General features: G+C 39.9%; 3 protein-coding genes and 1 non-coding gene across 5 annotated transcripts; 2 read left to right on the forward strand and 2 right to left on the reverse strand.

Annotated features, from left to right (window-relative positions):
* Window positions 1-28,782: 28,782 nt before the first annotated feature.
* On the reverse strand, window positions 28,783-68,537 carry Hspa4 (heat shock protein family A (Hsp70) member 4). 2 transcript variants are annotated; one of them, XM_047555606.1, is made up of 19 exons: window positions 68,141-68,537; window positions 57,695-57,752; window positions 55,442-55,582; window positions 53,514-53,636; window positions 50,955-51,054; window positions 50,197-50,330; window positions 49,003-49,247; window positions 44,159-44,235; window positions 42,322-42,473; window positions 41,749-41,855; window positions 41,215-41,348; window positions 39,971-40,152; window positions 38,857-38,946; window positions 36,496-36,648; window positions 35,314-35,439; window positions 34,541-34,648; window positions 32,685-32,804; window positions 31,119-31,280; window positions 28,783-30,934 (listed from the first exon to the last, which is right to left on the reverse strand). In XM_047555606.1, exons 1-19 carry the CDS (start codon window positions 68,245-68,247, stop codon window positions 30,731-30,733), a joined length of 2,523 nt encoding a protein of 840 aa, XP_047411562.1. In that variant the 5' UTR covers window positions 68,248-68,537; the 3' UTR covers window positions 28,783-30,730. The 2 variants fall into 2 exon arrangements, with proteins under 2 accessions (XP_047411562.1, XP_047411563.1); XM_047555607.1 differs by lacking the exon at window positions 57,695-57,752 and having other exon boundaries at window positions 68,141-68,536.
* Window positions 68,538-79,903: 11,366 nt separating this feature from the next.
* Window positions 79,904-79,979, reverse strand: Trnav-cac (transfer RNA valine (anticodon CAC)). Its single transcript has one exon. It is a non-coding gene; the product is annotated as a tRNA-Val (tRNA).
* Window positions 79,980-89,165: 9,186 nt separating this feature from the next.
* On the forward strand, window positions 89,166-113,131 carry Zcchc10 (zinc finger CCHC-type containing 10). Its single transcript, XM_047555842.1, has 4 exons — window positions 89,166-89,232; window positions 108,857-109,018; window positions 110,605-110,646; window positions 111,594-113,131. The coding sequence occupies exons 1-4, from the start codon at window positions 89,192-89,194 to the stop codon at window positions 111,853-111,855; spliced, it is 507 nt and encodes a 168-aa protein (XP_047411798.1). The 5' UTR covers window positions 89,166-89,191; the 3' UTR covers window positions 111,856-113,131.
* A 9,416-nt stretch (window positions 113,132-122,547) lies between these two features.
* LOC124986543 (60S ribosomal protein L7-like 1) lies at window positions 122,548-123,303 on the forward strand. The gene has a single exon (XM_047554944.1). The coding sequence runs from the start codon at window positions 122,566-122,568 to the stop codon at window positions 123,301-123,303; it is 738 nt and encodes a 245-aa protein (XP_047410900.1). The 5' UTR covers window positions 122,548-122,565.
* The last annotated feature ends 20,876 nt before the right edge of the window (window positions 123,304-144,179 follow it).

A 144,179-nucleotide genomic window follows, 5' to 3' on the forward strand; every position in this document is an offset into this window, starting at 1 on the left:
AGTCCCTATAATAACTGCACATCATCAGTCTTCAAATTCAAGTTCAACTTCTCTTTCCATTGCTTATTCCCATCTCCCACCATAAACTGTTTACCGTTTCAATTATTTTCATTCCAACCATTGTGATCACTGTACTTAAAATTCAATCAGGCTTCTAATTTTAAGCATCTTTTTTGCGTATGGCGCCAACAATTGACAAGCGTCCTGAATTTAACATCTGTTCCCAGCAGTAAATGGTTTTAAATTTGAGAACTGAAAACACATATAAGGCAATTATGAGCAGTTCTCACACTGTGATTCATGGCTGTGCATCAGCAACTTCTTCAGTGGCAGTAGCAGTTCTGATAGATGAGACCTGCAGCAAGCAGGATTAGTACAGGAAGGCTGAACAAGCTGCTTGGACATCCCACTGCCAGAACACCTCCTGACTAGCATTTAAAAATGACCTACTATGCACCAAGCAACCTGCTAAACATTGTCAGAGGCACTCTCCCATTTCATCCTCAAGTAAGCTGGGATTCCCCAGAAATATGAATAAAAATGGAGTCTCTGACCAGGTGCCTGTAAACCTAGCAGCTTGGAAGGCCGAGGCAGGAGGATGGCCAGTTCAGCAAAGTGAGTCCCTAAGCAACTGAGTGAGACCCTGACTCTAAACAAAATACAAAAAATAGGGCTAGGGATGTGTGTTGAGCATCCTAAGTTCAATTCCTGGTACCCCACTCCAAAAAAATGGAGTCTCTGGGAAAATTTCTCATGCAAGTACCCTCTCTGGGAGTCTTGATGTCCACAGTCAAGAACCCATCAAAAGGTGAGTCCTCACTTCTACCACAGCTGCCAGCACCCTCTGCAGTGGTACTGATACCTCTGACAAGGGTCTGCTCTTCAGAAGGAGTGGGGCATGTGAAATCCAGCCAGAAACTATCTTGAATATCAGACCCCAGCAGGGCTTATGGATGTAGATATGAGCTTACAGAAAGAGGGGGTGCAATCAGAGACAAGGGTGTTTTTTACTCAGAGTTGGAAGGTGGTATCAGTAAGTGTGTAGAAGGAAAACAGCAATTTGGCCACAATCAGATGCTAATTACACACAAATTGGTACACTGGAAAGGGAAATAAATACAAAATGCTAGAAATATTATTAAGGATGTCTGAAATTTTCAATTAGAAATTTTATTATTTGTAACTCTCTAGGACAGAGCTCTCACTATCCCAGCCTTCCATGGGGCCTTCTAAAGCTACAGCTCCATAACTGAGCAGCATCTCCCCTGTCACCAGCCCCTACCCAGAAGCCTCCTGCCTTCTCCACTTGAAATGAAACGTGGCTTTCCAAGGAAGGTCCTCAGGGTGGCAAGCAGAGTCACTATCCTCTCTCTGTTCTGACGTCATTACTTCTCCAAAGCACTCCTCACTGTCACCTGAGGATTAGCGACTCAGTCATCTAAGATTTAGGCCCCTAGGACCCTTCATCCCCTCCACCCACAGTCCTTCCCTCCTCTTAGGTGACCAACATCCATATGGATGGCCCACCCTGCACCCTGACCCTTACTTCCTTCTGACCTTCACTGAATTTTAGAATCCTCTTCCACTCCATCTTGACCGCACAGAATCACACACTCTGGACCCCATCATCTTCCAATAGTTCTCCCCTATCAACATCATTAACTGGAACATCACTCTCTGCCACAACTTCTGCCTTTCCAACTTGTTAGATGACTGATTCTGAATGGTCACTGATTCATGAGGACCTCTATGCCTTTGTCTCTTCTCTTCCTTCCAAATCCATTCACACAGTGTAGCATCCATTAAACTTCTTTCTCTTTTTTCCTCATTTAATTCAACAGCTTTTGTTGGTTCATCAGTAAGTATAATGCTGGCTTTGATTTGGGAGTATGTATACATGGCTTTAAAATCATCCTAAGAAATCAAGTCAGTCAACAGAAGTGCAGTGAGGGAAAGCCTTCACTGACACGTGAGTGAGACTGAAAAAAAGGCAAGAGAGGGAGCCACAGAACTTTCTGGAAAGAACGTTCCAAGTAATATGAACAGTAAATACAAAGACCTTGAAGAAGCAGCATGCTAGGCAAGTTCAAAGAACAGCAAGGAAGCCGGCATAGCAGGAGCAGAGGAAGCAAGGGGGAGGCGAGTGAGAATGGAGCAGAATGGCAGGAGGAGGTGGATGCAGAGGGCTTGGACGCCATGTGCAGTCTGTGGCTTTTACTCTAATGGGAGGAAAGCAGTGAGAGGGTTTTGAGCAGAGAAGTAACTGACGCAGCTTGCATTATGAAAGGCCCACCACTCCTGCTGACTTCAGAATAAGTGAGAAGGCAGGGTCAAGGCAGAAGCAGGGATTCCAGGTAGGAGGCTATGACAATAACCCAAATAAGACAAGAAGAGGGCAGTAGAAGTGGAGAGAAGTGGTAAGATCCATTCTGAAGATTATATCTTGAAGACAGAACCAACTAGACAAGTTAGTAATAATAGATAAATGATACATAGCACATTAATAGATTGTAGATCAATAGAACAAGGTTAGGTGCATATGCATAACTGAAAGACAGTCATAATTTATTAAGTAAAAGACACATCATAGAGCAGTAGGTAGGATTGTACTTATACTAAAATAAATTACATCATCTATTTATGCATAGGAAGACATTTGGAATGATATGCACCCAAGTGCTAATAGTAATCTCCTCTGAGAATTAGCAGGGGCATATGGAAAATTATTGTCTTCTACTTCATAGGCATTTTTCGTTTAAACAATAGGCACATACTACTCATTGTTCTTGCTGAATATGACAGGTCACTTGGTAGCGGATGCCCATCCACAAAAGGTATTCAAGTTGCCTAGATGACTTCGTCATGGGCAAGTCACCAAAAGGACTCAAAGTCAGATGGCCCATGGGAACTAAGATGCTCTCTGGCCTTGGGCTTCCTTCTCAAACTTAAAGGAATCCCCTTGCCTCTCTGAACTTCAATTTCCTCACTGGCCAGTAAGGAACACAATGTCTGCTCCACTGGAGGGTTGTGACCATATGCATGAAGAGTCCTGCACAGTCTCTGGAATACACAGACACTCAGTAAGCTTCAGCTACCTTCTTTCTCCCCAACAAGAATTCCAAGGAAGCCCAGGAGGTAAGCCTGCTCCCAAAGACTTAAAGTGTCCTAGCACTCCAGGCTCTAGGGAAACAGGACATCACTGAGCTAAAAGGAATTTCAGCACAAGCCCCCACCAACCACAGGTCTTCCAAAGAACAGAGCTACTTCCCCAAGACCCATTCTGGGGAAAGGCAAAGAATAATGCAGAAATACCCCCCTTCAGCCAGGAAGTGTGCATATATGGGGACTTCCCAAAATTCCAAGTCAAGGTCGGAAGTTCCTGATAATTTATGATTTTCCTCTCTTGACTTGCGAGAAAGTCATGGGGGATGGGAAAGAAAAGCTGAATGCTATTTATCTAAAATCGCTAATACTTTGAGAAGCTATAAAATGTGCATGCTCTTGCCAAATGGATGTCAAAAGAGCTTTGATCTCCATTTTGGCCGGAAATGATCCGTTCCCTTACTAATGCAGATCTATGGTTTTTGTGTCTCAAATCTGCCCAGTCAGATGCATAACACATTCTTAATTATTTTGAAATCATTAAAATGGAGCCATAAATCTATGCTTTGACATGACATGGTGATTTGACCCCCAGACATATCGTAATGGGTTATTAAGAATGCTTCCCAAATCTATTGAAATTTTTTTCCAAAGCTATTCACTAATTAATAGCTGTTCACACAATGATCATTTTTGAGTAATTATGGAACTGTGCCACATTATTTTGTGATGAGAACATAATTGTGTCCATTAAAATTATTTGTATAGTTTTTAACCTTCAGTCAGAAATAAATGAGGCTAGTCTGAGGGTAACAAACTTTGTGACAATACCTAGAGGTTATCTCCTTCATGACACTTGCTTCCCAAAGCTTACTTTCTAGCCCAAAAATTTGGAGTTTATCCTTCAGCTCTTTCAGAACCCCTGGAAACAGAGGGTACTAAGGAAGTACCTAAAGGACGGTCCTCTAGGCCTTCCCTGCTTCTCCCCCTCACTCTGTGGCATTAGCCTGTCACCCTTGGCTTCTGGTCATCTTCTACATGACCTGTATCCCCCACCTAATCCCTCCCATTCATTTATTCTCCTGGTTGATCCCTTCACTCTCCTTTATCTAAGCCCATCAGCCTGCCTAAACCCTCTTTCCTGGCCCTTGACTTACTTCCTTTTTATCTGCTAGGAGTGCATATCTCACTTGTCTCTGTGTCCATAAGAGCCTGTGAAACTGTCCAGAAGGTCATTAACAAATAGAGGAAGAGGCAGAGAACTCACTTAGTTCACACTTCTATTTGAGGAGCAAGATGGGGTAAGGAGTAAGCCTCTTGTTTTTTCACATCTAATGGCTTCACTTTTGCTGATATCTCAGGGTGGATATGGAGTAAGGAAAGGTGCCTCATTACCTCCCCACTGGGAAATCCTCCCAAGTTCTAGGAGGTTCTGCCTCAGGGCTGGGTAAATCAAGAAGTCCCAAATTCACAGGACAAACTCACACCAAAAAAGATTACTCATTGTTTATCCGAAATTCTAGTTTAACTTGGCATCCTGTGTTCTATCTGGCAACTTAAGGTAAAGATGAGCTAGAGGCAAATGTCCGCCTGTAGGGCACCTCCCTGTCCAAACCAGGGTGCCTCCCTCATTCCTGAGGCATGGTCTCAGGCACAGCCCCACATTCTCAGTGCCACAAGTCAGGTGTTCCAAGCTCACAGCTCTCCAGGACCAGAAGTTCAACCTTACCTCATGGTCATTTCCATCAAAAATAAACATCTGGGGATTGAACCCATGGGCACTTAAGCACTGAGCCACACCCAGAGCTCTTTTCTATATAATTTTTTAGAGACAGGCTTTTGCTGAGTTGCTTAGGTCCTTGCTAAATTGCTGAGGCTGGCTTTGAACTGGTGATTCTCCTGCCTCAGCCTCCCAGGCAGCTGGGTTTACACGCATGCACCACCATGCCCAGCATGACCTGTTCTCTTCTCCCTGTCTCCCATGAGTTCTTCCCTGGAAAAAGAGTCTTCTGACAGCTTCTCACCTCTTTCCCAGATTCATCCTTCATTTGGTCAATTAATACAGATTGTATCCCTATTGTTTGGTCACTTTTTTTGCTGCTGTGACCAATAAGACCTGACAAGAAAAATTAAAGGAGGAAAAGTTTATCTTGGAACTTGGTTTCAGAGGTCTCAGTCCATAGATGGACGACTCCATTCCTCAGGACCTGAGATGAGGCAGAACATCATGGTGGAAGGGCAAAGGCAAAGGAAAGCAGGCCAGTTACATGGCACCAGGAAGCAGAGAGAGCTCTGCTCAACAAGGATAAAACGTAAACCCCAAAGGCACACCCTCAGGAACCCCGCTCCTCCAGGCACAACCTACCTGCTTACAGTTACCACTCAGTACGTCTCCATCAGGGGATTAATTTACTGGTTTAGTTAAGGCTTTCATAACCCAAACATCTCAAATGTCAAAAAGAGAAATAAACAAAGATCCTATCCCTTAGCATTTACTGATAGAACAATCCAGAAACACCAAAGCTCAACAGCAAAGCATCCCAGATCAAACTGGAAGCCAAACTTTTACCACCTGTCTAAAAAGTGGGATGAAAATATGAGATTATTCCAAGAAAAACAGGAGCTAAATAAATGAATTCATAAATAATAAATGAGAACCTTAATAAATACACTTAAGGTTGTTCTTCAGGGAAAATCGGATTTAAAATAGTCAAATCTTGGAAAGTATCAACAAAAAAGAAAATTTTAAATGCTTAAAAGATACTAGAAAGATTTAGATATTGTTAGATGTGTAATTGTTGTTTTTTGCCAGTGAATTTGAAGATTTCAATTACGTGGATGATTTTCTGTAGGAAAATATAAATCAACAAAATTGGTGCTATGAGGCAAAGCCAGGCACAGAAGCTCATACCTGTAATCCTAGTGACTCGGAAAACTGAGGCAGGAGGATCACAAGTTCAAGGCCGGCCTCAGCAACTTAGCAAGATCCTGTCTCAAAAAAAAAAAAAGAGAAAAGGCTGGGGTTGTAGCTTGGTGGTAGAATATCCTGGGTTCAATCCTCAGTACTGTAATAATAATAATAATAATAATAATAATAATAAATTTAATAAATAAATAAATTGACCCTATGAGAATCTTTAAGACCAATAATCAAGAAAAAAGTTGAAAAAGTTACCAAGTATTAACCACCACAAAAGTTTCCACGTCCAAAGGTTGAATCTAACTTTAAAGAAACTGCTAATTTCTGTTCTATGAATTGTTCTACCACAAGAAAAAAGATGAACAGCAGTCTAATTTTTGTGATGAAACTGTCAACTATAACACCAAAATCTGACAAGAATGGGCAAAAAATAGGTTATGAATCCCACTCATTTGTGAAAATAGGTATATTAATCCTAAATAAAATACCAGAAATACTACTCAACCAACTATTAAAAAAATAATATATAACAATACAGTAGGGCTTATTCCAGGATTGCAAAAATAGTCTAGCATTAGAAAATTATTCCTATAATCTCTCATATCAAGGCATCAATTCTTTTAATGACAACTTTATATTTAAGCACTTGTTAAATTTAATATCCATTTCTCAAAATAATTCTAAAGACTGGGAATAAAATACTGCTGAACATAATGAAGTATTGCTCTAGTTAGAATCTGAAATGTCCCAAGCTTGAGGCTATTGAGAGCACATAGAACTTTAAGAGGTGTGGCCTAGTGGGCGGTCTTGAAGTCACTGGGTTCATGCCCTTGGAGAGCACCGTGGGACCTGTCTTGTTCTCTCTCTCTCTGCTCCCTGGCAGCTTTGTTCCACCACATACTCCCAACCAGCATGTGACATCAGACCCAAAAGCAACAGATCAACTGATCATGTATTGAAACTTCCAAAAATGTAAGCTAAAATAAACTTTTTTTTTTTTTTAATTAGGGATTGAACCCAGGGATACTTTACCACTAAGCCACATCCCTAATCCTTTTTTTCCCCATTTTGAGACAGGGTCTCACTAAGTTGCTTAAAGTCTTGCTAAATTGCTGAAGCTGGCCTCCAACTTGCAATCCCCCTGCCTTCGTCTCCCAAGTGGCTGGGATCATAGTCATGTGCCATCATGCCCAGCAAAACCTTTTGTCTGGTATTTGTTATAGTAATAAAAGGGAAGGGAAGGGAAGGAATAGGGAAGGGAAAAGAAGGAAGAGGGAAGGGGGAAAGCAAGGAAGGAAGGAAGGAAGGAAGGAAGGAAGGGAGGGAGGGAGGAATGAAGGAAGGAAGGAAGGAAGGAAGAGGAAAGAAAAAGAGAGAGACGGGAAGGGAAAGGAAGGGAAGGGAATGGAGGAAGAGGGAAGGGAGGAGGGAAGAATAAAGAAAGAAAGAGTAAAGAAAGAAAAAGGAAGGAAGAAAGGCTTCTCTCCAGGTATTTGGACTCAGAATGAACCTATTCATGTCCCCATGTGACTGGAACTGTGGGCCAAGAGCTCAAGAGGCACAGGGTGGTCATCTTCCTCCTTGAGACCAGAGCAGGAGGGAAAGCTAGCATGCTAAGAAAGGTGGAGGAGGGAGGGGAGGGAGGGGAAAGAGGGGAGGAAGAGAGAGAGAGGAAACTGACAGTTAGGTTGGTCAGAATGATGGGCCAGAGGAGGAGGACAGAAATGAGCCAGGAAGCCTAAAGCCTCCATGTAAGCATGAGCTCAGCTTTAATGAAAGAAAAACAAAACTTCTGGAGCTTGGAGTTGCTTCAAAGATCTTGACTAGTGCCAGATGAGTAGTGAGGGTATAAAATCTGTCCAGAGATGAGTCTTTAGTAGAGAAAGTAGAAGATCCAGGCTTTGAGGAGATAAATGGATAAAAGAGAACATTTAGGAAGTTTGCTGAATAATTCCCATTGCAGTTTCCTTAAGGAAACCTTCAGGGAATCTATTCATTACCGTCATCAAAGCTTCTGGAACTGCTGGGCATGGCGATGCATGCCTGTAATCCCAGCAACTCTGGAGGCTGAGGTAAGAGGATCGCATGTTCAAAGCCAGCCTCAGCAACCTAGCAAGGCCCTAGGCAACTTAGTGAGACCCATCTCAAAATAAAAAATAAAAAGCTGGGGATGTGGCTCAGTGGTTGAGAACCCCAAGTTCAATCCCCAGTACCAAAGGGGGAAAAAAAAAAGGTTCTAGAACCTCATGTGATTCATTTGGATGGTTTTTTTTGTTTGTTTTTTTGTTTTGTTTTGTTTTGTTTTGCGGTACTGGGGATCGAACTCAGGGCCTTGTGCTTGTGAGGCAAGCCATTTGGATGTTTAATTGCTCTGAGATTATCTTAATAAAAGGAGACCCAGTTTTATTCCGAGTTCACGGGATGAGGGGATGGGAGAGGCACTATGAGAGAATCAAGTATGAGATCTGGGGTGGTAATCCTATGATTAAGAGGGAAGGGAGCCAGGAAAGGATTGTGCAGTTTCTGGGGAAGGCACTACTGGCGACTGCATGTTCAAACAACTCCCCAGAGAGCAGAAGGAGCTGTGGTGTGCAAAAAACCCCTGTCCTTCAGCCCCATTTGCAGTGGAACCTCTCCAGGAATCCTACTTGAAATGTAATCCAATTAATGGTGATGAGTTGACTGCTGATCACAGTGATTAAAGCCTTTGCTGATGCAGAAGAACCAGAGCCCTACAAGTAGCAGACAGCAGCCCTTCCCCACCCCAGGCAGTTATGCAGTTAAGAGTGAATGACTGTGGTCCCCTCGAAGCCCCTGAGACTAGAGAGACCAAGAACTTCCCACCCTGCCACCTCAGGAGAGATGATTTTGATCCAGAGATACTAGGCAGTCCTTGTTTCTCCCCGAGACTCATTTTCCCCAAAGGAGACTTAGGTTTTCCATGCAGCCTCGCAGAACCTCTGAGAAAAAAAGAATGAGCTATCAGACAAAGAACTTTCTGGAAGGTCATGTCTGTATGTCTTAGAGCAATTATTATACTCCCATAAGGGTCAGGAATGTCATCCTGAAAAGAAATATCTTTCTACCTGGGATGCCCTATCCCATTAACTCGGAATTCTTCAAGCGGCTTTGTACCCCTCTCTCAATCATAGTCTTGATTCCTCAATTATGTGGAGAGTCCGATGATGTTTGTATAAAAAGATGATTGACCTGTCATAAAGAATTCCCCACACACTGTCTAACAAACACATCATCTGCACTCCCTCACATATCATGTCCCAGCCTGCCAGCCTGTAGCTCCAAAATGGCAGAGGTGGCCCACCAGGGAGCTGACAGCTCTAATTAGGAAGAGAGACTTGATTAGCATAGTCACAGCAATGAGAACTCTCTGGGGAATCCAATGAAAGCCTGGAGAAGCTCCAGACATGCCTGGGCAAAACACAAAGAGAAGAGAAACGTGCGGAAATGTTAGCCAGAAAAGGTGATGTCCTCCACAGGCCTTGACCAACGCTTGTGTTGGGCTAAGCCCCCTTCATTCATCCTTTCTCCATCCTCCAACAACACCCATTCGGTTATCCATCTGCTTAACCACCCTTCTTTCTTTTATACATTCCATCTATTTAGTTGTCTATCCATCCATTCAGTTGTCCACCCATCTTCCTTTCGTATTCATCCAGATTCATTATTCCCCATCTTTATCCACCTTTTTTTTTATCCATTCATGTTCTTACCCACCCATCCATCTGTCCGCCTTTCTGAGCTCCAGCCAGCCATTTAGTCATCCAGCAGCACTGTCTTTAGTCTCGGAGTTTCATGTATGTCTTCAAAAAACCCTCCTGCCACTCTCCATCCAACCAGCTTAACTGTGTTCAGGATCTATGCCAGATTCTGTGGCTACAGGAATGAGTACCAGCTGTTCTTCATCCATAAAGACCTCACCATCTAGTGAAGTCGCGACTTTATGAATAAAGCCTATGCAGTAACCTCCTCTGTAGACCCGAATGTGTTCTCCGCCTAGATCCTCAAGCAGCACTTTTGGTTGCCCTAGCACCAGGACCATTGCTACCTGGACCAGGGACAGTTGACCAGTAGGCTCAGAAAATGGAAGAGGGGAACAGCAACCCATGTGGGGCCACCACAGCACAGGTCCTAGAGCACAGGTTCCAGAGCAGCTGCCACTCAAGTGCAGTTACTCTTTGGAAGTCTAATACTTCCTCCCTTCAGCCCCTAGACCAGCATTGTCCAAAATGAGTATAATGTGAGTCACATCGTTTTAAATTTTCTAGTAGTCATATTTAAAAAAGAAACAGGTAAAATTAAAATTTCAATATATTTTTCTTTACTTTTATCTTATTTTTCAATATTTTACTTATCTAATATATTGTCATTTCAATACGTACTCAGTACAAAAAATTAATAAGATAGTTTATATTCTTGCATAAAGTCTTCAAAATCCAGTGTATTTACAGGACTTCTCAATTCAGTCTAGGTACATTTCAAGTGCCCAGCCAAGAGCCCATTTGGTGAGTGGCTACCATGTAGGTCAGGACAATTCTAGACCCCTCACCACTATTTGAAGGCCAGGCCAGACCACGAGGCCACCCTAATCACTTGGGGCCTTTCCAAATTGATATTTGCTAAATATTTGCTTGGTCATTAGTCATAGGAATAGCTGGGCTCTGTGACAGGAAGGACATAAAGCAAAGGGCATTGAGGACAACACTCACAACCCTCCTGTGTTAGTCAGTTTTCCATTACTGTGATGAAAGACCTGAGAAAGTCAACTTAAAAGAGGAAATTTTTATTTTAGTTCATGGTTTCAAAGGTTTCATTCAGTCCATGATCACTTGTCTCTGGTGTTTCTGGGCCTATGGAACATCGTGGTGGGGAGGGCGTGGCAGAGCAAAACGCTCACCTCATAGCAGCCAGGAAGCAGGTAAGAGAGCAGGAAGAAGAGAGGGACAAAATATATCTTTCAAAGACACACCCCCAGTGACCTGCCTCTTCCAAGTAGGCTCCACCTCCAACATTTCCACTATTTCCCAATAGTGCCACCAGCTGGGGACCCAGTCTTCAACACAGGAGACCTTGGGAGATATTCCAGGTCCAAACTACAATACCTCTGCTGTCCTCAGCAATTGAGGTCCAGCCCCAAATTAAACACCCCTCTCAGCAAAACCTCATGCTCCTCAGACTGGCCTCCAAATACAGTACAGCCACCTGCTGTGCTCCTGAACTGTCCCCACTTCTTAAAAGGCCCTCCACTCCCATCCACCTACATACACAACTGTTCTGTCACCTTGGCCTGCTCCATCTTTGTGCAAGATCAGGGCTGTGGTAGCTCCTCCCCAAGGTGGGGCTCCAGGACCCTAGTCAGCCACTCCGCCTCAAAACCATCACTGTTCACATCAAATCTTGTCTCCTCATGTGATTCCTCTCTCCTGCAGGGCCAGCAGCTAAGGTTGGGAACACACAGAGCCACTGATCCATGTTCTTGGGGATCCTAGACCATTCCACACCCCCAAAGTCAAGCGGGTGAGGAGGAGCCAGACTGATTTATCATTCAAGACCTCTCACCATCAGGTTCTGCCTTCCTCCATCATCTCCCCCCAAAAAGTGCATTCCCTGAAGATCCCAGCCTTGTGCTGCCTTCAGCACATTCCAGGACTTCGTACCTCTGTGCTCTTGCCCATGCTGTTCCTTCTGCTTAGACTTTTTCCTCCCTTCCCTTCTCTGCTTAGAAGAGTCCTTACAACCATTCAGGGCTCAGCTAGCACTCAACTCACGGAAGCCTCCCCTGACAGTCCCAGACAGAAGGTAACTCACCCACATGCCTACAAACAAAACTGTCCTCCACACTCTGCATTCCCTTAAGAGCAGATATGGGATCTGTTACCTCAAGAGTGCCCAATGGGTACACAGTAGGGTCTCAGAAAATGTTTATTAAATAACCAAGTGGGAGCAGGGTACATTGGCACACACCTGTAATCCCAGTGGCTCCAGAGGCTGAGGCAGGAGGATCACAAGTTCAAAGTCAGCCTCAGCAACTTCGCAAGACCCTCAGCAACTCAGCAAGACCCTCTTTCTAAATAAAATACTGAAAAGGTCTGGGGATGTGACTCAATGGTTTTGTACCCCTGGGTTCAATACCCAGTACCAAAGAAGAAGAAAAAAACAGCCAAGTGGGAAGTTCATGGCTTACTAATAGCCCACATCACCAGTGGGCTGCCTGGGCTCCCCACTCTTAGACTCAACCTCAGTTACTTCTTGGAACCCCACCTCTCTGTGGAACCCAGACAGCTTTGGCTCACATTCTTGGGGTGACAACACCCTGAGAAAGCTCTGCAGGTGTGCCCAGATCAGACCCCTCTGGAGCAACTCTCCACAGGGACCCATGTCCATCTCCAATTCTCTGCGTCCTTTGCTACAGACTTCCATGACTCTCCAGCAGCCCCCCAATCCCCACCCACACACTCTAAAGTGCTATCCCCCTGGTTCTGCCTGGGGGATGTCAAATGTCACAGGTAATTTGGTTTACTCAAGAGTTTATTGGGAGATTATTTATCTATGTTCTCTGGAAATGAAGGCTGTACTAGATCTTACTGATTATATTACCCCACTGAGAGGCAGAAATAATCCTGAAGGTGGCAAGTTAAATCACCACTTTGTAATCTACTAAAACAAAACTAATACCCAAAGAAACGTTTTCTCTGCCGTTTTATAGCAATTTCACCATTAAGCTGTCTTTGATTGCAATTCATAACAATGAATAAAGCAAAGAGAAAAGGATATCTTCAGTCCTGCTGAAGTATTTATTCTGAATATGAATGATTTTCCCCATAGGCAAAAACACCAGGCATCACTTCCAGGGTAGCCATGGCCCACCCAAAATGACAAGTCAGAGTGACCAGGGTCACACTGCAGAAGCAAACTGCTTCATGGTCCCTCCTCCCGGGAGAAAACCACCAAGCCTCTTGGTTGTCTGTGTCCTTTCTGTCCCTCACCCACACGCCCACCCCGTGCTACTTGCTTAACTAACACAAGGTTATTCTGCAGTCTCTCCACTTAACATGGCTCCTGTGGACAGAGGTATTCCTTGTCAGTTCCCTCCACAATTTACACTTTCATAGGTGTGGCTATTAAATGTCTGTCCCCACTGGAATCTGCACCCCATCAAGGCAAGGATCAAGTGTTCTTTTGCACATCATTCACCTCAATGAAGATAAAAATACTGACTAAATACTAAGAACAAGATCAGGGTGGTTTTTGTTGTTGTTTGTTTTGGTACTGGTAGCTTTCCCAGAGCTAGAGCCACAGCCTTCTTTATTTTCTATACTGAAACCAGGGTCTTGCTAAATTTCTGAGGCTGGCCTTGAATTTGTGAGCCTCCTATCTCAGCCTCCTCAGTCTTAAGCTATGATATCCTCTCGGTTCCCCCATCCCATCCCCCAGGCTTCTGCCACCACACCCAGCACAAGATTGGGGTTTTAATGCTTATAGATCCTCAAAGGCAACACGTGCTTTCCATATGCTCAGCCAGAAGGCAGCCCCCAGTGGTCCAAGACTGACCCTGGACACCAGTTTTTCCTCCTGAGTGTGGATGGCCGTGATGGGTAATTGCAGGTGCTAACCTGATTGGATTAAGATAGCTGGTGAAGCATCATTTCTGGGTGTTTCTGGGAGGGGGTTTCCATAAAAGATGGGCATTTGAATCAATTGACTTAATAAGGAAGGTCCTCTCTCACCCACTGTGGGCAAGCACCCCCGGTCAGCCCAGATAGATCAAAAAGACAGAGGAAAGCAAAGTTCACTCATTCTCCTCCTCCTCCTCCCCCTTCCCTCTCCCTCTCCCTTCCCCTCTCCCTCTCCCTCTCCCTCCCCCCTAGAACTGGGGCACCCCTTTCCTCCTGCCCTGGGACATCAGAATTCCAGCTTGCACCTGCTGCTCCCTGGACCTCAAACCTTTGTCCTCTGAGAGTTACACCATTGGCTTCCATGCACAGTTCTGAGGTCTTTAGACTTGGACTGAGCCACGTCACCAACTTCCCTGGCTCTACAGCCTGACCTGGGACTTCCCGGCCTCCATAATCACCTGGGCCAAGTCCCCTAAAACATCCTCTGAGATGTTTCTCTATCCTATTGGTTCTGTCCCTCTGGAGAACACAGGCTAATACAATGACTCAGGGCCACTTGTCCATAGACTTGGGGACATACATCCCAGGACTGTCACAGTGTAACCTTTAGGCTACTCTGTAAACCTACAAGGGAATCACAAAATATTTAGGGAAGAGCTACAGGGATTTGGCTCCTCATGGGACTGAGAATCAGAAAAACACATGCAAATGTGTGCTAGCCAGGATACAGGCTAGATCCCTCGGTTATTCTAAAAAAATCTGTAAAACCAAAGTGGTCCCCAGAGACACAGACCTTCCAAATCTAAGTCCAAGGAGACAGGTTTATGGATCATTATTAAATTGCTGAGAAAAGGTATAAACCAGCAGAATATTAAACATAAATCAGACAAATGAGGCTGCGGCCCCATTAGTAACGAGGACACTTGGACGTTGGCCAGCAACACCTCAGCCTCGTGGACACCTGGTTCAGAGTTTGGGGGTTGGAGACAGGGAAGGGAGAAGGCCTGAGCCTCACAGCCCCAGGCTCCTAACCAGGTCCTCCCCAAGTCCCCAGCCTTTGGACCTTATGCTCAAGAATGCAGAAACAAAGTCAAGTTCATAATGGGTCCTAAGCAAGTGGGAATGGTGTATTTTGAACAGTTGCAAGCTCTAGCATTCCAGCCAGGTCAGGGGGACACAGGGAGGACAGGACAGAATTGCTATGTCCACTTAACACTCAAGACTGAGGCTCTGAGAAGTTACAGGAACCACCCAAGATGAGGAAGCCAGGGAGGACTTTGTCGCCTGTCTCACCTCCTGCCCAGGAGGCAGGTGCCAGCACCTCTAATGTTCTCCCCACATGGACCAGAGGGCACAACTGGCCAACTCCTCCCATTTGCCCCTCAGAAAAACTGGACAGGGGACCACTCCCCAAAACTCCTTTCATGCTCACCAAAGAGCCTCACCCCACTCATCCCCCAAGGTCAGAGAACCAGGCGAGGCTGGAGTGGACAGCAGGGGAAAGAAGAGGCCTTTTACCAGGCTCTCATGGAAATCTGAGCACCCAGAGGACAATAGCAAGGCAGGGCAGCCAGTGGCCCACAGTGCTCCCCACCCTGAGCATCACAGCAGGGCTCGAGTGGCAACAGGTAACCCCTGGCGCATCAAGGGAAGGTCAAGGATGACCCGCCCCGCCCCGTCTCACCTTCACTACTGATGAGCATGACACTGTCCTGCCACAGCAGAGCCCAGTGCCAAGCCTGAGTGGGCATGGAAGGACACCCTTTCGTTCAATAGATTATTTGACTGAGGAAAGGTAGTAAATGGAACCAATGATTGAGTTAAAATAACTTGAAATACTTTGGCCTAGGAGCACCAGGGTGGAATGAGCCAAGTCCGGACCCCAGGACAAGCACTTGTCAACTGAGGCCAGCCCTGCAGGGTCTCTGACAGCCCCACCCCCACCATTGGTGCATGCAGCAAGCATTTGCTAAGCATCCTTGACAACCGGGCATGTGAAAGGAACTGGAGAACAACAATGAAAAACAGGCCCCTGCCCTCCCGGAACATACAGTCTAGTAGCTAGTAAATGAGACAAGTACAGATGTGACGAGAATAATACCTCTGATTTCCCAAGTGCTGACTTTTTAACAGCACCATTCTCAGAAATTTACAGGTATTAACTTGACAAATCCTTTAAGGAAAGTTCTATTGTTTCCATTTACACATGAGGCACAGAAGGGTTAAATAACTTGCCCAATGTCACACAGCCAGTAAATACCGAACCAAGAACAACCATCCCAGATATGCCTGGTTCTAAGTCCTTTATATCTTTTTTTTTTTAAACCATAACTTAGTACCTATTGGTTCATCTTTCCCAATCCTTGCCTCCACTGTTCTCTCTAGCCCCCAGTAACCTCCACTCTACTCTCCACTTCTAGGAGAGCAACTTTTTTAGATTCTACATAAGTAAGACCATGTGGTACTTGTCTTTCTGTACAAAGACCTTTTTCTTAACCCCCTCACTCTATACCTCTTGTAATAAGACCTGTGAAACAAACAGGGTGAGAGGGAAGAGCAATTGATGGAGGCTCTTTTAACTCAGGGAAGACCTCTCTAAGGAGGAACAGAGACCTAAAGGAAGTGAGAGAGGGAGTCATAGAGACATAGGAGGATGGGGAGAAGCCTTCCAGGCAGCAGAAACTGTGACACACCCTGGCGCATAACCAAGCATGGGCGTGTTCAAGGAACAGAAGGCCACTGGGGTGGCTAGAGTCAGGGGAGAAGGAAGGTAGGCCCAGATCCCCCTGGTGAAGTGGGAGGCTTGGTTCGGCGTGCACAGGAAGCACCAGTGCTGGGAGCCAGAGCAATGACGTGTGGTGAATCACTCTGGGGGAAGCAACTGGGCCAGGACCTCAGACACTGAGTCACCTGTCCCTCATCCCCCAGGGAGGCCCCGGCCTGTCCCATGGCCTGTGAGGAGATCCCGTAAGAAAAGGCCTCAGTGTTGGAAAACACAGTCCTCCCAGTTCCCATCTCCAACAGGAAGGTGCTTGGGAGCCCCCAGGGCAGCCACTCCCAGGGTGTCAATGACCAAGGGTGGCAGTGGACCCACCTCTAGTGAGGGGTGGGACACATAGGTTGAACGAGGCCAGAGCTCCAGCAGCCTGTGAGGGCAACTCTGAATCCAGCTGGCAGATAATTTCGCCCAATTCTCTGCCAAGCTGGCCTCTCTGGCACTAATTTCCTATTTGGGGCCAAAAAAAAAAAAAAAAAAAAGTCGTTTCATTCCTGGACCTGCAAGGACCTGAAAACTAATCCCACTAGCATTTTGAGCTGTGCCATGAGATTGGAGGTTTGCATGGGCAGCGCAGAGTTGGGCCCAGAGGATGCAAAGATGGTGTGGATGTATGCCAAGCATGGTGATGTGGGGGACAGGGAGTTTTTTGGCCTCAGCTCCTCACTACATGTGCCAAGCACTGATGGGGTGTGTTCCCCTATTTGTCCCTTCTGCAAGTAGCCAAACATAAAGCCGGGGACATCTGGTGATGGAGGACTCAGAAAAACACTTATTCCCTCAAATGTGAATAATATTATTAATAATAATAAAATCTACATTGAACAAGCCCCACATGTCGTTCAATCTTCATTTAATTATGAATATGCTTCATTTAATCTCTGTAATAACCCTATGAGATAGGTAATGTTCTTAAGCCCATTTTACAGATAAGGAAAGGGAGCCTCAGGGAGGATAAGTAGTGTCCCCAAGGTCCCACAGGTGGTGGAGACAGAATTTAAATGGGCTCTGGCTGCCTTCAGAGGCTGTATTCTTTTATCTCATTAAGAGGATCCCCTTCCACAAAGGACCCAGGGTAGGTTTATCTCTCACTGAATGCCAATGCTCCATTAAACAGGTTGAGTAAGAATTTAGTCTTCACCAGGTATCAGAAACAGTGCTAAGCACTGGTCATACATCACCATTTATATTTAGTTATTACTTCCCAGTTCATGAGTCAGGAAGCAAAGGTTCAAAGTTAATTTCAGGTTCCAGGACCAAAGGTCACAGGTGAGCGGACACTTGAGCTCGGGTTGTCTAAGCTGCATGCCCAATCTGTGTGTCCACTGCTGAGGGTCCTTGGCGGCTCAGGGCGGACCAGGCTTCTTCAGCATCCTGCCCATGAGGCCAGATTGGAGCGTCCAGTCCCCATGAGGAAAGCCGAGCCTGGCTCTAGACCAGGCTGAAAGCAGCCCCTCTGGGATATGTACCCCCACAAGGAACTCCTCCTGCACCAGCTGCTCCAGACAGGCTGCGCCAAGGCCACAGAGAGACCCCAGGTCAAGTACTTCCTCCTCCCAGGTCCTGCCACTCAGGACTGCAGATCTATTGGGTTCCCCTGATCCCCACATCTTGGGGAACACCCTGCCACATGACCACAGGAAGGAAGCATGGCCAGAACCCCACCTTAAGGAGACTGAGGAGGAACACCAACTCCTGAGGGTCTCCCGTATCACCACAGCACCCCTGCCCTCCAGGCAGATAAGGGGTCTGACACAGGACAAGGGGAAACCATGGCAACATGAGGGCTAGCCTGAGGGCCTGAAGAGCTAACGGAGAACACAGAGAGAGGGGACACTGCACACTCTCCCTGCCCAGATGGCGGGGTGCAGCCAAAGACTTCCCCTCCTGACAGCCCACAGCTGCCGTGAGGAAGGAGGCCATCTGGAACTGAGGGTGAGGCAGCTCTGAGTCCTCACCAGCCCCCAGTGCTCCTGTGGACAACCATCTGCTCCCCCAGCTGCTGGGCCCAGGCTTCGCCCTACACTCCCCTCCTCTAATCTCCCACTTGGGTCTCTCCGGGGGCCCACACAGTGCGGAGACCTCACACGTGTTCTCTTTAATCTTCAAGTCACCCCAAGAGATAGGACAGTTATCAGCTCCATTTTACAGATGAGGAAAATGAGGCACAGAAAACTGCCTTGCTCCATAGTCAGCCACCCATGTGTGGTGAAGCCACATGGGATGCAGGCCCGTCCCATCCAATTCCAAAGCCTTCCACATAGCATCAGCCTCTGGCCCCAGCAGACATTTCTGCACCCCAACTCTCCAAAGGACCAACCTTGGGAATCCCCTGTGGGACTGGAACTGACTTCCTTCCCTTGCCTCCTGCCCCAGGGGCGTCTTGCAAAATCCTCACTTCCTGCTATTTACTCTCTGGTTGCCCAAGGAAGCACTGATAGACAGGCTCGAACCCAGCACTTCCTGTTGCCTGGCTGCAGAGCGGCAGCATCAGGTCCCCAAATGTTGTTTACTAATAAATCCCTGAGAATTTATAATAAAGTTGATGGGGCCTAACTGATGGGCCCAGGACAAAAGGGAGCCAATTACCCAGCACTCTCTGCTGTGATCTTAAAACAGATGTTTGAGTGTGTAAAATTATGGCTTGTACTTGGGAACTGCAGATACAATTCCAACCTTCCCTTTTATTGCCACTCATAAATGTTAAATGCAGCGAGATCTACATCAGAAATTCAGTTGTTGCCATTTTGTCCTGCGTTCCTGAAGCTGAGGCTACATTTCAGAGTTGGTGTCCTGGTAATTACTCCACAATTCCAGTGAGCGTCAGGTAGGCATTCTTGATCTCCACACAATGTGCAGCAGAGGACAGGCCACCCCTGCTTAACCCTGTCCTGGGAGTAGGGGTCAAGGGGTCACCAGCTCCTGTCCTTAGAGTTTATACTTCAGTGATGCAAATTAGCAAATTGAGCCCCTCCCAGTCTTCCAGAACTCAAATCAGCCTAAGTCTGAGCACATTTACAAGGTCAACTGGGAAGGTAAGATGGGTTCATGCACATTTGGATGTGATTTGCATACGGGGTTATACTTGGTTCTCTGGAACTTCCCAGGCCCCCCACAAGGAGACCTCCAGGGCTGGGCAACAGCCCTCTCCCTACAACCACCCACAGAGGAAGTGAGGGGTGCAGAGGGAAACACAGAAGGGAGCCTGGCAATGTGGAGCCTCCCCCCAGAATTCTCAACAGCAGTGCTTTGGCTTCTGTCCTCAGGACCAGAAGACTTTACTGTGTATGTCCTGAAAGTCCCTGAGAAACCAACACACCAAAGGGCCTGTAAGAGTTTGTGTCCCTCAAAAACAATTTTTAAAAACCGTGTCAAAGTCCTTTCCCCAGTACCTCAGAATGGGACCTTATTTGGAAATAGGGTCTTTAGAGTTAATCAAATTAAAATAGGTCATTAGGGCAGGCCCTAATCCACATGACTGGTGTTCCTGTAATAAAGGGGAAATACGGACACAGGACATGCACAGAGAAAAGAGCATGTGGAGACACAGGGAGATGGCCTTCTATAAGACAAGAAATGCCCGAGGCCTCCCAAAGCCAGGAGAGGGGCCTGGAGCTGGCTCTCCCTCACAGCCCTCGGAGGAGACAACCCTGCCGACAACTTGCAGGCTTCTGGCTTCCAGGTCCATGAGAGAATGAATCTCTGTTGCTTAAGCTGCACAGTTTGTCAGACTTTGTCACAGCAGACTTAGGAAAGGAGCACACTTGCCATTGCTGGAACACTGTGTTTGACAATCAATCAGACAAAGCCGGGGCACAACTTTGCCACCCTTGGTCCATGGAAGGTCTAAGGTGGCATCTCATGTTAGGGGAGACCTGCCTCTGCTCATGTGAGCTCAGGAAAGTCCCCAGCAAGCAGTTCACATGATTCCGGGTATGGGACACTGGGCCAATGTAACATGACAGGGCTGAAGAGAAAAGGAAGTTTAATCACCTCCATGTCTGCCAATGAAGTAAGAAGAAAAAGGCAAAAGAATGTGGCAGGAAAGAGACATCACCAGAGCCGCCACAAAAGTTCCTTAAAGCGAGGCCCGACCTGTTCCCAAGAGCCCAGCTTGAAAAAAAGGTGAGGATGTCAATTCACATTTTCATTCACCAGGAGGAGAAAATCACCATGGCTAGCAAATGTAGGTCCTCAAGGAACAAAAAGAGAGAGGACTCAGCAGAAGACACACAGGTGACTGGCAAGAAAGAAGACTGTGTGTCCCCTTACCCAGAACAACAGCCTATGGATCAGGGCCCTGACCCCCCCACCTAGACTGCCTTCTCAACCATCCAGGATGTCACATTTAGAGAAAAGGTGACAGACCAGCTTTGTCAGGGAGCCTGTGAGGGACCCTAATCTCTGCTACTGAGTAAGCATCATCACTTCAGAGAAATCTTAACCCCAGTCCTATTTTGTAGCAGGAAGTTAGAAATTAAGGAGACTAAGTCAGGTGTGGTAGTGCACACTTGTAATCCCAGTAACTCAGGAGGCTGAGGCAGGAGGATCACCGATTCAAGGCTAGACTGGGCAAATAATGAGATCCTGTCTCAAAATAAAAATTAAAAAGGGCTGGGAATTTAGCTCAGTGGTAGAACACCCCTCGGTTAAATCTTCAGTACCACAAAAATAAATAGATGAATAGATAGATAAATAGATGACAGATATAGATAATAGACTTGTTGAACAAGTGTAGTCTCAGACACCACAGAGCTCTGAGCCCATATGGCCCTGCCACCCCACATGAAATGTTATAGATCCTAAAAAGCAGACCCCTCTAATTCTACCCATTGTACATGGGAGCCCCCATTTATTTAGCCACTGAAACCTGACCATAAGCCCTGGCTACTCTCCTTGCCCCTTCTATTCTGTAGTGAGTCCCATGGTCCAGGATCACTCTATCCCAAAGATAAGGCCCTGGGCTCTGGTCCCACAGCCAACTACCCACTGGACCCTAGTTCTTCCCCAGCCTCCAGCTGCCAGCCTGGCTCCGCTTATCCCTTCCCACAAAGCCAGGTTCCACTGCAATGCAAACCAGACCACACTTACCATGTCCTAGCTTGAAAATCCATTATGGCTTACCAAAGCCCTCAGGAAAATATCAAGGCCCTTGTTTCAGATACAAATGTGAGCCCTGTGTCTCAGTGTTAAAGACACAAGCATTCTGAGCTCCAGGAATTCCTTCCCCAAGTATTCCAGGCCTCCCCTGGGATGTGGCTTACATGGATGACTTACCTACTCTGCCGTGCAAAGGGCACCAGGAATCCACACAGGCCTGAAGCCAGGCCCTCCAGCCACAGACAGCCCACAGGCTGTGCTACACCTACTGAATTACCTGGCCCTGGATTCTGTCTAGTCAAGGATGCCACACTCAGATAGCAGTGCCCACCAGCATTGGTGCCTGGGGACAAGGCATTGCAACTTGGAGGTCGACTCCATAGTCTTTGAGCTGCAGGGACCAGAGCGAGAAGGGAAGCTTCCTCTTCCCTCCTGTATTACAAGGTCAGATTCCTCCTTGCTTTATAGACCCTCTTCAGGATCCTGCGGCCCTTCCTGTGACCTAACCTTGCTTAACACCACTCCTACCTCTGATCAGCTTCATCATCTTGATTTCAGAGGCCCCTTTCCCAAGAGCAACCCTTCCTACCCCCTCTGTAAAGAAATGGCAAGGGGAAGTGCTTTCTGTGGCTCCGCCCACTGACAGCCTCCAAGCTGTGGACCCTAGCCAGCATTTGTCAGCTTCATCTCCAGCCATTCTTTGCCCTGAACTTTCCTCCCCAAGCTACTTGGCCTCCGTGTATGCCTGGTTGAGCTGTCCCCAGTTCCTCACCAAACCCTCTCTTACTCTCTCAGGCTTCCTTTACTTCTCATCTCCTGGCTCCCCATCCCAGGCCTCTCCACAGCTCCCTCTATGATGATGTTAATTATCTACTTATTGGTAGGACCTACTAGAGGAGAGTTGCAGGATGATAGCTGTAAGTCCTGTTGACACCTGACTCACCAGGTCAAGGCAGAGACCCCCATGGCTGTTGAGAGAATGTTTATGGAAGGGTCAAACCAACAAGTGACTCAGACGCTCCATCTGTCGTAACCACCAGATCCCTTCTGATGGTTGCACTTGGGCCAGAAAGTCCTCAGCTCTTTGGTGAAATCCTGCACCAGTCACCCGTTGTGGGGCAAGGGGTACCATCACAGGCATGCCAGATTGTCAGGAGTTGCTTATTTCAAAAACTCAAAAGAACAGGAAGCAATTTCATTAACAGAAAGTACTGTTTGTGAGTCACCTCCAATTTAGGGCTTCTTTTTAAAATGTCCTTAAAAGCTCTATGGAGCATATTCAGCTATATGCTGAATCTGGTTAAATGGAAATTGCTCAATATGGATGTCTTACCCGGGAACATGGAAGACTGGGAGGACTCCTGCATGCCAGAGAGCTGCCCTCCAGTTTGAAAAATAGAGCCCAGGAGCTGAGCATAGGGAGATCCCTCCCATCCCTTTTGCCCCTGCCACTCGGGTTTTGTCTCTTCTGCCCATTCTCCTGATTTGGCATTACAGGGACCTGGAAAACAGTCTTGACCACAAGACACAACTTTCAGAGAGTGATCCAGAAGGCAGTCCTCTTTAAGTGGATGGGGAAGGGTTGTGGAGAAAGCCTGCAAACCCCCATATACCAGGAAATCTTATCTCTTTCCTGTCACTCAGACCTGGGCTCTCTACCATGAGGCCAGGAAAGGAAACCAAACTGGGCATCTGGAGGCTCCCATCTAACCTGGGAGTCCTAAAGCTGCTCCTCTTCCTCTGCAGCAGCTGCCTTCTGGGAATCTCCATGTACCTCTAGAGACCCCTATCCTGTACAGATCTTGTCACTGGCCCCCACTGGCACTAACAGAATCACACCTGACTCACAAGGAACAGTGGAACCTCCAGCACCAGATGGGACAAATTCATGTGTTAGTCCAGAGGCAAGCAGCACACCCCCTCGTGATCCAGGGGCTCGTGACCATGCACAAGGGAGAAGGTGGTGCATCCCTGCTCCTTCAACACTGTTCCTCCAGAGCCCAGGCTCCTGGCCTGGTAAGGACAAGAAAGAAGTTTCCTCGGAAGCCCTGGAAGTTGTGATAAGTCAGTTCCTTCCACCTTAGTCAGCCACTCCCACATCCATCATCTTGTGCTGTCCCAATTCTGTACATGGAGAAACTGGGGATTATAGAGGTTGTCTTTTCACATCAAAATGCAGTCCATCGGGCTGGGGAGATAGCTCAGTCGGTAGAGTGCTTGCCTTGCAAGCCCAAAGCCCTGGGTTCGACCCCCAGCACCACAAAAAAAAAAAAAATGCAGTCCATCATCATCAATCCCCAGGCATTTGTGAACACTGTATAGTCCCAGGTCCCACTTGGACCTCCTGGATCCGATCTGCATTTTAACAAGATCGCTGGTGAGTTTCAGAAGCACTGGGCTGGGGATCTATCCATCATCTGAAGGCAGTCCTTTTATAACCAGTGATGCCACACTTTGGGTGGTAAGGGCCTAAGGGGCTAGAAGCAAACGCACACACTTTCCTAGCTCAAGGTCTGATAAGCCCCGTCTATTTTGCTTTTAGCCACCCTGAAGGACATAAAGTGGTTGTCTCTGTTCTCCAAACTTCTGGGGTTCCTCATGAAGTCTAAACTACTCCCTGGTTCTCACCTGCCGGCCAGCCGCCATGGCAAAGGAAGAGTCATGGCGCCCCCACGTGGCAGCATCAATACTGCAGCTCACCAAAGACCAAATCACAACTGGTTGGAAAGGGGACATCAGATTCTTAGGGAACAAGTACAGTAGACCTCCTTACCTCACTGTTTCACCTTCCATGGCTTCAGTTACCCACAGTAAAGCATGGCCTCAAAATATTAAGTGCAAAACTCCAGAAATAAGTTTTAAATTGCACACCATTCTAAGTAGTGTGGTGAAACCTCACACTGTCGTATTCAATCCTACCTGGAATGTGACTCATCCCTTTGCCCAGTTTATGTATGCTGTAAACACTACCTGCCCATCTGGTTGTAAGATCAAATCAACTATCTGGGTATCGTTGTTAATTTCTTCCTGTCTCTGAAGATTTTATCACAGGTACATATGTACAGGAAAACAGTACATATAGGGTTTAGTACTACCCATGATTTCATGCAACCACTGGGTCTTGGAACATATCCTAACCCCCACCCCCAAATAAGTGAGGACTACTGTAATGCTATATTCAGCACACATTTTTGGAAAGCAAAAGTCCCATATTCTAGTCACACAAACTTCCAGAAGGGTAACACTCAGAAACCTGCTGACATGAAGATTCCTGGCTCTGCCATCTACCAGCTTTGTGATGTTCACCAGCATCCAGAAGGTAGAGAGTTGGACAAGATGATTTCAAGAATTCTAATGCTCTGGTTTTTCCTCACTGAAAATACTGCCTTCTCCTTTCCATGTTTCATGTGAGCTGCAGGAAGGCAGCTGGAAACAAGGAGGAGTCCACCTTGCAGTTATGGGATGTAGAGACTCAGGACCAGTCACAGAAGGACTTTCACCCAGCTAGAGACTCCCCTGACCACTGCCTGGGCCCTCTCCATTTTTCAAGACCTATCCCATGCAGTTCACTTGCTCCTCATGGCAACCTCACTCCGGTCCTAGAAACCTCCACACTGGCATGGATACCCTATCACTGGGACCACTGTTTTCTGGCGTCTATTCATCCAGCTCATCCTCAGGATACTATACTGGGATTTACATCTTGGAAGCTGAGCTACTGGGAGGGTCTTCCCAATGTTTCCAGCTTTTCTTCCCCAAGCATTAGCTAAGTCTAATCTAAATAATAGACCTGGATATTTCAAAGTTTCAAAGTGCATGTAGAAAAAAGCAATTAGTGTGAGACCTTCAGCATGTGGTGGATAAAGGCCTGCTATCTTGTGATAAGAAAAGCAGTTTAAGTGTTCTCTCTCCCTCCATTGATCCAGGACTCCAAATCTAACGGTCCATCTGGCCCTCAAAGGATGTAAGCCTGGACACAACTAGTGGAAAAGGTCCAAGACAAACACAGTTTCCTATATTCTCTTATTTACTCTGTGTTTTAGGCTTGAACCTTGCAAATTCCACTGAAGGGTTAGAAGTAAACATCCTCTATTTGCCCTGTCCTGCCAGGATGTACCAAAACTGAACTAAGGATCAGGATTAGCCTGGAACTTGCCCACAGATATTGGGCAAGTCAGTAAAGCATTATATATTTAATACTATTGGAGACTTTTCCTTCCCTGGTCTCCCTAAAACATACACCTTCCTTTATTCTCCTGAATATGTTGCTCCTAATTGAACATCTTGTTCATTTTCCCTCTTGAACTTATGCTTAAGAAGTCACTTACTAGCTGGGTGTGGTGGTGCACGCCTCTAATCCAGAACTCAGGAGACTGAGGCAAGAGGATCAAAAGTTTGAGGCCAGCCTCAGCAACTTAGGTAGACTCTGTCTCAAAGTAAAAAAAAATAAAATAAAAAGGACTGGGGATATAGCTCAGCAGCACCTCTAGGTTCAATTACCATTACCCATCCCCCCAAAATCATTTACTAGCCAGGTACAGTGGCACACATCTGTAGCCCCAGCAACTAAAGAGGCAGGCTGATCCCAAATTCAAGACCAGCCTAGGCAACTTAGCAAGAACCTGTCTCAACAATATGAACAATAGAAAGGGCTGGGAGTGTATCTTAGTGGTGGAGCAGACTTAATCCCCAGAGCCACGGGGGGGGGGGGGGAGGGGGTAGGAGTCACCCCATTTCTACACTTCTTGAGCTCCCCATAATAGCATTCAATTCTTAAAGACGGGCTCATTCCAGGTTTGAAGGTAATATCCCAGGAATGCCCCAGGCAAGAGCCATTCAGAGATGGCACTCCAAGACTGATTTGAATGGTCTTGAGATAACTAGTGGTAAGAATCTCTATGTTCACATTACTGTGAGCACAGGATACTGCCCAACCTCCTTCCCCCAAACTGGCTCCCCATTTCCACAAGGTCAAACTTCTTGTACAGTTCCAGTAGCTTTGGGCTCACCTCAAGCCTTTTTTTTTTTTTTTTTTTTTTTTTTTGCGGTGCCAGGGATTGAACCCAAGGCCTTGTGCTTGCAAGGCAAGCACTCTACTGACTGAGCGAGCTATCTCCCCGGCCTTTTAAGTCCACCAAACTCCAACCCTTCTGAAACCACTTCCTCGGCACCTAACCATACTGGCCACTGCCACTTTGCTGCCTCAACCTCCCATCCTCCAATGTCTCCGCAGCTCCTTCTCCCGCAAAGCTACGACTTCCTCTTCCTGACACATCCAAACACCATCCAGTCCCTAAACCAGGATAGCTCCAGCCCTGAGGCTACCTTCCACGCCCACATGGAGCTTCATTATCTCTCATCTCCATCCTGTACAACTTCTCACTCTCATCCAAACTACCACCAGTGTCTCCCACAGTCCCTACAGACTTAAAGCTCCACATCACATCTTTTATTCCAGGTTTGAAACCTTGGAGTTATTCTTGGTAAACTAATTTTATTTTTTCATAGTGATAGGGACTGGACCCAGGGTCTAATGAATGCTAAGCAAGCACTCTACTACTGAGCTATATCCCCAGTCCCTACACTAATTTTTCAAAATTATAAAATTCCTAAATGCTTGTTAATCTTAGAAAACATACAGCAGCAAGAATATACAATCAGAAACCACACACAATCCAACCCTGAAGAGGACATCACTTCATTTGGAAGCATCCTTCCGGCTTTCTGTGAAAAATGTATTTCATGTTCTTTCCAAACATGGGAGGCTGTGCACTTTATATCTACATTCCTTGTGTAAAAACTGAATGAACACCTATTAAAATCACTTAAAATTATTAAGGTACAGCAAATGTACTGTCTACCAAGGTCAAGAAAAAAAATTTAAAAACATGCAGAGAGTATAGCTCAGTGGTAATGTTTGTCTGGCATGCATGAGACCCTGGGTTCAATCCCCAGTACCACCTTAAAAAAAAAAAACAAGGGCCATCATCAGTTCCCTGAAGCCAGCTTCATGTTGCCTCTCCACTACCCCCAGGTAACTACTATTCATCTTCTATCACCTGAGTGGGAGATGGGCTTACATATTCTCTCTTCCAAATACACCACCTTTTTCCCCATTTGCTTGGCTTGTCTCCTCAAATGTGTACTATTGTAAAAGCCCACACCACCAAATTCCCTGAGCCTATCTCCTTCTACACACATTCCAGGAGCTTCCTGAAACATCCTGCCACTCCTGTTTAAAAATGTGAACAGCCTCACTGACCTACAGAACTCAAATCTGTCCTTCCCACCAACTCCCCCAAAGCCAACTGTCGTATTTGAAAAGTCCTCCACATGCAACCAGTCCAGTGCCTCTGCATGGATACTCACCAAGCCCTCTCAGTCATTCACAGTGAGCTTAAGTGACCCTACTGTGTAACTTCATGCCAGGCCTGGCTTTGCCCCCCAACACCGTCTTCCACAGCACCATGCAGACACTGGTGTCCCTCCTCCTGTAAGACAGCTTTGCTCTGCTCACCACTTGCTGGCTTGACCCAGGTTTCCCACTCACTCTACCAAGGGCTTATCTTTTCACAAGGACATTTTCAGAAGGAAACCATACCTGCCAGACAGGTTTAAGGCACGTGACTGGAACAGGCCTGGATGGGTCAGTTGCTCCTAGCACAACCGTAGAACCAGGAGTTTAAAGGGCCTGATTCAACGAAACATGGCACCTGACCCCTTCCCATCTATGGCTCATGACTTATATAGTTAGGTTCTCTTCTGATGGCTACATCCCCTTTCCACACAAACCACCACCCCACAAACATACACCAACACAGCTCACACGCACACCCAACCAGTGACACACAACAGTCACCCGGACTCTGGGCTAGCACTTTTCTTTGGACAGGTTCTCTATCAGTCCTAGCACTTACCTTAATGCACCATCATCTACCTTCTGCTATTGTCAAAATCCTCAAACAAGGCCCACTTGCAGGGGCAAGATATACATCATAGGAACTAGGAGAACTAGGATGGAGATGAGAGATACTGAACTGGGAGAACTGAGAACTGAAAAGAAGCAACTTCCCATCCATTTGACTGTTAAGTCTTCAGGGCAGAGATCTCCAAGAGAAGTTAACTGGAATTTGGCCAAGAGACCTCTGCTCAAGAGAAGTTTGTTTTTTAAACTCAGATACACACAGGAGCACGTGCACACACACACAGAGCAACCTGCATTATGAAATTAAGAAAACCATTCCTTTGAGTGTAAGACAGGTTTCTTTTATTAGTTTTTTTTTTTTTTCTTTTTTTTTCCTAAACTTGTCTCATGTTTACTGAATGTTTTTCTCAGTGTAAGAATGTGACTTGGAGTTTAACAAATTTGGATAACGCAACCTGGAAAATGCTTGTCTGCACACAAGTTATCAATTACCACTCTCTGGCCTGCCTCCATGTAAATCGAATTGGTCTTAAAGCCTATCTAAACAGAGAGCAAGCAGACCATACCATCCTATTCCTAGTTTTAAACCTCAAATCCATCCCCATCCCAACACCCAAACCCTTCCCACACACACACACAATGTTTAGAAGAAATGGCCATTAAGGACTGAGTTACATCAGAGTTGACTTAATCCTGCACCAGCATTTCAAACAGCTACTGGCCTTTCAGCAGGTCAGCTGGAACTCTTGCAGCAGGACAGGGAGAAAGCATAGTTTAGGAATAGGGCTCCAGTGCCCTTAGGAACAGAGTCCTGGTGCTGTGAGGGACGCTTACACACCAACATAAGCGAACTTCCCCTTCCTCTCCAATCGTCTGTCTCTATAGCACTTTAGAGCTCTAACACTTAAAAACCTTTCTGCACAGAGACCGACAGAAATTTATTCCTACTATGCAAGGTATAGTCTTGGTTCTAACAACATAAGCCAAAACTAACAGAGAGGCACTCTGTTACACAGAATATCAGTTATTACAAAGATACAAAACATAACCAACAAAGCTTGTAACAGTTTATAGGCAGGAGGAACCAGCTCTGGCCTCTAATACAGGCTCCCCTTGAAGTTTCCAAACGCCTCACTCCTATCCACACCACCCCCAAAGAACAGTCAGAGGAATGCTTTGGTGCTCCTGACATTGGTTGAAGGAGGTGTTGCTCTAACATTGGGCACATTGTTTAACACTCATTTGTTTCAGACTCATCCAGTACAATCCAGTGTATCTTCGTTTTTTTTAATGATCTGTCATCTGTTTAACACGTACAAATTGGCAGATTCATGACAGATATTAACACTTAACACACAAGTGATTGTGTATGAGTCAAAAATAACTTTTAACTTTGTCCTAGGAGTTCAAACTATACCTCAAATTTACACAGAACATCTCTCACCAACAAACAGGCCAGGATACAAATCTTTAAATGCCATAATGAGCAAGATCAATTCCTCAGTGTAATTTACCATGCCTATGTCTAACAGTACATCTTCTGAAGAGAAAATTATTTAGACTTTGATGCTCAGGGTGTTAGTGAACTTTAAAGGAAGCATCTCCAAGTCTAAAATTCTGTTTACAACTTGCTCCCAGTGAGGGGCTCTCTATTCCCAAAAGCAGCACATGCCATTTGTAAAGGGAGTTCTTTCCTTAGAAGGAGGGAAGAGGGCAGGGCTGAGGGTAGAGGGGAAGGGTGAAGATTGGTGTGCCTTTGTTGCTCTCCTACATTAATTCACACCAGGCCATGCTCTGGTCTGCTCAGGAACAGAGGGAGCCCCCACCCTAAACCCCACACCAGGCAGAAAGTCTTTGTGGCAATGTCCACAACCAATTTTTGAAGCATAGTTAGAGGTCCTACCATAAATGTCATAGTGAAAAGCCAGCTTGATAGCTAGTTTTAGCTTTTGCTGTAGCTCAACTTTCCAAAACAAACTTATTTTGAAGAAGCATGATTAAACATAAATGGAGTGAAGCATAAGCTCAGTAAGACTAACTGGGCTTCTAAATAGTACCATTATGAAAAAAGATACAATGCACTTAATTTCTGTATCTAACTATTTAGAAGTCAAAATGCTCCATACATTACCTATATCCCCCACCCCCCCCCAAAATTCCCTAAAAACTGACTAAGAAATCTCCAGTATTCACTTGCTCTAGTTGATATTTAGAACAAAGTTGACAACTTAAAGCTTTATAATAGTCTGTTTTAATATAAACAAGTGTTGGTATCAATCAATGTCCATTTCAGGAAGCTTCTTGTCTGAATCCGAAGGCACAGCTGTGTCTGCACCCTGCTCAGCAGCCTGAGGGCCTGGGCTATCTCCTTGTCCGTCCACTGGTCCATTCTGCTCTGCATTTTTTTGCTCCTCTTTTGGAGGTTCCACTTTGGGTTTGGGCTTTGAAATTATAGGGTTACACATACTTGTCAACTCCTAGAATGGAAGAGAGAAAATTGGTTTCTTACCAAATTTTACATGACACGCTAAACCCACATTCACCCTTTCTCACTCAATCCCCAAACCAAAAGCTAAAATGTGATGACAAATGTCACTTCAGGACTATTAATACTAACAAAGTTGACAAGGAAAGACTTAAATATTTGAAGTCACGAATTACCTTAATTTTAGCTTCAATCTCTTTTGTCTTGACGACAGGATCCATGGTCAGACTCTGTTTGTTCTGTAGATTCAGCTTGTTATTCATCCACTCCATTGCCTCATTTGTGCTCTTTTCTACCTTTGCCACATCAGCAGCATCCAAATGGTCATACTGGTCCTCCTACAACCAGCAGGTAAGTCAGACAAGTATCAAGGTATAACACCCACCTACCAAACACTGCCTAGTCTTTCACCATCTTTCAAAAAGTTACCATCTTTTGAAAAATGAAGCACATTTAGCCCTAGTAGATGACAAATATTCAAGGAAAAAAAAAATCTGAATTGTTTAAACCTTCAGGAAAAGGATTTGAAGGCAGTTAAAAGGCTTCATTAATATAAACAGGTGCATGTTTTATGCAAAACCTTCTGAAAATAATTTTACAGTGTAAACTTACACTAGAAATGGAAGCTGAGGTTTAGACATGCTACTCTGGAACAAAAATAACAATGAAATATCAACTTTTAAAGGAAATCTTTCAAAGCAAACAAATTTTTTTTTTTTTAAAAAACAGCTCAAGGGCTGGGATTGTAGCTCAAAGGTAGAGGGCTTGCCTAGCATGTGTGAGGCCCTGGGGATCCTCCGCACCACATAAAGATAAATAAACAAAATAAAGGTACTGTGTCCATCTACAACTAAAAACTAATTTAAAAAAAAAAAAAAAAAGGCAGCCCAATATACCACTTTTAAGTTTATTACACTGAGAAAACATCAAAAACCTGGAGTAGGGCTAAGGATATAACTCAGTGGTAAACGGTTTGCCTGGCACACATGAAGCATTGGATTTGATTCCCTACTACCACCAAAAATAAGTAAGTGTAAGTAAGTAAATAATTAAATAAATGGAAGAATCTGGAATACAGTAAGGTTAGAATGCAAATTTGGAGTCAGATTGTGGTTTGAATCTCAGCTGTCCCAAATTAACCTGGAGTCCTGCTTAAGGAAGTGAGGCTTACAGAAGCTGGAAGTTACTTATAAATGTTGATACAACCACTTATATGGACTCAATGGGCTATTTATTAGTGTGTATCATATAGTACTCCAAAACTCTTTTAAGAAGTTTACTGTTGAGGTAGTACATCTGCCCAATACAATCACAATCCAGATGTCTTCTCAGACCAGGACAGAGCATCTTTTTTTTCTAATACCTTTTATTTTATTTATTTATTTTTATGTGGTGATGAGAATCGATCCCAGTGCTGCACACATGCTAGTCAAGTGCTCTACCACTAAGTTACACAACCCCAGTCCCAGGACAGAGCAACTTAAGTCTAATGCAGAAGATGCATTTCACAGTAAGAAAAGGAAATTAAACAATACTTCTTGAGTCCAGATTCTACCTACTAAAGAGAAGCAGCAAACCCTACGGTTCTTAATAAGATTCTATGAAACATTACATAATAACATCTAAAATGAAAGAAAACATCATTAAATCAGAGTTCAGAACAAGAGAAAAGCTCACATGTAAAATGCCTTAAACTGTGACTCTACCAAGGTAAGTAAGATTAAAGAAAGGGGGGAAAATACCTTGTTTTTGAACGAGCTGATTACTTTCATATACTGCTGAATCTGTTTCCCTAGTTCTTCAAATAATTTTGGTCTTTCTTCAGATTCCTGAAACCGTGTCTTAATAGGCTGACCTAAATTCTTAAAAAAGAATAAACAAATTCTTCATAGGGAAGCTTAAATTATCAGAGTTGTATTGTTTCTACTATGACTAACATTGATTATGAGTTAAAGTACATTTATGTGTATAAATGTATATAAATACAGAAGTTACATAAGTTTCTCCACACCATTGGAAATATTAGGCTGCCTCAGACTGGATAGGAGAATATTCTTCAACACTGTCCCATGTAGAGTCAACATAAATTTGTCACCAGAGCCCTAATCATCAAAACACAGTTGAACAACAACCAAAAATTACTTGCCTCCTAATAGACATGCACACTAAATAGGAAGTTTACTTGCCAAAAATAATGTTGTTGTTGTTGTTGCTTTAATGAAAAATAAGCAAAACCTGAATTTGATGAAGCCTCTAGATCCCACCATCACTTTACCAGATAATGAAAATACCACTGTAGAGATAGATGAAAATTGGTGAAATTCAGAAGGGGACTGGTTTGGCGGGGGGGGGGCAGGGTTTGCCCTCTATAGGACAAATGATCCAGTTCTACATCAAGTAAATAAGGGAAAAAAGAATAGTGGAAGGAGAACTATAGAATCAGATTTATGAGACATACCAGCGAAACGTATCAACCAATTTAGATCCTGATTCTAACAAACATGATCATGTATGAAACAATGGAACTTAGAAATGGAATACTGTGGTAATCTTAAGAAATTTTTTTAGGTGGGATAATGATACAGAATGAGATTCTATTTTCTTTTAAATACACACTGAAATGTTACTGAATCAAACAATCCAAACCATGAGTATGAGTACTTGCTTCAAAATAAGTGGGAGTGGAAGAAACAGAGATGAAAAGAACTAGCCCCAAGAGCTAAAGCTATTAGTTTCTACTTTCATGTGTTCGACATCTCTCCCAGAAGACAAAGAAAATGAACAAAAAACACAATGGGCAAGACCTCATGTGCACTCTGACTATGCTTGCCACGGTGATATAAAACTACCAACACTGCCCTTGAGCAATTTCACTAAAAAGACTGATTGTAATGGCCCAGTTCCACAAGAAACCAAGTAATCTGGAGCTAAAGCCAAAGGGATATGTACAAAGTTCATTCTTGTGCATTTGTATCCTTTTCTAAACAAAAGGTCTCCAACTTTGGATAGTTCTTTATATTTCAAACCTAAGGTTTAACAATTAGTTTCTTTAAATACAAAAACAGACATTTTGCTTTTATCAGAATCAAAAGAACACCAAGCACACTGTGGCACACAGTAGTCCGAGCTACTGCAGGTTGAGGCAGGAGGATCACAAGTTCGAGGCCAGCCCCAGAAACTTAAGTGAGATGCTGTCTCAAAATAAAAAAACATAAAAAGGATTGGGAATGCAGGTCAGTTGTAAAGTTCAATTCCTGGTATCAAAAATAAATAAATAAAAGAATCAAAATTATATGTGAAATGGCATAGTAGATGCCTTTGGGATAGGGACTTTATCTTACTTGTCTTTGTATCTCTTGACACCAAAGAATACACTAAATATCTAACTTCAAAAAACACTGAAAGTCAAAACTCAATTTTCAGAAAAATTATTCTGTTACTATAAGGCTCTAAAAGTAAAGATTATAATGAACCTAAGTCACAAGGATATACAATTCTTCAAAATGTGTTTTTTAGCCTGTGCTCTCTTCCCCATTTTGAACTATCCTCCTTAAACACTCCAAATGCTCAGGGATCCTCTGCTCTCAGAATCACTTACTTTTAATTCAGTCAATTTATCTACATAAACTTGCTTTGGCTGGTCTTCTCCATCTTCATACAACCAATTTTCAGTATCTTCTAGTTTCAAGGTAAAACTGTTACGATCCTACAGATAAAAAATAATTGTAGTTAGATCAATCAAAGACCAGTTGGAACACCAGTGGCATAAACTGCATTGATATATCTGGCAGTTGCTTTAAAAAGTTTTAAAAAAGGAGGGAGATGGGGTACATAGAAAATAAGAATGGCAGATGCTTTTTGCTTCACAGGTACAGGGGTTACACAGCCAAGCACAGTGGTGGACACCTATAATACCAGCAATTCAGAAGGAAGATTTCGAGTTTGGGTCCAGTCACAGGAACTTAAGAACGTGCCTCAAAATAAAAAATTGTAAGCCAGGGGTGGGGGGAGCCCCTGAGTGTACAGTGCACCTGGGTTCAATCTCTAGTGCCATAGGGGGGCACATGCTTGTAAGTCTGAGAACCTATCTCAAATTATAAAAAGCTCAGAAGTATTAACATTTCTGAGTTCAATTTCCCCCAGTACTGGGCAGGAAGAGTGGAGTGGTATGAAAGAACCTACGAAGTGATGCACAAAGGCTCATCTTTGGGAAATAATGTAATAATAAAGAAATACAAAATTTAACTACGTACCCTTGGGGGAAAAATATTTTTAATAATTTTGTTGCACACACAGAGATACAGAATTCCCTTCTAATACATTTAAAGATGTTCCTAGAAGACAGAGTAACACACTGAAGCAGACACTTACATCTTCACTCACAAACTTCTCATATTCACCACTAAGCTTGTCTCTCATTTCATATACATATTCTTCTACTGCATTCTTGGCATCATTCCGCTCCTTCTCCAGTTTATCCTGCATGATCATCTTACCCTGAGAACAATACAAATTAGATACTAAGACAACTAAGGCAATTTCCTCTTTCATACCAATAAAATTTAAGAACAGAGATCCCTTCTTCTCAAAATCCTTTTAATTCTGTGAATCACCCCAATCAAAGGAAGCTGGAAGACTAGTCCTTGACAAATTTTGAAGATCATTAAGACAGAGTTTTGTGGGTGACTTTAGAAAAAGAGAACAACAGAAATATTAAGATATAGATACTCCACAAAAATAAGGAAAACCATTCAGGACAAGAAAACTTTAAGAAACAACTAGTTCTGTCAGGCACAGTACAAATGCCTATAATCCCAGGGTCTGAAGCAAGCGGATGGAAAGTTTGAAGTCAGCCACAGTAACTTACGTGAGGCCCTGTCTCCAAATAAAAAGGGCTAGGGATGTAGTTCAATGGTAATCTTCAGTTCAATCCCCACTTAGCCCACTTGGGTTAGATAACCTATTCTGATATTTTGTTATGGAATATCAATAAAATCAAATTTAATCATGTTATATAAACGCTAAATATTTCATAAAACTAAACTCTTCTGAGATCCAGGGGATACATAATAAGAAACCCCAATGAATTCAGTAAATGTGCTCCAGGATCTAATATCACATATCACTCATCTTAACAAGAACTGCCATGTTTTCACACTAACTCACAACAGAAGAAATAAGCAAATAGTGCTACTATTAATGCCATGTGATTTCTCCTATTAACCGAATTCTATGGCTCGCCACCTCAAACATCCCAATCTCCAGTGAACAAATGTACATATACCCCAATTTGAACAATACATCCCTAAACCAAAGACATTATCAAGCATCTCACAACAGTTTTTAGCAAAAAAGACATGTTAATATCACCATAAAAGAAGTTTGGTATATCATAGGATGTATTACTTAAACTTGTTCTTACACCAAAAAAATCCAAAATTATTTTGTCAAAATTCAAACTACCAAAAATGCATAGTCACTAGACATAGTATCTGAACACCATGGTTACATTAATTCATTAGCTCATTTTTTGTAGAAACTATAAATAACCACCTCATTTTCAATGTACAAGTTGAGCATCTCTCGGTCTATCTGCCACAACAGCTGATTCTCAATTGGCAGGTCCACAGTACTGGTCTTCACTTTTGCCTTCTTGGCTTGAGGTGGTTGGTCCATCTTTTTGTCTTTCAATCCAGCTTGAGAGGTCTGAAATAACAGAAATTATTAAGAACAAAACATATACAAACTAACTTAAATTTCAAAAGTTAGTTTTGCTTTTGCAGTGGGTACTGGGGATTTAACCCAGGAGCACTCTACCACCAAAGCTACATCTCCAGACCTCTAAATTTTTTATTTTGAGGCAGGGTCTTGCTAGTTGCTGAGACTGACCTTGAACTTATAATCCTCCTGCTTCAGCCTGCCAAGTAATAGGGATTACACGTGTGAGTCACCTCTCCTGACTAGTTTCGACTTGCAAGATAAAAAGTTTCAAAGATCAGTGGCACTGCAATGCATACTTAATTAAGGCTACCGTGCTATACATAAAATGTTAATGATAGTAAGCTTTGTTTTATGTATTTATCAATTAAACATATACATTAAAATACATTTTTACAAAATACGAACATATACACAACTAATTTTTCTTCAATCCCACTATCAACACATGATCACTATTTAAATTTTTAGGGCTAGGGATGTAGCTCAGTGGTAGAGCACTTCCTAACAACATGTCAATGTCTAGGGTTCAATTCCCAACACTGCAAAAAAAAGGAGGGGGAAAAAAAAGAAAAATTTTCTTCCATTCTTATATAAACACAGAGACAAGGATTAAAGATTAAAATAGTAGGAGAAGATATGAAATTTTTATGGATCAGCACCATAATGCCAATGTGATTTAGAAAATGTCTATAAGCTATTTACATTTTCAGAAGGACTGACAGGATCCATTCCAATGCACCCTGCCTACAAATGGGAATCCATTTAACTCATCTCACTGTGACTTCGAGTTTCTGAGTCAATAATCTTTTCTCATGCTTATAAACCATATTTTTTCAAATTGCCTACTCACATTTTATCCATTGTTTTCTTAAGGTTTTAGTGAATTTTTCTCCACAAATGACTAAGTCTTTTAGCTTCTTCTATTTTTCTATACGTTTTTATTACCAAAAGTATCCAACATTTCCTATGATTACTTTTTTACTTTTATGCTTTGAAATGAAAGCCTTTTTCCATCCACAGATTAGGAAAATATTCAAACTTGTTTTAAATTTTGAATTCATCAGGAACTCAACTGTAGTCTAAGATGTGAAGCAAGACTTCAGTGTCATTTTCCCACCTCCTATCTGAACAGCAGCTAAAAGTTATGTGTAATCTTTATGTCCTTTCCTTTAGAAATAATATTTTTAAGAAAGGCCCTTCAGTTCCTGAGTCACCCCACGGAAACCTAAGTAACAATCCCTTGGACACTTCCTGGAGCAACACCACGTTGGGAAGGCAGATGCACACCAGGTCTGACACTTTTCCTTTCTCCTCACCTGCCTTCTACATACATACACACACATACACACATGCACGCGCGTGCGCGCGCAAGAACAGACACTTCTCTCCCATTGTCCCCACTGCTGCACCACCCCACCTACCCAACAAAATAAAGGGGTTTCCCATCTTGGCAAAGGTATAAGGAAACAAGAGAACAGAATCTGTGAACATGATCTCCCTCATCATCTATATTTTTTAAACTATTATTTGCACAACTAAAGGAAAGCAAGTAAAATTTGTTCAGACATGAAAATGGGCAACAGACTTAAGCCACATTAAGGTTTAAAATTAAGGTGTCAAATTTAAAATACCACAATGAGAAATTCCTAAGAAGTTGAGATTATGTATTGCCATGTCAAAAGTAATTTGAAAGAAAGGGTTTTTAATGCCACAAAACAAATTCAAACATGGAAATTCGAAATTAAGAAATCAAAGGATAAAAGGAAAAAAGGATAAAAATTCAAAAATGTTAAATATTCACTGTAGGATAATATATTATTTACATTATTTACAAAATGTATATAAACATATTATTTACAGTATTTTTCAATAAAAAGACAAGGAGTAAGGCAGTTGACAAAATCTGAAAACAATCTTAGGTCCCATCATTGTTTACAGGTAACCAATTATGGGTCATAGAACTTAGGAACAGTCATTCAGAGAACAAACATTCAATCGGTAGCCTAGCAAAACTAAGTCTTTGAGTGCTCTTTCCATTTAACAATTAGAAAGCCATCTTGCAAAAAAAGCACTTTCTAATAGCAAAAAACACTACAAAATGTTTTTGTTCAAGTAAACAATATAGTATAAACTACTTTCCAAGAAACAGCCCCTAAGCCAAAACCATGTACATTACGAGACTGCAATGCATACCTCCATTTCTTCAGATTCTGACTTATTTTCTGCTGGCGTCTGCTGCTGTTGCTCTTCAACATGTTGTTCCTCCTGGTCTACCTGCATCTTCTAAAAAATAGGTCAAATTAAATCCAGAAAGCAAGAAATACCAATGAAAAACTATGCAACCTTCATGACACACTGACAAAAGACATGTGCATGGTACAGGAATCTCTGCTCAGTTGCCAGCAACCAGAAGATCTAGGTTCAAATTCCAGCTCATGCCACACAAGTTACCTAAAACAAAATTCTTCCCTCTGGAGCTCAGCTAACATATCTGTATAATGGGGCAACACTTCCCCTGCCCTATCCTTGTGTAATCAAGAGTGATTATAGAATGGCTTCATAAACCATGATGTATTCTTAGTATACAATGTGGCATCATTTAGCAGTCTCCAAAATACAATCTACAGTTGAGTTTCTATAAATTTCCTCACAAGTAGACTTCACTCAAAAGTGTGCACTTTTTCAAGCAGTTCCTACACCAGCCTTCCCATACTCAAAAAGACAACCACTGCATGTGCTAGGGGAGATGAACTTATGAAGAAAACCCTTAATACCAATAATTAAAGAACAAATTTGTAGAGAACTGAACCAGTGGTCCTCAATGCCTGCAATATATCAGAAGGACCCAGGACACTTTAAAAACCGCTCATACCTGGGTCCCAGCCTAGACCAACTCCAACAAAATCTCTGAGAATGAGACTCAAGCATTTGTGGTTATATAAAGCTTTGAATCTGATGCACAAAGAAAATAAGACCCAATGCATAAATTCAGTAAATTAGTGTGCAACCTATTTTATTTGTGAAAATAATCAATTGAGACTCTAGATAATTCTTCTATAAACCAGAAAGAATAAAAAATGCCCAAGATGAGAAATGCATTGTCTGGGAAGAGGTAATTTATGTTTCATTTCCATACAGATTATACATATAAAGATCCTCTACTGGTTAACCCATGCTAGGGAAAGACAGATGCAAACCTACTCTCAGCAACTCTCACAAATTTGCTCTACTGATCCAGTCCACTTGCTACAATTTCTAGACAAGTTACCTCTGGGCAATTATAAATGACATAAAATGTCCAGGTTACCTCTTCTTCCTTTGCATTTTGATCAGTTTCCATTGGTTCCTCATTTTCTTCAGACTTGTGCACCTCCACTAAGGATGCACTGGACACACTGAAAATGCCATGGACATTTACTCGAACTTTGACTTTCACTTTTGAACTGGAGCCATCAGACTGGGGAGTGACTTTCTGAACTGAAAACTGAGCTGAGGACATGAGAGACAAAAGAGAACACATAAAAGAATGTATGTATTCATACATACATTCCCATACTGCCAGGTCATTTTCATTTCTCAATGAAGGTCAGTAACTAACATGACACTTGAAATAAGTACAGTCAATTCTCTAGGTCTTACTAAATCTATCAGATTTTTCATTCTTTTGCATATGGCCAACTTTTGTACTTCTGTCCCAAATAGGGGCTCGAATGCCTCTTAATTTTTTTTCTATTCCTCTAGTCCCTTATTTCAGCTTTATACACAACAGCACATAAATTCCTGAGGTACACACTTGTCACATTCTCGTTCTACCAAAAAACAGCTGTTTTACGAAACTGCCATTTCTAGGTCCAGTTATTATACACCAGGGTCTGACTTACTTTTTATTCCCTCAACAATGCAAAATATGAATTCTTAGCATCCTTATTCGTATTTCACAAATGAGGAAAGCAGAAGTTAACTTTCTAGATTCTAAGTGCCACTAAGGATGTTCTTAACTGTATAACTCTAGCTTCTTTCTCTTCTCAACTAGCATTATTTTCAAATTATAAGAGCTCCCAGAGTTTATACATGTAAAGACTCTAGTCAGCAAGGTTTCTTAGGATGCGCTGCTACTGTAGAACAATCTCCCAGTGATTTTCCAAGTACATTGTTCACTTGTGTATTAGGGACAGAACTAAAACATATTTGACTCTTTTAAGTCTTTATCCAGCACTATATAAGGTATAACCACAGTGCATATTAACTAAAAAAATAATGTCCACACAATGGGAGATCCAATTAAGTAATAGCCAGCTGGGCTGGAGCTATAGCTCAGTTGGTAGAGTGCTCGCCTCACAAGCACAAGGCCCTGGGTTCAATCCCCAGCACCGCAAAAAAATAAATAAATAAATAAATAATAATAGCCCGTTGGTTAGTTCTGAACCTGGTAATAAAGACTTTTGTCATGTGAAGTACCTAAATTTCAGAATACTGCACTTATTTCTTCTGCCATTCCACTTCTCCAAGTAGATACGAGTTCTTATTACTTCAATTCCCAACACTACTTACCTATAGCAGGATCTGGGTAGGGCAAATCCTGAGGAGAGCTATAATAAGCCTCAAGAGTGAAAGGTTCTTTTCTATAAAATGTGAGGACTTTAGAGAAAGGAGCAGCATGATTTTTTGAAAAGACTTCACAGTCACTGAATAGAGGAAAAAGACAAAAACATAAATTCAGGATATTTCTTAACACTTTGACCCATATATTCCAGATTTATGATTATTATTCAGTCCTAGTTTCTCTCTTCTCAACTGGCATTATTTTCAGATTATAATAAAAGTTTCCAAGAAACTATGTTCACAAAGTTACTTTAAAAAAAAAAAAAGAATATATACAATCAGCAAATAAAAGACATCTGATTTCAGCAGGATCAAATACAGGAAACTAAGAAAGAACACAAATTTATTCCTTGTACAATAAGTGATCACTTGGCATATTATGGCAAAATATTATATATTTGTGCAAGTTGAAATGAAAAGCAATGTATTACTCAAACTTAACAAATTAACTATAGGTATAAATATGATTAATAAGTATATTACCTTGACCCTTCTTCAGCTGGAGAATTCCATCTCAGAGATATTGGATATGCTACCACATCAGTAATAGAAAATTCTCTGACTTTGAAAGCAGGTGATAAGATTGCACACTAGAACGATAATTTTTTAAAATTCCATTTGACAAGTATGGACCATATGAAATGACATCATTAGACCTGTAAATAATGATCTCTAGAGACCATCATCAGATGGTCATCATTATTTACATTAAAAACAATATCTGCAAACAAGCACAAACTTCTACCATTGTCAAATTAACCTACATAATCTAGTTATTCCTTATTTTTCCATTAATCCCCAACTCTTAATTGACTAATCACTACCTCAAATATAGACAAAGATAACATACCAAATCCTAGTTATCATTTGAAGCTTACAAGTATCTGTTTATCAATTAATGCATCTTACTACACGATGCAGACTACATTCCTTTTATGAACATTACCTCCACTATCCATTTTTAAAGAAGGGTTTCAGATTCTTACACCCAAGCTAATGCCAGGTTATTAGATACTGTCATCTTGTTACAATGACTTAAATAAAAAGAAAACTCACCTGCAGTGCACATCCTCTAGTGACAGCTTCATCGGCATTTAATGTTGTACTAAGTTCCTTGCCAAAAAATTTGCTGATCTTCTCTTTTACTGCAGGGATTCGTGTGGCACCACCCACTATCTCCACTGCATAAATATCCTCTTTCTTCAACTCTATGTTAAAATAATTAGGCATTTAGATCAAAAGAATCTTTAAATTAGCATTTAAAATAAAAATATTTTATCATGGTAAAACAACTCATAGATGTATAACAAAATTCCTACACACACACATATATACTTATATACACATTCACACAGGTCTGCAGCATCTGGAAACAAAGATGTTTTGAGTCTCAAAATAACGCAGAAAGGGTGGCACAATAATAGTAGGATTTAGGGAAGTATGGGTCAGGAATATTCGGGATCTTGAAGTGTACAGATCCTGCAATCTCTGGCATAATCAGAGATTCCTTAACACGAAGAACTGTTAAAACATCAACAGACCAAACATTCGAGATTGCTAGCCATTAAAAGGGCTTAAAAATACTGGGTCAGCCCTGAGCTGGCATAAAGGAACAAGAGGTATACAGAATCACATCTAGTCATTTTGGTGCTCTACCCAGAGCATAACTACAGTCCGATTACAACACAGATACAGCCGGGTGCAATGATGCACACCTGTAGTCCCAGAAGCTTGGGAGGCTGATGCAGGATTACAAATTCAAATCCAGCCTCAGCAACTAAATGAGGCCCTAAGCAACAAAGTGATACCCTGTTTCAAAATAAAAGGAGCTGGGGATGTGGTTCAGTAAATAAGCACCCCTGGGTTCAATCCCCATTACCAACACACAGACACACAGAATCTCCTCTTATCAGAAGGTAAGAAGGTATATATCAATGCTTTGCTACTGTTCATGAAATACATGTTAATACTATCTAATATCCTAACTATCTAAAAACTAACAATAATTTTTTTGTGAAGGGCCTGAAAAGAGCTGAGATCGGATACATTGGTTTGTGCCTCTTGTCCCAGGTACTGGGGAGACTGACAGGATTATCACTTGAGCCCAGGGATTCTGAACCAGCCTAGACTCCTCATAGGATAAAAAGGGAAGGGGGACTGTCCCAGTGTGGAAGCAACATGCTCATCTGCCATGATCAAGTTAATTTATAACCTACACCTAATACTGATTTGAAATAGTTAGCCAAACTGTGAAACAGCAACCAACACAACAGTACAGTTTAAACATTTTGTTCAAAAAGGTTTTAGGAAAATGAATATAACACATTCTTAAATTAAACCACCACCTATTTTTAGCCTGAGACAAAGTTAAAAGCATCCTGTTAAATAAGTATGTGGTTATTAAAGTATACTCCTTTACCCTATCTTTCAGCTAACAAAGAAGCTTCTCTGATAGCAAAATTTACAAAACCACCAAGTCAGTATTACAAAAGATAACTTTTAACAAATAACTGAGATACTTATAACTTCCTTTGGGTCTAAATTAGGTTACTTTTTAAAAAACATTTTATAGTTGTAGACGGACACAATATCTTTATTTTATTTACTTATTTTTATGTGATGCCGAGGATTAAACCCAGTGCCTCACACATGCCAGGCAAGCACTCTACCACTGAGCTGCAACTCCAGCCCCGAAATTAGGTTTCTTAAAGCAACTTTTATTACTTTCCCTTCATACTCACTGAAAACTACTTTGGGGAGGGGGAACACTCCAGGATAAGGTAAAGCAGCTTAATATGGAAGTGAAGGGATACATACGACAACTATTTGGACAACTGCAACATTTTCCAAAGAGTGTGAGATGCATAAACAATTCAATCACAAAAATACTTACTGGCTTGTTCCAAAACACTACGAAGTGGTGGCTCCACTCTAGCTAAGAGATCATCACACATCTCCAGAAATTTGCCTCTATTAAAAAAAAAAAAAAAAAAAAAAAGTTAAATTGCATTCCACTTTTATGTGGAATGTCTGGGCTTTAATCAAAGAGAGAAAATAATAAGGATTGGCAAGGATGTGGGAAAACTGGAGTTGTCATACATTCCTGGGTAATGTAAAATGGAAATGGTGCAGCCACTCTGGAAAGAAGTTTTGGCAGTTCTTCAAAATGTTAAATATACAAGTTACAATATGACTCAGAAATTCCACTCTACATATATATCCAATACACTGAAAATAAAAGTTCATGCAGAAATATATACATGAATGTTCACAAAAACAGCATTTATTCATAATAGCCAAGAAATGGAAACAACTCAAATGCCTATCAACTGTATTCAGAAATAAAAATAAACCAATACAATAAAAGGAACATGTTACAACATGGATGAACCCTAAAAACATTAAGCTAGGTAGAGGAACCCAGACAAAAAAGAATACCTATTACTCCGTTTACATGAAATGTTCAGAACGGATAAATCCAGAGACAGAAAATAAGAGCAAGACAGAGATAACAGCTATTAAGCATAAGATTTCTTCTTTTCTTAGTTCAGTTTTAGGATTTTAGAGAAAGGGAATTCCCATGTACTCACTCCTTACTCCCAGCCCAGTTCCTCTACTAACACCTAAATTAATGTGGTACATGTTACAATTAATGAGCCAATATTGATACTTAGCATAGTTTCTATTAGGGTTTTGACAAATAGTTAAGTATTCACCTATTCTGACATCATACAGAACAGTTTCACTGCCATAAAAGTCCCCTGTGCTTCACCAATAAACATCCCTCCCCCTCCTTCCAAATCCTTGGCAACCACTGATCCTTTCACTGACTCCATAGTTTTGACATTACCCAATGTTATATAGTTGAAATTACAGAAATATTCCAGGTTGTCTTCTTTCATTTAGCATTATGCACTTAAGGTTCTAAAATAGAGTTGTGGTAATGGTTGCAAAATCCCGTAAATATATTAAAAATCACTAGATTATATAGTTTAAAATGGTGCAGGGCCTTTAATTGCAGTGACTTGAGAGGTTAAGGCAGGAGGATTGGAAGTTCACGGCCAGCCTCAGCAACTTAGACCCAGTTTCAAAATAAAATATAAAAGGTCTAGAGATGTAGCTCAGCAGTATAGTGCCCCTGGGTTCAATCTTCAGTACCAAATTGATTAGTTAAAATAATATGGTTGATTTATGAATTACATCTTCCAAAAACAGGAAGATAGTGAAAGTGTAAAATATAACCACCAGAATAACAAAAGGACAGTTAAGAGCAATATTGGTGAGAATGTGCAGCAACCAGAACTTACATGTTAGTAAAAATTTTAAATGACACTTTTACTCCTAATAGCAAAAAACTAGAAAGAACCAGTGAACACTAATGGCTAACTCTAGTCAGCAATACAAGTAAGGAACAAATGATATAGACAACTGAATGAATCTCAAAAATGTTATGCTAAGTTTAAAAAAAAAAACCTTAACAAGAGACTACATTCTATAGAATTCCATTTATAGCAAGTTTGAGAATAAATCAATTTAACCTATAGTCAAAAAATATTCAAATATCACAAGTGATTATGCCTGGGGATGGAAGTATAAGGGAACTAAGATTCTAGTCTAATTCATGGAAAAATTATTAGCCATAAAGGATGTGTTTGTTATTAACAGTCTATTAAACTCAGCAGATGAACACTTAAAACTGGAATGCATTACCATGTAAGAATCCCCCCTCACACACACAAAATTATAGAATTCTTCTTAATATGAAAACTTTGATATTTTGAGAACATTACATCCTATGTATTCTTACATATTGTCTGCCATTTACTTTGAGATATGTCAAAAAGTAAACTGATGGAGAAGTAAAGAACTGTTTAGATAGGTATGTGATAAAAGCAGTACAATAAATGTTATCTGTTGAACCTAAGTAGTGAGATAAAGATGCTCATTATAAAATGTTTTAATTTTGCTGCATGTTTGAAAAGGTTCCCAGATAATTTGAAACCATGAAAAGCAAAGGAGTAAAGAAGATTCCAGGAAGATGGCAGTAGCCCTGGAAGTTTTGAGTTTCTTTTCTCTAAAGTTTTATTGAAATACAATGCACATGCCATAGAATTCACTCAGTTAAAAAATATAATTCAATGTCTTTCTTTATATTTAGAATTGTGCAACCATGGGCTGAGGTTGTAGCTCAGTGGTAGAGTGTTTGCCTAGCACATGTGAGGCACTGGGTTCTAACCTCAGCACCACATAAAAATAAACAGATCAAATAAAGGTATTGCGTCCATCTACAATTAAAAAAATGTATTTAAAAAAAGTAGATGATCACACTTTGACAGCAATGCTAATTACAAAAGAAAATAATTATTACTCCATTTACAATAAACAAGGAAAGAAAATATGAGCTAAAGATGTTCCAGCCAGCTAAAGTGACTGTGAAATATAATAAATGTAGGAGACAAACTGTAATCAACAAGCAAGAAGTTAAGGAACACTATTCACATGGGCGGGCTATTCATTAGGAATTTACAAGTGTGGCCTTCCAAAAACCAAATGGATAAAAAGACAGTGAAATACAACTAGCGGTAACCCACTAGGATGACAATAACAACAAAATCCTGAGAATCAAAGGTTGGCAAAGATTTGGTAAAATTGGAACCCTCATACATTGCTATAGGAATTAAAAAGGTGCAATTGCTTAGGTAAATAGTTTGGCAATTCCTCAAATAGTTACACACAGAATTGCCATGTGATCCCAGTTACTCAGGAGGGTCTCAGCAAGAGGATCACCAAGTTGGAAGCCAGCTTAGGCAACTCTGTGACCCTGCCTATCTAATGATCAATAAATCAATCATTAAAGGACTGGGGGTATAGCTCAGTGATGGAGTTCAATCCCCAGTACCACAAAAACAAAAGAATTGCCATATAAAGCCTGGTGTGCCGCACACCTGTAATCCCAGTGTCTAGGGAGGCTGAAGCAGGAGGATCAATGAGTTCAAAGACATCCTCAAAAACTCAGTGAGACCCTGTCTCAAAATAAAAAATAAAAAGGGGCTAGGGATGTGGCTCAGTGGTTAAGTGCCCGTGGGTTCAATCCCTGGTCCCCCACCCCCAATCAAAAAAAAAGCATATAAACTAGAAATTCCAGTCACAGGTATATGCCCCAAAGCACTGAAAACAGATATTCAAATATTTGTTCACAAATGCTCACAGTAGTTACTTATCACTACATCTAAAATGTGCAAACAACTTAAATACCCATCGACTGATAAAGGAAAATAAAAAATGTGGCTCATGTATACAATAGAACATTATTTGCCAAAAAGTAAGCAATGAAGTACTGATACATGTACAGCTACAATGTAGATCAACCTCAAAAACATTATGCAAAGTTAAAGAAGTCAGTACATTATATGATCCCACTTACATAAAATATCCAGAAAAAGTAGATCCAAAGAGAAAGCAGAGTGGTTGTCATCAGGGTCCAGTGGTAAAAGAAGTACAGGGTTTTATATTGGGATGAAAAATTTTTTTTCACTCCATATACGTGACTATACATTGTGAACATGTTAAATACCACTGAAATATTTACTTTAAATTAATTAATCACTTCAAAATTTTATGATGTGCAGGACACTGTGGCTCAGGAAGCTGAGGCAGGAGGATCACAAATTCAAAGCCAGCCTCCGTAACTTGGTGAGGACCTAAGCAATTAAGCGAGACCCTGTCCCTAAATAAAATATAAAAAAGGCTGGGGATGTGGCTCAGTGGATAAGTATCACTGAGTTCAATTCCCAATATAAAAAATAAATAATTTTATGGTATGACTTTACCTCTGTATTTTTTAAATGAAGAAAATGTTAATTAGAAGACACAATATAAGAAATAATCTGGTTTTATTAATTTCAAAAATAAAGACAGTAGTAAACATTTAAGACTTAAATGAAGGCTTAAAAAAGAGCACATAAAAGCTCTGTGGTCAAACAATGCACAGTACAGCCTGCTTTTCAAAAGTCAGCACACACTACCCTACCTCAAGCCCCCATGCATATGAACACACACAAAAGAAAAAGGAAAAGAAGGGAAAAACCCTACTGCTCAATCACTTTCAAGTAGGAAAAAAAGGTGAGTGCAAATCTGGATGCTGCTCAACAATAAATGCCATCTTAATATTTTAAGGATTGCTCAAATACATTTCCCCAAACAAGCCATCAGTCTTGCCTGAATTCTACTGCTAGAGTTGACAGTCAAAAGAACATCTCACTCCCATCATTCAAGCAACACAACCAGGCAACAATAACACTGAGTGTTTCTGACAATAGCCCTAAATGTCAATTACCCAAAATTCTTGCAGGGCTTAACAAAAAAGGCTATTGCCCTCAAGTGATCCTAAACTACTCAAAAACATCAATTACTTAATCAATGGCTAAACCAAATTTAATTGTGCATTAAAGAACTTTGCCCTAGTTTTATGAAAACCAATAATTCATGTACAATGCACATATATGTAAAGAATTAACTTCCCAGAATATTTAATCAATCAGAACAAAACCACTAGTCTCTTATTAGAAAAATCAAACGCAACTTTTACATAAAAGAGTTTCAAATGGCCTAAAATTTTAACCCACAGAACTAAGTTTGTCATATTAACAACCACTATTTTCAACAACTAGCTAAATTAATATAAGTGAGGGGAGAATATCACAATTCAGTTTAATATCAAAATATTAATATGGTTACCTATTCATAGTTCCAGATACATCAACATCATTCATAAAACATTCAATGCTCAAAGGGAGGTCTGAAGCATTTGCACTCATCAATTTCTTCAGTTTCTCACACTCTTGAGACAGTCGTAATAATGCGCGAATTTTAGACTTTATGTCTAGCTTGTATTTCTTCCCAAATTCTTCACAGAAGTGATTTACTAAAACCTCATCAAATTTTCTGCCTCCCAGTGTTGTGTCAAATGCTGTGGCCAAAACCTTAGGAGAAAAAGAGAATTAATCCAACACTTTACCAATCAATTTTAAATTTTATCATGATATATATTTAAGCTTTTTTTTTAAGCACAGAGGAATGTACATAATGATTTAAACAAGGTAATACACATTTCACTTAATCCTTATTGAAACTACACTGTGAAAAATAGAAATTATAATTACAGATTATGCTTCAGAGATCTAGATGGGTGAGATAATCTGCAGGTTACAAAACTACCAGAGTGGTAGAAGTAGAATTCAAAATCTTCATCTTGATTTCAAAATCCATGACCTCCATGTCCATCTGACTTCCAATATGAATTATAAGCCCAACACCAAATACACTAATATACACATACTTCTATACATTTTATACTTTATTGTGGAACTACCATAAAGGAGCAAAATCAAATGTATGATTACTCACATTAGTCACAGTGGGGACTGCCTATAACACTAATTCTACTATGTGCACAAAAGTGCTTTTTCCAGAGCTTTAAGCTTTCCAGAAATGTATCAGTCCTAGTTTAGCTTCTTTTGGCATCAAAGTTCTAGTTCCTCAACCCTTCTTCCAGAACACCCAAAGCCTCAAGAACAAGAAGAGTACACCTTTACCATTCCCTTAATCCCCAGTGCAAAAAACAAGGGAATGCATGTTAAAAGAATTCTAACAAGCCTGCACTGTTTTGTTTTAAAAGATAAGAAAAATAAGACTCAGTGCTCTTAGGAGCTTTTTCCTCAAGGTCTGTGTACTTTACTTCACACCATGTCGACTGATGATAAATTTTGTTGGGTATAATACAACGGATACCTTGAGTTTCCAGTTCATATGGCGCACTGAAGGTTTCCATTAGTGAAACAAAAATTCTTCACCCACTTATTTCAGTTGGTCTCTCAAAAATGTATTATTAACCATATTTGTAATATAGTCTTCTGGAAAAAATATACTTACTTTCAGTTTTCCTCTATTAAATGCACATACAGAAACTTGATAAGCAGAATGCCCCATGTCTACAAAAACTACATTTCTTGGTTTCTCTTCTAAGGCAGGAAGATCTTGCTTATAAATTCCATATGCAAGAGCAACTACACAGAAAAAAATAAATAAATTCAACATAATGGTATTGTCTAAACAATAAAATTCATTTAAATATAAACAAGGTTTGTATATCATGAATAGGACTTCATTTGATGTTTTAGATAGAATCCAATTCTTTATATAAATTTCATAAAGTTTTCATGAGAAATAATAACTTCAAAGAGTTAAATGCTGACAATCAGTTAGGCTTCCTTTGACTTTGGCAATTTCCCCAAACCAACTTCCCTACTCTCCAAACATACTTTCCTCAACCTCTTCTACTCTTATGCCAGGTTAACATTCCCATGTGTCCAGTCCCTGAGATGCTGATTTATGCCCTTCTTCTCTGACCACCAGTCCACAACCTTGAAAGAAAACCTTGAAACCAAAAGCACACAATAAGTGTGTTCCTTTCCAAACAACTATATGATTAAACATCACAGTGTATATTTTATCGGTATAGAAAAGGTACTGGTCAGATGAATTCTTCACAGCTGACATGGTATCCAAAAACACACAGGTGATAAATGGGGTTGATAGCACTCCAAGCAAACAGAGCAAGAAACTCTAGGATTTTAAGATTTCACAACTTTTAAGATTAAACTATCAAAAAAGTAATAGTCCCTTCTTACCTGCAGTAGTTTCATTCATTAATCTCAGGCAATTAAGACCAGCAATCTGTGTTGCATCCATCACTGATCGTCTTTCCGCATCAGTATAGAAACAAGGAACCTACAACAAAATTTGGAAGCTTGCTATATGATAAGCTTAATTTTAGCTGGTAATATCAAAGAACACCTCATACACTTACAGGAATTCATTCTGTATATGATTAAAAAAGTATTTCAAACCAGTGGGAAAAAGTTAGAACATTTGTTTAAGTAGTATTGGGACAAACTTATTGCCATAATCCCAGTGGCTAAGGAGGCTGAGGCAGGAGGATCCCAATTTCAAAGCCAGCCTCCTCAATTTAGAGATTCCCTAAGCAAGTCCTGTCTCAAAATAAAAATAAAAAGAGCTGAGGGTGTGGTTCAGTGGTTAAGTAACTAAATTCAATCCCCAGACCAAAAAATAAAAATGTATTACCACAACCTGCATTACCTAACAGACCACAATAACAAGAGCACAGGTTTTTATTGTTTGTACTCTGGTTTTGGCAATACTGAGAAAAGAACCCAGAGGCGCTCTACCCCTGAGCTATACCCCCAGCCCCCAAAACGTTTTATACTGAGACATGTTCTCACAAACTTGCAACCTTCCTGACTCAGCCTTGCAAATGGGATTACCGCCATGCACCACCACACCCAACTAGAACAGAAGTTACTTTAATATAAAGATCTGAGACTGCTATCTTTACAAATTGGCCCTTGCCTGGAAAATAAGAACTCAATTGGCAGCTAAGAACTTGATTAATAAATGGTTCCCTAAATTGATAGAAAAATTTCCCTAACTGATTAAGTGTGTCTCACTATGCCTGAATTATTTAAACAAAGTCCTTTATACTGACTGACTACCTTCTGTCCTTCAGGAAATCTAGAATTTTGGTGATATACTGACTATAGGGAAACTGTGTGACTGACCACTATCCTCCCCACACCACCCACCCCCCCAAAAAATACCTGGACTTATAGACTCAGGCAAAATTTTCCAGGTAAAGGACACTTCATACATGTTGTTAAACACTGTTGGTAGAGTAAATGAGTGCATTCTGATTCCTTAAATCTTGTGCCTAGTTTTCTTCAGATGTTACCTCATGTGCCTTTTCCTTTATTGACTTTTTATCTTGTATCATTTCACTGTAATAAAGCTTAAAGTGAGTACAACTATATGCTGAATTCTATGAATACACCTTGAAAATCACCAAAACTCAGTGCAGTCTTAAATCTCTCTAAACAGGACTTAACATACCATCTTTTAGGTTTTCGTTTGTTTGTTTTGGTACTGGGGATTGAACTCAGGGGCACTTAACCACTGAGCCACATCCCCAGCCCTTTTTTGTATTTTAGATACAGGATCTCACCAAGTTGCATAGGGCCTCACTAAATTGCTGACACTGACTCTGAACTTGCAATCCTCCTGTCTCAGCCTCCCAAAATCACTGGGATTACAGGATTGGGCACAGCACCCAGTTAATATACCACCTTTTAAACTGGTCCCCAATACTGGAAAGAACCACTCAGGCACTCCAGTATTTTATATAAACATTACTTCAGCATAATTCAGGATCTGAGTTAAGGGTACTACATAAAGAAATGCAGATAAAACAGAGAACAATGGAGAGCTGTGGAAAGGTGGGAAGTATATAAGAAATACAATGTCTACTATCAGCTGCTGGGGACTCAAGGTCATTGTATCTGAGCTCTTATAGCATGTTTAGTCTTCTTTGCATCCCCAGAATTGTGGTACAAAGCTACAATCCAACTACTGCTGACAAATGTCCAACCTACTTTACTAGATAACCAAGGACCAAGGAATTTACCAGACAACAAACCTACCCTTCCTTGTTTTGCCAATCCATGTACCAACATTAAGACAGAAGAAGCCACAGAGTTAAAGTATCAAATAACAATGGCAAAATGAGTAGACTCAGTGACAAAACGAATATAGCCACTCATATTTCAATAGCCTCTAAGATTCCACCATACTGCAAGCACAAAGCTGCAAGTATCCAGGATTACATCTAAATAGGGATATGGGAAAGACAAGATGAAGTTTACTGCTGACTTCTCTTTAGTGCTAGATACAGAAGCAAATAAAAAGAGAAAAAGTCACTTATATTTGAAGGCATTCAATTAATTCCAATAATCAGCTACTCTGTGCTAGACACTATAATAGGTGCTGAAAAAAATCAAAGTGAGATTTGAGATAAACCCTGAAGAACAGAAAAGAAAGAACAATGGAGAAGAAATGAGCAAGAGCTAGAAGGCAGAAAAGAATACTTAAGAAAATGAATACTGGGCTGGGGAGATAACTCAGTGTAGAGTGCTTGCCTTGCAAGCACAAGACCCTAGGTTCGAGATCCCCAGCACCGCAAAAAAAAAAAAAGAAAAAAGAAAATGAATACTAGTTTGGGAAGTTTTTTAAATTATCATTACAACATGAGACAAAAACAATTTTACTTGCAAATTAACAGCTTTCTTCTCTTAGCTTCTTGGTTCAAGTTCCTAAAACTGTATAGGGTTCAAACTTACCGAAACAACACAGTCAACAACAGGCTTCTTAAGAACACTTTCTGCTGTCTCCTTCAACTTGGACAAAAGCATGGCAGTCACCTGCTCAGTGGTAAAATTCCGCTCTTCTTCCATATACGTCACCTGAAAGAAAACAACAAAAGGATCTAGATCTGCCGTATTCCTTCATGTCCTAATTCTAACAACCTAAAACAAACAATGCCTCCCATTATCCATGGAACATAATCTCAAAAGGGAATTGAAGGAAGCTAATTTTGCAAGCAATATTAACCTGAAGACCAACTTTTAGCTTTTTAACATGCTTTCTAAACATGATACTTGGAAATGGAAAACCCCAATGGAAAAAAACAAAAACTAAGACAATAACCCATGCAGAAGCAAAGTGCAGAAGCAAAGCTAACCATGACCCACATGGCCCTTCCATGAGAAGGAACTACTCTGCCATCTGGCATACTATGTGTGTTTTACTTTGTTTACTGCATTTATTATTCATCTCCCCAGTTAGCATCCAATCTAATCTGAGGACATGGTTTTTGTCTGATTTGCGCAAACAGCAGGACAATCATAATAAATACTGTCTGAATTAAAGAATAAACTATCAGAGATTTTTGTTTTAAGTTTCAAGATATATTAAAGTTTGGAATCTTGATAAAAATGGCCAAACTTTCAATGTTGAAAGACTGCCCAGAATAACACATCCCACATGCCCATACTTCCCAATTATAATTCCAACAGAAAAGGTTGCTGTCTTCTTTTAGCTGTACTCCAACTCAGCTTGAGTGATACTTTCTCTTTATTTCCCAGCTGGATCAAAACTGATCATGGTTTGAATCTAACAATTACTCACCTCACTCACTGTATGATAAAGATGGGGAAAATGTCCTTTCACTGAGCCCTTTCTAAAGTGCCCCCTTTCTATCCTATTTGCTTAATTCTTAGTTAACTCTTCCTCTTATACTCAGACAAGTTACTCCAAGTTTTCTTAGTCTCTTTCTGTCTTTGGCTTCTTACAATGCTTATAACTCAAGCTACCAATACCCAACCTATTTCTTGAAGGCAAGTAGTTCTCATTTCCTCATCTCCCTTTTGTCCCTTTTTCCCTCTTTTGCTCTGCAGTTTCATTCCTTGCTATGCCATTCAAGTTGTCCTGAGACTGTTGCCACAGACATCCTAAGTAAATCCAATGAACGTTCTTTAGACACAATTTTTCACTTCTAAACTTGACTAAATTCTCAGCTACAATGGCATAATTACCTTGGTTTCACGTTTCTCACCATCTCGTGGCTTTTAAGCCTCTTCTCATAATTCTTATTTCTTCAACTGAGGTGTCTCAAATACCAAGTACATCTCTAAACTCATCTGGCTGAAAAGTTCAATCACCCTTGTACCTCTGAATGCAAGAGAGGCAGCTGTGTCTACCCATCCCATCTCCCAGACTCTCCTGTTTTGTGTTCAATACTGTTCCACAAAGAGACTTCTCTACGTGTCCCAGAAATAAAGGCAAAAACAAGACCAAAAGCACTCCCTACTCCCACCCCCAAAAAAACTCTATCAAACCTAAGTTCCAATATCAAGATTCTGACCACCTACCTGGTTAATGACTTAAAAGTGTTGATTCTATTGCTCCATCTTCCACAAGTCATTCCCTAAAATAACACTAGAAAGTCCACTGCCTCAGTGAGCAGGACAAACAGCAACAGCTATGTTAACTTCAAACCATTATTCCCCAGGTCTGCAATGCACATTAACAGCATAACCAATGACTCCCAACCCAAGTCCATATCATTCAAAAAATATCAAATGGTCTTTTATCAGCAAAAGATTTTCCTAAGCATTTTTAATACAATTTATATTAGAAAGGTATTGATAAATACTGAGCTGATAAAATACTGATTTTTAATCATAAGGTATTATTTTGAGAACCTTACCTTTATACCCGTTAATCCAGAGGATAATTGTACAATATCATATGCAAGGTTAGATTTTTCTGCCTCCACAAATGGATCAGAGAATGCACGGCCATGAAATCTTTTAAATCCTTGGACTGTGTTCTTTGCATTGGAAATTACCTAAGAGAATAGAGAAGACTACTATTTTTTTTTTTTTCTTAATTTTCAACAATCATTTCAACTTCACAAAGATTTTCCTTCCTGGTTTCAGTTTTCTTCAAGACACTCAACCTTTCTGAGCACAGCCCACTAGCATGTGATGTGAAGGACAAGGGATGCACATGGGTCTCTTAGTGGAAGGGTTGAAACCAGCATCCAGCTTTTCCTGCTCCTCCTCCATGAAGTCAGGTCACTATACTTATAGACATATTTTCTGTTCTTAAACTTCTAATAAACATTTCCATAAAATAAATATTAGTTTCTCAAAATGGTCCAGTTATGGTTCAAACTTTCTAGGTACAAATTCAGCAATATATATTAATTCAGAAATTCTAGTTTAAAAATATATATTAATTCAGAAATTCTAATTTCAAAGTACAGAAAAATGAATGGAAAAGGATACTGGACTACTGAGAAAATATTATTTATAACTGTCAAAAAAACTGAAAGTATTGGCCTTTTTGTGGGGCCAGCGTTTTAAAATTTTAAAAAACTAAGTATTTTTACGTCTGTCAAAAATAAATAAACAACAGGCAAAAGACTGGTAAACAGCCTGTATGCTCCTTTAATAGCAGGAAAATGGCCACACAAATTAAGGCACAACCACACAATGAGTTTCACCATACAAGAGGTAAAGACTTTTTATGTGAGAAGACAATTACCTACACAGTACAATTTCACTTTCTTACTAGGAAAACATTTATATGATTAGAAAGTAAACACATTAAAATATTAACCATGAGGTTGGGGATGTAGTTCAGTAATAAGGTACACAACAACTTAGTGTATACCTACATTTCCTAATTCCTCTAGAATAAACTATAACTTACAGAGGAAAAGCGCTGGCAAAGGTATTTTTAAAATACCAGAATGAGCCATGCATGGTGGTGCACACCTGTAATCCCAGAGGCTCGGGAGGCTGAGAAAGGAGGATCAAGAGTTCAAAACCAGCCTCAGCAATTTAGTGAGCCCTAAACAATTCAATGACATCCTGTCTCTAAACAATTAAATACAAAAAAGGGCTGGGGATGTGGCTTAGTGTTTGACTGCCTCTGTGTTCAATACACAGTACCCCCGCCCACCAAAAAAAAAAAAAAAAAGAATAAACCTGCGCTTGATATTTACAAGCTCCTCCTCCCAACATGGATGTAAGAAGTCCTTCAAAGGAAATACTACAGAACTCTTCTGCATCAGTTATGTCAAAAGGCACAAATAGAACTTCTTTTGTAAAACAAGTAAGGCCTCCAAAATTAGGTTCTGTTTAAGCAAGCTGCCAAAAAGAAACTACATCACAGTAAGTGTGTTAACCTAGAATTGGACAGTCAGTTTAGTACAATAACTATTCTCAATAATGAAAACAGGAAACCATCACTGGAATTTTAGAAAGAAAAACATTCGAAAATAGCCCTAAATTTGCTATCTACTGCAACCTAAAATATCTTAAACACTCTATAAATAAGAATATAAAACACCCAATTTAATTAAAAAGTAATTTATCAAGCATTATTTTCTTAGGATCATAGATTTTAGGTCCTGTCTGGTCCAAAAGGGGAATTAGTCACTTTACATGTTGCTCCAGACTGAATTATAACAAGGTCAAATATGCAACTCCTTCATTTTACAGATACCTCAGACATTTCATATGAATATGAAATTCTTGGGGTTTTGATGCTCTAAAGGACTAATACTCCAAGGACTAAAAGCAAGTCCTTTAATATGCTTCTACAGATGTATTTTTCTTTCTTTAGAAAACTTGATTACAAGAGCAATGATGACCTTAAATATAAGTAGAAAGGCCCAACAAAGACAAACTTCAAGGAGCACTTAAAATATCACAGATCAAACGAGCCTTGCTTGAAACAAAATCTGAGCAAAAATACATCTAAGCAGTTTACACTGACCGTATTATGCTGCTATCGCTATTTTAAAGTTATGTGCCTCCCACTCAAGTACACGGGAACAGAAAGCAGGTCTGTCTGTCAGCTATATACCTAGGGTCTAGAGTCTAGCCGCTGAACAAATGGATAGACAAACCAGAGAAGTAAGTCTTTTTAGGAATAAAAAGAACTCTACCTGGCTTTTAGCTGCTGCTCCAATTGAACGATTCTTAGGACCAAAGGATATACAAGCCCTAAAAGATAAAACAAACATTTAAGAATCAAACTTTATTGCACTATGACATCCAAAACCACGGCAGGCAAGATATCCGAATCTCACCTAAAATGTCATGTATCTTAATAAACAGTACACATTGTGTCTATGATTTCTGACCTTTCTATTGAGGATTACTGTCCATGGAACAGGCTGCCTCTTAGAATAAGACCTGTCATTTTAAAAATTGGAGCGTAAGTCCAATGTGATAACCACCAGTCTAGACTACTACAGAGAGACAAGGCAGTCTCCATCACCCTAATTCTTCAAGTCTTGTGTTCAAAATCCTAATGTAAAATAATGTACTCTCACATCAATGTATCAAGTAAACATTTTGGTTTTCAGAACAGCTTGTATCTTCACCAAGAATATATTTATTGTCTACAAAACCTTTGAAACAACTCCTGCCCTACTGCATGTAAGTAAAAAGTTATTTTTCTAGAACTAGCTTCCAAAGACTCAGAATTATTGGCAAGAAACTTCATCCCCACTTCTCAACGTTCTTCCAAATCACCAGTTCATACACTGATTTGATGTATGCTACTTCTTTTAGAAAGCAAAAAAACTGAAACTCGTTTGAAGGTAAAAATGGGTTTAAAATTAAAAAGGCAGTTGTATTAGAGTTGATAACTCACGCCATCATGGCTTCCATGTTTTTCTTTCTAACCCCTGTAGAACTATGCCCTGGGCTCTTTAGTGTCATCTCCCTTTCCAGTAGTTGCCTTCTCTCAAACTAAGATATGATAAAGTTCACCCATTTCACCCCAAAAAGTCCTAAGACAAAACTCTTTCCAACAATTTCCCCCTCAAGCTAGGTAAGCTTTCTCCTATTTATCAGCTGCTTCTATAAACTGCCCCATCTAATCCTCAGATGTGCCCTATCTTAACCCCATTTTTGCAGGAGAGGAAACTGAGTTCAAAAAGTTATTAACATGTAAACTTACCTAGGTTCAAGCAATGGAGTCAGGGCTCTAAATCATGTCCCTATACTTTACACTCCAGCACTGACCCTCCTTCTCCCAATCCAGCAAACTGAATAAGAATAAGTGCTCTGGAGCCACACTACCTTGGTCCAAATCTGACTACATTAAATTACCTTTTTGTTAATTCAGAATTGTTGACTTAAAACTCACAAGCCCTGTGCAAACTGGCACAATCCTGGGCCTCTCTGGACCTCAGAGGCCCTTTCCAACCAATGGATTAAGAACCCCTATAAGTAAGACTCCTAAAATGGCAGGCACATGCTAACTGGATTAACTGGGGAGAAGACTATGGTGTAGCCTGAGAGCTCAAGAGAGTGAGTGCTAAACTCTTTGACAAAAATGTGCAGGAGGTAGTCCCTCAAAAACAGAGGTGTCAAGCTCAGTTATTCTGCAAATATGCCACCAAATTACACAAATAAAATCTCCTGAACACTACTTACAGGGCTCTCCTATCACAATCCACACTGCCCTTCAGAAAATGGCCTAAGGACCAGGCACAGTGGCACAAGCCTGTAATCCCAGCAGCTCAGGAGGTTGAGGCAGGAGGACTGCAAGTTCAAAGCCAGCCTCAGCAACTTGGTGAGACCCTGTCTCTAAATAAAAATAAAGGACTAGGAATGTGCTCGGTGGTTAAGTGCCCCTGGGTTCAATCCCTGGTATACATGCCCCCGCAAAACGGAAAGAAAATGGCTCAAGGTAATCTTACCCATGCCACTCCTTTCACTCCAAAAAGAATGTCCAGCTTTAGTCCAATATTTGGCAAACCTACATCTTTCTAAAAACCATCAGATCTCATCTCTAAGGCGTACACCACCCAAGACCTCAACCCCAACATAACTATAAGTCAATGTTATTATCTTCAATGATTTCCTGCAATCCTTTTTTTCAACTTTCATCCCCTCCAATTAGTAGTTCTAAGAATAAGATTAATATTCCCAACTTTCCTGTAAATCCTGAAGGACTAATCCCCTTTCTACCTCAATAACTCTGAAGTTACTTTGCTTCTAATTATCTTCCAAACAAAACTAACTACCAACAAAAACAGCCCAAATCCCTTAATATGGAACCTAAGGTCTCTCCTAAACCAACCCAATGCCATTTTCCAGCTGTATGTCACCCAGTTACCCAACATGAGTTGAATAAGATCTCCCAATCTTTCTGCTTTGCTAAAACCACTGACAATTGAACTGCTCCAGTTCTTCAACTATTCTGTAAAGCCTTCCCTACCCAAATAAAAATTAACCATTTCTAGCTCTTCAAACTTACTGACTTGGCTTCGCTTCTACTTAGCACTAACCACAAATTGAATCATGATTGTTAATATATTTGCTTCCTCTTCTGAAACAGTTTTATAAACCACAGTTCCAAATTTATGTATGAATCTAAAATTAATTGGGGAGTTAGAGGAGATGTCATTAACAGCACTTTAAACATCAGCATGTACTGCCATGTAAAAGTATGTATTGTTTAATGACACTTTTTAGTTGTGACATGCATTTCAGGTCTTGATGCCAAATATGCAAATTAATAAAATAAGGTATTAGGTCATGGACATGTGCTGTCCAAAAGTGGTCACTAGCCAGATATGGCTATTTAAATTTAACTTACTTAAATTTAAATAATTTAGTTCCACTGACCACAATTCAAATATTCAATATGTAAGAGTGGTTTGTGGCTACCATTTTGGACAATGCGAATACAGAACATTTCCTTCACCACAGAATATTCTATTGGAACACACTGCCTAACAGTATTACCCTAGACAATATTCTCTTTGAAGTCAGTTAATACTTTTACTCGCTTTTAAAATCTACATATATCTCTGTTCTTAACAGTAAGAAGTGTTCCACATGTCTCAAAGAGCCAAATAAACATCTGTCTCATATCAAATTGATTCAACATCCTTTTTTAGGTCTATGTATACACATGTTGCAAACAGTTCCCAAAGTCTTACAAAGCAATCAAATCTCACTCCTGGAAGTCAATCTCTACTACTAAATACAGCAATTAAACTTCAAAACAAGTACTAACTTGCACTGTGGGAAAATTCACTTTCCTTACCATCTTACAAAATCATCAACATAATCAGTACATTAATTCTTACAGTCTAAAAAAAGTTCCATAACAATAATCCAACTACTGCACTAGAGAGAGAAATGCACAGTTTTTCCATTTTGCCATTCATTTGGTTGACCTAAACATACGTACAGCAGATTTCAAGCTCTAGACTCAGTGTACACTGCTTTTCCAGCTGTGTGATCCTGTTGTTTTTATGAGATTTGATCAGATCATCCAAGAACAAGGAAAATTACAGCAACTATCTGACAGGAATGCTACAGATTAACTGTGATGATCCACTTTTAAAGGGCTTCTGTCAGAGACTGGCATATCATAAGTAATAAAATATTACCTGTTATAGTTACAATGAATCCATGAACTGGGTTTCAAACAAAAATATATCAACTAGTTTGCTCTGATAGTTGTTTGATCTCAAGCTGTCCATAAAAATCTAGTCAGTCATCTTTAAAATTATTGATAGGGGGCTTTTAAAAATCTTACTTCCAGGGCTAGGGCTGAGCGATGAAGCACTTGACTCCATGCCTGAGGCACTGGGTTCGATTCTCAGCACCGCATATAAATTTAAAAAATAAAGGTCCACTGACAATTAGAAAAATGTATTTTTTTTTTAAAAAGTCAGTGCTGGGCTGGGGATATAGCTCAGTTGGTAGAGTGCTTGCCTTACAAGCAGAAGGTTCTGGGTTCAATCTTCAGCACTGCCCCCCAAAAAAAAAAGTCAACGCTGCACAAACCATGAGGAATATTCACATAGTTTTTAGGGCTAACAGTATAGAAGTTAATTCAACATTTGCATTTGAGACCCCTATGTTTTAAACTTTAAGTCCTAGAAACAGCATCTTTTTTCAACCAGAAGAGTACTGTTCTCCCTTCCCTGAGTTAAAGATGCTATTGACCAAATATTTATGCACATTCTGATGAGTTATTATGAATAGGTGCAAACAGATCCTTAAAAGGTAGTTTCACGTATAAGCTTATATAAAACTATTCCTAGGATATCAGGGCAGTTGTTGCTCTAATTTGCCTTCTTTAACAGTGGAAGAAAATGAGTCTTTCAGAGAACCTGTAATAAGCAGTTATAAGCAAAACTGGCATGGAATTGAATACTACCTTAATCAAAGTACTCTCTGGTTACTTACCCCTGAACTAAAAAGTATCAAAAAGTTAATACCAAACACACCAAGCAAATCATAGTTTTGAGGTCTTCAGTTCCTAAAATACAGCAAATTCTTACTTAATAAACTGAGAACATTAAAAGGAATATAGTTTTAAGACTTGAAACATCCAGCTTTCATTTTAGTGTCCTAACACCAGTAATAAACAGCATTCATAAAAATGCAAGAAGTAAGAGCAACATTAGCAAATACTTTGGCAGTATGTACTATGTATCAGGCATTACTCTAAGCACTAAGAAAAAGGCATGAGTTACACACTTATCTCATAATCCTCTCAATCTCCAATGAAGCAGAGAAATCATTTCGGTTCCTAATAAAAATCTCATATTTTTGTAAAGTATTCTGGCAATACTTTCTGAAACTTTAAGCATATCCTTTGCCCTAGCAATTTCACTTCTGGCAATCTATCCAAGAAAATTGAAAGCATACCCATATAAATAGTTGAAGAACTATTTGTAATGGCTTTAAAAAATTAAGAAATTACCTGTCTGAAGAAAATATAGCCATAATATTTGAAACATTACATATGTAACAAGGCAAACATTTATTGACTTTGAAAAACATCTAAATTCTAAGTGAAAGAATACAATTACAAAATATACTATAGTCCCTTTTTAAAATATTTATACATATACACACACAAACACATACACGGTATAATCCTATGCATTTAAACACACACCCTAAGTGTATATTTGTAGAAGTCAATGAAAGGTATGGAAGGATCACAGCGATTGGCAAGTAATCTGGAAAATAAAATGAATTTTACTGCAGTACTCGAGGGTTTTTACAGTTACAGCAAGTTAAGTATTTTGTTAAGTCAGAAAAAAAAAAAAAAATGTAATTTAGGAAAACCCAAGCTGGAATCTAATGACAAAGTTCCTGCAGTTTTACTTCCACTGATTTTGTACAGTAGGCATTTTAGTTGTTAAATGATTCTAAGAAACTACTTTCATAACCCCTACAATTAGACAAATGTGGAGTGGTAAAAGCAGTCTGAAGTTTTAGTTAAATCAATTTTTCATTTCTCTAGATAAAAGGACACAAGTCATCCTGCTGCTTTACACAATAAAGAAATTTATTTCAAAGAATACTTTTCTTGCACAAATAAGGCACCAGTTGTTAATCTACCAGTTAACTAGAAACTAAACATACTTTTCAGTTTTAGTTCTCAAAAGCAGATGTCAACAGACCATCTAACCTCTTCAAATTTCTAATATATCATTTTGCTGTTATGTTAAAATGATAATGTATACACAACTAATTCACTGAATTATTTTCATAAGTAACTCATTTCTAACCAGGCATGGCACACACCTATAATCCCAGCAGGTCAGGAGGCTGAGACAGGAGGATCACAAGTTCAAAGCAATTTAGAGAGTCCCTAAGCTACATAATGAGACCGTACCTAAAATAAACAAAAAGGGCTGGGGATATGGCTCAGTGTTTAGGTACCCCTGAGTTCAATCCCTAGTACAAAAAAAGTAACTTGTTTCTAGCCTATTAAATTTTGCAAAGTATGGGCCAATTAGCTTCTATAATGTTTGGCAATCCAAACACTCTAAATTCTAAAGCTTTTAAAGTTGTACACTTTCTACTATATAATCCAACTAAACACAGAAATAGGTTTCTCATCTCATTTCCAAAGCCTATGGTCAAAAAAATCTCAACCTGCTGGGCATGTGTAGTGCACACCTGTAATCCCAGCAGTTTGGGAGGCTGAGGTAAGGAGGATTCTAAGTTCAAAGCCATCCTCAGCAATTTAGTGAGGTCCCAAGCAACTCAGGGAGACCCTGCCTCAAAATAAAAATTCGTTTTCAAAGGGCAGGGGGCTGGGGAATGTGACTCGGTGTTTAAGCACCCCTGGATTCAATCCCCAGTGGGGGGGGGGGGAGACACTCAACCTAAACACTAAACTAAAAACCCCAAAATGATCACAAAGTCCCACAGTTCTCTTCTGTGAATCACACTAGTGGGAACTAATCATCACATAAAATATTACAATCAACCTACTTCTCTTGCCCTTCTCGAATCCATTCTCCTCACAAAATCCACATTTTTAAAATATAAAATTAAATCATTTCCCAGTGAACCTATTATAAAAATGTTTTACATGTTTTACAAGGCCCTGCCATAATCTCCTGTGCCCTACCTAACTCCTCATTTCATCTCATAACATTTTCTCAAGTGGCTCAATGGCAGCCATGTTCCTCTCAATCTATGTGCTAAACTTTTTTTGCTTCTGGTCTTAATACTTGCTATTCCTCCTGCCTCAAACAGCTCTTGCTCAAAACCACCATAACTTCCACGGTCAACTCCAACTCCTACTCCTACTAATACTTATTCTGCAGGTCTCAAATGGCACTTCTTTCAAAAAAAAGTACCTTCCAACTCCACCCCACATCCAACTTAAATTAGGTCTCCTTCTTAAACTATCATATACTGTACTTTTCCACCTTGTTCTTTACCACTTAGAAATTATACTTTTGTTTAGTATCTGGATTTTTCCACTGGCCTCATCCCTGATGGAAGGAATTATTTATCAATTCGCTCCTTAGGCACAGTGGTTGCCACTGGTGGCACTCAACATCTAGAAAAATGAAGGAAGCCAGAATTTGGTTGAAAGGCAAAGACCACTTCTGCATAAGGCTCTACTGGCTCTTCAAAAGCTGAATCCAGATTGTTATATCCACAGTTTGAAACAAGGACATCCATCATAGTCAACCCTCTAGGACCTGCATTTTATTTCCACTCTCACGTTAAAAAATCTGTATCATGCAGTTTCTGCACCCCTACATTCTTTTTCTAGTTAGCCCAAGATTCCAACACAGAAATACGACTTAATCAAAAATCATAGTTCAACAGTCACTTGAATATATGATTCCTACATATCCAGTGTCTGAAGGAAGATATATAGAAAACAAGGAAAAAAGTATTCATGTCATGTTCCTGGAAACCTACTACTTTGTCTTTAATGCAGTTTTTTTTTTTTGGAGGGGGGCAGGTATTGGGGATTTAATTCAGGGCCTTCCACATACTGGACAAGTGCTCTATCACTGAGGTACATTCTCAAGCCTCGTTAAGGCAAATCTAAACTGCCATCAGGGATACTAATTTCTTTTGCAACTGAAAACACTCCCTCAGACTCAAATAATAGAACTCATGATAAACTACTGCAGCATCTGCTGTTTGTCTAAACTTTGAAAAAAAAAATTAGAAAGATAAGACATTCTAAAAAGAAAAGACAGAAACACTGTTCTTCCCAATACCTGAGATTCTCTTTATGTGTTCCTTTTGGAGCTAAATTATCTCACTCTAAGCAGATAAGGGACAAGAAGTTACATGCATAACGCAGTACTCTTAGCCTTTCGATCTCTTCAGAAGACTATCTTTAAAGAAAACTCAAGGGGCTGGGGAGATAGCTCAGTTGGTAGAGTGCTTGCCTTGTAAGCACAAGGCCCTGGGTTCGATCCCCAGCACCCAAAAAAAAAAAAAAAAAAAAAAACTCAAGGGTTGGGTTGTGTGGCTCAGTGGTGGCGTGCTCCCCTAGCACACATGAGTCCCTGGGTTCAATCCTCATCATCACAGAAAAATTAAAAAGGTATTGTGTCAACCTATAACTAAAGTATATATTAAAAGAAAAGAAAACCCAAGGACTGGGGATGTAGTTAAACAGTATATCACTTGCCCCTCATGCCTGAAGCCCTGAGTTCAATCCCCAACCCCAAAAAAAGAAAAACTCCAAGATGTTCATGTCTGTAATCCCAGGGACTCTGGAGGCTGAGGCAGGAGGATAACAAGTCCAAAGCCAGCCTCAGCAACTTAGTGAGGCACTAAGAAACTTAGGAAGTCCCTGTTTCAGAAATGAAAAAGGTAGGCTATGGTTGTAGCTCAGTGGTAGAAAGTTTGCTTAGCATGTGTGAGGCACTGGGTTTGAGCCTCAACACTACATAAATATAAATAAATAAAATAAAGGTACTGTATCCATCTAGAAATTTTTTTAAAATTAAAAAGGGTTGGGGATATGGCTCAGTGGTTAAGTATCCCTGGGTTAAACTCCCAGTACCAAAAAAAAAAAAAGAGAGAGAGAAAAAATGTCAAATAGAAAATTAATGATAAAATGCTTATAAACAAACTTTAGTAAAAATTTTTAAAAGCAATACAAAATATACTTCCCTGAAAATGCAAATTAAAATATCCATTGTTGTGGTGTGCCTATAGTCCAGCTACTCCAGACACTGAGGCAGGCAACTCACTGTGTAGGAGTTCAAGGGCAGCCTGAGCACCACAGCAAGACCCCATCTCAAAAAAATAAAATTGCCAGGCATGGTAGCACACCCCTCTAATTCTAGCAGCTCAAGAGGCTGAGGAATGTAGATTTCAAGTACCACCACAGTCTCAGCAACTTAACAAGCCCTGTATCAAAATAAAATAGACAAGGAATGTAACTCATTGCTAAAGCATCCCTGGGTTCATTCCTAAGCACCAAAAAAAAAAAAGAAAGAAAGAAAATTTTTAATTTAAAATAAACTGCCCATTGTTAAAAACTAAACAATAAAGCAGGAAAGGGTTTCACTGCTACTGAGGTGTTTTTTTTTTGGTATGCAAAGGGAAGCAATGAAAATGTTCTAAAATTGGTTGTGGTGACCTTGCACTGTTTTGCTTTGACTACACTAATAAAAAACTTCATACAGTACCCTTTAAATGGGCAAACTGTAATTTTTTTTTAACTGCTGAGAATTGAACACAGGGTCTTATGCATGCTAGGTAAGCACTCCACCACTGAGCCACACCACCAACTCTTACAGTGTATCTCAATAAAGCTATTAAAATAACCATTTAAAAAATATAGGACAAGAGGTATCAAAACTACCATTTGGGGACTGGGGTTGTGGCTCAGTGGTAGAGTGCCTGTCTAGCATGTGTGAGGCCCTAGGTTTGATTCTCAGCACCACATAAAAATAAAATAAAGGTATTGTGTCCACCTACCCACCTACAACTAAAACAAAATATTAAAATAAAAAAAATTAAAAAAAAAAACTACCATTTGGGGGACTGGGATGGGTTTTCCTGCACAACACCTGGGGGAGCAGAAATTCAGCAAGTCTTAGTGGTAAAAATGAGCTATACAGAATCCAGTTTGGTTAGAAACCTGCTTAAGTGTGATAAAAATTAAGGTCGAAAATGACGTCCCTCAAAACATAGGTAGAGAGCCTTCTACCGCCACATGGAGACTTGGAAATAATTTGGTGTTTCTTACAAACTTTGCCTAAATAAGAAGGCAACGGACTAAAAGTTATCTACATGTATTCAAGAAGATTCCTTTACTCCTACCAAGAAAAGACCTGGCTGAGTCACCTTCTTGGAGTTTTGTCTGTACTGGTCCCATAACTTAGTATAGGTTGTAGAAATCACAACGAGCCCTTGAGTCATTGAATAACAATTGTAGCCGACACCCGGTTGGAATGTGCTATCGTGTAGTGCAACGTTTTGAAGGAGTAGATATGCACAGATTGAGCTAAGAATGACCCAACATAACTCGATGTCATGAAACGATGTGAAAAACTAAAATGAATACAACGGTATCAATAGAGCATCGATTTTCATTAAATCACAATCTCAAGATGCAGGGTCCATCCGGAGCCTGAGCCTACCGGGCTCCTATCCCTCTCTTCCGGGCACCGCCCCGCCCCCACTCACGTGGGACTCCGACCGCTCCAGGGTCTCTAGGTCGACAATCCCAAGAACCCGTTCAAGTCGATTAACTTTTATTAACTGCCTACTATGTGCATGCTCTGGACCTGATCTCCGCCCTCCACAAAAAGGATCTTGGCCCGTCCTACGTCCCGGGCCTGCCTTCCCTCTAGTTCATACCCGCGCCCTGCGCTAGTAAGAGAACCGGCTCAGAGGCCTCATTTAGCCCGCGGAAAAAGCCTCGTGCCTGCCGCAGATCGACAGCAAAGCGGGTCGCAGCCACGAGTGACCAGGCACCCAATGAAGGTTCCCTACTTGGACCACCGGCCGGGAACGGAGGCGACCCCGAGGCCCGCATTCCCCAAACCGAACGGGTAGGAAACTGGAGCAAGTGCTACCTCCCTACCGCGGTGCATGCGGTTGGCCAGTCCCACACTTACGGCGTGCACCGGTCACTGTACTCGTTGGCGATCGTCTCGATGCCGCCGGCACGAGCCACAGCGACGTAGCAGCTCTGGAAGCCCAGGTCTATGCCCACCACCGACATGGCGCCGGCTACTGCTCGGGCTCGGCCCGGGTCCGGCCGCCGAGACAGGACACGGACCCCGGCGGGGCTGGCGCGCGGAAGGAGTGGGTCGCGTGGGCTGGGGTTCCGAGGTTACTGGGGAATGGGCAGGTGTCCACGAGAGCGTCTACGTCCCTGGAAGGAGGACCGCAGCGGAGGGCGCTACTCCAGCCGGCTCCGGCTTAGCGGCAGCAGAGGGGGCGCCGGTAGCGGGGGCGGAGAAGATCTCGAAAGATCTCGTTGCGACGGGAGCAGAGCTGCAGCGCGAGAACTGCGCAAGAACGGAATATTCTCGCGATATCCTGACTCAGGCGCTTTTTCCTCCTGAGGCCCCTCCCCACCTACGTAGACGTGTACGTCACATCCTGGCAAGAAAAACTCGGAAGGGACTGGTAGACTGAAAAACACCTGGGAGCAAAACTGGCCCGTTGAGCCTTCGCGCAGAATCCGCCACACCGCAGACACAACCGCAGTGAGCTGTAGAGTACCTCCCCTTCCAGAAGAAAGTCCGCGAGCCGGCTAGAGTCCACGTCCTGAAGAGGCGCCCTTGGCCTACTTCCGCCGTTTTTCTTTATCTTGAAGAAATTTCCGGTGGTGACATCTCCGGCACGCCGCCTAATGTTGGTCCCCCCAAAATGAGAAAGCTTTTTAAATTCCCCAGGGCCTCTGCTCCCATGGGGGTAGGATGGCCAGTGGGAGAAAAGACCGCGACTGGCAGTTGCGTTAGGTCCTGAGCAGGGCGTTACGTCCAGCCCTGTAAAAGTCAAAGCGACCTCACCAGCAGAAGGGAGGAATCCACCTCTACTTAAACCGCCATTTCTCTCTTTCAACCTTGTTGCACCATTCTGTAAATCACTCATGTCTTTAGGTCAGATGAAGGGCCACCAGGACTTGAAGCCCTTCGATCCAGAACACATTACAAGCATTTACCCGGTGCTAGGCCCTGAGCTGAATGAAGGGGATACAGCTAGATGACACAATACCTACCATGGACGGTCTACTCAGACCACACAGTGACAGGTTTACGATAATCTAATGAATCTTAAGTTTCAGGGTCCCTGACTTTTACCAGCTCTTGGGAGAGCAGGGAATTGCTGAGACTTGTGGAGTATTACAGGGGAAGAGGGGAAGCCATCTTGAGATAAGGAAACAATTCTGTATGAGCTTTCTGATAAATTGCCTAAAAGGGTCTCCGAAGGGGAAATTGAATCTCCAAGTCTCCAGTGTTTTGATTTCTTGTTATAAATATTTATTTAGTGGCTTTTCAAGGGTTCTCAACAGTTTCAACTACAAACCTGAATCATTCCCATCAGCAGGGTAACTAATCAAGGGGATCCTACTACAACTTAGCAAATGCTATATGCACAGAATGGTGGAGAATTAGACTTCCCAAAGAGAGAAAGGTTGTGTTCAAATTAGAAAAACCAGCGATAGAGAGCTAGTGTAGTTTAAAGATAATGTTTGTATTGCTGGAAGATAAACTGAGTTGAATTTCAGGGAAAAAATAACTGCCTTTGGACTGTTCAAAAAAATAAATGAAGCTGGGGTTGTAGCTAGGTGGTAGAGTGCTTGCCGAGCACATGTGAGGCACTGGTTCAATCCTCAGCACCACATAAAAATAAATAAAAGTATTGTGTCCATCTACAACCAAAAATATTTTTAAATACTTTTTTTTGTTGTTGATGGACCTTCATTTTATTTATTTATATGCAGTGCTGACAATAGAACCCAGTGCCTAACACATGCTAGGCACGTGCTATACCACTAAGCCACAATCTCATCCCTAAAAATATTTTTTAAAAAAATAAATGAGAAAAGAAGGAAGCACATGACCTTGGGGCACCCCCTCCCCATTTTAAAGAGGGTAAATCTCTTGATTTCTTGCTGCCTCAGAAAGCTCTTCACTCTCTAGGACTAATGCCAAAACCCAGATTGTTTGCCTAAAAACTTGCAAATTACCACAGAGTTCTCACATTTTGACTAATACAAACCTGTTTTCAAAGACAAGAATCAGATGCTACCTGTAAAAGGATTAATCATGGCTAAAGGAGTGGAAGCAGCAAGAAAAAGACTTTGGGAAAAAGAACAAGGTCTGGGGCTGGAGTTATGTCTCAGTCATAGAGTACTTGCCTGGTATGTGCGTGTGTATAGGCCCTGGGTTCAATAGATACTCAGCAGCACATGTAAATAAATAAAAGATCCTTTGACAACTAAAAGAAAAATATTAAAAAAAAAAACCAGGGTCAAATAAATATTTGAACACCCATGATCATAGCAGTTTGTTTACAATAGCCAAAAGATGGAAACAACTCTATTGATGGGTGAATGGAATTTACTTAATGTAAACCATCATTGCTTGTAATCCCAGCAATTCAGAGGCTGAGACAAGAAGATCTCAAGTTCAAGGCCAGCTTCAGTAATTTAGCAAGAGCCTCAGCAACTTTAGACTCTGTCTAAATAAAAAAGGACAGGAATATATGTATATGGGTTCAATCTCCAATACAAAAAAAAAAAATAAATTTTATGTTACACACATTTACCATAATGACACTGTATTTCCAGCTACTTGAGTGACTGAAGCAAGAGAATCCTTGAGTCCAAGAGTTCAAGGCCAGACTGGTCAACATAGCAAGACCCCATGTCAAGAAGTAAAGAAGTTACCCTTTTTTAAGGTTGACCTTAATGTTCCTTCCTGTACCTCCCTTTTTTTCCTAACTAGGGAAGACAGAGTGACACCAAGGACAGTATTAACCATAATTTAAGAATTCTGTCTCCATCTGTTTGTCTGTGTTATTAAGCACTGAGCAAATGGACCCTAGTGCCTAACCCAAAGTGTCCAGCCTACCTTAAAAGATCATTATGGCAGGGCTGCTGACTTGTCTGTGCCTTCCTTCTCTTAGAAGGCCTCCCCAACCTTAGATAAACTAGCAGAAAATACTTCCACATCCATTTATGTTCCAGCTTCATACCCTACCTACCCTGTTTAACCTTGGTGCTGCTTTCAATATTTAAAATACCACCAGTCCCATCTTAATGATTTGTCCTTCTCAGAATAAAAAGTAAGTAACATCAGTCACAGAGAGTACTTATCCTGCTATAAATAGTTTTCTGGATCATCAAACTTATAGCTCAAGAGGCTATTCTGGGATATTTAAATAAATGAAGTCAGAAAAAAAAAATGTGAGAATTCTGAAGAATTTAAAGTAGCAAGTTTCCAAGAATCACAATTGTGAAGTAATAAGAGTTCCCAGAATATTTAATGTTGGAGGCATCAAGATTGGAATACAAGTTCTTTTCACTCAACAGAGTGTATTGAGTATTTTAGAAGGGAGAAAGTTGGTAGGTGCTTTTCTCCAATATAATGATTAAATTCTATGCACTGAAGATTTTGGGTTTTTTTTTGTTTTTGTTTTTGGTACCTAGGGTTGAACCCAGAGGTGAACCACTGAAGCACATCCCCAGCCCTTTCTATGTTTTATTTTGAGATAGGGTTTTGCTAAGTTGCTTAGGGCCTCTCTAAGTTGCTGAGACTGGCTTTGAACTTGTGATCCTCCTGTCTCAGCCACCTGAGCTGCTGGGATTACAAGTATGTGCCACTGTGCCCAGCTAAGGTGTTCATTTTATATATATATATATATATATATATATATATATATATATTTTTTTTTTTTAAGTTGTTGATGGACCTTTATTTATTTACATAGGATGCTGAGAATTGAACCCAGTGCCTCACACATACTAGGCACGTGCTCTACCACTGAACCACAACGCCAGCCAAAGATGTTCATTTTTATGTTAATTCTTTTTTTTTTTTGTGGTACTGAGGATCAAACTCAGGGCCTTATGCTTATGAGGCAAGCACTCTACCAGCTGAGCTATCTCCTCAGCCCAAGATGTTCATTTTTAAACAGAGTTCATATACTGCACACCAAAAGACAAACGGTTCTCAATCAGTTGAGAACTTAGAATCCTCCCTGCCAAGTGTCCATCTGAATTTTATCCTACACGCCCAAGGAGCTTCTATAATTGTTTGCTTCTCAGAGAAGCTACCTACCCACATAAGGCTGCCTTTCTGGATTCTGATCACTCAGTGAGTACCCTGGTGCCCATTAACAAAGCAACACTCCTTTCTTAAACGCTAAAACTCCAATAACACAATAATATAGTTACCATGTCTCTAGTTCCTACCATATATGCCAGATATGTGCTTGGTAATTTTGTTTGGTTGTGGTTTTGGGGTTTTTGTGTTGTTTTGTGGGTATTTTTGTTGTTCATTTGTTTGTTGAACCTAGGGACACTCTAACACTGAGCTACCACCCCCAGCTATTTTTTTTTTTTTTCATTGTAGAAGGACACAATACCTTTATTTTATTTATTTATTTTGATGTGCTGCTCAAGATTGAGCCTAATGCCTCACAAATGCAAGGCAAGTACAATACCACTGAGGTACCCAGCTCCCTTTTTTTTTAGAAAGGTTTTTTTAATATAGTTTTTTGGTTGTCAATGGATCTTTTATTTTATTTTTTTATATATGGTGCTGAGTATCGAACCCAGGGCCTCACACATGCCAGGCAAACGCTCTACCACTGAGCCACAACTTCAGCCCCTCTTTTTTATCTTATTTTGAGACAGGGTCTCAAGAAGTTGCCAAGGTAGCCTTAAACTTTGCAATCCTCCTGCCTCACCCTGCTAAGTCACTAGGATTACAGGCATGCCCCACCATTCCTGGCTCTGTGGTCACTGATTTTGATACTATAATATATTTCATCTTTATAGCAAACCCATCATATGATGTTATTTTCCCATGTGATATTTGGGAAAATCAAAACCTGATAAGATTAACTTGTTCCAGGTCACACAGCTTTTTCAATTCCAACTTTTTTTTGGGGGGAGGGGGTATTGGGGATTGAATCCTGAGTTGCTTAATGACTGAACCACATCCCCAGCCCTTTCTGTTTTTTGTTTTTAAACAGGGTATCACTAAGTTACTTAGGGCCTCACTAAATTGCTAAGACTGGTTTCGAACTTGTGATCCTCCTGCCTCAGTTTCCTGAGTCACTGGGAGTATGGGTGTGCGCCACCACACCAGCCTCTCTTCTTTTATAAAGACTACTATAGCAGTTGGCTTCTAATTCCAAATTGGCTGATCTCTTAAGGTCTTTACCCCACTTTATCAAACTGTCTGCTTCCATAACAGCACTATGATCTCACCCAAGGTTCTTCCCCAAAGCTCCATTCTTTTGCCCTTATTCAGGCTGACTCACTTAGGCATATGGTATGCAGTATCAGTAGCAGCGCCAGCCCTTTCCCTCATCATCCTTAAAATGCTAGGTGAACTTTGCACAGTTTTCTCTAGGACACACAATCGGATAAAATCAAACTGAACTTCTTCATCTAGGCCCCTTGATCACCAATAATTTTCGTGGCATGATTCACTGTCTTCACATCCACTGGGCTCCACCCTCTCAACCAGCCCCAGACTGGGCCTTCTTCCACCTCCAGCAGCTGACATTCCAGCTCCTCCCCCAAGTTCAGCCTGTTGGTCTGGTCAGCTGATGGCAGAAAAGTGACTCCCTGCTCAACCCAACTCTGCTCTGGTCTGTCCTGTTTCTGAGTGTGGAGGCCCCCAGGGAGGCCTTCTGCCAAAGCAGCAGCTGCCATTTCATTCCTGCAACTTACAAAACTTTCCAAACCATTTTTCATTTTAACTGTCAGATTCATCAGAACTCTGTATATCCTATGCTGGTTTCCCTTCATCTGGAATATAGTTCATTTATTCTGGACAGAATACTTGTTGCTTCTTCCTCTTAAGACTCAAAGACAGTGATTTTAAGGTCCTGTCACCCCCGGTAATTGATTTTTTAGGTTTTCTTATAAAAGAGCAATCCAGAGAGTAATATTTGTGATTTGATTAAGGATTAGTGTTACAATGAATAGCTGAAGTTCAAATGGCACTCTGTCCCTACATTACTTCACAACCAAAGGATCATTTCTTTTCTTGTTGACATGTAGTTAATGTTCAAGTGTAATATGAGTTCAAAATCTAAATATATCACAGATGATTACTGTTTGTCACTTGAACACCAGCAGTGCAAACCCTAACTCAGAAGAGGGTGACTTACAACATTTTCTCTGGGGAATAGCACAGGAACCCAATACTTGTGACTAAAGACAGTAGCAGTGACAGCAATTAAGGAGATGACTTGAGCTCACTGGAGGCCTGCGGAGTCTCTTCTGCACAATACAAAGGCCAAGCCTAGGAAAGGTGATATGGCATCATCCAGAAAAAGCTTCCAGTGCAGAAATATTGTCAAACAAAAAAACATAATGGGGCTGGGGTTGTGGCCCAGTGGTAGAGTGCTTGCCTAGCACATGTGAGGCACTGGTTCAATCCTCAGTACCACATAAAAATAAATAAAAGTATTGTGTTCATCTACAACTAAAAATTTACAAATAATAAAATTTCATGGTTTTGTTTTTGTTTTTGTTTTCATTTTTTGTACCAGAGATTGAACCCAGGGGAACTTACTGCAGAGCCAAGTCCCCGGTACTCTCTTGTATTTTATTTAGAGACAGGATCTTGCTTCGTTGCTTAGGGCCTCTCTAAATTGCTGAGACTGGCTTTGAACTCATGATTCTCCTACCTCAGGCTCCCTAACCGGTGGGATTACAGGTGAGCACCACCGCAACTGGTGAATTTCACATTCTTGAGCCAGCTCAGTGGCACATGCCAGTAATCCCAATGACTCTAGAGGGCAAAGCAGGAGGATCACAAGTTCGAGGGCAGCCTCAGCAATTTAGGGAGGCACTAAGCCACTTAGAACTTGTCTCAAAATCTAAAATGGGAAGGACTAGGGAAATATTTGAGTGATAAATCAAGCCCCTGGTTCAATCCCTAGTACCATTTTTTTTTTTTTTTTTGGAGATACAACTCAGTGGTAAAGCTAGCCCCTGGATTCAATCCCCAGTACCACAAAAACAAACAAACAAACAAAACCCCAGAACTTTGTATTCTTGAAATGTTTTGGGGAAAAAATGAGCTACTCATCAGAGTAGAGAATGTGATTAAGTATTTTTCTTTAAAACTGGATCACTGCTCCTTTAGGAATAGTCTGTTAAATATGGATCTATTTTTATGCCTTTTCACCAAAGGCAAAAGTTTATTTTTTTAAAAAGAGCAGTGACCCTGAAAATTCTGACAAATTACCCTCACTGGGTTCAGCAACTTAAATCAGTAAGCATAACTTGGAATATCAGAATATTGTTTCTTATTCCAATAGCATTTAGCATACATTATAAATAGCCCAGAAGGAGTTATGCATTGATCTTTGGCATATTTATATATATATATATGTGTGTGTGTGTGTGTGTGTGTTTGTGTGCGTGTATTTTTTTGTTGTTGTTGTTGTTGTTTTGGTACTGGGGATTGAACCCAGAGATGCTTTACCACTGAGTTACATCCCCAACCCTTTTCATCTTTTATTTTGAGGCATAGTCTTATTTAAGTTGCTGAGGCTGGCTTCAAACATGCGATCCTGCCTCAGCCTCCTGAGTGGCTGGATTGACAGCTGTGCAACACTGCTCCCAGTGTGGCATATCTAAGTTATCCCGAAATGGGATGAGGTCCAGAGGCCAAAGAGGTCCCACCTGCACTAAAAGATCTCTTCCAGTGGTTTAGAATGGTACCTGAAATGTTTCTATTGGAGCTTCTCTCTACAGGTATTAATTAGGGCTTCAACTCTCAAAGTAAAATACCTTCCAAAGTTGGGGGACATGGTGACAATCTGACATCTCCAAGGAAATGAAGATAAAGTATATTTACATAATTTAGAGGCAGTTCATGAATGAAATTGAGATAAAATCACAAGCACAAGAAGGAGGGCTCTAGTGGAAAGGGGAGAGAGGATGTAAATCAACCTTAACCACTGGACGCAAAGGTGGGATCACACATGTAATCCCAGGATCACAATAGATCACTATTTCAAGCCCAACCACAACAATTTAGTAAGACCCTGTCTCAAAATAAAAAGTAGAAAAGACTGAGGATGTAGCTCAGTGGTGAAGCACACCTAAATTCAATCCCCAGTACAAAAAAAAACCCAATTTTACCATTTGCTGAAGGGGCTGATTGTGCTATCTTCAATACAGTTAGTTGAGGCTTGTTTTGGGGAATGAGCATTGGAAACCATTTAATATCAATAACAGAACAAAGAATTGAAAAATTTCGTGGCAGCATACTAAATTATTCTGGTAATCCTACAATCGAATAAATCAGAATTTTCTATTTTAATTCAAAACCACCAGGAAAAGATAAGATGTAACCAAAAACTGGATAAAACTCTCAGTATCATTGCCTGATTTCAAAAGAAAAAAAGATACCTGACCCAACCATCCTTTCCTCCAGATGCATCATTACTCTTCATTTGTTTGGGTTTGGTTTGGTCAGGTCTTAGCTCAGTGTTCATGCAGTAGCTGTAAAGGAACTTTGAATAGGAAGTTACAAAAAAATTGCAAAGAAACTATGAATTTAAAGTTGCAAGTCCAGTTGTGGATGTGTGACATGCAGGCACATGTAATAAAGGAAGAGACAATGCCTGTGAGCCTGACCTGGATGGAGTAAGGAAAAAATTAACAGGATTGGAAAAAGGGGGAAAGATTAGGAAAAGAAAGAAGGAGAAGGAGAAGAAAAGAAGAACAGGAGGAGGAAAAAGAGGAGGGGGAAAGGGAGGGGAGGGGAGGAAGGGGAGGGAAGGGGAGGGAGAGGTCTAGCCAGTCCTGAATGGTAGCTCCCTGTAATCTCAGTGGGAAGATCGTGAATTCAAACGCAGCCTCAGCAATTTAAGGAGGTCCTAAGCAACTTAGTGAGCCTGTCCCTAAATAAAATACAAAAAAGGTCTGGGGATGTGGCTCAGTTGTTAAGCGCCTCTGTGTTCAATCCTCAGTGCAAAAAAAAAAAAAAAAAAAGACGACCTGACTGGTTTCAAAAAGTTGCTCTTTGTGCTTCTACTGGCAATTAGAATTCTAAAACCTCAAGTCTTGAACTTCTGGGATGTTATTCCCTGAAACAGGCCACTCTTGTCCTTGTACAGGTGGGCACCTTAGCAGCATGCCTATTCCTGGGATCATACTGCAAAAGTAGAAGGAAATGGAGGTGCAGCCTCAGCTCAAGGGGACTCAAGGGGAATGGTCTAAGAGGGGAAAGAGTGAAAAACATCACGTTGAAAGGGAAAATACAGGGGAAAGGCAGGGGTCCTCTCTTTTTGTGGACTTTATTTTATTTGCTGATATTCTCTCTCTCTCTCTCTCTCTCTCTCTCTCTCTCTCTCTCACACACACACACACACACACACACACACACACACACACATCACTAAGCATTTGCTTTCAGGTTCCTTGGATTTGTGTCTTTCTCTAGGATTTTCAGTGGAAGTTTTTAAAGCATGTAACACGTTTTCACTATATTTGAGAGTTGCTGGTACTTGTGAAGCAAGACTGGCCTCCCCACCCACTCCATGAGGATTACTTCTCTTGCCTAAAGGTGTGGTTGCTGGCAGCAGAGACATCCTGTCAGAACCACAAGAGAAAACACAGTGTAATGAAGCAACGATCATTAGAACTATGATCCAAGTCAAGAAACAAACCAGTGTATGAGAATATAATATGTGATACATGTCATTTCAAATTAGTACAAGAGAGAGGTGATGTTGAAACATTACCACTGGGAAAAAGTGTTTAGATCCCCACCTCAAGCAAGAATATATTTCTGATAAATCAAATATTTAATGACTTACAAATTATATTTCAAAAATATAGCCATGGGTTGGGGATATGGTTCAGTGGTAGAGTACTTGCCTAATAGGTGTGAGACTCAGGTTCTGGGTTTTATAAAAAAAAAAAAAAAAAATTACCAGAAAGTAAAAGTGTGTGTGTTTGTGTACATATATATGTGCTTATGTGAAATATACACATTTTGGTTGTAAGCTCAATCACACATGTGAACTTTTTAAATCATAACACCAATAGACAAAAATAGTGAAAGAGGTGAGCATGCTAATGCATGCTCATAATCCCAGTAGCTCAGGAGCCTGAGGCAGAAGCATCACAAGTTCAAAGTTAATCTCAGCAATTTAGTGAGGTTGTAAGCAATCTAGTGAGACCCTGTCTCAAAATAAAAAATAAAAAAGGGCTGGGGCTGTGGCTTAGTGGTTAAGTACCCCTCGTTGAATTAAGGTTGAATCCTGGTACAAAAAAAAAAAAAAAAAAAAAAGGAAAAGAGAAAAATGAATATAAAAAGATGATAAATATAATGAAGTGCAATAAAAAACACTTAGGAAAAACTATTCAAAATTTGGAGTTGGACTAAAAATTACTGCTTACCTTTCAATATCATACTAAAACATTGCCTAACAACCCAACCTAATGATCATAAGATTCTCTAGGAAAATAAAAGCTTTTTGACTTGTCATTTTCTATCAATTAGGACATAGCAATCTAATTTCAGCATTTTTTTTTTTTTTTTTTTTTTTTTTTTTTTTGCATCAGTCTCTTGAATTGTCCTTTGGATCAGCTTTATTATCCTGCTGGTTCCCTTTTGAATGAGTTAAATAAATTATGGACATATCCTCCCTATATGTTTGTATGTTTTTAACTTTTTAAAAATTATGTTTTATTTTCAAAAAGTTAAGCATAGATTTACCATATGAGCTAGCAATTCTACTCCTAGGTATATGCTCAAAGGAATTGAAAGCAAAGACTATGGATATTTGTATATTATTGTTAATAGCAGCATCATTTACAATAACCAAATGATAAAAAAAAAAGTGTCCATTAACAGATGCATAGATTTTAAAAAATAGTATGCATGTATGATAGACTATTATTCAGCCATGAAAAGAAATGAAATTCTGATAAATAATACAAGATGAATAAACCTTGAAAAACATTCTGAGTAAAACAAGACACAAAACACCAATATTGGGCTGGGGAGATAGCTCAGTTGGTAGAGTGCTTGCCTTGTAAGCACTAAGACCCTGGGTTCGATCCCCAGCACCAAAAAAAAAAAAAAAAAAAAAAAACACCAATATTACATGATTCTTTGTTTGAATGATTCTGCTTTTATGAAGTACATAGAATAAGCAAATTTACAGAGACAGAATGTAGAATAGAAGTTACCAGGGTCTGGGGAAAAGTGTACACTTAAAGGATTGTTTTGTTTTTCAATACTGGGATTGAATCGGTGCGTTAACACTGAGTTACATTCCGAGATCTTTTTTATTTTTTGTTTTGAAACAGGATCTCACTAACTTGCCCAGGCTGGCCTCAAACTTGCAATGCTTTTGCCTTCACCTTCTAAATCTCTGGGATTGTAGATGAGTGCCACTGCACCCTCCCGAAGTTATTTTTATTTATTTATTTAGGCACCAGGAATTGAACTCAGGAGCACTTAACCCCCGTATCCCCAGCCCGTTTTTTATATTTTATTTAGAGATAAGATCTCAATGAGTTACTTAGGGCCTTGATAAATTGCTGAGGCTGACTTTGAACTCCCAATCTTCCTGCCTCAGCCTCCTGAGTAGCTGGGATTACAGGCTTGCACCACTGCATCTGTTTTTTGTTTTTTTTGTTTTTTTTTGTTTTCCCCTGGTACTGGGGATTGAACCCAGGGCCTTGTGCTTGTGAGGCAAACACTCTACCAACTGAGCTATATCCCCAGCCCTGCACCTGGTTTTGAAGTGTTTTTGTTGTTGTTGTTGTTGTTGCTGTTTGTTTTTTTTTCTTAATTTTTCGTTATACAAGGATATAATACCTTTATATATATTTACATATTTCTTTTTAGTTGTCCATGGACCTTTTTATTTTATTTACTTATTTATATGAGAATCGAACTCAGTGCCTCACACATGCTAGGCAAACGTAGCCCTGAAGTTATTTTCAATGAAGACAGAGTATCTGTGTAGAATGATGAAAAGTTCCTTGAAATGGGTAATGGTTATGGTTATACAACATAGTTAATTGTTAATTTAATGAGATTAAATGGTATACTTTTAAATGGTTGAAATTATATGTACATTTTATCCCAATAAAGAAATTTATACTTGGGGCTGGGGTTGTGGCTCAGTGGTAGAGCGCTTGCCTGGCATACATAGATTTGATTCTTAGCATCACACATAAATAACTAAATTAAATAAAGATCCATTGACAAATAAAATAAATATTTTTTTTTTAAAAAAGAGAATGTCTTTTAAAAACAAGAAATTTATTCTTAGACCACTAGGGAAGAAATAATTTTAATGTACATGACATAAAAAAGGCAATATTCTTAATATTTACACAGTTGTTACAAATCAATTTCTAAAAATGAACCAAAGATGAGAAGACAAAGTTCAGTAAAGAATAAATACCAATGGCAAATAAATATGAAATGTTCAACTTCACTAGGAATTTTTTAAAATGCTAACAAAAGCAAAGATATTCAGTTTTACCACACTACATTGGATAAGATTAAAACAAAGTTTTAAACAAATTGTATCTACCACTGGCAAAGGTGGAAGGAGCATTATGATCTGGTTGAGTATTTGTAGAGAGCATTCTGGGGAAAATGCACACTCTGACAATTAGGAAAAAAAAAGAGGAACCAGCCCTGTTGAGGTGGCACCACATTATAATCCCAGCACCTCAGGAGGCTAAGGCTGATGAATGGCAAGGCAAGCCCGGGTAACTTAGTGAGAGGCTGTCTCAAAATGAAAAGGGATGGGGATGCACCTGAGTGGTAGAGGACCCCTGGGTTCCATCCTCAGTAACACACACACATCTACAACCTGCAACCTGGCTCCACCACATATTGCCTGAGTGACTTTAGGCAAATGGTTTACTAGTATATAACACTGAATTTTGTCACCTGAAAAATTAGGCAAATTGTTTAATTGCCTATGAGCCTCGGTTTCCTCACCTGAAAAATAGGGTGATAATTAAATAAAATAGTTCATATAAAATGCTCAGTACAGTGTCTGACAAATATTTGTCAAGTGGTAGTGGTTTTTCTAATAGGCTATTTGCATGAGAATTGGTGATTAGAGTTCACAGGTGGAACAAACAAACAAAACAACTAACTAAGCTACACCTTTAAGAAAATTGTCAGTAATTACAATCATCTAACTTTCCCAAGAAAGTAGACAGAACCATCCTAGATATTTCCAGCCTTCTTCCCACTGTACCACCCCAACCCTCCTTCAGTCTCTGTAGGTGAGCTAAGGAGGGATCAGAGGGAGATGATGACTTGCCTTGTGGGGAATGCAGAATTAAACATGGTGAGAGTTCCTCTCATCTCAAATAAGAGAGAGGTAGAAAGTGCTGTCCCTCCAGGGAAAACAAATAAGAAGGCAGGCTTTTGTGAAAAACTGGAGACCAGTGCATACAAACAGAGAAGACCTGTATCCTATGCCTAGGCTGGCCATTTGCTAAGGCAATGTACTTGCCAATTTCCCCCTTTTGAACAAAGGTGGGACCCATATGAATGAAGGAGAAGAGAATTGAAGAGTGTGAACTATAAGAAGGAACCAGCAGAGGAAAGCAGTCTGGTGTGATGAGGAAATGTTTCCTCTGGATCCACGGCACATTGGGGTAGGTGCCTGAACTTGGATTGTCTCAACAGGTTCCACCAAGGTAGCTGTTGGCAGGGAGAGGGGACCCCCTGCACAGCAAGAGGCCAATGTTGGGAATGAGTGGCCATACTGAAGTTGGCATCTCTCTCATCAAGGAACAATGGAGTGGGAAGCCCAGAAGAGCCCTCTGAAAACGCACACTGGACACTTACCACATGGGGTATTAACACAGAGGCCCACCAACACTGACTTGAGAAACAAGGACAACAAAGTGCATTATGGATACATTCAGGCAAGTAGAAGACCATTCATGATTTGAGGTTTCTATTACTTGCAGTCACAATATCTTCACATACTTCTTTCTCTATAAACCAGATTTCTCTCTCTCCATGCACTGACTGCTCCTTAGCTCCAAATGTACATGTTTCAGGTCCAGCCTTCTGCAGAGATGAAAACCGATAGTCCATTTTTTATATAAAATTCCCAGCTGGATGCAGTGGTGGACCTCTGTAATCCCAGTAACTCCAGAGTTTGAGGCAGGAAGACTGAAAGTTCGAGACCAACCTTAGCAACTTAGTAAGGCCCTAAGCAACTTAACAAGATCCTGTCTCAAAACAAAACACACGGCCTGGGGAGATAGCTCAGTCGGTAGAGTGCTTGCCTTGCATGCACAAGGCCCTGGGTTTGATCCCCAGCACCGCAAAAAAATAAAACAAAACACACAAAAGTCTGGGGATGTGGCTCAGTGGTTAAGTGACACTGGGTTCAATCCCCATACAAAAAAAAAAAGAAAATTAAATTCCCAGATAACAGACTGATTGGTCCAGCTTGGATCAGTCAAGCTGGTTCAAGTAAGTACAATTACTGAAGACTAACTTACTGCAGGAGGGTGAATAGAGAAATGTCAGATTTAGAAAGACACCCCAGAGAATCTCTCAGAGTGTTGATGTAATGAGAGAAAAGGTTGTGCACCAGAATAGCAGAGTGTTAAGGCATCCAGACAGGCCTTGGTGGAGTTTAAACTAAACATGAGATGGGTTGAGGACTCTTATTTTACTTAACTGGAGAGTTTCACAAGCTGAGGAGACTATGGGATTTGGGAAGGAGCAGAGGGGTCTTGATGGAAGAAGTGAGGAAGGTCATTGAGACATTCCAAGAGGAAAGGGGGGAAGCGTAGTGGTCATGTTATTTCCCATGTGACAACCCTTCACTGAAGTCCACAAGTCTTCCATAAAATCATGCAGTGCTTGGTGTGGTGGGATTTCTGGTGGGTACCCAAAAGGTAGATATGGCTTCATACCCAGAAGGTACATAGACAGGAAGCCTAAGACAGACAACTAAAAATGCAATGCAGAGGCTAAGAGTGAGGCTCTGGGTTTCATCCCCAGCACTGTCAGGTGTGTGTGGGGTGGGGGGAGTCAACTGTCCTAGGCCCTGGATATTGGAGCCAAGATTACAATTCTCCAAACCCCTTAATAATATCTGGGTTTCAGTTTTAATGGAAAAAAAAAAAAAAAGAAAACACTTAGATTTTACTGTGAGAGGCCGGATTAAATAATTTGTGACCAAATTAAGACTGATTGGATAAGTTGGAATCTTGATTTTCTTTACAGGATTCTATACTGTGCTTTTATCCCTGTCTGCATCTGGGCTGTTTGGAATGAAAAGGTGAGGAACTCAAAATTCTTCTGTGTCTTGGACCTTAAAACTTCCAGTTTATATTTACCCTTTTGGGCATAGCTGACCCAAGGAGTCAATTTCCCTGGAACATTATTGCAATGGGCTGTTTTCTTGCTCTACTAATTCAGACATTGTGAGGTCTTAAAGTTCTTACATGGTGGGAGCAAGAACTGTAGTCCACATTTAGCCAAATTGAGTCTTGAGGTATGATAGGAAAGTGGGAATCACTTCCCCCAAATCGTCAAAAAACGGTAACTTGAACTATTTCTGAAGCTTTTTTTTTTTTTTTTTTTTTTTTTTTTTTTTTTTTTTTTTTGGTACAGAGGATTGAACCCAGGGGCACTTAACCACTGAGCCACATCCCCAACCCTTTTTATATATTTTATTGAAAGACATGGTCTCACTGAGTTGCTAAGTGCCTAGCTAATCTGCTGAGGCTGACTTTGAACTTGGAATCCTCCTGTCTCAGCCTCTCTAACCGCTGGGATTGCAGGTGTGTGCCACCAAACTGGCTTTCTGAAGCTTCTTTAACCTTTGCCATTTCATTTTTAAGCATGAAGATAGGAAAAAGGGAGGGGGCATTTTTCTGAGGAACAGGATGTCATGTGAGATTTCCTGGACTGTTTAAAAGTCTAAGAAAAGAATTCATGGTAATTTACCAATATCTTTATTACAGTGCCACTATCTCACTTGGAATAAGATTTGTAGCTTTTCCTGCTCTAAGGAAAAGTTATCAGATCTAGTCTCCTTAGAGTGAAATAGTGATAGTTTGCGCACGGTGATGGTTAGACACAAACTCTTCAAACTCCCATTCTTTGATGCCACATGTGATGGTGTTTGCCCATAATCTCAGCAACTAGACAGAATGAGGCAAGTTCAAGGTCAGTTTTGGCACTTTAGCAAGATCCTATTGCAAATAAAAAAATACCCCCCCAGCCCTGATCAATATTTTGTTTGGGGTGGTGGATGCACATATTGGTGTAGACATTACTCAAAATTTATCAGACTCCTGGGCATGATGGTGCATGCCTGTAATCTCAGAGACTTAGGAGACTGAGATAGGAAGATCACAAGTTTGAGGCCAGCTGGGGAACTTGGTGAGACCTGGTCTCAATATAAATAATGAAAATGTCTGGGGATGTAGCTCAGTGGTAGAGTGCTTGCCTCCCACTCAGTAAGGCCCTCCATTCAGTACTGCCAAAAGATAAAAGAGGGGTGGTTTTCATTTCAATGCCTTTCCTTTGTGTTTGCAGTGAATATTTTTATTTATTTACTTATTTTTTTATTTTGATACTGGGGATAGAACTCAGGGGCATTCAACCACTGAGCTATATTCCCAGGCCCTCCCCAACTCCAATTTTTAAAATTTTTGAGATAGGATCTGTTTAAATTGTTGAGGCTGGCCTGGAACTTGTGATCTTCATGGGATTACAGGTGTGTACCACAGCGCCCACCTCTGCTAAGTAACATTTTTAAAGGTTTGACCACTTGGAGACCTTTGCAGTGCATTATGTTAACTCTCCTACTGTATCTGGATGTTAACATTCTATATGCAAAGATCTTGTAGAAAGGTCAGAATATAGTCTTTTGTTTTTCCTGCTCAACATTGATTTCCTTGATATAATCTTCCATTTTTCCTTGTTTTGTTGAGCCTTTTGGGGGGTTGGTACCAAGGATTGAACTCAGGGGCACTTCCCCAATCCTATTTTGTATTTTCTTTAGAGACAGGGTCTCACTGAGTTGCTTAGCACCTCGCTGTTGCTGAGGCTGGGTTTGAACTGGTGATCCTCCTGCCTCAGTCTCCAGAGCTACTGGGATTACAGGTGTGTGCTACCATGCCTGGCCCCAGCCCTTTTTATTTTGAGACACAGTCTGACTAACTTGCTTAGGACCTCACTAAGGGTGAGGTTGGCCTGGAACTTGGTATCCTCTTGCCTCAGCTTCTGGAGTTGCTGGATTTATAGGACTTGTACCACCACATCAAGCCTTCAAAATAAAAAAAATTTTTAAAGGGCTGGAGATGTAAGTAGCTCAGTTTTAGAGGACTTCCTAACATGCATAAGGCCCTGAATTCAATCCCCAAAATAAATAAGGAGGTGTGTAATAAAGGAAGCTCAGGGGTTGTTGGAAAAATCACTTTATGAGTCTCCGTCCCTTCATTTATAAATGAACATAACCCTACTTCTAGTGAGGGAGTCAAGGATCCTCTGGGAATAAGAAATAAAACCACACCTCAAAGAAACTATCTTAATCATAAAAGGAATTTACTGAAAGGGAACTGTGGTAACCCAAAGAATCAGAGGACAAGAAAATCAAATCTAGGTAGGTCTTTTTCTGTTTCTCTCAGCCTATCAACTTCCTTTTCTCCTAATGCAGACCTTCTCTGCTGATGCAGACAAGGTTCAATCACCAGGGAAGGAAACAAAATTCACTACTCTTAATGAAGAGTACTTAATGAAGAAACTATCTCACAGCAGCGGGTTGCATGAAAGATAAGAAGTCTGAGAACCACAGCAGCTATGTCAGAGGTAGATGGAAGAACATTCTTTTTTCATTTGGGAAAACTTTAGCCTCATATCCAGATGTCCAGGATATCTACCCTCAAGTTCCTTTGCATGGCTTCTCTTCTTACAAATGGTCACCCTGCTCTGAATCTCTCCCTTATTTAGTTAAGTTAGTCAAGTTTGCTTATACTAGTAAAAGAAGAGCTTTTGTTGTTTGATGCCAAGACATATGAAGGGAGAACTTACTTTTTTTTTTTTGTGATGCTGGGTTTTGAACCCAGGGTCCTGTGCTTGTAAGACAAGTAAGAGCTATATCCCCAGACCTTACATTTAATTTTGTATCAGGGTCCAATTTTACCAGTTACAAACCTGAGGTTTTCTAAATAGTTAAAATAACTAGTTATAAAATATAGTGAATGGGTAAAAATACATTTTTTTTAATGATAGCCATCAATCTTAAGGAAAAAGACTGCTCCTGAATTCCAGAAAAAGTAGGAAGAATAACCCTCTCTCAAACTTTGATCTGGTTAAACTGGTTTACATTGTGTTCAGAATCTCATGTCTTGTGGAAACACTTTGATCAACTTCTGGTGCAGGACAGGCTACATAATTTGTAGGACCCAGTGCAAAATTAAAATGTGAGACTCCATTCTCAAAAGCTAAGAATGTCAAGAGGGTTGAAGTAGAGCATGAAACCAACTGGGCTTTTCTTAGCATGGGGCTTAATGTGACTGTATCATTTACCTCCCAAGAATCAGGTCTTGTACTGCTTAGCCTTCTGTTATACACAACAGGCCAGGAAACAACCATCAAGCTCTCCTGACCTTAAGTAACCCAGTCCAGAGAAATGCAGCTCCCTCCACTACAAGCCTTCCCATTTTCCCTCAGTTCTTTGAGACATCTAATATAACTAGTAGACACTTTAGTAGCCTATCCTAGAATAAAGGAATAGTATGCCTTAAGACTACTAGAGTGGGGGCTGGGGAGATAGCTCAGCTGGTAGAGTGCTTGCCTCGTAAGCACAAGGCCCTGAGTTCGATCCCCAGTACCAAAAACAAAAAAAAGACTACTAGAGTGTTCACTCTTGCCAAATAGAAATTGCTTGCCGCTATTACATGAACTTTAAATCTTCAGCTCCTACTCACTGAGGTTTACAAAATAGTGTCTTACGATCCCTGAAATTCATGGACCTCAGTGGGAAAGAGCTACATTGGCTTAGTCCTATCACTGAGAAAAAAGTAATTATCATATTTGTTTGTGTGTCTCTGGTCCCTATGCTGAACTTTCTAGGAATTTTTGGTTAATTCTCTCAGGCTTTCCAGGTACGCAACTCAATCAGTATTACTAATGTCATTTGCTTCTTCCTTTCTTTTATACCTCATTCTGACTCTTGCCTTTTCACACTTACTATATAATGCAATTCCTTTTAAAATTGACTTAAATAAATTTTAACATTGTTTTGCAAGAAAATTGAAACTTTGATAAAGCTCACCTAAGAAAACAAATGCCTAAGAGCAATTAACCAAATTAGAAAAAAGAGGATTAGATATTATTAGATATAAAAATGTTCTATAAGACTATGACAAAACAATGAGACAAACACTGGTATGAATTGGTCTCTGGAAGAAAACAATATACATGCAGATGAAATTTGTACATTTTAGTAACAGTGTCATTTCAAACAACAGAGAGGTGGTAGATTATTTAATAAGTGTACTTCAATAAAATAAAATTAAGGAGTGTAACCATAGAAACAAAATTATTACAACTGTGACTAAAAATTACAAGAAAGTTATTTTAATAACTTTGGAACTTAAAGACCCCTTTCAGTATGAGCCAAACATAGGAACCTACAAAGAAAAAGATTGTTAAAAATAATAATATAGCTGGGGACGGTGGCACACGCCTGTAATTCCAGCAGCTGGGGAGGCTGAGACAGGAGGATTGAAAGTTCAAAAGCCAACCTCAGCAATTTAGCCAGGCCCTAAGCAACTCAGAAAGATCGTGTCTCTAAATAAAATATTTTTTAAAGAACTGGGAATGTGGTTCAGTGGTTAAGTCCCCCTGGGTTCAACCTCTGGTACCCCAGCCCCCCCAAAAATAATCACAGCCTCTGGGACAGGAGTCCCCTGTGCTTCTCCTTTGTCAGCAAAGCAGTAACCCTTCTTTTTCCTTTTTCTCAAAAATGGAATCTCGCTGGAACAGTGGCGCAGGCCTGTAATCCTAGTGGGTCCGGAGGCTGAGGCAGGAGGACGGTGAGTTCAGAGGCAGTCTCAGCAACTCAGAGAGACTGCCTCTAATAAAATATAAAAAAAGGGTTGGGGTTTTGTGGCTCTGTGGCAGAGCGCTAGCCTAGCATGTGTGAGGCACTGGGTTCGATCCTTAGCACCTCAGAACATAGCATAACAAATGTCCATCTACAACTACAAAACAAAAGGGGGGTGGGGTGCACCACATAACAAATGTTCATCTACAACTACAAAAAAAGGGGGTGGTGGTGCTGGGGATGTGGCTCAGGGGTTAAGCACCCCTGGGTTCAATCCCTAGTACCAAACAAAAACAAAAACGTATTTTCATTATTGTTTTGGCATGGGGACAAGGACCAAGATTTCAGTAACTTAGGTAAAAGTAAAATAGCCCAATATATTTGTATAGCCCTTTTCCTGTTGACAAAGCAGATGTATCTATCCAGTCATATTTGATCGTTAAAAAAAAAATCCCTGAAACAGGTAAAAAATAGAAATAATTAACATATGCTTGTACTTTATGGTTTGCTAAAGCCATTCTTTCAGTTGATGGTCTAAATCCTGTTCATCATTCTTATTTTGTTCTCCAGACTACTTCTGGTGTTCCCAGCACTGAACAGTTCAGCTTCATTCTTATTTCCCTCATTCGAGCATATTCTTCCCATTCTCTACCGAGCACGTTCTTCCTTGGAGTCATCCTCTTGGTTTGAGACAGAAGGGATCACGCTGCACGCACAGCTCGCGGGCCCTTTCCCCACACTACCTCGGACAGGATGCCACTCCAGGCGCTCCAGGCCCGTCTGGCCCCGCCCACGCCCACGGCTGCCGGGACTCGAAGTCCCCGCCCCCTCCGAGGAGTTTCCCAAAACCCTGCGCGGCAGGCGGCCGCCCTAAGATGGCGACTCCCATGCACCGGCTTATAGCGCGGAGACAAGCGTAAGTGAGCAGCCGATTCGGGACTCCAGGGGGGCTGGGGGCGGGGAAGCGAGCGTCGCCTGGCCAGTGTGAGAGGGCGCCGGGATGTAGGTCTGGTATTGGGTCTCCTATAGGGACCCGCGGAGGATGGCGGTTTCTCAAACACGTCGCTTGCCCCTGAGGGACCCGGCCCGGGCCATAAGTTTGGTGACTGCTGGCTAGTGATTTCGCAGAAGACAGTCGCGTAAGGCCCGCGGGACGCGACAAAGCTGCAGTAAGCTAGCGCCTTTGGTTTCCCTTTAGAGAATGCCCAAGAGTTAATCACTTGGTGGTTTATGCCCCTCTACCTATTCCACGCGTGTCCAGGAGAAGCCTGAATCCCTGGTCCAGCACCTTCGCTCCGGCCGGCATAACTTCAGCTCCTTATGCAACCGCCAGCCCAGCTGGCTTTTCCTGCCTCTTTCCAGTTGCCTTACCTAGAAACAGCCATCCTACTACGCCAACTCAAGCTATCTTCCCGCTTTCAGTCATTCATTTTCTCCTTCAATAAATTTATTTAGTATCTACCACCGTATGCCAGAGTTTGAGTATAAAGATTCTGTTCAAGACCGAATCCGAGCCTTCTGGGAGCTTACACTGTAGTGGTGGAATCGGTTGATAAACAAATACAATATAAATTTATACAGCTGGTGGTAAGAGCCTTGTAGGTAATAAGATGTGATGGAAGAAGGGAAAGGCCCACCGTAGGCTGGTTGAATGGAAAAAGCATCTTGGAAGAGGTAGCATTTGAGAGGAGATATTGAAAGGGTGAGAAAGGAACCAAGTAAGGAGGGGATTTGAATAAAGAGGAGCCAGAGAGTGAAATAATTGCTTTGAGGCCTGAAAGAAGGTCTTAAGAACTGAAAGATGGCCGTTGTGCCTAGCAAGCTAGAGAGTGGCACAAAAGGTTTGCAAAGGACAGATAATGTGGGGGTCAGTTCGATTCCTCTTTTACTACCACTCTGCACACTTAAACATCGACCTCATTTTTGTTCTGGCAATATTTTATACCATCACTGTTTCCATGTTTATAATATAGACATCTGCTAGCATGTGTTTGTGTGCGTATGTATGTAATTATGTTTATGTTTCTTTTTTGTATTCAAAGAACCTCTTTTCTTCTCTGTAAACACTATCTTGGGCTGGGTGAGATTTCCTTGGGACCTAGGATAAAGACATAGGGAAACAAGAATAGTAAACTTGGAGAAAGAAGTCTTTATTTTTTTGTGTTTTGAGGGAATATCTCTTTATGTTGCCCAGGCAGGTCTCAAACTCTTGGGTTCAAGGGATCACTGCAGCTCAGCATACTGAACTGTAGGTGCTCATGCATGGTTTGGAAGAAGGCTTTGAATTCAGACAGTTCTTTGGGGTTTTGTTTATTTGGGTGGTAATGGGGATTGAACCCAGGACTTGGCACATGCTAGTACTATGCCACTGAGCTACATCCCCAGTCCTGAAGTCAAAACAGTTCTGAGATCAAGAATAAAATAAGATGTAATACTTTAATGTAAGTAAGTAAGATGTAAGAAGTAAGATGAAATACTTTAATAGGAGTGCTAAATTATAGTATTAGGATCCCATCCCCTTCCCCCTCAGACTTGCTCTTTTTTAAAAATATTTGTTCTTTTTAGATATACATGACAGTAGAATGTATTTTGATATATTATGCATACATGGACTGTAACTTATTCTTGTGGTTGAACATGATGTGGAGTTTCACTGGTTGTATATTCATATATGAACATACGAAAGTTATATCTGTTTCATTCTACTGTCTTATTCCCAGCTCTTGTCTAATCCAATAGGCGTCTATTCTTCTCTCCCTTCCCTTACTGTGTGTTAGCATCCACATATCAGAGAGAATATTTGGCCTTTGTCTTTCAGGGATTGGCTTATTTCACTTTGTATAATAGTATCCAGTTTCATCCATTTACCGGCAAATGTCATAATTTCATTCTTCTTATCCATTGTGTATATATACCACATTTTCTTTATCCATTCATCTGTTGAGGGGTGCCTGAGTTGGTTCCATAGCTTAGCTATTGTGAATTGAGCTGCTATGTACATTGATAATGGCTGCATCACTATAGTATGCTGATTTTAAGTCCTTTGGGTATAACTGGATCAAATGGTGGTTCCATTCCAGGTTTTCTTAGGAATCTCCATACTGCTTTCCAAAATGGTTGTACCAGTGCAGGCCATATAGCGCATCTCGTAGAGTGCCTGCCTCTCATGCTGGAGGCCCGGGTTCGAGTCCCCAGCACTCTGGGATTGTGGAAATAACAAACAAATTGGTTGTACTGCATTCCCACAGCAATGTGTGAGTGCACTTTATTTCCCACATCCTCGCCAATATTTTTTCTTATTTGTATTCTTGATAATTGCCATTCTGACTAAAGTGAGTTGGAATGTCAGTTTTAATTTGCATTTCTTTTATTTTTCATTTTTATTTTTATTTATTTATTTTTAATTAAAATATTTTTTATTTTTACAGACACATTTTGATTCATTGTACACAAATGGGGTATGACTTTTCATATCTATGGTTGTATACAATGTAGAGTCACACCATTCAGGTAATCATACATATATATAGGGTAATACTGTCTGTTTCATTCTACTGTTTTTCCATCTCCATCCCCTCCCACCCCTTTTTCCTCTACACCATCCAAAAGTTCCTTCATTCTTCTCTTCCCCCCATCACCCCCCCTCATTATATATTGTCATGCACTTATCAGAGAAAACATTCAGACTTTGGTTTTTTGGGCTTGGCCTATTTCACTTAGCATGATATTTTCCAACTTCATCCATTTACCAGCAAATGCCATAATTTTATTCTTCTTTATGGCTGAGTAATATTCCATTGTGTATATATACCACAGTTTCTTTATCCATTTATCTGTTGAAGGGCATCTCAGTTGGTTCTACAATCTAGCTATTATGAATTGAGCTGCTGTGAACATTGATGTGTTCACATCACTGTAGTATGCTGACTTTAAGCCCTTTGGGTATAAACCAAGAAGTGGGATAGCTGGGTCAAATGGTGGGTCCATTCCAAGTTTTCTGAGGAATCTTCACACTGCTTTCCAGAGTGGCTGCACCAATTTGCAACTCCACCAGCAATGTATAGTGTGCCTTTTCCCCTACATCCACGCCAACACTTATTATTACTTGTGTTCTTGATAATAGCCATTCTAATTGGAGTTAGATGAAATCTTAGGGTGGTTTTAATTTGCATTTCTCTAATTACTAGGGATGATGAGCACTTTTTCATATATCTGTTGATCACCTGTGTATCTTCTTCTGTGAAGTGTCTGCCCATTTCCCTAGCCCATTTATTGCTTGGGTTCTTTGTATTTTTGTTGTAAAGTTTTTTTAAGTTCTTTATAAACTTTGGAGATGAGTACTCTGTCTGAAGTGTGTGTGGAAAAGATTTTCTCCCACTCTGTAGGTTCTCTTTCACATTATTAATTGTTTCCTGTGCTGAGAAAAACTTTTTAGTTTGAATCCATCCCATTTATTGATTCTTGCTTTAATTTCTTGTGCTATGGGGGTCTTGTTAAGGAAGTCTGGTCCTAAGCCAAAGTGATGGAGATTCGGGCCTACTTTTTCTTCAGTTTGGTGAAGGGTCTCAGGTCTAATTCCTAGAGCCTTGATCCATTTCGAGTTGAGTTTTGTACAGGGTGAGAGATAGGGGTTTAATTTCATTTTACTGCAGAGGATTTCCAGTTTTCCCAGCAACATTTGTTGAACAGACTGTCTTTTCTCCATTATAAGTTTTTGGCACCTTTGTCTAGTATGAGGTAACTGTACTTATGTCTCTGTGTCTTCTATCCTGTACCATTGATCTACCTGTCTATTTTGGTGCTAGTACCATGCCGTTTTTGTTACTATTGCTCTATAGTAGAGTTTAAGGTCTGTTATAGTGATACCTCCTGCATCACTCTTCCTGCCAGGATTGCTTTGGCTATTCTGGGTCTTTTGTACTTCCAGATGAATTTCATGATGGCTTTTCTGTTTCTATGAGAAATGTCATAGGGATTTTAATTGGAATTGCGTTAAATCTGTATAGTGCCTTTGGAAGTATGGCCATTTTGATAATATTAATTCTGCCTATCCAAGAACATGGGAGAGCTTTCCATCTGCTAAGGTCTTCCTCAATTTCTTTCTTCAGTGTTTTGTAGTTTTCATTGTAGAAATCTTTCCACCTCTTTTGTTAGATTGATCCCTAAGTATTTTATTTTTTTGAGGCTATTGCGAATGGAGTTGTTTTCCTTATTTCCCGTTCAAATGTTTCATCATTTATGTATAAAAATGCTTTAGATTTTTGTGTGTTGATTTTATATCCTATAATTTGCATTTCTGTAATTGTTAAAGATGTTGGACATTTTTTAGTATTATTTGTTGACCTTTTTTTTTTTTTCTGTGAAGTGTCTGTTCAGTTATTTGTCCATTTATTGATTGGATTATTTTACTGGTATTAAGTTTTCTGAGTTCTTTATGTATTCTGGAGATTTATACTCTGTCTGAGGTGCAGGTTGTAAAGATTTTCTCTCATTCTGTAGGCTTGCTCTTCCTGTTCCTCTTCCTGTTGTTGTTTCCTTTGCTGTGAAGAAGATTTTTAGTTTGATACCATCCCATGTATTGATTCTTTTTTTTTTTTTTTTTTTTTTTGTGGTACTGGGGATCGAACTCAGGGCCTGGTGCTTGCCGAGGCAAGCACTCTACCAGCTGAGCTATCTCCCCAGCCCTGTATTGATTCTTGATTTTACTTATTGTGCTTTAGGAGTCTTGTTGAGGAAGTCAGTTCCTAAGCCGACATGCTGGAGAGTTAGGCCTATATTTTCTTCTAGAAGGCGCAGTGTCTCTAGTTTAATGTCTGACTTGCTCTTTTGGGTGTTGGCTCCCAGCTTGAGTAAGCTTTCTATTTTTGTTTCAGGTTGCCTGCAGGCTCTAGGGTCCTTTACATTCACTTCAAGTCAGTTGCACTTCCTTGGTCTAAATTGGATTATATGTCCAGCCCTGAACCATGACTCAGGTCTATGAAACTATGATTGTCTTAGAGATTGTATTCTCCTCCCAACACAAATGAATGGATGACCATAACCAGTGATGAGCTGGGTGGATAGATAATAGCTCAATGAATGCTGGAATGGCAAAACCAATCAAAGTTCCCTATAAATATGAAGTGGAAATAAGACTTTTAGCATCTAAGTGATATTTCTTGTTTCAGAAGTATCAGAAAGTTAAAACAAATGTGCTGTTTCTAGTGTGCCTATTTTTCATAGATGAGCTACATAGAAGTAAGAAATAAATCTCAATATTGTTGGGAAGAAAACATACAATATATAATAAACAGTATAATGGTTGAGCTGTATTCAGGGATTCAGACAAGGAGGTCTTTGAAGACTGGAGGAGTGCAGAGAGTTTTAAGGACATGTTTAGGGGAAAGCCTTTACTTGTTTTTGTTTTTGGTACCAGGTATTAAACCCAGGGGACCTTTACCCCTGAGCCACATTCCCAGTCCTTTTTAAAATATTTTATTTAGAGAACAGGGTCTTATTGAGTTGCTTAGGGCCTTGCTAAATTATTGAGGCTGACTTCGAATTTGTGATCTTCCTGCCTCAGCCTCCTGAACTTGTAGAATTAGAGGTGTGTGCCATGTCGCCCAAATTTGTTTTGTTGTTGGGGTTTTTTTTTTTTTTTTTTTTTTTTTCTAGTACCAGGGATTGTATCCTGGATCACTTAACCACTGAATCACATACCCAGCCCTTTTTTAATGTTTTATTTTGCCACAGGGTATCGCTAAGTTTCTTAGGGCCTTGCTAATTTGGTGATACTGGCTTTGAACTTGTGATCCTCCTGCCTCAGCCTCCCAGGTGCTGGAATGACAAGCATGTGTCACCATGCCTGAAAAACCTTTACTTTTCATTTTATATTTATCAAGAAGAATTTTTCTGGGCTTTGTGGTGCATACCTATAATCCCAGCAATTTGGGAGGTTGAAACAGGAGAATCACAAGTACAAGGCCATCCTCAGCAATTAAGTGAGACCTTAGGCACCCTGCCTGAAAATTCAAATAAAATAAAAAGGTCTGAGTCTGTAGCTCAGTAATAAAGCACCCATGGGTTCAATCCCCAATCAAAAAAAAAAAATTATAAATAAGAAATATCTATCGCTTTCATGATGAAAAGTTCAAAACTTTTAAAGTTAGAAGTTAGTTATGATAGTTTCCTTTGCTGAGAATCTTTGCCAATCATACTTCAGATAGAGCACTAATCTCCAGAATCTATAAAGAACTCAAAAAACTCTACACCAAGAATACAAATAATCCAATCGACAAATGGGCTAAGGAAATGAATAGACACTTCACAGAAGAAGATGTACAAGCAATCAACAAACATATGGAAAAATGTTCAACATCTCTAGTAATAAGAGAAATGCAAATCAAAACCACCCTAAGATTCCATCTCACCCCAATTAGAATGGCGATTATCAAGAATACAAGCAACAATAGGTGTTGGAGAGGATGTGGGGAAAAAGGTACACTCATACATTGCTGGTGGGGCTGCAAATTAGTGCAGCCACTCTGGAAAGCAGTGTGGAGACTCCTTAGAAAACTTGGAATGGAACCACCATTTGACCCAGCTATCCCACTCCTTGGCCTATACCCAAAGGACTTAAAATCAGCTTACTACAGAGATACAGCCACATCAATGTTCATAGCTGCTCAATTCACAATAGCCAGATTGTGGAACCAACCTAGATGTCCTTCAATTGATGAATGGATAAAGAAACTGTGGTATATATATACAATGGAATATTACTCAGCCATAAAGAATGATAAAATTATGGCATTTGCAGGCAAATGGATGAAATTGGAGAATATCATGCTAAGTGAGATAAGCCAATCTCAAAAAAACAAAGGACGAATGATATCGCTAATAAGTGGATGATGACACATAATGGGGTTGGGAGGGGTTAGTGTTAGGCTTAGAGTTAGGGTTAGGGAGGGGGGCAAGAATGGAGGAAGGAAGGACTGTATAGAGGGAAAAGAGGGGTGGGAGGAAAAAAAAAAAAAGAAGTTAGTTATGAGAGTGAGAAAGGACTATTGCCTATTGCTTTTTTTGTTTTTTTGTTTTGTTTTGTTTTGCAGTACTAGGCATCCAACCCAGGGGCTTACACATGCTAGGTAAGCACAGTACCACTGAGCTACACCCCAGCCATTTTTAAATTTTTGAGACAGGATCTTTCTAAGTTGCCCAGGCTGGCCTCAAATTTATGATCCTCCTGCCTCAGTTGCAGGTATTGCAGGTTGCACCCCTTCCCCTGATTGTTGTTATTTTTTAAAAATCATTGGATTAAAAGAGGAAAGAGGAAAAATGAAAAAGAAGAGCCTTTTTTGGTCTTGGATCCAGGGACACTTTATCTCTGAACTACATCCTCAGCCCTTTATATATTTTATTTTGATACAGGGTCTTGCTAAGTTACTTAGAGCCTAAAATTGTTAAGGTTGGCCTTGAATTTGTGATACTTCTGCCTCAGCCTTCTGAGTCCCTGGGATTAATGGTGTGGGCTACTGTGCCTGACATAGGAACCTGGTTATGAACTTTGAGTAGATCTTTCCATGACTTTATTAGCATGCTCAAAATCAATTGCAGTGAAATTATTTTTACCATTTAATTAATTAAATTTTTGTTTGTGATACTGGGAATTGAACCCAGGAGCACGCAACTACTGAGCCACATACCTAGCCCCTTTTTATTTTTTATTTTAAGACAGGGCCTAGGGCTCAGGTTGTGGCTCAGTAGTAGAGTACTTGCCTAGCATGTGTGAGGCACTGGGTTCGATTCTCAGCACCGCATAAAAATAAATAAAAAATAAAGGTCTTATTGAAAAATTAAAAAAAAAAAAAAAAAAAAAGACAGGGTCTAAGTTGCTTGGGGCTTCCCTAAATTACTGAAGTTGGCCTCGAACTTGAAATCCTCCTGCCTCAACCTCCTAAGTCACTGAGATTACAAGTGTGCACCACCATGCATGGCTACTTTTACCATTTAAATTGCAATTACACCTACCATATGTAAGTGGATTGTGGAATCCTGGCACTGTTTGGCATCATTTCTTTTACTAAACTCTGTTCTGGATTTCACTGCTCTCTCCAAAGAATTCAAACTATTTATCTAACTTGGCTTAAAAACCCCCAGTAACATCTGGGAGTATTGGTATGCACCTATATATAGTCCCTGTGCTTAGTGACTGAAGCAGAGGATTGCTTAAGTTCAAGAGTTGACCAGCCTGGACAACAGTGAGACTATACCTCCCCCCCAAACAAAAAAAAAAAAGAAAGAAAGAAAGAAGAAATACTCACCTCCTAGAGTGTCCACAAATGTTTTTCAAACATATCAAAAAGTTTATGTTGAACTGGGTATGGTGGCACACAGCAGTCCCAGCAATTGGGAAGTCGAAGCAGGAGGATTGCAAGTTTAAGCCTAGCCTGAGCAATTTAGCATGATCCTATCTCAAAATAAAAAGGGGGGCTGGGGAGATAGCTCAGTCGGTAGAGTGCTTGCCTTGCAAGCACGAGGCCCTGGGTTCGATCCCCAGCACCGCAAAAAAAAAAAAAAGGGGGGGGGGTTGGGGATGTAATTCAGTGGTAGAAAGCCCCTGGGATCAATCCCCAGTACCATTTTAAAAAAACAGGTTTATGTTGAGCTAATCACTGCCTTCTAACTTCCTTGCTTTTGACCCAAGTTGTGATTTGTCTCTTAAAATTTGAGTGTTTTCCACTTGAATTGCTGTATGTCAAGCCTTCCCTATCTTGTATTGATTTATTAGTCTTAAGTGTCAGACTTTATCCTTGTTAAATTTCATTGTTAGATTCAGCACAGAATTCCGACCTGTAAAGACCTTTTGGATCCTGTTTTGTTCATCTATCATGTTAACTATTCCTATCAGCTTTGGGTCAACTGCAGGTTTGATAAATATGCACATTCGTATCCTCATCCAAATCACTTACCAAAATATTTGAACAAGTCTAAACTGAGGACCAAACCATGCAGGATCATCACTGGATCTGTGTATTAACTTCAACCCATAAATAGCTTTGTTTGTGATGTTCACCTGGTTTACCTAATTGTTATGTGATGTTTGTGAGGACACTGTGAGAGACTTCCTAAGATGTCTTACTGAAATACAAAAGGGTATTAGATTGGATACCTCATGATTATGACTTATCTTTCTGAATAGATTTAATAAATCCAGCCAGAATTTTGCCTGAAAGGGGTATCAGTCAAGTTCATTGATCTAGTTTGTGGAATCCACCTCTTGCCCCTGTTTTGAAAATGAAAACAGCATTTGCATACCTTTTTCAGCCCCTATCTGACAGAGTTCTTCCAGTGTACCTATGGACAGTACAGCATTCTTACCTGGAAAATCTTTTGGTGTGTCAGGAAACAGTCATCCGAGCCGTGTGACTCACATAGTTTCTGAACAAATAAAGGCTTTAATTATATACCTTTCTCTCAAATATCTTGAGTTTGGATTCTATTCTTTTCATTCTGCACATGTTAAGTTTGAGAGTTGAAACAGAAGATTACTAGGTGTCCTTTCTAGTTCACCCTTCCTGACTATGTGACTCTATGAGGGCCTGTTCCTTTTATTGTACAAATGTATAAGTTGTAGGAAGCTATAGTACAAGTTGAATATCCTTTATCTGAAATGTTTGGGAAGAGGAGTGTTTCGGATTTGTGGTTTTTCTTTTTTACTTTGTAATGTTTGTGTATTTATAATGAAATATCTCAGGGATGGGACTGAAGTCTAAATTCAGAATTCATTTATGTTTCATATACAGCTTATACACTTACTCTGAAGGTAATTTTAATGAACTTTTGTTTTATTGTAGCCTGTTACATGAAGTCACATATGGATTTTTCTATTTACGGCTTCCCATCAATGTTCAAAATGTTCCAGATTTCAGAATGTTTCAGATTTCAGAGTATCATCAGGATTCCTTGGAAAAATGACTGATTTCAGGCTGGGCAAGAAAAATGCAAGATGGGCCTGGAATTTTTGGTTCTGCCAGAAAGCAATGAACTGCTGAAAGAATGAAGGAGCCATATCAGGACACAGAATCTAGGGATTATTTGCCGTTTATCCTAATAAATAATGATGGGCTGGGGATGTAGCTCAGTGGTAGCACACTTGCCTACCAAGGCTCTGGGTTCAATCCCCAGTACCATAAATAATAAATAACTAATAAATAAGATGGATTATAATCTACTGAATGAATTAGAAAAGAATTAATCCATACTGATAAATTATCTTTTAATGAGAAACAGGATATTTATGTACATTATTTATAAAATAAGTACTATATTATCAACTGCTATAACAAATTATTATAGAATTTAGTGACTTTTAACAATAAACATTAACTTACAGTTTCTCTGGTCAGTGTTTCAAAGTGTCTTAGCTGAGTAGTTCTGACTCGGGCTCTATCACGTGATTGTGGTCAAGATGTTGGCAGAACTTGCAGGCATTGGAAGACTTGATCAGAACTGGAGATCGGCTTCTAAGAAGGTTCTGGATGCCTCAGTTCCTTGCCACATGGACCTTTCTGGAGGTTGCTTGAGTGTCTTCATGACATGGCAACTACTTGACCTCCTCTTCAAAGTCACTCTCCATCACTGCTTTATTTCTTTTTTAATTTTTTTTTTGAGGTATGTATTTTATTTTTAGATTCAAGATATTTTATTAACAGCTACTACAAACAGTAAGATGGCTCAGTTAGATTACCAAATACAAAATCAACTTGCAAAATTCAGAAGTTTACATATATTTAAACAATCTTTTGGAAGATTTAATGGAAGAAGATTTCATATATAACAGTAACAAAAATATATTAATATGTTTGTCAATAAAAATGTGAGACCTGTTAAAAATAAAAATTAAAATTCCACTGAAGCCCCCCAAAAATAGCCTTTCTACAAATAGAAGGACCATATTATTGTGTAAATTACTTTGTAAATTTAACAAAATCTCAATGAAAACTAAACAGTTTTAAGTTATATCACCTGTTGCTAAATTTAGTGAAAAAAATAAACATAGAAGTGGGACCAGCACTAAAACACATTAAGGCATTTTTAAAAGCCTAAATAATTTAAGAGTTTCATACTGGTCTATTAGCAAAACAGAGTGCCCAGATGTAAGTACACTCAGATACATAAAGAAATTGAATGTATAAAAGAGGACATCATCTTAAGTCACTGGGAAAAAGTAGTAGCCCATAAATGTTATAGGGATAAGTAAAGTAATATCCCTGCCTTACCTCATATACCATGATAAATTCCATATGTGCCAAAGATAGTTTTTAAATAACACAACCATTAAATAAGAACATGAAACCTTGAAAATTTTTCTTTATAAATCTGGAGTTAACAAGAAATATCTAACCTTTAATGACTCAAAATCCCGAAGTCATAAATTATTTCACTGGTACTTTTTGTTACATAAAATTCAAATTTTATGGAAAGAAGCATCATAAACAATGTTTTAAAAAAGACGACTAAAGGAGATATTTACAGCTCATATCATAAAGAGCTATTCTTCTTAACATGTAAATTGACAAAATCATAACCCTTTTGAAACAGAAAAAGGAAATAAAATTTGCTATTAATAAACATAAGATAGTTAACTTCACTCATTAAAAAAGAGAAATGTAAATTAAAACTGCAGATGAAAGACTTATTTTCTCTCTCTCCATTGGCAAAAATCCAGTTTGCTGACATACTGTATTGATAGGACTCTGGAAGGGAAAGCATTTTCTCATTCTGACAGTGGTGTGTTAAAGTCATCCTGAATTATTGTTTTGTGGTCTGATTCCTGGAATTGAGAATTTGTTTGATGTACATGGATATGCCATTGTTTGGGACATAAATATTTACGATTGTTATGTCTTCCTGATTTATGGTTCCCTTAAGCAGTATAAAATGTCCTTCTTTATCCCTTCTAACTTTGGCTTGAAGTCCACTTTATCAGATAAAAGGATGGAAACTGCTGCTTTTTTACCGTATGCTAACATGGTACCACAGTACCATGGTGCATGGTATTTTTTTTCTCATCCTTTCACCTTTAGTCTGTGGGTACCTTTTTCTATGAGATGAATCTCTTGAAGGCAGCATGTTGTTGGGTCTTGCTTTTTAATCCAATCTGCCAGTCTGTGTCTTTTCATTGATGAGTTTAGGCCATTAACATTCAGGATTATTATTGAGATAGGATTTGTATTCCCAGTCATTTTGGGAATTTTTGGTTTTTTGGTTTTTTTTCCCTTTTTTTGCAGTGCTGGGGATTGAACCCAGGGCCTTGTGCTTGCAAGGCAAGCACTCTACCAACTGAGCTATATGCCCAGCCCAGGAATTTTTGGTTTTTAACTTGACTTGGTTTCTCCTTTGATTGGCTTTACCTTTAGGGTAGTTCCTTCCTTTGCTGACTTACATTTTTTTTTTTCATTTTGTCCTTGTGGAATATTTTGCTGAGAATATTCTGTAGTGCAGGCCTTCTATTTGTAAATTCTTTTATCTGTTTGTCATGGAAGGATTTTATTTTGTCTTCAATCTAAAGGTTAGTTTTGCTGGGTTTAAGATTCTTGGTTGACAACCATGTTCTTTCAGAGCTTGAAATATGATGTTCCAGGCCCTTCTAGCTTTTAGGGTCTGGCCTGAGAAATCTGCTGATATACATATTGGTTTTCCCCTATATGTAATCTGATGCTTTTCTCTCACAGTCTTTAAAAGTTTAAATTTTATTTTAAAATCTTTATTTTGGATGTTAGGCATTTTCATTATAATGTGCCTTGGGGTGGATCTATTGTAATTTTGTGCATTTGGTGTTCTGTAAGCCTCTTGTAGTTGTTTTCCATTCCATTCTTCAGGTTTGGGAAATTGTCTGATATTATTTCATTGAATAGATTGTTCATTCCTTTGTTTTGTATCTCTGTCCTCAATCCTGACAAGTCTTAAATTTGGTCTTTTCATGATATCCCATAGTTCTTGGAGGTCCCATTCATAATTTCTTACCATCTTCTCTATTTGGTAAACTTTATTTTCAAGATTAAATATTTTGTCTCCACTGTCTGATGTTCTATCTTCCAAGTGATCTAGTCTGTTGGTTTCCATTGATCTAGTCTGATGTTTTCCATTGAGTTTTTAATTTAGTTTATTGTTTTTTTCATTTCAAGGCTTTCTGTTTGTTTGTTTTTTCCAGAATCTCTCTTTGTTGAAATGATATTTTACTTCCTGCAGTTGCTCTTTTAACTCTTTATTGGAGTGATCATTCATTGCCTGCATTTACTCTCTTATCTCATCTTTTGCTTTGTGAATTATTTTAATTATGTTCTGAACTCCTTTTCTGACATTTCTTCTACCATGCTATCATTGGATTCTACTAATATAGAATCTTGGTTTGTTTGGAATACTTTCTTCCCTTGTTTTTTCATGTTGTTCATGTACAGTACAGACAATATGTAGCCCTAAATCAAATACCCCTATGAAGATGTTAATAATATTGTCATAATAAACAGAGAGGATGAGTTCAATTATTATTTACAGTATAACAAATAGATTTGCAATAAGTTCTACAGTTTCTACAGTGGGCAAAGAGGATGGGGAGGGGTGCAGAATGTGACTGTTAATGTGATAAGAAAAGAGTATGTAAGGCCCTGGATTCCATCCCCAGCACCACAAAAAAAGAAAAAAGAATGAAAAGAGTATACAGATATACTAGATTGTGGGAAGAGCGAAAGTGGAATCAAAAGATGTTGGTTGTTAGAATGAGAAAGGTGAGAAAGAGACTCTGAGGAAACAAATAAAGGAAACTAGAGAACAAGAAAAATAAAAACTTTAAAATTTTCAAAAAGGAGGGGAAAAAATCTACACTATAACAGTCATATACTATTTAAACCTCCCAGTCTTCAGTAGCCTGATGCATGAGAGGTACCTCACAATGAGCTTCCAGTCTCCAACAGGCATCTTAGTATGGAATTGACCCCACATAAAGATGGCTGCTTCTGCTTCCAGGATAATCCAAGATGGTTGCACTGGTTTCCAAATGTGTTGGCAAATGGGGAGCTGCAGTGTGGGCACGGGCACCAAGTCCATGTGAAGTGCGGTCAGTCGGGCTGGGGGTCCTGCAGGTTCTAGCTGTTGTCCTAAAATGGCGGCTGCCACATGGAACCAAACCTGCAGGTACTGTGACACTGGACCTCCAGGCATCAGCAAGCAGCTGGCAATCTGCTGGTGGTCTATAGGCTACCAGAGGACAATCAGCAGGTGGACCTCAGGCGGTGGGTGATGGGTAGGTGAAAGACAGGTGATGGGCAGGCAGGAGGCAGACAAATGGGCAAATGGCAAATGATAAGTGGCGGTTAGTGTGCAGTCTGCACTCAAAAGGTAGTGGATATGCTGGCCTACTATGGGTGATCTAGGTAGACTAATGGGATAAACAGTAGGGGGTCTGTGAGCAGCAAAGACCACCTCACAGAGAAATAGATTTTTCTTGAAACCCGAGTTACAGAGTGACAAGCAATGCAGCCTCCCTCTAGTCTGCCACCTTGGATCTGCACTCTGCTTTATTTCTTTAGTTAGAAGCAAATGACAACGTCTCAGTCATACTCTAGGAGAAGGGAATTAGGTTCCACTTCTTGAAATGAATAGTATGAAAAAAATTTATGGACATATTTTAAACTACCACAATTATATAAGGACAGAAAATAACTTTACAGCAATAAAGTCTGGTAAGATCTTCCTTAATCAAGGAATCAAACGAACATCATTAGTAATATGACAAAACCCAATGAGAAGTACACAGCATCACTTTTATTATATTCCTGCCGCAGATTATTGGCATGAATCTCACTGTATAAGGATATCAGATGTAGTAGTCAGCCTCCAGACAACCCTCAGTGGTCTCTGCCTTCTGGTACATTTTTATGTAATCCTCACCCATTGTGCTAGGGTTGGTCTGTGTGACCAATAGAATACAAAAGTGATGCTGGGTGTGGTGGCACATACCTGTAATCCCAGCAGTTTGGGAGGCTGAGGCAGGAGGATCGAGAGTTCTTTGAACTCAGTAACAGTGAGGCATTAAGGAATTCAGTGAGACCCTGTCTCTAAATAAAATACTATTTTGACTGGGGATGTGGCTCAGTGGTTGAATGTCCCTGAGTTCAATCCCTGGTACAAAAAATTTTTTTAAAAAATAATACACACACACTTAAAAAAGTGATGATCACAGATGAAGTTATAAAAAAGACTTTTTTTTTTCTTTTGGTACTAAGGATTGAACCTGAGGTACTTTACCACTGAGCTACATACCCAGCCTTTTTTTTTTTTTTTTTTTTAATAAATTTTGAGACAGGGTCTCGATAAATTTTCCAGGCTGGCCTTACACTTGCTTCCTACCTGTAGGAGCTGGGATTACAGGCGTATGCCACCACACCTGCCTAGGACTGACTTCTTGGGTTGTCTTGGTTACTCTGGGGAAGGCTATGTTGTGAATTGTCCTGTGGAGTGGCAGTATGGCAAGAAACTGAAGCCTCCTGCTAACTGCTACGTGAGTGAGCTTGCAAGTAAATCTTCCAACTCAAATTGAAACATGTTCTGCAAAATAACTGGCCTGTAATCTAAAGTGACAAGATCACAAAGAGCAAGACATGAATGAGATACTAAAGTGATATAACAAGTGCAAGACTGGTACTGAACTGAGTTTTTCTATAAAGGAAATTTTTAGGACATTCGATGAAACTTAAATGAGGTCTAAAGATTAAATAGTAGAAATGTATCAACATTAATTTGATTTTAATCATTATATTGTTATGTAGAATGCCCTAATTACAGAAAATGTGTTGTAACTTTGGGTTGATGAGGCATTGGGTTGGCTACTCACAAATAGTACAGGAAGAATAGTTATTTAAACTTTTTTACAGTTTGCTTCTGAGGTTGTGATTGTTTCACAATTTAAAAAACTATATAAAGGAGAGCATTATTCTTTTTATTTGTAGTTTTGTTTTTTTGTGGTGCTGGGGATCAAACCACAGCCTTTTGCATGCTAAACAGGTGTTCTTCCACTGAGCTCCCAGCCAGGAAATGCAATATTTTTTTAAAATATTTTTTTCAGTTGTAGATGGACACAGTACCTTTATTTTATTTATTTATTTTTATGTGATGCTGAGGATCAAACCCAGTGCCTCACACTTGCTAGGCAAGCACTCTACCACTGAGCTACATACAACCCCAGCCCAGGAAATGCAGTATTCTTACAAATATTTTCTGGTATAGTTGTGTGTGGATCTCTATTGAGTAAATACCTGTGAGAGGAATTACTGAGCCATAGAATATGCATCTTTTCAGCAGAAGTAAAAGTGTTTTTTGTGAAATGGTTGTACCAGTTTGTATTTTTCATCAATAATGGATGAATGTTCCTCTTCCTACATATCCTTGCTAATATTTGCTATTGCCAATTTTTAATTTTAGTCTTCCCAGTGGTATTTTATTAGAGCTTTCATATGCTTTTTGATCATGAATGAGCACTTTTTCATGATTATTATTCATTTGTGCTTTCCAGTCCCTTTTTTGTACTGTCTTTCCATTTTCTACTTATTTTTGTTATGCATCATTTTCTTATTAATTCATGAGAGTTCTTGGTATAATCTGGAAGTGAGGGCATTGTTTATATATGTTGCAATAATCTCCTTTTTTAGCCTCCATTTTTATTCTTTTCATAATATATTTTAATTAATAGAAATTCTATATTATTTATATATTCACTTATTTGTGGTACTAGGGATTGAACCCAGGGACACTCTACCATTGAGCTACATCCCCAGCATTTTTTTTTTTTTCTTTTTAATTTTGGGTCTTGCTAAGTTGCTTAGAACCATGCTAAATGTCTGCAGTTGGCCTAGAACTTGGAATTCTCCTGCCTCAGCTTCCTGAGTTGCTTGGAATACAGGCATCCAGCTCAGAAATTCTTTCTTTCTTTTTTTTTTTTAGTTATAAATGGACACAATACCCTTATTTTATTTATTCATTATGATGTGGTGCTGAGAATCAAACACAGTGCTTCACACATGCTAGGCAAATGCTCTACCACTGAGCCACAACCCCAGTCCCTCTCTCTTTTTTTTTAAGTCTAGTTTATCAATCTTTTTCATCATGATTAGTACTCTTTATGCTTTTTAAAAGAATTCCTTATTCACGTTAGTCATTTTTCTTATACTCTTTTCTTATGCTTATATTTTCTTCAAAAACCTTTATTGTTTGACCATTTCGTGGAGAATAAAGTTTTGTTTTTTCCATATGTATAACCAGTTGTCTCTCACCACTTGTAATTTGCCCATTCTCCACTGCTCTGTAGGTAGGGCTATGTTTGTCATAAATTGTGTGTGTATTATATATGTACATATATTTATATGTAAATCAACATGTATATGTCTGTGCATATGTGTGTGTGTGTGTGTGTGTGCGCACACGCATGTGTGTATTTCTAGACTTTCTGTTTCATTTTATTGGCTTATTTCTGTTCCCTTGCTCTCATATTCTTTTTTTTTTTTTTAGTTTCTTTTTTTTAATATTTTTATTAGTTGTTGATGAACCTTTATTTATTTATTTATATGTGGTGCCTTGGATCGAATCCAGTGCCTCACACATACTAGGCAAGTGCTCTACCACTGAGCCATGATCCCAGCCCCTCATATTCTTATTATAGGTTTGTAATAAAGCAAAAAACACTTTCCTACTTGTTCTTTCACAAGGGCATTTTAGCTGTTCTTGTCATTTTGAATTATTATGCACATTTTAGAATAAACTTGATCCACATTCTTAGAAAAACCTGTTGGGATTTTGACTGGGATTACTTTGAATCCGTAAATCAATTTTGGAAGATTTGACATTTTTTACAATCTTCCAGTCTGTGAACATGGTATATCCATCCACTTAACTGCTTATTTAAATGCTGAATTTCTCACAGAAATGTTTGTTTCATGTATATGCCCATCTCTTCTTTCATTGGTAAGGTTTTATTGTTTTTGTTTGTTTGTTTGTTTGTAGTAGTGGGGATTGAACCCAGGGGCACTTCATCACTGAACTACATCCCGTTTTTTATTATCTTTTTTGAGGCAGGGTCTTGCTAAATTGCTGAGGCTAGCCTTGAATTTGAAATCCTCTTGCCTTAGCCTCCCAAATCGCCAGGTTTACAGGCATGTGCCACCACACCTAACTAATATTTGGAATTTTTAAGGACATTATAAATGCCACCTTCAAAATTTTTATTTTTAACTGTATTTGTTAAATTTTTACTCAATAGATTTTTGTAAATTGACCTTTTATCTAATATAGTGTTCCACACACCATCGTGGTCCATTGAATCCTGACTTCAACCTGTTTGTGTAGGCTTATAAGCTGAGAATATTACTTACTGTATGTATTCATATGATCCGTTTCTTGATGGGGAACACTAACTTTGAACCCCAGTTGAGTGGAATGTTATCCCCTAAAGCAGAGTTCCATTCTTTTCATAGTGGGCCTCTATTACATAAAGTTGTACTCAAGTATCATATTTTAGTGTTCATCAATAAAATATTTATGAAAATTTGCCTTTTTTCATTATACAAGTACTTATATAAATCCACGATTTTGCCTTTTGTTCTGCAAAGCTTAAAATATTTACCATCTGACTCTTTTTTAAAACTATTTTTAGTTGTAGATGGACACAATACCTTTATTGTGCTTATTTAGTTTTACATGGTGCTAGGGATCAAACTCAGTGCCTCACACATGCTAGGCAAGTACTCAACACTGAGCCACAACCCCAGCCCACCATCTGACTTATAATAGCAAGAGTTTGCTGACCCTGATCTAAAGACTTGCTAAATTTGCTTATTTATTCTAAGTATTTCAGAATATTTTGTCAGATTTTTTTTTGGATTTACCATGTACCTAATAATACATCATCAGTAATGACAGTTTCATTTCTTCCTTTCCATTTCTTTCACCTGTTTTTTTTCTCCTTGCTATATCTCAGTCTGATTTTATAGATTCAGATTTTTTTCTCAGTTTTTTAGATGACTGAAAGCTGGGCTGCACTCCATATAAGGTTTGGTTTATTCTTAGGACCTAGTGCTTCAGAGTCAACTCTGTACCCAAGTTTATCTCCCTAGCCAGTGATAAGTGATGTTTGCCCTCTTGAGCTTGGCAAACATCTCCAACACAAAAGTTCACTTTGGATTTCAATCTTCCATATCTTGACTTGGTTATTCTTTATCCCCTTGTTAAATTATCTGATTCCTCAGACCATTTCTAGGTCTGAGCTAGAGAGTTTGTCAAAATTATCTAGTCTGTCTTTACTGGAATAAAACTGAAGAACCAAGATTTGAACTCAATTCCATTTAATTCCAAGGTCTGTACTTTGAACCACATACTGTATTGCCTTATATGCCCTTTGTTGTAAAAATAAATATCATTTTACACTTTTTATTGTTTATGCTTTTCAAGGAAGAAAGTGATCACAAGGAAAAAACTTAAGACTTATTTTTGTTGTTTTTTCTTCTCTTTAGTGAAGCAAATAAGCAACATGTAAGATGTCAGAAATGCTTGGAATTTGGACATTGGACTTATGAATGCACAGGAAAAAGAAAATACCTCCATAGGCCTTCAAGAACAGCAGAACTAAAGAAAGCTTTAAAAGAAAAAGAAAACAGATTATTATTACAACAAAGGTAGGTTTACATGTGGTATCCAAAGGAATATTTTATATGTACTTTTAGACTTTATTAAGGGACTAAATGTTTCATGGCATTTTCCAGATTTTAATTATAATAATAGCTAAAGTTTAGTGAGTGTTTACTATGTGCTGGGTACTATACTAAGCTCTTTACAAGTATTAACTTATTTAAGTCTCAATTATATAATGTTAAGGTAGGTACTATTATAATCCTCACTTTATATATGAAGAAAGTGAGGCACAGAGAGGACAGTAACTTGTTTAGTGTTACACAACTAGAGGAAAAGTTCATTGTTAAAACCAGCTGCCTGTCCCTAGAGTCCATGCTCTTAGTCATTGCTTTATTGCCTCAACTATCAATGAAATGACAACAGAATATTATAAAGTACAAGATCTGAGCAAATATGGTAAGCTATTCAATATACAATAAGTATATCAATAAGATACAGAATGGTATATATAATATACTATAATTTATGTTAAAGAATAATAGAATTATTTTTGGAAATATTAATGATTGAGAGTAGTGGTTACTTGCTAGGAGAACCTTACAGCAGGGGATCTGGAAAATTATTTAGTCTTTTATGTCCTTTGACATAAGACATTTCAAAATTCCTATGAAATGAGTGTCTGTGTTTTAGATAAGCTGAAATAGGAAAATACTGGGTTTAATTAGTATTACAGATTAGAAGCAGCATCTTCATAAGGACTGTTGGCTACATAATAGTGTTGTAAACATCTGGACTTATAAGGCAGCAGTCTTCCACTCTGCACAGGTGAAATTTCTTCCAGGGCCATGCAGGAATAGATAAACAACTAACTTCTTTTTTTTTTTTTTTTTGGCGGTGCTGGGGATTGAACCCAGGCCTTGTACTTGCAAGGCAAGCACTCTACCAACTGAGCTATCTCCCCAACCCCCAACTTCTTTTTCTAAAATATTTTTTTAGTTGTAGATGGACACAATACCTTTATTTTATTTATTTATTTTTCTGTGGTGCTGAGGATTGAACCCAGTGCCTCACATGTGCTAGGCAGTCACTCTACCACTGAGCTACAACTCTAGCCCCTAAATAACCAACTTCTGTATTATCAACATTCTCATGTACCTTTTCAGAAACAAATCTGTGTAAGATCATGCTTGTTAGCCAGGCATGGTGGTAAACACCTGTAATCCCAGACTGAAGCAAGAGGATCTAAAGTTCAAGGCCACCCTCAGCAACTTAGTGAGACCTTAAGCAATTTAGTGAGACTCTATCGCAAAATAAAAAATGAAAAGGGCTGGGGATGTAGCTCAGTGACACAGTGCCCTGGTTCAATTCCTGGTAAAAATAGCAACAAAAAAATTGTGCCTATTGGTTCTCCTGTTCCACTTTTCTTTTTGATTAAATTGACTGTATATCATATTTAGCCTAAAATAGGAAACTTTTCACTTGGTTATAACAAGGAATACTGTACTCTGAGTATATGTTATACAGCAAAGTGTTTCTCCAATATAAAACAGCTTTGGGGAATGGCAAAAGGGTTTGTCTGCACTGTGTATAATCTGTTAACAGGAGCTTTTTTCCCTCTTGTGTCTATCAGCATTGGAGAGACTAATGTCGAAAAAAAGACCAAGAAAAAAAGGTATGTGTATCTTTAGACGTATTTGATAGAAAATATGTCATGCTAGGTGGTGGAATAAGAATGGTGATTTTGAAATAGTAGGTATAAGATTTGAGTCTGAGGTCTATTGTTTGCAATTCAGTAATTAAGCATCATCTTACTTTCCTCTACTTACCTATTTGGAATTTATTGCCTCCATTTTTCCTTTTTTTGTGTATTTCTAGAGTCCTTCTGCTTGGAAGTAGAAAATGTCTTCTTTTGACTTAGAATAGAAAGTTCTAGATTAGTAGAAGTTGTTGGCCACCACATCTGATCCGAAGTAGTTAAAATGAAGAATATGAGTCTGGGGATGTAACTCAGTGGTAGAGCACTTACCTAGTATGTGCAAGACCCTGAGTTTCCTCCCCAGCACCACCAAAAAACAAAGAATATTACTCTTGTGGGGCATAGTGGTGCACACCTGTGGTCCCAGCAGCTCAGGAGGCTAAGGCAGGAGGATTGAGAGTTCAAAGCCAGCCTCAGCAACTTAGCGAGGTACTTAGCAACTCATCGAGACCCTTTCTTTAAATAAGATACAAAAAGTGGACTGGGGATTGGCGCAGTCATTTAGCACCCCTGGGTTCAATTCTCAGTACCAAAAAATAAATTTAAAAAATTATTACTCTGCATGAGATTTAAATAGACCCAGTTGTTACACTGCAGCTTTATTCAAGTAATATTCACTCTGAAGCATAATAGGGTAGATAAGCCAGTAGTGCACTCCATCCAAGAGTTTAAACTGCTGAAGTAAAAAAGACCTTGTAAAGGGGCGGGGGTGTGGCTTACAACAGTTAGGCAATCCCCAAATCATCAAACCTAGAGATAGCATGCTAGCAAAGCATCAGGATATGCATTCATCATGTCATGAAATTGCTTCCAGTCATTCTATTACACGTCAACTTCCCATGTATATACTATTCGTCTAATAGGTCAAAGAGTGTAACTAGTTCCAGTAGCAGTGACAGTTCAGCCAGTGATTCATCATCAGAGAGTGAAGAAACATCTACCTCATCTTCTTCAGAGGACAGTGACACTGACGAGAGCTCCTCTAGTTCTTCATCTTCAGCCTCCTCCACAACCTCTTCCTCCTCCACTGATTCAGACTCAGATTCCAGCTCTTCCAGTAGCAGCAGCACCAGCACAGATAGCAGCTCTGAAGATGAGCCACCCAAGAAGAAGAAAAAAAAATAGAATGGCTCTATCCATGTTGGACTGATGGACTGAAAACATCATTGTGATTCTCAGAAAAGAACATAGACAATGTTAAAGCCAAATAGATTAAGTGGTCAAAATTTCTAGAGTTCAAAAGTTTCTGCCGGGTGCAGTGGCATACGCCTGGAATCCCAGTGGCTCCAGAGGCTGAGGCAGGAGGATTGCGGGTTCAAAGTCAGCCTCAGCAACCTAAGGAGGCCCTCAACAATCTAGGGAGCTCCTGTCTCAAAATAAAAAATAAACAGAGATGGGGATGTGACTCAGTGGTTAAACACTCCTGAGTTAAATCCCTGGTACCAAAAAAAAAAAAATTTCTAAGTGTTTTACATTCTAAGAGCATAAAGATTATTAACATATATACATATGACTTTTATTTTAGAGATGAATCTTGTTTTTCTTTTTTAATCTTTAAAATATATCTGTAGAACTTAATCAAAGCTGCAATCTAGTAAATATGTTTTTGTGATGAAACTTATTTTTTCTTCCTGTAAAATAAATGCCATACTTTGTTATATGTTAATGGTATATGTCAGACAAGTTTTCAGGATAAGGCTTGGAATATCTGGCAATGAATTTCTAATGCTTTTGACTGTGTTACTATGTAAAATTTAATACATTGATATTATAACCTTAGGAGTTTTCCTACTGTTAATAAATGTGCTCTATTTTTATGTTTATGTTCAGAAAGTTATTTTGACTTTTTGTCCTGATAAGTCGAAGGGACCTATAAATATATTTATACCTTTTAAATGCTGCAAGTGTCAAGTTGTTGTGTTTTTTCATTCATTTCCTTCTGCTTCCTTAAGTTCTTAGAGTTATCCTTTTCTGAGGAAAATCATTCTAGAAGAACCTAAAAAGTGACAAAAAAACTGAAACTAAGGAGTCTAATTTTCGTGCCTTTTAAAAAAATTCAGAGTATAGAAAAGAAAGCAACCAGCTAAAAGGCTGGCTTAAGTAAAAGTGCTATAAATATCTTTGTGTAGTAAAACTGCTATAAAAGGTACAGTTCACAATGGGGGAAAGTAAGAGGAAGAGTGGTAATTTTTCCAAAAATCAGGACAGCATTGGTTGCCTTTTATTAAAAAGATTTTCTTAAGCTTTCATATTTCATAAAGATTGCCTTTTGTGGGCTGCGGTTGTAGCTCAGTGGTAGCACGTGTAAAGCACTGGGTTCGATCCTCAATACCACATAAAAATAAATAAAATAAAGATACTGTGTCCATCTACAACTAAAAAAAAAAAAAAAATTGCCTTTTGCAAGCTGGGGTTGTGATTCAGTGACTTGCCTAACATATGGGACACTGGGTTTGATTCTCAGCACCACATAATAAATAAATAAAAAATATCCATTGGCAACCTAAAATATATTTAAACAAAAAGATTGCCTTTTGCCATTTTTGAATTTATAGTATGACAGTTTATATGGTATCTGGTTTATGTGACATTTGACTGCATAACTGAATGATGAGGATTAGTGGTGTGTTTACATATGCACAGTTAACATGAAAGGTTAAAAAGGAAATACTGTACAATGTTCCTCAAAAGTAAAATACTCATTGTGGTGAGATTGGTTTAACATCACATTCTGTGATGACTTTTATACTTTTTGGAAAGAGGTATCATTTATAGAAAAATCTTGATTTGGGTTAAATATAGGTTTTCAAAACTGTTGTTTTTTTAAAAATATTTTTATGAGAAAGTGGTAGGTAGAAAGCTGCTTTTGAAGAAAATGGGCTTCTCTTTACATGTTGAAATATATGTATGTTTTGAGTTTAGAAAGTTTGTAATTACCTGTAAATTTTACAGAACCATCTGCTTTCAATTGTAAATAAACTTTTAAAAATATTTCAGAAGACTTCCTAGAGAATGTATCACTTCACAGGTAGATTTAATAAATCATTCTTCCAACACCTTAACAATGTTTGTTGTCTCTGCAAGGGCAATGTTAGCAACTAAAGAACTTGGAAGAGAAAGAAATGTATACCTGGGATGCATTCCTTGCCATTAAATAAAACTCAGAACTTGTGCTCAAAAGCTTAAACTCTTTGCAATTTTATTTAATGCCAATTTTTTCTCCTTTTGAAGGTAAGGACATTTAAACAAATTCTAATTTCGATATTTTACTACTACAACTGTTAAATGTATGCTTGGAGAAGTACAGAGGGCAGGAACTTGATTCTTTTCTAACCATATGTATTCCTCAAAAATACAGAATCAGTAGCAAAGTAGAGACTTAACTTGGAAAGAATTTCTGTCCATCCTGCCCAGGAGCAGGACTCTGGGAGTTGAGTCCCGGTGAATATAGGAAGTGTATTATTCCTCAACCACAATCATGTCAAAAAAATGTTTCATTCCACAAACATTTTGTTAGTGTGGTTGTACAAAATAATAATTTCAGCCTAGAATCAAAACACCGTGTTAGCCATAAGTTAACACTGGAAGTGAAAATAATGCAGGAGGGTGTGTTTCAAACAACATTTTAGTTATTCTTTTAACTTTTTATTTTGAACTAATTGTATATTTATAAAAATTTTGCAAAAATAGTGCAGTTTCCTTATATTCTCCACCTAGCTTCCCCTAAGGTTAACATCTTACATAACCACACTACTATGATGAGAGCCAAGAAATTAACACTTGGCAAAATAAGTCAAGAACCTTACTCCTATTTTACCAGTTTTCCAACTGATATCCATTTTCTCTTCCAGAATACTACCCAGAAACTGCATTTAGTTACTTCTACTTCTCCTTTAATCTCAAAGTTCCTCATTCTTGTCTTTCATACCCTTGTTCAATTATGAAGAGTTTTTATTGGTTATTTTGTCTAATGGCCCTCCATTTGGGTCTATCTTATATATTTTTATGACTGAACTGAGGTTATGCTTTTTGGAAGAGGATCATGGAAATAAAGTGTCCTCAAGTCCTTCATATCACAGGATTCATGTTGATGTCTTATTTATTACTTGATGGCACCAGCCTTGATCACTTGCTTAAGGTGGTTTCTATTAGATTTTTCCATGCTTATTATAGTTTTCCTTTTTTAGTTAATAGATATCTTGGAGATACTTTGAGCATAAGCAAATTGTTTATCCTCAAACTCACCTACTGTTTTTAAAAAATATTTTTTTTGTAGATGGACACAATATTTTGTTTGTTTGTATGTAGTGCTAAGGATCGGACCCAGTGTCTCACACATGCTAGGCAAGCGCTCCACCACTGAGCCACAACCCCAGTCCTTTTTTTTTTTTTTTTTAATAAATGACATAATGCCTTTATTTTTATGTGGTGCTGAGGATTGAACCCAATGCCTCATACGTGTGAGGCAAACATTGCACCGCTGAGCCACTACCCCAGCCCTCACCTGCTAGTTTTAGTGGCTCTTCTCCACAACAGCTGTTATTCTGATGCTTTTGAGTGATGACTTTTCTATTTCCTTTTTTTTCTACATTTATTATTGGAACTCTTTTGGGAATGCCTGCCTCCTCTCCCCCATTCATTTAATTGATTACTTATAGTTTAGACTCATGGATGTTTATTTCTCCTCTCTCTTTCTCTGTCCCTCTGCCTTACCCCACCCCACCGCAGATTTTCTTACTTTTGGGGACTGACCAGAAGATGTTCCCAGCTCTTTTTTTTTTTTTTTTTTTTTTTTATGGTACTGGAGATTGAACCCAGGGACACTTCACCACCGAGCTACATCCTAAACCCTTTTTGGTTTTTGTTTTGAGGCAGGGTCCCACTACTGAGTTGCTTAGGGCCTTGCTAAATTGCCGAGGCTGGTCTTGAACTTGCAATCTCCTACCTAACCTACCAAGTCACTGGGATTGCAGGCGTGCATCACCCACCAGCTCAACTCATTTATGATCTCCCTCTCTCAGCTTTGGAACCAATCACTTCTCCAAGGGGCCCTCACTGGAAATTAGTTCTTGAAATTCAAGATCTGGGTGCTATCTTTTTTATCTTTTTACACATTTCAAATAGTAGTGTTGTGAGGTAGCTAGCTAAGGTGTGAAGACTTGCTGTATTAGTCCGTTTTGTGCTGTCATAATAGAATACCTGAGCCTGGGTAATTTATTTTTTTAATATTTTTTGGTTGTTGATGGACCTTTATTTATCTTTATGCAGTGCTGAGGATCGAACCCAGTGCCTCACACATGCCAGGCAAGCTCTCTTCCACTGAGCCACAACCCCAGCCCAGACTGGGTAATTTATAATGAATAATAATTTTCTGGGCATGGTGGCACATGGCTGTAATCCCACTGACTCTGGAGGATTGCAAATTCAAGGCCAGCCTCAGCAACTTTGCAAGGCCCTTTCTCAAAATGAAAAACAAAAAGAACAAAAAGAACTGGGGATGTAGCTCAGTGGTAAAGCACCCCTTACGTTCAATTCTCAGTATCACCCCCCCCCCAAAAAAAAAAGTATTGACTCACACTTCTGGAGTCTAAGTTCAAGATCAAGGTGATTGCAAGGGCCTTCATGCTGCATCATTATTTAACTAAGGCAGAAGGGCAAAGAGACAAAAGGGAACCAAACTCACCCTTTTATGATGGCATTAGTCCCACCCATAAGGACAGAGTCCTCAAGGCCTAATCACCTCTCAGAGGTCCCATTTCATAATAATGTTATAAAAGCAATTAAATTGCAACATGTTTAAAGAGTTAGAGAGTCAAACCTTAGCACTTGGCATCGACTGGAAGAATTAACATGATTACCTTCAACATATATCTCACCTTAGCTTTTTTTTTTTTTTTCCAACCATAGATTGAACCCAAGGGTGCTTTATCACTGAGCTACATCCACAGACCAGTCCTTGTTATTTTTTGAGACAGGGGCTCACTGAGTTTCTGAGAATATTGCTAAATTTCTAAGGCTGGCCTTGAACTTGGGGTTCTCCTATGTCAACCTCTAGAGTTGCTGGGATTATAGGCCTATACCACTATAACCTGCTTCCCACCTTAGCCTTCCTTGCTTTACTTTTATAGGACTCTTCCTTAGGACCAATGTTTTCCCTCCCTCCTTTCCTTCATACCCTCCTTAATTCCTTCCTCCCTTCTTTACCCAGAAGTTGGTGCTTGCAAAGCACAGGCTCTACCACTGAGCTACACCCGCAGCCCGCAATAATGCTTTCTTTAAGAACAGGTGGAAGAGGCGGCTTCAATTACAAATTTTCATTACTGTCTCTTTTCCCCAACTCTGCAATAAATCTGCATGCAGTTGGATAGGATATAGCTCAGTGGGAGAGTGCTTGCCCTAACATACACAAGAACCTGGGGTCAATCCCCAGAACTGGAAAAATTTTTTTTCATTAAACACAAGCTAAATAACCACTTCTCACTTCTTAATTGCAAGAATTTATAATGGCAATTAAATTTCACCGTTATGAATTGGTGACTTATTTGAAAGAAATTGACCCAAAGCACCGTTTCCAATTTTGTTTTTTTTTTTAATTTTACTTTTTGCAGTGTTGGACATTGGACCCAGAGTTTTGTGCATGTTATGCAAGCACTTCTATCACTGAGCTACGCCCCATCCCTCCCTTTGTGTTTCTTTCTATAAGGTTTTTACACCCAGGAAAATTGTGCCATAAAAAGATTTAGAGTGTGTGTGTACTAGAGAGAGAGAGAGGGAGAGATGATGGAAAGGGAAAAGAGAAAAGAAAATCAGTATATCTGGACTACAGATTCATTCTCAGTTCAAGTTTAGAAGTGGGGAGAGTTGGAGATTGAAAACTTGGAAATTGCCGATGTTTTTGAAAAGTCTTGTGTACCCCCTAAAAGTATTTGTGTTTGTTATTCCAGGTAATCAGTAATGTAAGCCACAAATACTAATAGAGCTGTTATTTAGAAGGTTCTAAACAAAGACATAAAAATTCAACAATACTTCCTTTGGAGTTCACTATCTAATTGGAGAAACTAGATAAACAAAGAATCATGAAAAGAGAACTTTCAGTGAAACATGTAAAATGAACCCAATGTTCATTACCATCTCTTCCTGAAATAATCTAGCTAAAATGGCAGAAAAGAAGAAAACAAAACAGAAAAAAAAAATTAAGGCACTACTCAGCATTCTCATATATAAAAATATAAGGATTTAGATATGTATGAGATTTATTATAAGAATTGGCTCATGTGATTACAGAGGTTAAGAATTCCCACAATCTGCCAGGCACAGTGGCGCACACCTGTAATCCCAGCAGCTCAGGAGGCTGAGGCAGGAGGATCGCCAGTTCAAAGCCAGCCTCAGCAAAAGTGAGGCACTAAGCAACTCAGTGAGACCCTGTCTCTAAATAAAATACAAAATAGAGCTGGGGATGTGGCTCAGCACATCATGATGGGAGTGTATGGTAGAACAAAACTTCTCGTTTTGTACCTAGGAAGTAAAAGAGAGAGAGAACGAGACTGAGGTCTTAAAATCCACTTGAAGGGAATACACCAATTAACCCAAAGATCTTGTTCTAAGGCCCCATTCTTACTTTCTAACACTTCTTACTGGGCGCAGTGGCACGCACCTATAATCCCAGTGACTGAAGGCTCAAGCAGGAGCTGCTGAAGCCAGCCTCAGCAATTTAGCAAAGACCTAAACAACTTAGTGAGGCCCTGTCACAAAATAAAAAATAAAAAGGACTGGGGATGTGACTCGGTGGTTAAGTGCCCCTCGGTTCAGTCCCAAGTACCAAAAAAAAAAAAAAAAAAAAGTTTCCACTATCTTTTCAAGACTGCCAAGCAGGTGACCTTTTAACACATTGACCTTTGGGGGATATTCCAGATCCAAACTATAGCAGCATCCCTCATCCCTTAGCCCAATCATGTTGAAATTAATATAAAATCAACCATTATAGGAAATAAAGGAGTTGAGAGATGATAATTATTATAGAAGCTGAAAAGTGGATGCTAACTTAAATGATCAAAGAAGGCCAAAGCCTATGCTTTGCAGTGAGGAAAAATCAACAGGAAACAAATAGATTTAGGTCACAAAAATCTGAAAAGCCTCCAAACTTGAGGGCACCATGCACTTCAGTCAGCCCAGGTACAGAAAGGGCCTTGAAAACAGAAAGACTAGAAGAAAATTTATATAAAAATCATTGGGAAAAAGGAAATATCATGACAGACACCACTGAGATACATAACATAATGAGAAGCTACTTCGAAAATCTGTATTCCAACAAAATAGAAACTACCGAAGACATTGACAAATTTCTAGAGACATATGCTCCTCCCAAACTGAACCAGGAGGACATACACAATTTAAACAGATCAATATCAAGCAATGAAATAGAAGAAGTCATTAAAAACCTACCTTCCAAGAAAAGCCCAGGACCAGACGGATTCTCAGCTGAGTTCTACAAGAACTTCAAAGAAGAACTCATTCCAATACTTCTCAAAGTATTCCAGCAAATAGAAAAGGAGGGTACCCTACCAAACTCATTCCATGAAGCTAATATCACCCTCATACCCAAACCAGGAAAAGACACATCAAGGAAAGAAAATTTTAGACCAATATCCTTGATGAACATAGATGCAAAGATCCTTAACAAAATATTAGCAAACCGTAACCAAAAACACATTAAGAAAATCGTGCACCACGATTAAGTGGGGTTCATCCCTGGAATGCAAGGATGGTTTAACATCTGTAAATCAATAAACGTAATCCATCATGTCAATAGACTTAAAGATAAGAATCATATGGTTATTTCAATTGATGCAGAAAAAGCATTCAACAAAATACAACACCCCTTCATGCTCAAAACACTAGAAAAAATAGGGATAGTAGGAACATACCTGAACATTGTAAAGGCTATTTATGCTAAGCCCATGGCCAACATCATTCTTAATGGAGAAAAACTGAAACCATTCCCTTTAAAAATGGGAACAAGACAGGGATGTCCTCTCTCACCACTTCTATTTAACATTGTCCTCGAAACTCTAACCAGAGCAATTAGACAGACTAAAGAAATTAAAGGGGTACAGATAGGAAAAGAGGAACTTAAGCTGTCACTATTTGCTGATGACATGATTCTATATTTAGAGGATCCAAAAAACTCCTCCAGAAAACTTCTAGACATCATCAATGAATTCAGCAAAATAGCAGGGTATAAAATCAACATGCATAAATCTAAAGCATTTTTATATGCAAGTGATGAAACATCTGAAAGGGAAATGAGGAAAACAACTTCATTTGCAATAGCCTCAAAAAAAAAAAAAAATACTTGGGAATCAATCTAACCAAAGAGGTAAAAGATCTCTACAGTGAAAACTACAAAACATTGAAGAAAGAAATTGAGGAAGACCTCAGAAGATGGAAAGATTTCCCATGTTCTTGGATAGGCAGAATTAATATTGTCAAAATGGCCATACTACCAAAAGTGCTGTACAGATTCAATGCAATTCCAATTAAAATCCCAATGAGGTACCTTACAGAAATAGAGCAAGCAATCATGAAATTCATCTGGAAGAATAAGAAACCCAGAATAGCTAAAGCAATCCTTAGCAGGAAGAATGAAACAGGGGGTATTGCAATACCAGAACTTCAACTATACTACAAAGCAATAGTAACAAAAACGGCATGGTATTGGCACCCAAATAGACAGGTAGATCAATGGTACAAAATAGAGGACCTGGACACAAACCCAAATAAATACATACTAGACAAAGGTGCCAAAAATATGCAATGGAGAAAAGATAGCCTCTTCAACAAATGGTGCTGGGAAAACTGGAAATCCATATGCAACAGAATGAAACTAAACCCCTATCTCTCACCCTGCACAAAAATCAACTCACAATGGATCAAGAACCTTGAAATCAGACCAGAGACCCTGCATCTTATAGAAGAAAAAGTAGGTCCAAATCTTCAACTTGTTGGCTTAGGATCAGACTTCCTTAACAGACTCCCATAGCACAAGAAATAAAAGCAAGAATCAACAACTGGGATAAATTCAAACTAAAAAGCTTTCTCTCAGCAAAGGAAACTATCAACAATGCAAAGAGAGAGCCTACAGAGTGGGAGAAAATCTTTGCCACTCATACTTCAGATAGAGCACTAATTTCCAGAATATATAAAGAACTCAAAAAACTCTACATGAAGAATACAAATAACCCAATCAACAAATGGGCTAAGGATATGAACAGACACTTCACAGAAGATCTACAAGCAATCAGCAAACATATGAAAAAATGTTAAACATCTTTAGTAGTAAGAGAAATGCAAATCAAAACTACACTAAGATTCCATCTCACCCTAATTAGAATGGCGATTATCAAGAATACAAGCAACAATAGGTGTTGGAGAGGATGTGGGGAAAAAGGTACACTCATAAATTGCTGGTGGGGCTGCAAATTAGTGCAGCCACTCTGGAAAGCAGTGTGGAGACTCCTTAGAAAACTTGGAATGGAACCACCATTTGACCCAGCTATCCCACTCCTTGGCCTATACCCAAAGGACTTAAAATCAGCTTACTACAGAGATACAGCCACATCAATGTTCATAGCTGCTCAATTCACAATAGCCAGATTGTGGAACCAACCTAGATGTCCTTCAATTGATGAATGGATAAAGAAACTGTGGTATATATATATACAATGGAATATTACTCAGCCATAAAGAATAATAAAATTATGGCATTTACAGGCAAATGGATGAAATTGGAGAATATCATGCTAAGTGAGATAAGCCAATCTCGAAAAACCAAAGGATGAATGATCTCACTGATAAGCGGATGATGACACATAATGGGGGGTGGGAGGGGGCAAGAATGGAGGAAGGAAGGACTGTATAGAGGGAAAAGAGGGGTGGAAGTGGTGGTGGGGGGAAATAACAGAATGAATCAAACATCATTACCCTATGTAAATATATCATTACACAAATGGTATGCTGTTACTCCATGTACAAACATAAACAACATGTATCCCATTTGTTTACAATAAAAATAAACTTTAAAAAAATCATTGGGTATATCTCAGTGGTAGAGTGCATGCTCTCAAAGCCCTGGGTTCCATTCCTAGGACTACACACACACACAGGCTCACACAATCTATGTAGTAAACTACACCCTTATGCATTCCTCTCTTGTTCACATTATCCTATTGGGTTTACTTGCAAGTAAGAAGCAGTGGACACCAATGATCAGCTTGATGTGATTCATGAAGACTCCATGAATTTAAAACTAAGCAAGAAGTGGGAGTGCACACCCGTAATCCCAGTGATTTGGGAGACTGAGTGAGGAGGATCACAAGCTCACAGCCAGCCTCAGCAATTTAGTGAGACCCTGTCTCAGAATAAAAATCAGTTAAGTCATAAAAAGGACTAAGGGTATAGCCAGGTGAGGTGGCACCTGCCTGTAATCCCAGTGGCTCAGGAGGATGAAACAGGAGGATCCTGAGGTCAAAAGCCAGCCTCAGCAATTTAGCAAGGCCCTAAGCAACTCAGTAAGACCCTGTCTCTAAAAACAAAAAAATTTAAAAAGGGTTGTGGATGTGGCTCAGTGGTAAGTGGGTTCAATTCCTGGGACAAAAGAAAAAGAAGCAAGAGACAATACAATTTTCCATGAGCTAAGAGCCACTTGATAAACAGATAATAAAACAGATTTCAGTTATGAAATCTCCAACACCAGATATTATCCTCCCAAAATTTTGGACAAAATCAGGAATGAAAAACCATAGAACAGACACAAACAGTAATCGCAGCTCTGGGAAGATGGTGGAGGAAGAGCAAAGAGAAAAGATCCCTCTGGTTCCAGAAAATCTCCTGAAACAGAGGAAGACTTCTCAGACCCTCAAAGCTACCCAGGCAAAGCAAGAACTTTTGGCAAAGGAGAGAAAAGGAAAACAGTTCAGATTTAAGCAACTGAAATCATTCCTACATGATTCCTGGCGGAAGAAACGTGACCAAGTATGCGTCAGACAACTAGAAGTGAAACCTCATGCTTTGGAAATGCCTGATAAACATTCCTTAGCCTTCGTTGCATGCATCCAAAGGGTTAGTGGGGTGAGTTTGCTGGTGCAGAGGACCATTGCAAGACTTCATCTGAAGAAAATATTTAGTGGTGTCTTTGTTAAAGACACCCCAAAAAGCCTAAAATTGCTACAGATAGTAGAACCTTCCTTGACTTGGGGATTTCCAAATCTGAAGTCTGTCTGGGAACTCATCTTGAAGTGTGAACAAGCAAAGGTCAATAACAAGACCATCCACCTGACAGTCCACACAGTGATTGAGGAGCACCTGGGGAGGTTTGATGTCATTTGTCTGGAAGATCTCATTCATGAAATTGTCTTCCCTGGGAAGTATTTCTGGGAGATCTCTAGGTTCTTGTGCCCTTTCCACCTCTCTGTGGCCCATCATGCTACCAAAAATAGAGTGGGCTTCCTCAAGGAGATGGGCCTTCCTGGCTATCAGGGTGAACGCATCAATCAGCTCATCCGCCATCTGAACTAAACCCAGAATATCTGAAAGCAGTTCGTTTGAAGTATGTGTTTTTGTTTGATGGAATTGTTACCAAGTTTCTTCAGAGAAGAGACTTTTCTGCTTTAAGAAACTGGAAAGAAGGGGTTGGGGAAGAGACAGTAGTTACGATCATGGCAGGCACCTGTCATCACAGACGCGTTCCAAGGAAAATTCCATTGTTTCCTATATTGGCCACATCTGCCTCTGAAATCAACACATGCCATGGAGAACCATGGCACGTCAGGGGTTTAATGTTGGTGAATGAATACCCCAAGCACGTATACAAGGCTCACTAAGATTTGTGGCAGTTGACCAAGTTCAGGAGCATTCTTGAATCTAGAGATCCCAAGAGCCTTGTTTTGAAAATACTTGAAATACTTAGGAAGAAAACACACAACTGTGCTCATTTGTCTCGGTTGAGTCCATGTTCCACCTTTTGAACAACACCTTTGTGAACTCTGAAAAAAAAAAAAAGGAAAAGAAAAATCATAGAACAGTTAGGTAACTTTTTCATTGTTATTTATACAGAGTAACTTTTTTTATATTTTGCAACAGGGTCTCACTAAGTTTCTTAGGACCTGGATAAGTTGCTAAGGCTGGCCTCAAATTTACAATCCTCCTGCCTCAGCATCCCAAATCCCTGGGATTATATATAGGCATGTGCCACTACACCCGACAATGCTGAGTAAATTTTTATTGAATGGACCCTATGCTACATACTTAATAAGTTGATTCCCTCCCTTAAGAAGTCGGGAGGGGGGTCTGAAAAGATGATTTTTGCTTTAAGAAAATCCATATAAAGTCTAGGATCACAAAACATGTGAGCCAAGGGCTGGGGACAATAGCTCCCTCTCTGAAATAGTAAGATGGTAGAAATGACAGATTCAGTGATCAGTTGATTATGGTGGTAAGAGAGGTATACCTAGGAAGTGTCAAGGTGTGTTGACTTAAGTGAATATTGAAATAAAAATATTAAAATTTCAGTACAATTACAACAATAACAACAACTACGACTATGACAAATAACTGACCCTAGCAAAGAAAGAAATACAACAATTTTTTAAAAACTTGAGATTCCACTTGGGTATCTGAAAATGTGTCTCTAGAGCTTGATAGGGACCAATTTGCTAACAATTCTCAAGTTTAAGTGGTAAGATTATAAATCATATTTTATCTTTCTTTATTTTCCAATTTTCTTTCGATGGCTTTATTGCAGTACAGTTGATTTACAACAATCTGCACATTTTAAAACTGTACAATTTGAGAGGTTTTTGACATACTTTTCATAAAACCATAACAAGCAAAATAATTAGATATAGCCATTGTCTCCCAAAACTTCCTTGTACTCCTTTGTAGTTCTTTCCACCCATCACCCATTCCTGCCTACTTATTTCTCCCCACCACAGAAAACTAAAAATATGGTTTCTTTATAGAATAGTTGCATTTTAAAATATTCGATAAATATAATCATGTAGAGTGTGCTTTTGTTTCAATCTAGGTTTTTTTCCCTTGGTATCTTTATTTGGAGAGTCACTCTTATTCTTATGTGTATCAACAATTATTCCTTTTTAGTAATGGGTAGTGTAAGGAAAAATGCAGTTCAGCTCAGGACCCGCAGTAGCTCCAGCCCCTCCAACGGAACTGGCAATCCATACGCCCGGTCTCAGTTGCGGCTCAACAATAACTCCCAGAAATCCAACAGGAAATCACATAAGGGAATTTATTAAACAGAGTGTCTCCCTGCAGGGTAAGAGAGAAAATGAGAGGAAAAGAGAAAGGAAAGAGAAAGGGCCCGCGCTAGAGAGAATGGAAGGCAAGGAGGAGGGAAAGCAAGTGTGTAGGGGAGAGAAGCAAGAAGGGAAAGATGGCGGTTGAATTCCGCAGGCTAACAGGGGACCAATAACGGAGAAGGATACTTGCAAGCTGACTGATGAACCAATAGCTAACTAGGATGTCCACAGATTGACAAGTGGTTGGGAGGCGGGGAAAATGACTGCAACAGAATGGGCAGGGGAGCAGCTTTATACATTACAGGTAGTATTTCATTGTATGGTCTATCCAAGTATTGATGGACATTTAGATTGTTTCCAGTGTTTTTACTATTACAAGTAAAGCTGCTATGAACATTCATGTATGAGTCTTTTTAAGGACACAGATCTTCATTTTTTTCTTCATGGGAGGATGATTAAATATACCATGAAACATAAAGCAACCAATAAAATAACAAAGAGTTATAGCAAGTACACAACAAAGGAGATAATGGGATCATTAAAAGGCACTGAATCCAAAAGAAAGAAGAAAAGAAGAAGAAAGACAACAAAAGTTGTCAAATAGGACAAACAAATATTGATGATAGGTTTTAGCCAGGTGGAGTGGTGCACGACTGTAATCTCAGCAGCTGGAGAGACTGAGGCAGGAGGATCTTGAATTCAAAGCCAACCTCAGCAACTTAGTGAGGCACTAAGCAACTCAGTGAGACCCTGACTCTAAAATATGAAAAGGACTGGGAATGTGGCTCAGTGGTTAAGTGTCCCTGAGTTCTGTCTCCAGTACCAAAAAAAAAAAAAAAAAAAAGATAGATTCAAACATAATGTCGAGACTTACAATAAATGTAATATAATTGTCAGGTCAAAAATTACAGTAAGGACTGGGGATGTAGCTCAGTGGTGGAGCACTTGCCTAGCATATGTGAGGCTGTGGGTTCTATCCTCAGCACCCCATAAAAATGAATACATAAAAGTATTTTTAAAATTACAAGGTAGATATACAAGGTTAAAGGGATTGAACCCCCTACCCAATCCTGGGTAAGGCACTCGGTGTCCATATTCATGCAGCCTTCAGTATAATCTAAATATGGGTCAGGCATTTTTCTTTATTTGGAGAGGCATGGACTCCTGTCAGGAAGTTCCTGATTTAAAAACTGCCTTTTTGTAAGTTTCTCCACAAATATCTGCAGCTGCTGTTTGTGCAGTACTGCCCAGGAAGTTACCCAGGGGCTCATTTCCCTATCTGCCCAGCCTTATCTCTTTCTCTTGACTTCATTAGAGTCTGACTAAATTTCCCAGGCTGGCTTTAAACTTGTGATCCTCCTGCCTGAGTCTCTTCAGTTGCTAGGATTACAGGCATGCTCTACCACACCCTTCTTGGACAAATATGAAAGACAATCTATGAAGGCTCACTCATGAATAACTTGATGACTGCTGGGCATGGCGACTCACACCTGTAATTCTAGCAACTCAGGAGGTTGAGGCAGGAGGATCATAAATTGGAGGCCAGCCTGGGTAAATTAAGGAGAACCTGTCTCAAAATAAAAAATAAAAAGGATTGGAGATGTAGTCCAGTGATAAAGCATCCCTGGGTCGTGGGTTCAATCTCCAGCACCAATAGTAATAATAAGAAGAAATTGATTTACCCCCATATCGGGAAAATTGAATTTGTAGTTTAAAACCTTCCCCCTGCTGAATATTGTGTCACATGCCTGTAATCCTATTGAGTTGGCAGGCTCAGGCAGGAGGATTGAAAGTTTGAGGGCAGTCTCAGCAGTTTAGCGAGACTCTGTTACCAAAAACAAGGTTCTTATCCCTGATACCAGTTCAATGATAAGGATATGGTTTTGAGAAAAAGGAAAAAGAGTTTTTTGTTTGTTTGTTTGTTTTTTTACTATTTTAGTTGTAGATGGACATGACATCTCTATCTCACCTATTCATTTTTATGTGGTGCTGAGGATCAAACCCAGGGCCTCATGCATGTGAGGCAAGAGCTCCACTACTGAGCTCCAGCCCCAGTCCAAAAAAGAGGTTTTGTTGCTTTGCTAGCAGAGGAGAAACACAAAGACTCCTGTCCCAGAAGCTATGATTCTGCCCATCAGGGGAAACAGGAGTCTTTTAAAGTGTTGATTTAAATGCTACATTTCACATATTCTTGGTTGGAGTTGTAATTCACTTGCTAATTTTGGAGACAGTCATTTCTGACATCTTCTGGTGCCATCCCCAAAGCCTGAATTAGTTCCTTGGGGTGAGGGGATATACTCAAGGACAGATAACTCTGACTAAGATGGGGAAGAAAGGTAGTCCTGTTTCCCCTGAAATTAGGGATGGGGAGAGATTAGGGAAGAACAGGGAGAGAAGAAGAGAAGGAAACATTTAAAAAATAAGTTCTAGTGGCAAAGCAACAAGGGCTATATTCAAAACCTAAAAGTAGACCTGTTACAATCACAGTAATCAAAAATTTGACTAAAAAAAGAAATTGGTTCTGAGAAGTGGGGTCATTGCTATGACTAACCTGTGTGATTCAGAAGCCTTTGGAGGGGCTGGGGAGATAGCTCAGTTGGTAGAGTGCTTGCCTTGCAAGCACAAGGCCCTAGGTTCGATCCCCAGTACCCCCCCCCCAAAAAAAAAGAAGACTTTGGAGATTTTTTAATTTGGGGGAGGAATTTTGAAAAGTTTAGAGATGCAAGATGGAGAAGCTTTAGAGTGTTTTAAGTGGAGCTTACTGGTTAATTCTGGTGGGAGCTCAAAAAAATCAGAATATTGACAGGACTGTGGACAGTAAAGACTGGGCTTATGCCGGGCATGGTGGTGCACACCTATAATTCCAGTAGAAAGCACCCAGATGTGGGAAATCGCACAAGAGATTTTATTTTAAGCAGATCAGCAGAGTGTCTGCTCTGAAGGGAGAGAGAGAGAGAGAGAGAAAGGGAATGGTGGGTGAGCTATTCTTAAGTAGTAGAAGTTCACAGGCTAACAGTATGGATCAAAGACTAAAGAGGAAGTTGGTGGGTTAACAATCTAGATTGTAAAATGGTGTGTGGGGGGGCGCAGAATAATGGTGGCAGCAAAATGGTAGGGGAGAAATGGCTGCAGCCTTGTTAACACATTGTCCCCTCATTCCCCCATTTTTGTTTTTGTAAGAAGATCCCTTTTGAGTGTATGGGCAAAGATCCATCTTCAATAACTGCTTCCTGTAAGGCATGGGCTTCCTGCTTCCTGATTCAGGCGAGGGAGATGTCCTTGTAGTAGGTGGGGTTTGGAGACTGAATAGTTCCCCTGGGGGTGCGCACTTGTAACCAGGCTCCGATTCTTCCTTTATGAGGTCCTGATAGTCCTGTAATACAAGCTGATTAACAATCTGATTAGACTTTTTCTTTTAATCTGATTTTGTGCAAATTTCAATGTGCAGGGGGCAAAGGCCAATAGGATGGCAATTATAAGGAGTGGGGAACATAAATGTGAGAATAAGTTGCCATAATTGGCCCAAAATGGGCCACAAGGATCCTCAGATAAGTTTGTTCTTCCTCTTCTCCAAGTCCTCCTGCAGCTGTTTGATCTCATCCTTAGCAACACTTGATTGGTTGACATAGAAGCAGCACTCTTCCTGCGAGCACTTCCCTTTTTCTAGTGAACCACAGGGTGGCTTCCATTGGAAGATATGCACCTGGAAGCAAATTGGAAGAGAGGCACTCCTGATAATTTTGGTGTGATATCCACCTGCTCTGAGGAAGTGCTGTTGAAAGTCAAAGAGCTGTTAAAGTCTAGGGCGCTGGCCAGGAGATGAAAGAACCCTGCTTTCATGCACACTCGACATCCCTGGGTCATAAGAGGGTTAGTTAAGTTGAGTATGTGGTGTGTGGTGGTGACTGTGTTAAAAGTGAATCCTCTGAGCATCAGCTGTGAACATATGTAAAATGGGTAAAACATCCCTGGGGACAGTAGGAGTTAGTCTTCTAGCAGTCCCACAGGCAATCCGAGAGGGAGGAAATGACGGGCACCTAGACAGATCTACTGGGGAAAAATTTGATAGGAAAATGGCAGACAGGGTGAATGGCAGGGGAGGCAAGAATGTAGCTGGCAGTCCAGTCCTCATGGCTGGGTGTGGTTGTCTGTTGCCTCAGTGTTCTGTCCTTGGCCTCTGAAACAGGAAGAAGGGTGGAGGACTTGATGGCCTTCAGCTTGAGGCAGAGAGGTCCCATGGGGGCGGGGGAGGAGGGGAGGATGGTGGCTGAGTATTGGTTGGAAGACACCTGAGGGTTACAAGCTGGAGAGGAGTTTGTGGATTGAGAGTAGAGCTTAACCCAAGAAATGTGTAGTCATCTCAGTAAACCTCTCACCTTGACAGTTAGTTGTTGGCATAGCCAGGATCACCATATGGGATCCCTGCCATTTGGAGGATAGAGGGGTTATAGCCTATAGCCTCCTGAGGATGGGAGATAAGAATTTGGTCTCCTATTTGAAGAGACTGAGCCAGGGGGTCAGACAAGGGTATAGGCAGGGAAGAGTCATTGGAACCCCATAGGAATGCCCAAATGTTTATGAGAAGGAAGAGGGGAAAGAAGGGGCATTATTCCAGGGGGAAGGATGGAACAACTGTATATCAGCTCAAAAGGGGTGACATTCTCTCACCCTGTACAAAACTCAACTCAAAATGGATCAAGGATCTAGGAATTAGACCTGAGATCGTTCACCAAATTGAAGAAATAGTAGGCCCGAATCTCCATCATGTTGGCTTAGGACCAGACTTCCTTAACAAGACCCCCATAGCACAAGAAATTAAAGCAAGAATCAATAAATGGGATGGATTCAAACTAAAAAGATTTTTCTCAGCAAAGGAAGCAATCAATAATGTGAAAAGAGATCCTACAGAGTGAGAGAAAAATCTTTTTCACTCACACTTCAGACAGAGCACTCATCTCCAAAGTTTATAAAGAATTTTAAAAACTTTACACCCAAAATACAAAGAATCCAATCAATAAATGGGCTAAGGAACTGGGCAGACACTTCACAGAAGAAGATACACAGGTGATCAACAAATATATGAAAAAGTGCTCATCATCCCTAGTAATTAGAGAAATGCAAATTAAAACCACCCTAAGGTTTTATCTAATTCCAATTAGAATGGCTATTATCAAGAACACAAGTAATAATAAGTGTTGGCGTGGGTGGGGGGGGAAGGCACACTCATACATTGCTGGTGGACTTGCAAATTGGTGCAGCTACTCTGGAAAGCAGTGTGAAGATTCTTCAGAAAACTTGGAATGGACCCACCATTTGACCCAGCTATCCGAATCCTCAGTTTATACTCAAAGGGCTTAAAATCAGCATACTACAGTGATGCAACCACATCAATGTTCACAGCAGCTCAATTCATAATAGCTAGATTGTGGAATCAACTGGGATGCCCTTCAACAGATGAATGGATAAATAAACTGTAGTATATATACACAATTGAATATTACTTAGCCATAAAGAATAAAATTATGGTATTTGCTGGTAAATGGATAAAGTTGGAAAATATCATTCTAAGTGAAATAGGTCAAGCCCCAAAAACCAAAGTCTGAATATTTTCTCTGATGAGTTAATGAGGATACATAATGAGGTGGGGAGTAGTGGGGGCAGAGAGAAGAATGAAGGAACTTTGGATGATGTAGAGAAAAACAGGGTGGGAGGGGGTGGGGGAAGGAAAGATAGTAGAATGAAATGGTATTACCCTATGTATATGTGAAGCCGGAATTGGGGACAGGCAGTTAGTGTAGAAATAGGGAATCGGGTCAAATCAAGGAAGTGGAGGCCATGAAAGCCATCTGCCTCTGGAAGTTGGGGACTGCCCCAGGGAGAATGGAATGTCAAGAATCTCCGGAGCCCATTGATTACCAAATTCACCTGCCCTTGTCAGGGACTACAGACAAGGAGATGCTAATTAATGCCCCCTGGGCCCTTGCCTGGCTAAATCACTTTGGCCATCCCACTGCCCCATCAGCTTCTCACTTTTTACATCTCACCTACAAAACCAGGCCTAGTCATATAGGCAGGAAGGAGAGATAAGGAGAGAGAGAACTGGAGAACAAAAGAGACCTTAACCTATAAAAGATGTAGGGTGCGCTCACTTCTTGGGACTTTAGAATATCAGCCATGCCACTCTTCCTCCCGGGAGAAGTCTGTATTATTACCTTTAAATAAAACCTGCTTAATATGCTTGCCTTGGCATGCTTCTCTAGTGTTCAATCTTCAATATTAGAGAGAACAGAATTCGTCACCAGTAAACGGCAGTATCATGTATGATTACATGAATAATGTGAATCTACATTGTGTACAACCATAGAAATGAAAAGTTGTACCCCATTTGTGTACAATGAATCAAAATGCAGTCTGTTAAAATAAAAAAAATTAAAACAAAACAAAACAAAACGGGAAATTTCGCAGAAGTTTAACCTAATCGAGGCAAAGTTCTAAAGAAAGTTTGGTTAAAACGTTTTTAAGAGTTTGGTTTGTTCATTCTACTTTACCCAATGACTTTGGGTGAAATGGGATGTGGAAATGCTAAGGAACTCCAAGAAACTTGGCAAGTTGTTGGGAAACTTGGGAGATGAATTCAGGCCCATTATCTGACTGAAATGAGGTAGGTATTCCAAAGACAGGAATGATTTCATGAAGGTAGAGACAGTTAGTGCCCTTTTGTTGGAGGTGGGGATGGCTTCAACCATCCTGAGAAGGTGTCTACCATGACCAAAAGGTATTTAGATTCTCTTACTGTGCGCATTGAGTGAAGTCAAGTTGCCAGTCTACCCCTGGAATGGTGCCATGGGCCTGGTGAGTCAGAAAATTTGGGGGTCTGACGGCTGTTAGGATTGGTTCGTAAGCAAACTTCACATGTGGAGGAGAGTTCTTTCAGAAATAAGATGTCAGAGAATAGTTGTGAATGAGTCTTAGTGAATTGTGAGAGTGAAGAAAGGTTGGTGTGGAATAGACGGTGGAGGTAGGAAATTATCTCCCTGTTGGCGGGTGGTAGAGGTAAGGGGTCATGGAGAGTCATGATGGGGGCTGGTGTGGATGATAGGGCTGCTCTTCTAGCCTCCTCTTCTGCCTTGTTTCCTGAAGAGATGAATGATTGGTCTGCTTGATGGGCTCGGCAATGTACAAGACCTATGGTTGCTAGGGGGCGAAGAGCTTCAAGGAGGTATAGGATGTAGCTAGAGTTGGTAATGGATTCCCTTTTGTGGTAAAAAGGCCCCTTTCTTTCCAAATAGTGGCATGGGAAAGGATAATGTGGAAAACATATTTGGAGTCAGTGCAGATTGTGAGTTATTCTCCCTTTGTGAGGGTGAATGTGCTAGTGGATGGTGGTGTTGTTAGTGGTACTGACTCGACAACGTTTTCAAGGGAGGCAATGGCATGTCCAGCCCATCAGATCCCTTCATAGAGAAAAGAGCTCCCATCAGTGGACCATACAAAAGTAAGGTTGTGTAAGGCCCCCTCCTGAACATTGGAGGGGCAGGGGAGTAACTCTTCCAGAATCTCAAGGCAGCTATGGATTGCTGAAGCATGTATGTTGGAAGATGCGGGTAAGAGGGTGGCTGGATTTAAAGGAGTGCATGTCTTAAAGAAAATGGAACAGTCCTCAATAAGAACGTTTTCAAAGCTAACATCCAAAAGAGCGGTAGGGTTTACAGACCCTTATAAATAAGAAGCTTGGACAGATGATGAGGTGAGAGCACTTCAGTGGGAGCCCCAAAGGACAGTATTTTTGATTCCTGGGTTAAGACAAATGCTGCGGTCATTACCCTAAGACATAGTGCCCAGCCTCTTACAGTGGGGTCTAGACTTTTTGATAGGTATGCCACTGGGCCAAGGGTAGAACTGAACATGTGTTCTAAGACCCTCAGAGCAAACCCGTTTTTCTCAGAGACAAAGAGGTAGAATGGTCTGTTGATGTCATGGAGGTATAGGACTGGGGCTTGAAGAAGGGCTTTCCTTAGGGTTTGGAAAGGGGCTTCCACTGGGTTGAGGAGAAGTTCAGTGGGAGTGCCCTTTGAAGCCTCATACAAGGTGGCCGACGGGATGGAAAAATTTGGGATCCATGATTGCAAATATCCTGCTAGCCCTAGAAAGGAAAGGATTTCTTCCTTGGTAGATGGAGTGGGCTTGTCTTGCAAAAATACTTTTCTCTCTACAGTGATGACCTTAAATCCAGGTGAGAGGGTGACTGACTCCTAAGTAAATAACCCGAGGTTGGGAAAGCTGACCTTTGCTGGAGAGACCCTATACCCTCTGTCAACCAGAAAATTCAGAAGCTTAATAGTGTCTCTTTGGGAGTCCTCGAGAGAGGGACTACATAGAAGAAGATCATCAACATACTGTAAGAGAGAGGAGGAAATGAAAGTAAGAGAGGCAAGATCATGAGACAGTGTTTGGCCAAAGAGGTGAGGGCTGTCCCGAAATCCCTGTGGGAGAATTGTCCAGGTCAGCTGAGAAGAAACTTGAGTGAGAGGGTCAGTCCAGGTGAAAGCAAAGAGATCCTGTGTATCAGGATGAAGAGGGACAGTGAAGAAGGCATCCTTCAAATCCATCACAGAGAAGTATGTGGTGGTGGAGGGGATAGAGGAAAGCAAAGTGTAGCGATCGGGCACAATGGGGAAGATGAGGACAATTGTGGAGTTGATGATGCGGAGATCTTGCACCAAATGGTAAGATCCATTAGGCTTCCTAACAGCCAGGATGGGAGTGTTCTAAGGTGAGTTGGTCAGGCACAGGAAGCCTTTCTGCCTTAAATCTTAGATGACTGATTGAAGCCCTAAGAGGCTCCTTTGGGAAAGGGGATTTGGGGCCTGGGCTGGGTAGGATGTTGGGTCCTTCAGGTGAATGAGTACAGGTGAGCATGTGGCTACAGAGGGTGTGTGGGTGTCCCAGACCTTCGGGTCAACAAGGGAGGAAGGAAGGGGATATGAAGACTCAAGGTGGGTTGTATGTTCCTGCAAGGTCATGAGGAGAGGAATAGCAGAGGCGTCTTGGCTGAGGCGCATGGTGGGTGAGAAGGAAATAGAGGCACCCAATTTGGTTATGATAGCCCTTTCCAGGAGGTAAATGGGACACATAGGAATTATCAAAAAGGAAGAGTGAAGTAGATTTGGCAACTTATTGGAGGGGTTTGTAGTGGGTGGTATGGTTTTCCCTCTACCCTGACAGTAGAGGATTTGACAGGGGAAGTGGGTCCCCGAAACTCCCGCAGCACTGAAAAGGTGGCTCCAGTATCTATGAGGAAAGGGAGCTGCCAGCCTGCCACCATAAGTGTTACCGGGGCTCTTGAGCATTGATGGTCGTTGGGTGTAGAAAGAGAATGAATGGTCAGGGAGCTATCCTTAAGTAGTGGAAGTTCATGGGCTAACAATCTAAACCAATGACTGATGAGGAAGTTCACATGTAACAATCTAGGTTGTAAAATGGTGTGGGGGAAGCAGAATAATGGCAGAAACAAAATGATAGGGGAGAAATGACTGCAGCCCTTGTTAACCCATTGTCCCTTCACCAGTGACTTGGGAGGCTGAGGCAGGAGGATTGCAAGTTCCAGGCCAACCTCAGCAAATTAGCGAGGTCCTAAGCAACTTAGGGAAGGCCTATTTCAAAATCTCAAAATAAAAACCAAAATGTGACTCAGTGGTTAAATGCCTCTAGGTTCTATCCCCACCCCATCCCCCAAAAAAGACTGGACCCATGAGGTTTCAGATAAGGAAGATTCTATTGGAAGTTGGACTAGAGGACATTCTTGTTATATTGTTGCAAAGAAGTTGTCTACATTTTGCCCTTGTCCTGAGACTTTTTTATTTTTAGTTGTAGATGAACATAATGCCTTTATTTTTTTATTTTAGTTTTAAGGGGTGCTGAGAATGAAATCCAGTGCCTCACACATGCTAGGCAAGCACTCTACCACTGAGCCCCAGCCCCTGTCCTGAGACTTTCTATGAGGCTAAAATAAAAGGTGATAGACTAATAAAGTAAGCAGAAGAAATTTCTATTCAGCACAACATTCGGGCAGTGGCATGGATATTGCTGGTGACTTTTAGACAAGTTTACTGTGATAATCAGGAGCGGAAAGCTGAGCAGAAAAATTTGAAAAATTTGCAGTTTGGCTAGAAAAGTGTGAGTAAAACTGGAGTTAAAGAAACTACTACTAAAGATAATACAGACACTAAAGAAAAGCTAAAAACTTTAACCAGAGACAATAAGAAAGGTGACTTGAGGGCATCATAGGAATTGACAAAACCACACCCTCTCAGGCTCAAGGGAGAAAAAGTAAAACTTCCTTTGAGATGAAACCCTGGGATCACCTGACTTGCCCAGGGACACCTTAGAAATTGTTTCACCTTGCTCAGCTGCCCAGGCACTCAGAGGCTGCTGAAGCCATAGTTCCAGGAAACTTGGCTACTGCTCCAGATGGAGGCAGACCTTGGGTGTCAACCTTATGGTGCTGGTTCTGCAGGAATGCATAATGTTGGAATTAGGGGGTTATCGGGGCTTCCACCAAGATATCAAAGGAAGGCCTGAGAGGTCACAGTGTAACAGAGTCAGAGTCACTGTGGGTTGCCCCTGAGAGGGTGATGCACGAAGATGTGAAAAGAAAGCCCAAACTACAGTGGAGAACCCTGAGATTAAGAGACACTAGTAACATGAAATGTCTGCCAATGAAAACTGCAGGAATTGAACAGAAACAAGGCAGAAGTGAGGCCATGTGGGCTGAAATCAGCAAGGCCATAGGGCAGAGATACACATACCCTTCAGGGAGAATATCATGATGCCATATGCCCCCAGCTGCTGGATATGGAGTTACAGAACTTGTTTGCCCAGCTGGATTTCAGTCTTGCTTTGTTCCTATCCCTTCGTCTCTGCCCCTGTACCTCATTTGTGGAATGGGAATACTTATTTTGTGCCATTATATATTGGATGTATGTAACTTGAAGGATATGGAAAATAGGTCCCAGAACATTTCCCCTAACTGCAATTGTTCTCCCACCCATGTAGTTTGGGGTAAAATTGAAGCTTTTATGATTTAAAAGCCCAGACCTCAGCCAGAGGGAGGGCAGGAAGGGAAAACAGGAAGAGCACAAAGGAACACAAAAGAAACTCACACCTGACTGGCACCTGAACTCCCACCCTAATGGATCAGTTGACCCAAGTATAATGAACCCCAGGAACTACCCTCCTGTCCCATCCTAAATGGAACCTATAAAACTCAGACCCTTGTTTTAGCCCATCGTCATTTTCTAGCCCCAAAATGAGCCACATCAGCTATTTGACCAATTGACTCCACCACTGAATATGGAAGAGCTTGCTGACCGAGGTCTGCTTCCACTTCCCGCCTCCCGCCTCCCCCCTCCAATATTTGTGCTTACATGACTTCTTTTTGATTTTTATAGAGCCTCTCACAGAGAATTTGCCATGAGTCTCAGATGAGATTTTGAACTTGGACTTTTGGCAATGCTGGAACTATAATGACTATGGGAACTCTTGAAAATGGACTAAATACATTTTGCATTGTGAGATGGACATAAGCTTTTGAGGGCCACAGGCGGAATGTTATAGTTTATATATGAGGTGTCCCCCAAAAGGTCATGTATGAGATAAAGCAAATATGTTCAGAGGGGAAAGGTTATAAGAGTTGTAACCTAATCAATGGATTAATCCACTGATATGGATTAACTAGGTGTGTATCTCTAGGCAAGTAGAGTTCGACTGAAGGAGGTACGTCATTAGTGGAATGTCCCTGTGGTTTATATTTTGTCTCTGGTGAGCAGTTTTTTCTGCTTTCTTGTTGCCATGTCCTGATTTGCCTGCTTTTACCATGCCTTCCCTTGTGATTTTCTGCCTCACCTGCGTCCCAGCATTATGGAGTTGGCCATCTGTGGACTAAGACCTTTGCAACCATGAGTCCCAAAGAAACTTCTCCTTCTCTAACAAAAAATAAAAGTAAAAATAAAAAGGTCTAGAGATGTAGATCAGTGGTAAAGTGTTCCTGGGTTCAATTCATAGTACCAAATAAATAAATCCTTCCCAAGGGTACTTTCTTTTCTAAGTGTGGTGTGTGTGTGTGTGTGTGTGTGTGTGTGTGTTTACTTTGTATAGTTAATCAGAAGGGAATGAACTTCAAACAGGAAGTAATATATACACAGGGTGTGCATGTAGATAAGGAATAAAACTGAACAATATTTAAAAATTGAACTTTAATGTTATTAGTGTTTCCCCCTGTGTAAATTGTTTAAAATTGTGGGGGTCCTCTCTGCCATGTCCTACGTGGAGGAGAAAAGGGTTGACTGTTGGCTGTATATGACTCAATTACCCAAAAAACTTATTTACTCAATAACACACAAGAGCCAATACTCTTTTCAAATGAGAGGGGGCATGACGGTTCTGGTCATATCAGCTCTGGCCTCTTATAACAACCACCCACCCAACTCTCCTTTATTGGTAAAGGGGGCCAGAACCGGGAGGAGCTTCTTCTGTGATGGACAGGATAGGATGAAGTTAGGGAAATCATTCTCTTAGGGAGAAAATTCCAGAGGGAGACAGGGAACCACTCCCATTCAGCACCACATGCTTCCTGGCAGTTCCTAGAAGCCAGGCCTCTGCATCCCATGGTTCAACCTAGTCTGATTCTGCTAAATAAAGATGGCTTCCCACATAAAATCATTACAAAGTGTGAAAGAAGATTATAAACTGAGCATGGTGGTGCTAACCTATAATCCCAGCAACTCAGGAGGCTAAAGAAGGGTATGACAAGTTCAAGGCCAGCCTCAGCAACTTGGTGAGATCTGTATCAAAATTTAAAAAAATAAATAAAGAAAGAAGGAAGGAAGAAAATTATGGCCTAGATTGTGATACCAGTTTCCATGTTTCCCAGTGCTCCTCACTTCCAGTTATATATGCCCTTGTGTAATCCCTTTTCACACTGAATCAGGGCTGACCAGTAAAATGGAACAAAAGTGTCAGGGTATGACCTCATAATAGGCATTATAGCTCTGCCTTGTCTCTTAAAATACACTCTCCAGGGTAAGTCAGGTTCCATGCCACAAGGATATGTGAGCAGCCTTCTAGAGAGACCTCCATGGGTAGGAACTGAGTTCTCCTACCAACAACCAGCACTGACCTGTCAGTCATGTCAGGGAGTCATCTGGAAGCAGATCCTCCATTCTCAGTTAAGCCTCCAAATAACTACAACTTCTTAAGAGACCCCCAAGACAGAACTACCCAGCAAAGTCACCTGAATTCCTGACTTACAGGAATTGTGAGAGATATTATAGTTATTGTTATTTTAAACCACTAAATTTTGAGTAATTTGTTATGCAATAATAAAAAAACTAATGCTTATATGTTTTGAAGTTAATATTTATTTAAAAACTTCATTGAGGTTTCAGCTCAAACTGAATCTGTGAGATGTTTTTCCTGCTAACCTATCTAAATTAGTTCATGCTCTCATTGTATTTCTTTGCCCTGACTTTTTCTTTTTGTATTTATACCCGACAGTTTACAGGTGCGTATGTGTGTGTTCACTGAAATTGACATCCAATTTTACCAGGGCAAGTACTTCATTTTTTCACTACTGCCTCTGGGGCCTAGAAAGCTTAGAATGCTACCTGGTACATAATGGAAACTTAATAGATAATAGTTGAAAGAATGAATAAATGAATAATAACAAAATCATTAACATTCACATTTGCCTTAATGGTGTATTTGGATTTTTAGTTGAGGGAGGAGGAAGTTGAGTCTGTGAGCCATGTGTGAATTAATATAAATTACTTTCTTTCTTTAAAAAATAGTTTTAGTTGTAGATGGACACAATACCTTTATTTATTTTTATGTGGTGCTGAGGATCCATCAAAGGGCCTCACGTGTGCCAGGCGAGTACTCTACCACTGAGCTACAACCTCAGCCCTAAATTACTTAATGTTGACATTAGAATCATTATGACAAAAAAACTTTTTTAAAAGAAATGAAAGTCAATGTTTACACCTGCATTGTTGTTGATTTGCTTTTCTATAAAGGGCATTGTGGTAAGCAGTCTCTAAAATGCACCCAGTGATTCATGTCCTGCATAGTACCCTCCCACATTGAATAGGGACAATTTGTGCAACCAATAGGATGTTATAAAGAGTGTAACTTATGAGCTAGGTCATAAAAGAAATTGAAATTTTTAAATGAATGTTCCATCATAGCTGCATTTCTTCACAGAAATAAGAAATGGAAAAGAGGTGCTACCAGAGTAAGTTTCCAAGTGATTCATTTGTTAGCCAAGCAAGGAAAGCCATGTACTGATGTGGGTTGATTAAATCATATTTGATTGCAGCAGCTAAGGAAATAAAGCCAGAGAAAAATCAACTTGTTTAAGATTATTAGTCTTTTTTTTTTTTTTTTTTTGTGGTACTGGGGATTGAACTCAGAGCCTTAGGGCTTAGTAAGGTAAGCACTCTACCAGCTGAGCTATCTCCCCAGCCCAAGATTATTAGTCTTTCAGGAAAACAGTTGTTTAGCATTGAGTACTGGGATCAATAGTCAATTAAGAAACAAAGCAAGTAATTTCAAGCTGTTTCCTTTTTTTTTTTTGCCATACTGGGGATCGAACTCAGGGCCTGGTGCTTGCGAGGCAAGCACTCTACCAGCTGAGCTATCTCCCCAGCCCTATAACTTTTTTTAAGTGCATGATTTTTCCTCTTCATTCTTTTCTTCTTCTTCCTCTTCCTCCTCCTCCTCTTCTTTTTTGTGGAGCTGGGGATTGAACCCAGGGCCTCCCACATGGTAGACAAATGCTCTGTTGCTAGCTTTTTGAGATACAACTAACATACGCACAATCTGCCCATTTAAAGTGTACAATTCAGCATTGTACAGCAAACACCAGAATAAGTTTTAAAACATTCTGATCACCTCAAAGAAACTCTGTACCTATTTGCTTCTCCCTAAAAGAAACCCTAGGTATATTCTAATCCACTTTCTGTCAGTACAGAAGAGTTTTTTGTGGACATTTTGTATAAGTGGAATAAGATATATTATCCATTGTGAATGATTCTAAGCAGAGTGTTTCCAAGTTTCATTCATGTTGAATCATGTATGAGTAATTCATTTTCAATTTTTTAGTTATTGATGGACCTTTTATTTATTTTTATGTGGTGCTGAGACTCATACCCACTGCCTCACACATGCTATGCTCTACCACTGAGCCACAACCCCAACCCTGTAATCCATTTATTTTTTGTTTTGTTTTTGCGGTGCTGGGGATTGAACTCAGGGCCTCATGCTCGAGAGACAAGCACTCTACCAACTGAGCTATCTCCCCAGCCTTTCCATTTATTTTTATTGCCAAATAATATTCTATTGTATGAACATACCAATTGTACTTATCTTTACTTGAAGGACATTAGGGTTGTATCCAACTTTTTATTATTTTTGGTGGTAACAGGGATTGAAACCAGGAGTTATTACAGCTCAACCACTGACCTATATATCTCTAACTCTTTCTATTTTGAAAGAGGGTCTTCCAGCTTCCCAGGCTGGTCTCAAACTTGCCAACTTCCTGCCTCAGCTTCCCAAATCTCTGGGATTACAGACATGTGCAACTGTACCTGACTTGTCCCTTACCTTTTGGCTATTATGAGTGATTCTACTTTAAACACTCATATACAAGATTTTGTGTGAACATGTATTTTGAATTCTCTTAGATACATATATGCCTAAGAATGGTATTTGTAGATCATATAGTAACTATGCCTTTTTTTTTTTTTTTTTTCTTTTTCTGGTGTGTGTGTGTGTATGTTAGAGATCTAGCACAGGGACTTGCTCATGCTAAGCATGGATTCTACCACTGAGTTATACTCTTGAGCCCGATATGTTTATTTTGAGGAACTGACAGACTATTTTCCAAAGCATCTGTACCACTTTACACTCCCATTGGCAATGTACAAATTTTCCAATTGCTCCACATCTTACCAACATTTGTAATTATCTGTCATTTTGATTATAGCCATCCTAGGGACTGTGAAGCAAAAACTCATTATTTTGATTTGCATTGACCTGATGGCTAATGAGTTGAGTATTTTATACGCTTATTGGTCAGTCATCTCCCTTCTTTAAAGACATGTCTATTGAGATCCTCTGCCCATTTTAAAAGAGCTGGCTTGTTTTCTACCTTTTCATTTTCTTGATAGTGTCATTTGCAGAACAGAAGTTTTTTAGTTGATAAAGTCCAGTTTATCTATTTTTTTTCTTTCATAGCTTACATTTTTAGTGTCATATCTACTAAATTATGGCCCAATCCAGGTCCTGAAGATTTGTGGCTGTTTTCTTTGAATGAAATATTTTTGTATTTTGTGAGCCGGGGGTCCAATCCATTCTTTAGCATATGGATTTTTAGTTTTCCAAACAATTTGTTCAAAAGTCTATTGTTTGTTTGTTGAATTGTCTTGGAACCTTGTTAAAGACCAATTGAAAATAAATATGAGAGTTTAATCACTTGACATTCAATTTTATTCTATTGATCTATATGTTTTTGACTCTTGATGAGTTCATGGATATTACCAATACTACTCAGTTGTTATTTATTCATGGGGCAATGTTAGGTTGAAGTGACTGAAGAATTAGCCTCTATGAATAATCTGCATGGAACAACTACCTGTGAGGTTATTGTCAAAGAAAAAAAAAATTCATTATTTCCTGAAGCGGAATGTGATGAGTTGCAGTTAATGGCAGTACCAAAATATGTGGAGCAGAGAAAGTTTAGTTGGACAGATTTACAGAATTTTAACAACATAAGGTGTTCAAAGCCTCATGGGAAATATTTGAATTTATCATGTATCATTGAATCAATAGGGCTGAGGATGAATTTCATTTGTTTCTTTCTGGACCTAACCATCATGAGTTCCAGGAGTTTTTACAGAGATAAACGTGAATATCCTGACATAATTGACCATACAACAGTCTGATGGCTTATTATTATTATTATTTGCTAAACAGCTGTGTCTACTAAGGTTTGTATTCTCTTAGACAGTGATTAAGTTATTGTTGTGAATGTTTGAGCACAAGGCTGAAGTAGAAATTTTAAAAACTGTGTTAAAATACACATAAAATTTTACCCTTTTTACCATTTTTAAGTGTATAGTTCAGTGAGATTAAGTACATTCTTGTGAAACCATCACTATCATCATCACCATCCATCTCCAGAACTCTCTTCATCTTACAAAATTGAAACTCTCTATTAAACAATAATTTCACATTCCCTATACCTCGAATTCCTTGCAACCTCCATTCTATTTCTAACCCCCTGGTACTAGGAACTGGATTAGAGGTGCTTTGCCAGTGAGTTACATCTTCAGATTTTTGTTTTGATGAGTCAAGACTAAGTAGCCCAGGCAGACCTTGAACTTGTGATCTTCCTGCCTTAGCCTCCTTAGTTGCAGGGATTATAGGCATATGCCACCATACACAGTTTATCATCATTCTACTTTCTGTCTCTAAAAATCTGACTACTCTTGTGGGGCATGTGGCCCATACCTGTAATCCCAGGAGCCCAGGAGCCTGAGATAGGAGAATTGTGAGTTCAAAGTTGGCCTTAGCAAAAGTGAGGTGCTAAGCAACTCAGTGAGACCCTGTCTCTAAATAAAATACAAAATAGGACTTGGAATGTGGCTCAGTGGTCAAGTGCTCCTGAGTTCAACCCCCGTGCACACACACGCATGCACACACACACACACACACACATACACACACACAATATTTGACTACTCTTGGTACTCATATAAATGAAATAGTTGTCTTGTTGTGACTGGCTTATTTCACTTAGCATAATGTCTTGGCTTCATCTATGTTTGTAGCATGTGTCAATTTCCTTCCTTTTTAAGGTTAAAAACTATTCCATTATATGTACATACTAAATTTTGTTTATTCATTTATTCATTGATGAACACTTTGGTTGCTCTTACCTTTGGACTGTTATGAATAGTATTGTGAAATTCTTTTTTTTTTTTTTTTTTTTTAAGAATTTAACCTTTATTTGTTTTTATGTGGTGCTGAGGATCAAACCCAGGGCCTCTCCCATGCTAGGTAAGTTCTCTACCACTGAGTTACAACCCCAGCCCTGAGATGTGAAATTCTTATGAATGCCAGCTCCCCTCAACCACAGTTATTTAACACTAAATGATTCTGGAAATTAGCTTTTGGTGAAGGCGTGATAATGTTTCTTAAGGAGTTCAACCTAAAATGACAAAAACAGTGTTTATATGTGAAACTTTTGCTGAGGTAAAGTAATTTAGGCAAAAAGAACTTTGTTTGAAATTTCTTAAGAGAAACGTTAATGCTAGTTACAAGGTAGTATAATGCAATGAGCAACTGAGAATCATTAAGTATCTATCAAGGTCAAGTTGTGAAATGTTTGGAGAAAGCAAATATTTCTCCATTTAAATGGACATTGAACTGCTCAGCTTTTCAAAAGATGGCTTCAAATAATGATTTATATTTTCCCAGACTCTAAAACTTTTGCCTTGGCATGTTCAATAATTCTATGTATTATACTTCTTAACCAATCCTAGATAAGCTCCCTGAATTGAAAAGTCATTTGAAATTAGGCCCCAAAACCTTATAAATATTTCAATTTGTCCTCCCCATTGGAGATGACACTGAGGCTCTATCAAGGTAGCAATCTCTCTTACTGCAGTAAACAATCAACTTAGCCTTGCTCTATCAACAGGTTATTTTTGGTGGTATTTAGGGGGAACCAGCATCTGACAATTGTTTTATCTGTGTGCTTAGAACAGTACCTGCTCTATATAGATATTTATAATTATTTGATAATTGTCAGAAATCAATTGTCAGAATTTCTACCCCAATGCAGAGTAATGTTTATGCAGCTGTAGTTGTGACTTGGCATTTCCTATATCTAGATGTTACTTTCAGAAACTACTAGAGAAGATTATTTTTAACGCTTTAATAAAACCTCATATATGGATACTTATAGTGACTTTATTGATAATTTTTAAAAACTGGAGACAACCCAAATGTCCCTCAACTGATTAACAGCTAAACAGTGTTATATCCATATAATGGAATACTACTTAACAATTCTTT

This window comes from Sciurus carolinensis, chromosome 6, assembly GCF_902686445.1.
Source record: "Sciurus carolinensis chromosome 6, mSciCar1.2, whole genome shotgun sequence".
Taxonomy (NCBI): Eukaryota; Metazoa; Chordata; class Mammalia; order Rodentia; family Sciuridae; genus Sciurus; species Sciurus carolinensis.

Coding starts and splice junctions, on each gene's coding strand:
- Hspa4 (XM_047555606.1), bottom strand. CDS start 68,247: ATGTCGGTGGTGGGCATAGACCTGGGCTTCCAGAGCTGCTACGTCGCT. Junction 34,649..35,313: donor AGAAGTTTGTGAGTGAAGAT/GTAAGTGTCTGC, acceptor TTTTATCTGTAG/GATCGTAACAGTTTTACCTT. Junction 31,281..32,684: donor TCAGCTCGTTCAAAAACAAG/GTATTTTCCCCC, acceptor TGCTGGTTGTAG/GAGGACCAGTATGACCATTT.
- Zcchc10 (XM_047555842.1), top strand. CDS start 89,192: ATGGCGACTCCCATGCACCGGCTTATAGCGCGGAGACAAGC. Junction 89,233..108,856: donor CTTATAGCGCGGAGACAAGC/GTAAGTGAGCAG, acceptor TCTTCTCTTTAG/TGAAGCAAATAAGCAACATG. Junction 109,019..110,604: donor AGATTATTATTACAACAAAG/GTAGGTTTACAT, acceptor TGTGTCTATCAG/CATTGGAGAGACTAATGTCG.
- LOC124986543 (XM_047554944.1), top strand. CDS start 122,566: ATGGTGGAGGAAGAGCAAAGAGAAAAGATCCCTCTGGTTCCAGAAAAT.